We start from the raw sequence: 144,179 nt of genomic DNA on the forward strand, positions 1-144,179 counted from the left end.
GCTCAGAAAATACTTCCCAGAGGATTTCACCTCAGCGATGCTTGTCTCTTCTTAATCACGGCTAATTTCTTACCTCCAGCTAACCAGCACCCATTGTCCCAGTAGTCCTTTCTATTCTTGACTCTAAAGCCAGAGCCACATGGCTGAAACTTGAAAATTCTGCTGTTTGCTGGAGCTGGAACATGGCCCCCTTGTTCTATTACACATTACCACCAGCTTTCTGCTTCCTAACTCCTTCACTGCCTAAGCTTGGCTGTCCTAGAACTTGCTCTGTAGACCAGGTTGACCTTGAACTCAGAGATCTGCATGGCTGTTTCCTCAGGTCTGGGATGAAAGGTGTACATGGGCTGGAGAGATGGCTCAGTGGTTAAGAGCACTGACTGCTCTTCCAGAGGTCCTGAGTTCAAATCCAAGCAACCACATGGTAGCTTACAACCTTCTAGAATGGAGTCTGGTGCTCTCTTCTGGTGTGTTTGAAGACAGCTACAGTGTACTTACATATAATAAATAAATACATCTTAAAAAAAAAACAAAAGAAAGGTGTGTACAGTTCACCTGGACCTAAGCTTTTCTTTACAAGATCTTTATGAGTTCTGGATTGCAGTTCATTCTAGATATGGTCAAGTTGACAACTAGAGAATACCCATCACAATCCATCCCTTGTCAATTTGACACATAATCACATTTCCTTATGTCCAAATGAAAGCAACAGCCAGGTGATAATAATGCTTAGATACAAGTATACCTAGTTTAACTGCAAATCCACAAACAATAAGGTTAGCTGGGCGGGATCTTGCCCTGAGGTCACCACTCCCTCAATCTCTTTATCTCCTATTTCGCTCCATTGCCCTTTAATACTTGAAACATTTTCTGTTTTTCCTTTCTTAAGCTTGCTAAGCTTGATAAAAAATGTTCCCCATAAGATTACACCAGAGGACAAAGTGTGTGTGTGTGGGGGGCTTTTCTGAGACTTCTGTCATTGCAATTCATTTGAATCTCTTCATCTTAGCCTCAGGCAGACTCTTCAGACAAGGGCAAAAAGCATCTACATTCTTCGCCAAAGTATCACAAAAACAGTCTCTAGGCCACACACAAGAGTTAGTCTCTTCTGAAATCTCTTGAGCCACGCCCTCAGAGTTCAAATCACCCTCAGCACCAATGGTCCTACTAGGCTGGCCCATGAAGTCCCACTTAAAGCATTCCACTGCATTCCATATCCAAAGCTCCAAAATCCACAGAAGCACAGTCAGGACTATCACTGCAATACCCTAGTCCTTGATACTAACTTCTGTCTTAGAATTTTCATTGCTGTGAAAAGACATCATGACCAAAACAGCATTTAATTGGGCTGGCTTATAGATTCTAAGGCTGGGTACTCCTTTTGTTTTTTGTTTGTTTGTTTGTTTGGTTTTTTTGGATTTGTTTTTTTCGAGACAGGGTTTCTCTGTATAGCCCTGGCTGACCTGGAACTCACTCTGTAGACCAGGCTGGCCTCGAACTCAGAAATCCACCTGTCTCTGCCTCCCAGAGTGCTGGGATTACAGGCGTGCACCACCACCACCGGCTTTAAGGCTGGGCACTCCTAAACCACCCCTTGTTATCCCAGGCTAAACTGGGAAAGTGGCCCGTGGACACTTACGTGGCTCATTGGTTCTGTCTCCTGAAGCTCCTATGTCCATCTGTCTCCCACCACTTCATTCAGTCTCTGCTTCTCCTGCAGTCTTGCCCACTCAACTCTAAGGCTCCAGCTCTGTCTTCCTTTGCTCAGCCATTGGCTGCTGGCATCTTTACTGATTGATCAAAAAACAATTGGGGACAAGGACTATTTGGAAACACAGATTCCAGATTGAATCAAAGCATTAGAACCAATCTCCAATACACAGGAAGAGAATTCAGCATTAGTCAGTAGGAAGCAGAGTTGTTTTTTTTTTTTTTTTTTTTTTTTTTTTTAGGTTTTTCTTTTTTGTTTGTTTTGTTTTTTTTTGTTTGTTTGTTTGGTTTTGGTTTTTTTTGAGACAGAGTTTCTCTGTGTAGCCCTGGCTGTCCTGGAACTTACTCTGTACACCAGGCTGGCCTCGAACTCAGAAATCCACCTGCCTCTGCCTCCCAAGTGCTGGGATTAAAGGCGTGTGCCACCACCGTCCAGCTAGAGTTGGAGTTTATTAAGAGTTTTACTATAGATTAAAACACAGGCATTAGGGGCTTAAGGAAAGAACAATATACCCCTGACACATGGCTTGGAGATTCTCAAGAGTCCATACTGGCAATTTTGGTGGCTGCTAAAATTATATTGTTTGAAGAGTTTCCAAGGAGCTTCTGTTTTTCCTTTTAGTAAATTAGATCATAAGGTGGTCATTGTTATTTGTTGTGTGAGTGTTTTGTCTATACACCATGTATATGAAGTGCCCACAGAGGCCAGAAGAGGGCATCAGATTCTCTATAATTGGAAATACAGAGGGTTGTGAGCTGCCATGTGGGTACTGGGAACTGAACCTAGGTCCTCTGGAAGAGTAGCCAGTGCTCTTCACCACTGAGCTGTCTCTGCAGCTCCCATAGGGTGTTTCTTTTTTGTTTGCTTGTTTTTGTTTTTGTTGTTGAGGTTTGAGACAGGATTACAGCTGACAAGACAAATCTATAGATCACAAAGATTGAGAGACTACATATGATATACATATACATACATACATGCATATCTACATATGCACACATATAAACTTAGCATACAGAAAAGTTAAGACATGTTTTTTTTGCATGTGTTGTGTTTGTGTATGCGTGTATACAGACATGCATATGCATGTGCACATGTATACAGAGAGCAACACCGAGTATCTTCCCCTATCTCCCCACCTCCTTTATGATATAGGGTCTATCTCTCACTGAACCTAGAGTTTACCATTCTGACTACACTGGCTGGCCCCCAAGCTCCAGGGATCCTCTTTCCTTCCCAGGCTGTGCCTAGTTTTTGCCGTGGATACCAGGGATCTGAACTCAGGTTTCCAATGCTTATAGAGCACAGACCATCTTCCCAACCCTGAGATGTATGTTTTGACTATAAATAAATTTCATAATTTTTTTTCGGATAGGCTCTCATCATATATCCCTGACTAGCCTGGAACTAGCTATATAGACCAGCTGGCCTGGAAATCACATAAGTACATCTACCTCTGTCTGAGTGCCAGGATTAAAGGCTTGTGACGCCATGCTCAGCCTAACTTCACACTCTTGTTTGGGAGAGTCTCAGAGAGAGTTTCAGCTTTTAGGAAAGGAATAAAGTTAAATTCAGAGGTAACATGTACTTTGGCAGTAAACATGGTCCTTTTATTATCATTGTTGTTACTATTATTGTTTATTCATTTATATGTGTATGTGTAATCTGTACATGCGTGTATGTGTGAGTTCTCCCCAAAGCTAGAAGAGGACATGAGATTCCCTGGATCTGAAATTACAGATGATTGTGAACTGCCTGACATGGGAGCTGGGAACAGAACTTGGGTACTGGGCAAGAGCAGTGAGTGCTCCTAACTGCTGAGCAGTGAGTGAGTGAGTGCTCCTAGCCACTGAGCAGTGAGTGCTCCTAGCCACTGAGCAGTGAGTGCTCCTAGCCACTGAGCAGTGAGTGCTGCTAGCCACTGAGCAGCGAGTGCTCCTAGCCACTGAGCAGCGAGTGCTCCTAACTGCTGAGCAGTGAGTGCTCCTAGCCACTGAGCAGCGAGTGAGTGAGTGCTCCTAGCCACTGAGTAGTGAGTGAGTGAGTGCTCCTAACTGCTGAGCAGCGAGTGAGTGAGTGCTCCTAGCCACTGAGCAGCGAGTGCTCCTAGCCACTGAGCAGCGAGTGCTCCTAACTGCTGAGCAGTGAGTGCTCCTAGCCACTGAGCAGCGAGTGAGTGAGTGCTCCTAGCCACTGAGTAGTGAGTGAGTGAGTGCTCCTAACTGCTGAGCAGTGAGTGAGTGAGTGCTCCCAGCCACTGAGCAGTAAGTGCTCCTAGCCACTGAGCAGTGAGTACTCCTAACTGCTGAGCAGTGAGTGAGTGAGTGCTCCTAACTGCTGAGCAGTGAGTGCTCCTAGCCACTGAGCAGCGAGTGAGTGAGTGCTCCTAGCCACTGAGTAGTGAGTGAGTGAGTGCTCCTAGCCACTGAGCAGTGAGTGCTCCTAACCGCTAAGCCCTGCCTTCATCTCCTTGTTAATTCTCACTTAAAATAATGATATGTAAAAAGGTGATTATGTCCATGTAGGGAATCTTCACAGCAAATTTTATTAACTGTGTTGAAATTCTTGACTCTCAGCTGGTGAAAGACTTCAACTAGACTCCTGGGTGGGGTCTCCTTTTTATCACCTCAGTTTCCCCTGAGACTCCATCCTGCTTCAAATTAATAGAAGACATGATGAGATCTTTCTTCTAAGAGAGTGTCTATGTGTATGTGTATGTGTGTGTATGTGTGTGTGTCTGTGTGTCTTCTGTGTAACAATGGGTGTCTGTGTGTGCATCTGTGTGTATGTATCCGTGTTTGTGTCTGTATATCTGTGTGTGTCTCTGTTTTGTATGTACGTGTGTATATGCTTGAGTTTCTCTTTCTGAGTGTCTGTGTTATGTGTCTCTATGTGTGTGTGTGTTGGATGTGTGTTGCTGTGTGTAGGGCATATAGCTGAGCTCAATCCAGAATGAACTGGAACAAGATGTTTCTGGCAGATTCTGAAGGTAGGCCTGCACTTGTCTACTAACATGAGTAGGTTTGTTCCAGAAGCCCCCAGGGTCTCTGCACCTAAACTACTCTTGAGGAAAAACTGCTTCAGAAGGTGTTATGAGACAGATATTCATAAGGAGAGCTGGCTCCAGAGAGCACATTCAGGATAGTTTGTCTTGCTGATTTTCTGGGATTCTTTCATATGTTAATTTGCAGTCAACAGCAGACGCCTTTGTCTGCAGAGCATGAATTCTGTGCTTTGTGGAAATTCTGGAAAGTTTATAATGTGCACCCTTCAGTGAGGTATAGAGTAACAAGTGATGCAGCAGCTCTTGCGTCTTGCCCTCCCAGAGCTCTCCTCAGAACACGTTACAGGCGCCTGAGACAAGACAATCTACTGGGTGAGCGATGGTGGGTGCTGTGGACTTGTCCACATTGTTGCTCATAAATAGCTTCTGGCATTTTCTGTCTCCTGGAGTGCAGTGAGGTCGAAGATGCATTGCCTTGGTTACTGGAAAGCCCAGTGTTAATCAGCACACTGAGGCAGGACAGGAAGACAGGAAAATTAAACACTGTGGGAAGAAGAAAGGAATCCAATGAGATCCTCTTACCAGCTGAGTGTCAAGAATTCCATCATGATACCATTCTGCTGTGAAGGCTATGCAGAGATAAGATTGCTTTTATACAGAGATATTTTTAAATTAGCACACTAAAATAATGAACATGAGCAAAACTAGGCCCGTGTGACTGTTGGGTGTGGCCCTCTTCCTTTCCCAGATATTTTCTGGGAATCTCAGAGTCAAGACTTAACCTTTGTTTATAGTAAGTACATCTACATCTTGAGGTCCCGGCGAATCTGTGACCTAGGGTTTCACTTTATCATCTATGAGCCAACAACAAACACATCAGGAACACCCTATAATTAAAAGAAGAACAGGAAAAAGAAAGAGAAAAGAGAAAACAAAGAAAAAGATTTTTTGGCGACCTTGTGAGTTCAAATGTCAGAAACCACCAAACCCTATAACTGCTGTAGACAATTTAGACTTCCCTTGGAGAAGCCCACACCCATGATTTAGGGTGTGTCTTACTCTTTTCTGAGTGCCTCTCTTTCTAGTAACTTCCATATTTAAAACCCATGTTCAAAATGCCTGTTATGGTTCAGTGAGATGTCTCAGCAGGGAGAAGTTTGATGCACAAGCTGGATGACCTGAGTTTGACCCCTAGAACACACAGAGAAAAGAAAAAGCTGACGTGACTTGATCTCTGATCCTCCATGCCAGCATATATGTACAATATGTTCATGAGGGTAAGCTCACACACACACTCACACATGCACACACACCATGCATACAAAGAAAAATTATTTTAAGGTTCCAGTGTTGGAGAACTGACTCAGAAGTTAAGAGTACTGGCTGCTTTTCCACAAGACCTGAGTTTGATTTCCAGGACCCATGTGCTGGCTGAAAATCCACATTAACTCCAATTCGGGGAATGTAACAATCTCTTCTGCTCTTCCTAGGTACCAGCCATGCATGTGGTGCACAGACATACATGCAGGCAAAATATCCATGCACACAAAATAATTAAATAAAACTTTACAGAAGTTCTAAAATGTCTTGAAACTCTCTGTGGTGAAGCTTTGTACCCAGCTTTACTGGAGTGGAGGACTCTAAAATATGAGAAAACACATCAGGCCACTGTGGAACTGTGTGTAGACTTAGATTTTTCAAAATGTACTTTAATTATAGTTCTTTAAAACTTCAATTTCCCTTCTAGGCTAACACTCACCAGAAGAAGGGGGAAAGCAAGGTTGGTAGGAAATGGAGATTGTGGACCTGTATTACAGTCATTGTTGTCAGTAGTTCAGTCCACTATCAGAACAACAAACACAAATCAGGAGCAGTGGCTCAAACCAGAAAGAACCACGAGGCTCCACTGATCATGAGTCCAAGTCCACAGAAGTGGCAAGAAGCAGCCGGAACACCACGAGAAGTTCTTTGGTGTGTTTCTCTCTACAAACTCACAACAAAGTGAAGATCGTTGAAGAGTTGCAAGGTGAACCAATGCCAGAGCGTCCTCCATGAAGCCTACCGATGACCAGAGAAGAGCTGCAAGATGGACCAAGGCCAGAGCATTGTGCACTGTCTATCAGGTTACACTTACACTTTTCCCAGACATCACAGGCCTCTCAAGAATCCGCTCCAGCAAAACATCACCTTCCCCTTCGCATGGCAACCTCCAGAAAAACACCACATGTCTGTGCTCAACAAAATATCCCCTCATGTGTCTGCTTCAGCAAAACATCCTCTCGTAAGACAGTTTCCAGAAAAGCATCACATGACCCAACTGAGTTTCCAATGAAACCAGAAATTCATACTTCTGTTGTGTCTTTGTCTCTGCCCACCTCTGGCCTCATGAATGTAACAGGAGAAGATGTGTCATCAGGAGAGCTCTGTGCTGCAGCATAAGCTGGAGAAGGCATACACTAGACTCTCAAGACATGGGTCCTGTTCTCCAGCTACTGGTGGTGTCCAGTACTGCTGTGAAGGCTCTGCCCAGACACTGGACAGTCCAGGCAATCTCAGTTTTCTCACCTGTAAAATGGGAGAGCCTCTGATAATGCTTGCTTCAGGAGACCAGTGACCCAAGAGATGTGAAGTTGTCTTTAAAGCTAAGAAGTGTTAGAAGTGGTTCTTTGTCATCATCTCCCCCCTGAATGAATCAGCCTGGATCTAAGAATAAGATCACTTTAACAGGGACTGGGAAGCCAGCCTCACTTGCTCAGCAGGGATCCAGCCCACTCAAGTTCCTCCCATTCCTGAGCAGGAAACACGCACGCACGTCAGTGTATAGGTTCTCATGGCTCTGTACCTTGCTGGCTACCGCCCTAGCCATCCCTGGTAGATGAAGGAAGCTCTCCTCTAATGGCCGCTGGCTGTGCACTGGCAACCCTGCTCCTTTCCAGTACAGCTTCTTGGCCTCAGGTATAGTCAGAGGGAGGCCAGCATAGTTGGAGTGGGTGTTGCTGTGTGAGTCTGGGCACCTCAGGGAGAGAGCCCTCACAGGCTTGGGGCCTGCAGCCCAGGAGGGAGTTGCACTGTTTCCTGCTCTCCCCAAAGTCTTTTTTGTCTGACTTGTGTTCCTTAAACATCTGATGCTGCAGTGACCCCAGGGTGTGGCTGTTTCTCATAGTAAAAGATCCTGACTCACAGGAGAAGCTTAAGACACAAGGACCGAGTAGAGTTTGTTCTAAGAATGGGATTGCAGTTAATTGCTAGGGCCTGGTCCAGCAAACCAGGGTCACAGCACCTCACACAACAGTGGGGTCCTGCAGCCAGAGGGCTGAGTGGGGAGCTCTTCGTGTTGACAGAGTGAGCCGTAAAATGTTCCTAACTGATAAGGTTTGGAATGGTGTGTACCAGTGGCTCTCAACCTTCCTGACGCTTTTTTTCTTTTTTCTTTTCTTTTTCCAAGACCGGGTTTCTCTGCCTTGGCTGTTCTGGAATTCACTCTGTAGAAAAGGCTGCCCTTGAATTCACAGAGATCTGCCTGCCTCTGCCTCTGCCTCATGTGTGCTATGATTAAAGGTGTGCACCACAACTGCCTGGCTATTTTTTAATGTATATGTTTGTACACACACACACACACACACACACACAGTCTCATACACACAGAGGTCAGAAGGCAACTTACAGGAGTATATTTTCTCCCTCTACCACATGGGTGAAGACCCCCAACCTTTTTTAAAATGCAGGTTCTCACTATGTAGTCCTGGCTAGCCTGGAACGTGATGTATATAGATCAGGCTGTCCTTGAACTCACAGAGATTGGCCTTCCCCTGCCTCCTGAGTCCTGGAATTAAAGGTGTCCCCACCCTTACCTTTTCATCATATTTCTTGGGGAGGGGGCTTCCACTGATCCTGGAGTGTGGCATTCTATCTCCACTGGCTGGCCAGTAAGGAGCTGTCTTTGCTCCCTTCCCCCAGTGCTGAGATTGCAGACATGCTCCTGCACCAGCTTCTACATGGCTCTGGGAATCCAAACTCCAGTCCTCATACTTTACTCCTGAGCAAGCGTCCCAGCCCTGATGACTTTGATCTGTCAGCTGTGTGGAGGTTTCTGACTTCTTTCTCTGTGGAATTCTTCCAGTGGGGACATCACAGGGGACTCAGACTGGGACCTCTCTCCTGGCCAGCGGGTCCCGGCCTGGCTGTGATGGCTCCTTCCTATGGCTGGCCAGCGGGTCCCGGCCTGGCTGTGATGGCTCCTTCCTATGGCTGGCCAGTGGGTCCCGGCCTGGCTGTGATGGTTCCTTCCTTCGGCTGGCCCATTCCTCCAGGCCCGCTCATTTGTCCAGGTCGCTCTTTTCTGAGGAGAGGGCATGTGGTGACTGCTTGATTGTCAGCTTCATCACCCTAGGGATACCAAATAACGGGCAGAGTAGCATCCTTCTGGGTGTGTCTGTGAGAGTACTCTAGTGATATTTGGTGTGCATGATAGGAACCAAGTGGGAACAGCCTGCTCTCAGTTAACATCCTCCAATAGGTTGGAAGCCTTGGTGGGAGGAGAGGAAGTGAGCTCCGTCATCTTGAGTGAATGTGTCATTGTGATGGCCTGAGACTCTAGCTTCTTAAGCCACGGACTCAAACCAGTGACGCTCAGTTGTTGGCTAGGGCCAGAGTTCTGGGCTCTCTCCTGTTCCTTCTGGCTGCTCAAGTAGAACAGCTCCTGGGTTCTCTGGATCTCCAGTTTGCAGAGAGCTGGGACTATCCAGCCTCTAACTGTGGGTCAATCTAATATATCCCTATGTAACATTCATATTCCATTGGATCTGTTCCTTTGGAGAACTCCTGTCCCTTGTCAATAGTCCCTATTTCCACAAGCCTGGCATTGCATTAGCAGTCTGTTCTATTTAAAATATGATTGCCTTAGGAGATGTGGCTTCATCACAGACACCGTGACCAACACAACTCTTACAAAGGGAAACATTTAATGGGGCCTGCCTTACAGTTCAAAGATTTAGTCTATTATCATCATGGCGGAGAGCATGGCAGTGCTGTCAGATATGGTGCTGGAGAAGTAGCTGAGAGTTCTACATTTGAATTGGAATGTGGCAGCAGGAAGAGAGGAAAGACACTGGGCCTGGCTTGAGCATCTGAGACCTCAGAGCCCATCTCTGTAACACAGGTCCTCCATAAGGCCACACCCACTCCAATAAGGCCACGCCTCCTAATCCCTGCCCAATACTGCCACACTCCCTGACCAAGCATTCAAATCTCCCAGCACATGGAGGCCGTTCCTATTCAAACCAACTTTCTTTATTTTTATTTTTATTTTTGAGACAGGGTTTCTCTGTATAGCCCTGGCCATCCTGGAACTCACTCTGTAGAGCAGGCTGGCCTTGAACTCAGAAATCCACCTGCCTCTGCCTCCCAAGTGCTGGGATTAGAGGCGTACGCCACCATTGCCCGGCTCAAACCGACTTTCTAGCACAGTTCAGGCCTTATTAAGGTGTTGCCCCATCTCCATTTTAAAGTCCTTTTCCCTTCAGTTAGGGTCTCACAACCCAGCCTCGAACTTGCTCTGTAGGTGCAAACGACCTTGGCCTCCTCTTTCCTCAGACCCTGTTCCATTCCAGACACTTTGATAGTGGAATGAATGCCCAGCTTCTGACCCTCAACAGCAGCAGTTCTTTGAAATTCACTGCATGACTTGCTTGGGGATAGCTGGGAACCTGAAACGCACATCAATTAACCCAGCCTTATAAGAATCCATGAGAAGGTAAAATCCACAATGCAGAGTGAAGACATACTATTAGTCCACTCATGATTTCACTATGATGCAGAGTGCAGACACTTTTAGCCCACACGTGATTTTACTAGCTCATTCCCCCTAGTGCTGTCAGGATCATAGCTCAGATACACAGATAATAAACACAATCAAATCACCGTTCTGTCTGTGGCTAGTTCCCGGGCTGGGTCATAGGACTGCCTTGGAGGCACTGTAGTGGTGCTGAGAGTACTTTTGACCCTATTTCTAGTAAGTCTTCTGTTTTTCTCAATTCTAAATTGGATCACTCATAGCACACAGTGCCCAGAGCTCTTAGCCATGACACTTACAGGAAGTCGCGTAGGTTTCCCACAGTGGGGCTGTCTGGGGAGGACTCCTGGCATACCCTCCACCTAGCGCAGTGAGCAGTGACGGAGCAGCTCCCGGTGTGTGTGGTGACTCCAGGAGAACAGCTTTAAGATAAGAATCTGAGGAGACCTGGATTTAAATGCTGGCTTTGGGGTTGACATCAGGCAACTCACTTGACCCTACCCGCGCTCTTGTGATAACGGGACTCCTAGCCTCCATCTGAGGGCTGAGTGTGGATGATCTGAGTTGAAAGTGCTTATTATACAGGGAGCAGAAAACATAAATGAAGCGTAGATGTGAGCGGTTATCAGTCACGGGAGCTGCCGGAAACCAGCGCTGCCTTGCTGGCGTGTTCCTTCCTGAGCTGTGAGCCTCACATGCGCGTGCCTGCTCCTCAGCCCAGTGTTCACAGACAGGACACCCGCATAGGAAGGGGCTCGCTTCAGTGCCCAGTAGCTTTCCCGAGTTTCTTGGAAATAAAACGCCACGGAATCTGTGGGTACCAGATTCCCGCTTTGAGTTTAGCCTCTGTAGACAGACCTGAGACATGAAGATAGTGCTGGGTTTCTATGTTTCCAGGATGGGGTTCCCTTTGTTTCTCCCCACTGTTTGCCTTATTCAGAGAATGCCAGGACTTTTTTTTATTGAATATAATCGTCATTAAATTTCAATTGGTAAAGCCTTTCCCAGTTTCCCCAATCCCCGAAAACCCCCAACCCCTCCTCTTACCCCCTGCCTCCACATATATGCCCCTCCACCCGACCCACTCCTACATCCCCCACCCCCACAATTTCCCTTTATTGGGGCATCTATTGAGCCTTCACCTGACCAAGAACCACTCCTCCCACTGATGCCCGACAAGGCATTCCTCTGCCACATTTTTGGCTGGAAACCATGTGTACCCCTTGGTTGATGGTTTAGTCCCTGGGAGTTCTGAGGAGTCTGGGTGGCCGACATCCTTGTTCTTCCCATGAGGCTGTAAACCCCTTCAGCTCCTCCAGACCACCTTCCAACTCTTCCATTGGGGATCCCACACCCAGTCCAATGGTTGGCTGCTAGCATCTGCCTCTGTATTTATAAGGCTCTGGCAGGGCCCCTCCGGAGACAACCATGTCATGCTCCTTTTGGTATGCACTTCTTGTCATCCATAATAGTGTCAGGGGTTAGGATGACTCCCCAGGTAGGGCAGTCTCTGGGACACGTATGGTCTATGTTGACAAACACAAAGAAGATCCAGTTGCCTTTGCTGGTCAAGCAAGAGGGATGGAAGGACAAAACCATTGCAATCTTTGATTTTGTTATTCCCAAACTCTGGTAGAGTCAGATCAGCCCACCTAGGAGCTAGAGCACGTGGGCCAGCCACCCCAGGAGCCCACACACACTGAACACATTCATCTTCAGGATGCCCCGTGGTCCATCTTACCTTCCTGCCAGTTTTTGCTCTGGCTTTCTGGGGAGGCCACCCTTTCCCCGGATAGTGTCTGCCTTGCACCTTTTTTCTATCCCCTAACTTTCTTTAATCAGGAAGTCACTCGTTTATTTTTTTCCCCATTTAGGATAAGCCAATTACTCTTCAGGTGATTGAAGACCTCCAGAAACAAAGTGAGTTCTGGTTTTCATACTGTTACAAAGGGGGTGGGGTTGGGGCAGAATGGAGGCCAGTGTCACATTGTAACAGAGGTGGGGACAGACAGACAGGTGGCTTCACACAGTTACAGCGTTGGGAGAGGAGAGAGAGGGGGCTTCGCACTGGGTTGGGACAGGAGGAGGGGGGCTTCACACTATTACAGGGGTGGGGACAAGATGGAGAGATGGCTTCACACTGTTACAGGGGTGGGAACAGGAGGGAGAGGGGGCTTCACACTATTACAGGGTGGGGACAGGAGGAGAGGGGGCTTCACACTATTACAGGGTGGGGACAGGAGGAGAGGGACTTTACACTGTTACGATGGGGTAGGGGCAGGGGGCGTGGCCTTTTCAGGCTCTCCCATTCTTTTCTGCGTGAATCATAATAGCATAGCACTGCTGGGAAGAAGACTCAGAGTCGCCGTGTGTTTGTCTAAGCTTTGCTCTGAGGTGGTCTGACTTGGTCATAAATAGAGTTAACATCCTACCCATTCTTAAAAGCAATGTTCCAAATGTGCTTTATTTGGTACAGAGACATAATCTCAATTATCTGGCCTACTTCATGCTACGTGGACATTTCTGAGCGCCTTCAAGCACGTCAGGAAACAGTTTGCGTCCATGTTCAGGTCATGGGGTGAAGAGAACACTGGGCTCACTACTTGAACCGAGGCCCACCCTCCACATTCCTGGTGTACATCCGCAGTCTCTGCGATGGGCCTTGCCCAAGTCTGCTGTGTTGTCTCAGGGTTTTCCTCACCAGAGTAGCCCTCAAGTACCTGCTCGTTCGTTCTCATATCTGTGTACATTCATGTTTTATGGGCATGGGTGTTTTGCCCGCAGGTACATCTGTACACCCTGTGCATTTGGTGCTTGAGGAGGCCAGAAGGCGGCGTCACATCCTCTGGAACTGGAATTACGGGTTGTAAGACACCGTGTGGGTAATGAAAACCCAACCTGGGCCCTCTGCAAGAGCAGCCAGTGCTCTTAACAATCATTCCTGCAGCCTCCTCATAGATTCATCTTTAAAGGCACATGCTTGTAAGGGATAACTGTAAGTAATATAAAACGAATTACAAATGTAACCCAACCCAGAGTGTGTGAGTGTGAAATGTGATAAGAGAAAACGCCCTGACTCAGTGAACACCTTTTCATTGACTAAAAAGACACCATGAAGACCAAGTCCAGAGTTAGATCAGGTGGTGCTGCAGGCCTGAGCTGACGTAAAAACCCTGGTCTCACAGCTAAGGTTTGCCTCATTTCCGAGCGCCCAATGGAGACTCTTTGTGTTGAGACTGATTCATTCCCGGAGCCAGCCCACCGATTCCACACACCCTGACTCTGGACCGAGGCCCCAGTGGGATCCAAAGCCCAGTGAGGAGATGCTGCGGGCCTGGCCTGCACTTCCATCATAATAACTAGGCTACAGCACTCACCAGGCCAGAAGTGAGTGTGTGTGTGTGTGTGTGTGTGTGTGATTATATGTTGAAACATCACCCTCTCAATGTGAGGGCTTTGGAGAAAGTGGTCAAGTCATGAGACATTAAGTTCAATTCCCATAAAAGGGATTAGAGACATCTAAAGGATTGTCAAGAGCTAACCCTTCATCTCTTCTGCCCTCTGAGGACATACCAGGCAAGCGCCATCTAAGAAACCGAAGGCAGCTCTCACAGACACCTGGTCTGCCGGCATCTGGGCCCCAGACTCTCCTCCTCCAGAGCTCTGAGAAACTAATTGCTGTTGTATTTTGTTGCAGCAGTGGAAGTGGACAAATAGATCCTTTCCACATCTTCATCCGTTACACAGGAAGGCACAATGAGAGAGAGAGAGAGAGCGCTGGGTGGTTCAGGGGTAGCGATTGCTCTATGTGGGGGAAGTCACAACCAGGAGATCTATTCTTCCTTTTTTCATAAAGAGAAGTTGGATTCCATGTTTACTGACAGAGATCTAGGTTCTAATTATTCTCTTCTTGACATTTATATTAGTCTTTAGCAAATTACTCAAATTTTCTTTGTTCTGTTAAAAGAGAGTATGGAGGGTGGCGTCATGAACTCACCCAGTGGGAGGAATCACCAACATCTCAGGGCTGGGGAGCTTTCTTGAGACCCTGACCTTGAGTCCGGCACCTACCGACAGAGGCAGGTGTGGCCATGCGTGGATCTGTGATCCTGGAGCTGAGGGCAGTGGTGGTGGAGACAGGAGGGTTTCTACAGTTTCTGGCTGCCAGCCTAGCTTCTGGTTCAGTGAGAAACCCTGCCTCAAAGGAATAAGAAGATGACAGAGCAGGCTGCCCAGCAACTTCCTCTGCCTTCCTCAAGGGCATACACCCAGCAATCCATGTGCATATATGTGCTGCGCACAGACACACACACATAAACAGACAGACAGACAGACAGAGACAGAGACATACACAGACACACACAGACAGACACACACATATAAAAAGAAAGAGACAGATACACACATACATAGAGACACATACATATAGGTAGATAGACACACACATATGCATAGACAGACAGACAGACACACATACACACATACACATACACACACACACCTATCTGGTGCTCTCAGAATCCACTTCAGAACAACTTATGTGGGGATGTCTTTCTTCATCTACCTTCATATCTTCTCAACCTTTCCCTCTAACTATTCAACCTATAAATTGAAGTTTTTCATAAAGTTTTAAAAAATTACCATTGCTCCATCCCCAGTTCTTTTGTTGTATGTGGCTCATATTCTCTTTTGTAAGAAAAAATTGATTTTCCCTTGCATCTCCCCCATGTGCTAGCATAACTCCCACCAAAAGGAAAAATGATAAAACTAGACACTTGGAAACATGGGGGCAGCTTCTACCTGTGCTCTAATTTGGGGTCCATGATAAAGTGCTACCTGATACCAACCCAGGCACTATGAAGACCTTTGCAGCCATTGAGAGAACCTGCTGGATCTCTCGAGAACCAATTTAGCCACTCTCCTCATGAGACCTGTTTAAAGATTACCAGATGGAGGAAAAATTAACCGCTCAGTACTTGAATTAATACTCGTATTTCACTTAGATGGATAAACGCTCTTGGGCAGCCTCAGATCCCTCCCTCCCTGCTCCCTCTCTCCTTTCCTTCCTTCCTCTCTCCCTTTCCTCCATTTTTCATCCTTTTTAGACTTTCATACCAAATAACAATCTCATTTTCCTCTTGCGATTTTCTTATTTTAGTTTCCTTTCTTCATATCCCATGTCTGTCACAGAACCCACCCCACCTGCATGCCCTGCATCCCAGGTGTATCTGTCACCTCCAGGCAGGTGCAATTAGTTTTTTTAAAGGCCAGGAATACGTGAGCAGGTTCCTGTCAACCAACACTGAGTGATTATTTTTTCCAGAAGTAGGAGCTGAACGGTGTTATGCTTTGGGATGCTAATTTTGGCTTCCCTTTCTTCATAACTAAATTATACTTTGTAGATCAACAAGAAGCCATCTGCTCTCCAAGTCTGAGGACCTGGAGGGTGTTCAGTGGAAAGTGCTTTCAGTCCATGGAGTGGGGGCCTAGGCCTGAGTTCCTGTGGAGTCAGGGCCTAGGGCTGTAGCTCCTGTGGAGTGGGGGCCTAGGCCTGAGTTCCTGTGGAGTCGGGGCTTAGGCCTGTGTTTCCTGTGGAATGGGGGCCTAGGGCTGTAGCTCCTGTGGAGTGAGGGCCTAGGGCTGTAGCTCCTGTGGAGTGAGGGCCTAGGGCTGTAGCTCCTGTGGAGTCAGGGCCTAGGGCTGTAGCTCCTGTGGAGTGGGGGCCTAGGGCTGAGTTCCTGTGGAGTCGGGGCTTAGGCCTGTGTTTCCTGTGGAATGGAGGCCTAGGCCTGTAGTTCCTGAGTGCTCCCTGAATCTGGAGCAGGGGAAGTGCTGCATTAGCAGAGGCTGGGAATTCAGAGCCAAAGGCAAATACTGGGCACATATGTGTGTAGCCCGGAAATACTGCTGCTGTTGCTTCCGGCTAGACCACCTTTACTGCTTTTGAGGAAAGATCCTGAAAGGGAGGCTAGGTTCCTGCTGAGACTTCTCTGCTGTTTTGATTGTCTGCCATGCCAAAGGTCCATACTGCTCCTGACAGTTGAACAGAGCCCAGTTGTGCAGGGACAGAGATGTGAGACCTTGGAGGAAGAAGGGCTTTATGCCCTAAAGGCTCATTTGGGTTTCCATGGAAACAAGCCAGAGGTGGTACTCACTAGTTGGGGTCTTAAAGCCATAGATACCTTATTTAGAGACTCCCATCATATAACAAGTACCCTTCAGAAAAAAAAATTACTTATTTTCTATGCCTGCATGCATGTCTATGAACCATCTGTATGTCTGGCTCCCATTACAGTCCCAGAACAGAAGGCTGGGAGCTGCCGTACGGGTACTGAGAATTGAACCCAGGTCTTCCGGAAGAGCAGCCAGGACTCTTAACTACTGAGCCATCTCTCCAGGCTCTTCAGCAATGATTTTGAACACTGAATTTACTTCATTGCTATGAGGACGTTTGATAAAGTTTTTAAATTCTCAGTCGCAGCCCTTCACACTTTGGAGTTTTTCCTCCTCTTCTTTTCTTCTCTTGAAATAGTATCTCAGTGTACAGCAGGCTGGCCTCCATTTTGCCATGTAGCGGAGAATGCAGAGAGCATCCTCTGAACACTGTGCCCCTGCGTCCACCTCCTGAGGGCTGGGATTACAGGACAGAGCCACCAGGCCCACCCGGCGCTGGGGATCGAACCCAGGGCTTCATGCTAACTATGCAAGTACCAACGGAGCTGAGCTAGCTAAGGAAGCCCTCTTCCTCCACCTTCCCCTCCCTCTCCCCTTCCTTGGTCTTTCCTTCCTTCCTTCCTTCCTTCCTTCCTTCCTTCCTTCCTTCCTTCCTTCCTTCCTTCCTTCCTTCCTTCCTTCCTTCCCTACTTACTTTCCTTCTTTATTACTTTCAAATTTTGTGGAACATGATGGCTAATTCATGGTCGTCAGGTTAAAGATTCTGAACAGGGCCGGGCCCACACATTTAATCCCAGCACTCAAGAGGCACAAGCATGCAGATCTCTGTGAATTCGAGGCCATCCCTGTTTATAGACCTGGTTCCAAGACAGCCAAAGGTACACAGAGAAACCCTGTTTTGAAAAAAACCTAAAAGAAAAGAAGATTCTGAACATATACTTTATGATAATTTATGACATGTACTAGATTTTACACGTTACACTTAATTTATTAAAATTTATTACTGAAGGCTTGGGAGAAAATTTAGTCCCAAGTGGAGAGAGGTCTGACTGAGACATCAGCTCTGCAGAGATAACACGTGCTGACTTTGGACAGTTCCACAAAGCACCTAGTCTCCTCCTCCTCCTCCTCTTCCTCCTCCTCCTCCTCCTCCTCTTCCTCCTCCTCCTCCTCTTCCTCCTCCTCCTCCTCTTCCTCCTCCTCCTCCTCCTCCTCATCCTCTTCATCCTCCTCTTCCTCCTCCTCCTCTTCCTCCTCCTCTTCCTCTTCCTCCTCCTCCTCTTCTTCCTCCTCCTTCTCTTCCTCCTCCTCTTCTTCCTCCTCCTTCTCTTCCTCCTCCTCTTCTTCCTCCTCCTCCTCCTCTTCCTCCTCCTCTTCTTCCTCCTCCTCCTCCTCCTTTTCCTCTTCCTCCTCCTTTTTCTCTTCCTCCTCCTCCCCTCCTCCTCCTCTTCCTGTTGGTCTCTCTCTGCCTCTCTGCTTGTCTTCCCTTGTTTGTGTCTTCCTCCCTTCCTTCGTTCCTTCCTTCCTTTATTCCTTCGTTCCTTCCTTTCCCTTTCCTTTCTTTTGAGTCTCACATGGCCCAGGATGCTGACTTTGGATTCCCCTTGGACCCAAGGATGACCTTGAACTGATATCACCTTGTCTCCATCTCCCAAGTTCTTGGGTTACATGCATGCACCACCACGCCTGGCTCCGTGTGGTGTTAGAGTTTGCCCTTAGGGCCTTAAGCACGCCAGGCAAAGGCTTTAGCAGCAGAGTTACAACTTCAGGCTTCCTTATTTTTCTTATTTGAGACAAGTGTTTGCTATATAGTGCGGGCTAGCCTGGGACCATCCATCCTCTCCATTTAGCCTCCCATGAGCGAGGCACAAGGATGTAGTTCCATACCTGACTCCAGAAGTCTTTCTCAGCTAGTTGGTGAACACAGGGACAGATTGTCTGCTCTGTAAGTTTCTTGGGACAAACACTCTCTGAATCTTTGGTATTAAATATCAACAAGAAAAGAATCCTTGGAAAATAGAACTGTGCCCAGTAGATGATTATGTAGGAATGACAGGAAATTTTATTTGCAGGAAGCTAATTCGTGAGTAATACTATCAGAAGGGAAGGGAAAGGGAAATTGGAAAAATCAAGATGACTGCCTTTACCAAACTCACACTGTGCCAGCCAAACCCACAGGCATAGTCTTGTAAGAACAACAGTTTCTGGGGCTTTCTTTCCCTTGGAGAGATGCAATTGTGTTGGGTTGTGTTGATGCAGTTGTTGTGTCTCGTCCCATGAGGGCGAGGGCAGCACCAAGGAGTGCTTTCTGCACGCTGGGCATTTGTCTAAGACACTCACACAACCGTTTTCTGCATTTACCGTCACCGGAAGACTTCCCACTAGCCTGCATATCTAAAGCTCCTACCGCTTCCCAACAGAGGCAGCCTGAGGACCAAACCTTGACACACGGGTCTTTGAGGGACGTTCCAGATCCAAAATATGGCAGGGCAGGTGTTTATAGAGCATGGACACATGGGGTCAAGGGATGACTCGTATTCGGGCAGGATAGATTGTAGTGGTGCAAGAGTTTGTCGTGCTACTTAGAATGGTCAATGGTTGCAACATTCAGACTTAACTGCAGTCAGCCAAACAGGATGAGAAGTAAAACTGAAAAGGGCGACAACTCCCTCTCCGCTCATCTGCTGTCTCTGGACGGTTGCCGGACCACCCTGGCCTCTCTGCTCATTCATTCTCCACCTGCTTTTTGAACGACAGTTTCCTCCAGCCGACCTGGTGAGACTTACAGCCTTCCTCGCTCTCAGCCCTGCACCGTTACAGTAAAGCAGACCTCCCTTCCTTTGGTCTTTCCCCCTTGCCCGATTCCAGCTCATGCTACGTTATCCCGAGCTCACATAGTGTCCTTTGCTCCCCAGGCCTCAGTTCCAGTGCCTTCTTTTGATTTCCTAGAACCTTCCAGCTCAAGCATTTCTGTTCTGCCACCCCTCAGATGTTGGCATTGCTGGGGAAGTGAAGAGAACGCAGGCTCTGTTAGAGCTTGAGAGGGACTCTCTCTCTGAGGGCGGGGGGCTCCTTCTTTTGGACATCATCATCCATTTGATATTGGAGACTGAGCCCAGGACCTCATGAAGACCAAATAATTCAAGAGAGGAAACAAAGGTGTCTGAAGCCCTCTAATCTGCCACACACAGGCTGTGGGAGTCACCCATCCCAGGTATTTGCACATCCCCTGTCTCACAGGCCCAGAAGAGGTTGCAGAGTCCTGCTGGGGCAGTCTGGGCCTTGTCTGGAGTCTCAAGTCTACTTTCTGCCTTATAGACACTGGTAGTACCTGCTGCAGGGACCTGTAGGGGAGCCTGAACTGTGGTCGCTACAGAACGCTGTTTTATTCATAAAGTAGTCCCTGAGTCCTTGCTGGTGCATGGCTCTGGTGACCGGTTGCATTCTTGAGAACAGAATGGGGAAGATGGTGGAGTGGCACACCTGACAAGCGTCTAAGTGCGCGGTCTGAAATCATGGGCCCTGCTTTCTATTCCGTAAGCAGGCACTGACTCTGACTTAACTTTAAGTGACAACTCTGTCCCCAATTTGCTAGTGTTGTTCATCCATTGCTTTTGGAACAAGTGGCCAGAAAACTTGGGGGGCTTCCTGTGAGCTTCAGAACTACCCAGAAGGGAAAGACAGTTTTGTAGAAGGATGGGTGGACAGATGGATGACTGGATCAGTGGGTGGATGCATGGGAGGTCAGATGATGGATAGATGGATGGATGGATGGATGGGGGCCCAGGAGGTCGACTGAAGACTGAAGAGGGACCCTTTTTCTTCTTCCCACCACCTGTCTGCTACTCTGTAGCACAGCATCTGCCAGAACACTGAAGAAGGGACTGGCGGCTGGGCGGTGGGAGAGGCGAGGTTGAGGGGAGCTGGGGAAGGACAGTGGAGAGGAGGAGGGCCTTGGAGGCAGAGAGGAGGGGCGGCGGGCTCCCGGGGAGCCTGGCGCTGGCAGCGGCTCTGGCGGTTAGGGGACCGATGTCGCTGCCGCCGCCTCCTCCTCGCGGGCCGGAGCTGCGTCGTCCGGGTTGAGCCGCAGCCGCAGCCGCAAACCTAGCGGCCGCCGGGCGCGCACACAATACGGGAGGATGGGCTGTGGTGGGAGCCGAGCCGATGCCATCGAGCCCCGCTACTACGAGAGCTGGACCCGGGAGACAGAGTCCACCTGGCTCACCTACACCGACTCGGACGCGCTGCCTAGCGCCGCGGCCACCGACAGCGGCCCCGAGGCGGGCGGCCTGCACGCGGGTGAGTGAGCCCCGCGCCCGCCCGCGAGGCCGGCTGCCTGCAGCGAGCCGGAGCTGCAGGGGAGCCCGGGGTAGCCAGGAACCCTATGGTGTGCTTGTGGGTGGGGTGACAGAGACAGAGGGACAGAGTAGGACGTGCCGGCTGACCAGCTGGCAGCCTCAAACCCAGGAAGCCAGGTCAAGAAGAGCAGCTTCCCAGAGGACTGAGCTAACCCTTTGCATCACTGCAACACAGAACACTTCTTGGCTTCTGCCCACCAGCGCATATGCGTCGGCTCCGGGGATGAGTGGGTGGGAGGGAGGGAGGACAGTCCACTTCACCCACAGACCTCAGCTCATCCTTCGTTTCCCACCCGAGCCGGTGGGCCTTCACCCAGCTCCGGTCCAGCTTCCTTCCCCTCTGGCCACCTGTATATTCAAGGATTCTCCCTGTACACATCTCCACAAGGATGTGGGCCGCTTGTCGCGAACCTTTGGTGTTGGAACAAGAGCAGAATCGCCTGGGTGGAGTCTGGTCTCCTTCCCCATCCCTCCTGTTGGGAATGAACTCCCCTGCTGGCCTTCAAAATCCTAAACTAGTTCAGGATTCAACGCATGCCTGCCCATCAGCAGTTCTGCCCCCCAGCTCACTTTCCGAGCGGTTATGTCATAGCAAAGGACTTCCCTCCTTACCCCAATATGCTTGGATGCTTTACATGAAGCAGGACAGAAAAGATTTTGATTATAAGTACTCTTGCCTAGGTCATTCTTTGGTCAGTAGAAATCTGACAAGGAGAAAAGAGAACTTTCTGGTTTAGTCACAAGTCAGGATTTGATTTTAAAGTAGACACAAAAAATATTGCAACGGTAGGTACTGTTGAATTAGACTGACCTTTGACCCTATATGTGTTGGTGGCATCAGAAGGAAAAACCTCTCCACCACATTTAGGTTTTTAAGGTTCTATTGCTTGATCCTGTTGTGTTGGCATTGCATTAATGTTGGGAACAGACCTCTCCGTCTTTGCTACCGATGCTTGTTCTTTTTATTTTTCTTTTAAGGAAACCAAACGCAGGTATATGGTCCAGACTGGACCTGAGCTCCCCGCTCAAGTATTCTCCCTTCTCAAGCTCCCCCCAGCCCCGCACCCATCCTCACCCCAAGTAATGATGATAGGCAATGGCTTCCCCTGCTTGCCTGGAAAATTGAGGTGACACTGGATTTATTTTACAATAGTTTGACTCCCACTGACCACAATGGTTATTTTGTGCTGCCACTGGGCTGGTATCCTGGTACCCAGCAGGTTCCCAGATGATGTGCTGACGGAATTCAGAGTCGGAGGAGGATAAGATAGGAACCTTTGAAGGCTTTGTAAACGTTAGCTGTGACAGCATTTCCAAGAAAGAGTCACACTTCTCTGTGGGGTCCAAGGCCAGGCAGTACTGCAGGGAGATAAGGTGGGTAAGATTCAGCACAAAAAGGGCAAACACTGCTTCACAGAAGAGTTGTTTTGGTGGCACTGGGTGTGTGTGTACACATGTGTGTGCTCACGCATGTGTGTGTGTGTTTGTGAATGTGTGTGTGCTCATGCGTGTGTGTGTGTGTGTGTGTGTGTGTGTTTGTAAATGTGTGTGTGTTCATGCATTTGTGCATGTCTGTGTATATGTGTGTATGTGCATGTGATCACATGTGCTCATGCATGTGTGTGCGTATGTGTGCATGTATGCATAAGTGTCTGTGTATATGCACATGTGTGTGCATGTGTGTATGTGTGTGTTCATGCACGTGTGCATGTCTTTACTGTGTGGGTGTCAGAGCTCTTGCCGATTGGCTGAATGAGCATATAAATGCTCCTCAAGCGTTTTCCAACATTTTTTCTCACAGTCTTTATATCATGAAGTTGGGGTTCCCACAACAGGTAAGGCATAGGACAGCCACACTCCTTGGTGAAACATTTGCAAACATGGGAACAGCCTTACAAGGTAGATGGTGGGTCAAGGGAGAGGCTCAGTTCGAGTCCAGGAAGAGTGTCTTAGATGGCTAACATCTTTTTAATTCCCCTAGATTTTCCAGTCAGTAGAGGGATAATTCTGAAGATTAGCAGTGAACACATTTTGCATGCGCCTGAGTTCCATGGAGTGACTGCTGTCAGGTGGGGACTGAAGAGAGGCTTGATTGCTGTGGCTTTGCAGGTTGAAAATAATAATAATCATTTTTAGTTAGCTGGAGTCATCTGAGAAAGCTACAAGTCTGCTGGTTTTCTGCTACTCCGGGCCAGAGCCAGCATTGCCCATTCTTTTTTTCCTCCCAGTTGCCCTGCCTCCTGTGCCCCCTGTGCTGTGTAGGAATCAGAATGTCAGTCTGTGTATAACAGTCCTTTTCTGATGGAGAGAGCCACATGGAAGAGCTAGACTCAGAGAGTGCAGGAGTAAGGAACCAAGATGTTTTGTCCTAGGATCTGGAGCAGGAAAGGACTCTGGAGGTCATCTGCCCAGGGCTGGGACTCTCAGGCGAATTGTCCCCATTTGGAAATCCCTGCAACCACTTACCACTCAAGAATTCCTTCTTCCTGGGGTCCTGGTTCCTCTTGTTTAGTGTCAAATGGGATCTGCCTTTCTCTTGGCAACCTTAGCCTCTGCCCTCTGGTGCTCAGGGCACCTGTGACACTAGGTTGGGTTCCATGAAGGTTTTCTTCAGAAGGCCGAGAATTAACTGTTGAAGGTTTTTTGCTAATGCCCAGGCGCTCCGTCTAACCTTGCCCCTCAGTTGTGTCAGCTATTTCTACATTCTCCTCTACTCTCTGCCTCGAAGTCTTTGCAACTGGATACCCCTCAACCTGAATCAGCTTTCTGGGGTTCTCTCAAGGGCCTTTCGGACCCTATAGTTTCCACCATTTAAAAAAGCCTTTCGCCCAACTTTATCCATTCTATAGAAAGTTCTGGCCCAGCCTAAAGGTTCCACAGGCCACATGCCATTTCCACAACCGTAGCTACTGAGAAGTGTCAAGCACGGTTGCCTTAGATGCTTACCTCAGCTGTCTCCCACCTTCCAGACTGAGGGCGTGTCACATGACAAGTGATCCATCAGCATTTGATAAGAGTTCTGAATTTTACTGTGGGTGGTGGGTGGCTTATTTTTACACCAGTTCCACATTTTGCCTCCCTTGCCCCCCTCCCATCCCTCTCACAACCGACCCTGAGGCTCTGCTTCCTGGTTTTGGAGGTCGTTTCCAACAGCCAGCAGAATGCACCTAAGATTTTAGATTCCACAGCTAATAAGCTGGAACTGAATACTATGGGGCTGACACCCTCATCTGCCTGCATTTCCAAACTCTGTTGAAGTAGGAAATGGAATTAGTCTGGCTTGGATGGATTCTCATAAAATCAATGTGCTGGGTGCATTCTCATAAAATCGATATGCAGTCAGTCCATATACCAGTAACCCCCTAGTCCCCAACTCCAATTCATTACAGTGTTTCTTTAAAATTACAAATATCTCCCATAATTGCTTTCCTAATCCATTTAGAGAATAAAACACCTCAAAAATTTCTCAGCTAGTTCTTTATGGTTTTAAAATAATTGTGCCAGTACAGTAATTTGGTGAATTTGGGCAAATAATTTACCCAAATAAGGTAGAAGATAAGGATATTTAGTTATTATCATTAGCTACCATTTACAGATGGCTTCTGAATGGTCAGGCACTGTAGTTGACACTATGCCAATCACCTCACTTAATGTGAACAATGAAGGTGAGATAGGAACCATTGTCCACTGTGGGTTCCTTCTGCGTTGATAAGCCAGGGAAAGAGGCTCACAGTGTCCCAAGCATCATCTCCATCCTGGAACTGAGATTCAGCTTTCTCTGACTGACAAACCCCACACTCTTAATTAAACACGTCCCACCATCAATGGGGGTTGGTTTTGGAATTCTTGATTTTGCAGTGACTGGGATGCAAAGCCCAGCTTAAACTGTTGTTAATCCAGTCAGGCAGCACCAGCCCTGTGTTGGATCCTCCTTTGGGTAGGAAGCTTCTTCCGCTTCTGCAGAGTACCTTCTTCTGAGATTTCCTACTTCCTGTGACTTCCTCCTGATGAAGTCCAGCCCTGTGGTGTCAAGTATTGTGTAAACAGCTCTCTCAATCCCAGAGATGCTGTTGGTCTCTTACTTTGTCCAGGTGATGTGCAACACTGTAAGCATCTTCTTGCCTTGTGTGGGTTTCTCTAATTCTCTAAACACAGTACTCACTTTGCCCAAGCCCTTCCTTGACATGGGTGGCAGCTAGGCTCTTGATACTTGTCACATGTAGAGAAGTACAAGGGATCTTCCAAAGTGGCCCCTTGAGTGCACTTGTCCAGCACAGGTAAAATCAGGCGAGACCTTGTTTGTCTACGTGTTTTCTTGATGACTCACATTAAGTTTGCGGTTAGTTAAAACCCCTAGATCTTTCTTTCTAAGTATACTGTTGTATCAGGAGTACTGTGCTTTCTCTGCTATAGACCCAAAGCTTGAGACTGTGATTGGTATATAGATGGCGCTCAATAAATATTCAATGAGGACTCGTCCCTAACCCTGTGAATTAACATGACCTAACCCTGCATTAACATGATCGTGCTTTGTAACCCCATTCCGGATGTTTGTATTTATTGTTATAAAAATTCATCTTAGTGGTTTCCAATTACTGCCTAAGTCTGCTCACATTCACTCATCTTGACAATGCTATGGAGAGGACATCTGAAGTCTTTGTTTTCCCGTGGTTATAGACTGAAGATGGAAGATGTTTGTTTGTCGGTTTGTGAGGTAGACACTTAGCCCAGAGATGATAAAGACGTTTTTCTTCATTTCAAGAGGTGAATAATAAGTGAGAGACAGACACAGAAACACCAACCAGGTCAGCGTGGTCCACCCTGCAGGAAGAATTCAAGGGCTGAGTAGTCCGTTCTGCCCAGGGAGTGACTGTGCACAGAGACTGCACAAGAACCAAGGAACGTGAGGAAACCAGTGTTCCCAAGGCCCCTTCCAAGCAGGAAAGGTGGAGGAAGGCAGCTTGGCTTCCCTGAGAAATGTCCTTCGAGGGACAGTCCTAGAGAGAACCCCCCCAACCTGGGTCTTTCTGTATACAACCTTCCACAGCAGTCCCAGCCCCTTCTGGACCCCGTCACCTTTGCTGTTCCTGTCTTAATGATAGACTCTTATCTGCCACCTTCATGGGTGACGGTTAGGCTAGGTAAGGAACGGCTGGCTGGGCTGGGCTTAGGAGGGAGTGCCAACCTAAGAAGTTTGTGTGTCCTCTTTCCCTATAGATCCCAGAGAAAACATTATCACTTCTCATCAGTTCCGAGACACGTCCTTTTAGGTTCTTGCCTACTCAGTTGTATTGTGTAGTAAGAAAACATTTCTTTTATTTTATTTTCCTAATCATTGTTGTGTATGTGAGAACATGTGTGATGTGTGTGGCGTGCATGCCACGGCACCCTGTGAATGAAAGAGGACAGCTTTGTGTAGTCAGTTCTCTCCTTTCCCCTTCCCATGAGTTCCCAGGACTGGTCTCAGGCCTGCAGAGCAAACACCTTTACCCTCTAAACCATCTCTCCAGTGCAAAACTTGGGGTTATAGAGGAATTGCTTGTTTATTTTGTAAATGTTACTACAAGAGATGGGAGAAAATAAACCCAAACAATTTATACATTTCTAAGAAGTCCCAAGTGGCCCTTCTTGCTCTGACAGTCCAGTGTCGGCGTGGACTATATGGCATCACCCAGCCCTTCTGAGAGACCAAGAGCTGACAAATTTCTCAGCAGGCAGAAGGCTGGGGAGAGGGGCCGTGACTAGATGATAAAGGTGGTGAACTTTCAAGATGGCTGGCTTCTTTCTCACGTTCTTGAGACAAGACCTTGATTACTTAAAGTAAAGGCTTGGTGAGCCTTTTCTCCCACTGTGTTGCTCTGTAATAGACCACACAGTTATACCATATCATGAAAGTATTTCTATCAATGATTTTAGTATTAAAATTATCTTGCTTAACACTGGTCTCTGGATCAGCCATAAATTGCTGTACACTGTGACCCTGAGCTAAGGTTGACTAGCCATTTAAGGTTGACTAGCCATTTAAGGTTGACTAGCTGGCCATTTAACTGCTGTTTTCTCTGCTTCTGTACACAATGCTTGCTTGCTGCAGATCCTCAGCATAGCCTTTCTGTATATATCACAGATTCAGTTTTTGCCCTTAAAAACCAACTAGAGGTTGAGGCTGCTTCCCGCTATTAACTGCTTGGGACAGTCCCATCAGCAGTCAATAAAGACTCCATTTGATTTTATTTAGGCCTCAAGAGTTTTTTCTTTAGGTACCCTATAACCAGTTCTCTGTGGAATTTTTCTCTTGGGGTACCCCATAACACCACTGCCTGTGGACAACAAGTTCAAGGCCAGACTCCAGGTGTAACACAAACTTTTATCCCCTAGTCTCCGTGTCATTGTTCAAACTGATCCACCCTGAATTGGGGAAGAGAGACCTCCTCAAGGACTATTTATTTATTTATTTATTTCCAGACAAGGTTTCTCTGTGTAGTCCTGGCTGTCCTGGAACTCACTCTGTAGACCAGGCTGGCCTCAAACTCAGAAATCTGCCTGCCTCTGCCTCCCAAGTGCTGGGATTACAGGCGTGCGCCACCCCCGCCCAGCCTTCAAGGACCTTTTAAAAACCCAGTCCTCAGTGAGACAAGTTTTCAGCTTTCTGAGTCCACCTTCTGCAAAGCAAGAGGATATTGTGTGCCTTGCTGTTTGTCTTTCTTCACCCTGATAAAAGCCTTTCTTTACAGGCTAATTCTGTTTGCTAATTCTGCTTACAGGCAATTCTGAGGTTTCCCTTGCCTTTTGATTCTTTAATTGGCAGTGGAAACAGAACTGATCAAGACCCTGAGACAGTACCAGTTGGACATCGGTAAAATAATTCTGACTTAACCAGTTATACATTTGAGGCGGCTACATTGTTACATTGAGCATTCCAGACTCAGCTCCTGGCTTTGTAGGTCCTGGTGCAGATTGGCTAGTTGCCCATGCCTGGACGCCTTCAGGATCCTCTTTCAGGATGCCTTCATCTGGTATCTGGGCATTTCGTTAGTAAACTTGGTTGTTTGAACCTGTTGTTCTTGGCTAAATTCTCCTGTGCTTTTCTGTGTTTGGCCCAGAGTATCTAGCTTCCCCCAGCAGACATTTTGGTTTCAAAGCAAATCCCACCTCCCCAGGAGCCCACAGAGCTTCTCTGGAAGGCTGCCATCTAGAGTGCAGACTCTGTAGTGCAGACTCTGGGAATATTCTGCACCCTTAGCTCAAATGGGAATTGATTGGAGAAATGCCTCACGCCTTGTGATTCATACGTTGGAATCCTAACCTCAGCACACAGGTATCTTGGGGACAAGATCTTAACAAGATAATCAAGTTAAAATGAGATCATGAGGGTGTGGCCTCATCTAGGGTGACTGGTGTCGTTACAAAAAGGAGAAATTCTGTGTGAGAGAATTCTGGAGAGAATTCTGTGTGTGGCTGGAAGCAGAGGTGGGTGATTCCTCTTCAAGACAAGGTGTTGGAATTTCTCTGAGTACCATGGGAGGCAGCAGAAAGCCAGAGGCTGGGATGGAGACCTGGGGCGCAGCCTCGCTCACATTTACAACAAGGAGGCAGTGCTGCGCACCCTGACTTTGGGCTCTTAACCACTGAGCCATCTCTCCAGCCTGTGGATACATTTTTAAAAATTGAGGTTCTCTGCTTTTAGATGACTTTAGCTTGTCAAGTTGACATTAAACAGCCTCTGTGTGGGAGTGGGGTGCAGTTGGAAGCTTCAGCTCCACGTCTGAATCTCAGGTGCATGGAGTCAGGCAGGCTGGCCATTCTCTGTTCTGTAGGACACAACTCTCTCTATTCCAGACACTGGGGCTCTGGGTCCCTCAGGGCAGGGGTGGAATGCCACATCTGGCCATGAGACTTTTGTGTAAGGAAACAAAGCCAGAAGCCCCATCAGCTTTACAAATGGTGCAAATCCCCCCAGATCTGGGCTCAGTTAGCTTTTCTTCATGGTGATGCTGTGAGTCTTGACTTTTCTTAATGTCTGCACTGGCATTTACTGGACAGTTAGCAGAGCTGGACCAGTACTGTTAGCCAGATGCCTTTGGCTGGGACCCAACCAAGAACCCAGCTGTCTTCTCCAAACCACTGCCTTGTGCTCTGCTGTAACCACATTGCTAGGACCACACAGACAGATGGACAAAGTCTTTCCCTTTAAGCCTCCTGTACTTCCTCCCTGTGCTACCAACGCAGCACAGCATGGGTACTGTGACCCCGAGTCCTCAAACCTCTCCTCCTTCACCCAGAATCTTTCTTTGCTGCTTTGCTGGAAAACAGCATCATTACATAGTTAAGGAATCTGACTTTAACTGTAGTTGTGTGACCCTGAGCCACACATGGAGGTCTCGGCTATAGAGGTCTCGGCTATTGTGGGCTTCAGTTCTTCTTCGGTGGGATGGAAATCTCTGAACAGTTCATCAGTCACAGGAATATTCAGAGTCTCAGCTCTGGCTGCATAGCCTATCACCCAGGATTTCTTTGTTTCCTCTTCTCAGCCTTGTCTGGGCTATCATGCCAAGTCTTCGGTCACCCTGCTCCTCAGCTTCCTATACCCTCGTGTCTGAGCTGCTGGGCATTGCTGGGCATTGCTGGGCATTGCTGGGCATTGCTGGAGAGGGAGCTGAGTCTGTGCTGCTTGCAGTCTGGGAGGTGCGTGTCTCACCACCTCCCAGAAAGCCTGTTAGCTCCCTGTTATGGCGGTCGCCATCTTACAGCTTCAGGGCTAGGTATGCTTTTTCTCTGAATACCAAAAGAAATCAAATACCTACTGTGAATCCTCTGATATTGCCTCCTGGCACCTATGTAAGAAAGAACTCATTATGGTCTGTTTTCAGTTTGAGATGCGTTTAGAGCTCGCCTGAGATTCTGATAAGCATGATGCACAAGGCCCTGCTTTCCTGCCTCAGTGGCTGGCACCTGCTTGCCGGCAAACATCTTATTTTATGTTGAAAAGTTACAGACAGGCCAGTGGGCAGTGGCAAAGCACGCCTTTAATCCCATCACTTTTGAAGGCAGAGTCAGGCAGATCTCTAAGTTTGAGGCCAGCCTGGTTTAGAGATCAGGTTCCAGGACAGCCATGGCTACACAGAGAAACCTTGTCTTGAGAAGAAAAGAAAGTTATAGATAGTTTTGCCACATAAGTGAACCCCTGTGTCAGGGGGAAGGGGTCATCTCAAGCCCCCAGAGGGTGGGGACTGTGCTAGGCTGGTGGCAAAGGTCAGAACTTCCAGTCTACCAGTCTATGGGGAAGAAAGGGCAGGGATATTTTGTAATCAGGAATGGTAGAACTCTGTTTTGTACCAAATTGCTGTGTCAGTCAATTTTGCCCTTAGTCCAGGCTGATCACTCCCCCCCTCCCCTTCCCCCTCCTCCTCCCTCGCACAACCCCACCCCTACCCCTGCTTCTGCAGAACTGAAAACAAAAGTCTCAGGTATGTAATAAGAGTCTCCAGGACTCTTATTACAAAGTGAAGGCTCTTGTTTCCCTGGTATGCAACCTTTTTGCTCCTTCCGAGTTTAAAAACATCTTTCCTCTCCTCTCCTGTGGTCTGTGGTAAGTTCACAGGCCTGCAGTCCGCCTCACCGTCGTGGGCCGCGTGAATCTCTGCACTGATCTCCCACTGGGACCCTTGGCATTTATTTTCTTCTCACAGGAAGAACAATAACCAAACACACACCCCGACCCATATCTTTGAGACAGGGTTCCACTGTGTAGACCAGATCCAGATTATCCTCAAGCTCACCCTCCTTAATTAAGTACTGGAATCACAGAATTCCAGGTATGCAACCCTCAAGATCAGAGCAGAGAACAATCTTAAATGCAGGCCAAGTCCGGTTACTCTGTCAGTATTTTCTGATTGCTTCTTCTTTTGTTTTGTTTTTTCTTTTCTTTTTCCTTCCTTCCTTTCTTTCTTCCCTCATTTCTCTCTGGCTGTCTAAGAACTCCCTCTATGTACCAGGCTAGTCTCAAACTCAGAGATCTGCCTTCCTCTGCCTCCCAAGTGCTGGGATTAAAAGTGAGCAGTGGTATGCTGGGCTTGTGGAAGTCTCTTGTGCAGGGCCATGCTTCTGTCAGGGATGCTTCAGACAGCCAGGAGGCAAATTCTAAGAGCTAACTGCATTCCCTGTGGAAATTACAAAATAAAAATTCCTTGCTTGTGGGCTTTAGTGCATGAGGAAACTGGAAGGTTTGTAGAAAATACCAGGGCTGTTAGGAAAACTGGTTGCCATAACAACAGGACATGGCATCGGTTACAAAGAAGCTGCAGTGGCCTGTGCACCCTTCCTAGGAGGGATGCAGGTTTAAGGACTTTAAACAACAAGCCTTTCCGTAACCAAGGCCACCTTCAGTTATTTCCTCTGAGAGCTTTCCAGACAGTCAGGGTGCAGCTGGGCGGCAGACCTGCTGGTGGGGCTGATGAGGGGTGAGCGTGGACGCACACAGGAATGCAGCTACCGGCTCATGAGCCGGGTGTGCACTCACTGTGGGCCTCTCCAGGGCCACGCATCCCGGGGTTATTACTTAACCAGTTATCTCCATCTTACAGATGACAGAGGCAAAGAGGCTATGGGAGCCGCCTATTAGTGCATGCAGGCTGGGAGAGGTGGGAGTGGTTTAAGGACGCGGGCCAGTCGCACTTGGAGCCCGGTGATCGGTGATCTCTCCTCCGCTCCTCATCGCTGTTTACCTGTCTATGACAACTTTTGGATCGGCCTCTTTGCAGCTCCATTCCAATGTTTTTCCTTCTTGCTGGACGGAGTTTTGATTCAGCTGGGATTCTCAGAGGGTCATGACTCGCCATTGCCCACTGTGAGGGCAGACCGCCCACTGAAGTCATTCGCCCCAGCCTTGGCATCCGAGAGCCTCCCTGCAGGGTCTCCCCACTCAGCTCTTTGTAGCCCTGCCTGTGCCCCAAGCACCTTCCATTTCTGCCCCCACGGCTCAGTCACAAGCTCCCTGTCAGTGCTACTGCAGGCTACGAACTCATGGAGACCAGAGGCTGTAGGCTGAAGTCAGTAAATGCCTGTAAAGGCTAGACAGTGAATATGCTAGGCTTGAGGGCCACATGATTTCTTTGGTAGTCTCTTAAGTTCTCAGTTTTCAGTGTCAACTCAGTCACAGACAACTCACAAACAAGCCTGTCTGTGTCCCAATGACAAGGCTTGTTTATTTTAAAATATTAATTACATTTTATTCCCTCTCTTTCCTCTCTCCCTCCCCGCTCTGTGTGTGTATGTGTGTAAGTGTATGTGTGTGTATCCCTCTGTGTGTATGTATGTGTGTATGCATGTGTGTGTATATATCTGTGTGTGTGTAAGTGTGTGTATGTGTGTAAGTGTGTGTGTATATCTGTGTGTGTGTATGTGTGTGTATGTGTGTAGGTGTCTGCAGAGGCCTGAAGAGGGTATTGGACCCATGTGTCCAGAGTTACAGATGTTTGTGATGTGTTTGCTGGGATCCATACCCTGGTCCTTAAAATAGAGCAGCAAGTCTTCGTCGTGCCTGAGACACTTTCCAGGCTGGTTTTTAATTTTAGGTTAACTTTTACTTATCCAGCATTTGTGTGTGTGTGTGTGTGTGTGTGTGTGTGTTGGGGGGAGCAGGGCTTAGAGGACACTGTGGGAGCAGGCTCTCTCCTGTACCATGTGAGTCCTATTAGTTGGATTTGGTCATCAGGATTCCACATCCAGTGGCCATCCCACCAGTTCACCCTTGTCTTAGATGGATCTTTGGTGTTATTAGATCTCAGACTCCCTGCCTTTGAGGCCAAAGTTGGTATAGAATATAAAAAAGAGAGTAAGTTAGTCCCAGTCCTCAAAGATACTTCTAAGTACCCTGCAAATACCAAGTAGTCAGTGCGATTCAATGACTGAGGGGTAAGTAAATGAGGTAAACTTATTTCTCATTTGAAGGAAACTTTTACTTTTCTTTTCTGTTTTTGAGAATTGGTTTTTTTATGTGTAGACCTGGCTGGTCTGGAGTTCTTTAGGTAGACCAGGCTGGCCTCCAAACTCACAGAGATCCACTTGCTTGTGCGCCCAAGTATTGGAATTAATGCATGCACCACCACGTGTAAAAGAAAGAAGTTTTTGCAGGTTGCTAATAACCTCTGATAGCAGTAGGATGCTAAGGATGCGTACCAGGGACTATTATTCTCATTATGCTTTCTTGTGAGACATCACGTGACATCACCCACAGTGGGGCAGGGGTGCCCAAAGGTTAATTTCATCTCCTTTCTTCCTCTCAAGGGAGCTCTCCCTTCCTTCTGCTCCAGGGAACGGTGGGCCTTTCTGCTCCTTCAGTTCAGGCCACCGTTGACTGACAGCCTCAGGGAGAGCTGTTGGGGCTGTGGCTGTTTTTCCAGGTGGCCTTGCTTCAGACGGTTTCCTTTCCGAGTGTGGAGCGTTGCTTCTTGCTGGTGAGAAGAATCAACATCAGCCCGTGCCCCTCCGAGATGTGCTCACCTTTCCTTAGCTGTCAGCCATGGCCGCAGGCTGGAATGCCAAGTTGAGGGATTTTAGAAAGTCACCCCACGTCTGGTTGGTCCTGAGTCTGGGTAGTCGATGAATGGGGCTCTGTTCCGGTGTTTAGTTTTGTGAATTAGGTGTTTCTTTGCAGAAAAGGGGACTGCCAGGCATTATGTAAGGCTTCAGGAAGCAGCCAGTGAATGCCCGAAGAAACTCATCAGTCAAATAGAAGCTGCTCAATATTCTCACCAGCGACAGAACCCGAGGTCTCACGCATGCCTGGGCTCTTCTGACCTATGTTTTTATGTTTTGAATATGAATTAAAAATCCAGACACTGACTATTCTTGGTGTTGCAAATCCCAAAGTCCCAAATCTAAAGCTGCATTCAAAGCTCTAAAAATATGTAACAAAAAGGTGATATAACATGTATGCACACACATACACATACAAACACACACATATGCACACATACATACACACATACACACACATGCATACATACACACATACACACATACATTCACACACATGCACACATACACACATACACACATACACATACATACACACATATATACACACATATACACACACATACATACACATACATATACACATACACATAAATATACACACATACACATATATACACATACATACACACATATACACACATACACACACATATACATATACATACACACATACACATAAATACACACATATACACATATATACACATACATACACTCACATACACACACATACACACATACATACACATATACACACATACACACATATACACATACACACATACATACATACACACATAAATACACACACATACACACATATATACACATATACACATACACACATATACATACATACACACATACACACACATACACACATACATACACACATATACACATACACACATACATACACACATACACATACACACATACATACACACATACACGCATACATACACACATACACATATATACACACATACACACATACACACATAATACACACATACACATGCACACACATACACACATACACATATACACACATACACACATATACACACACACACACCAGAGATGATGAATTCAGTTCAGCAGCACATTATTACAGTATAGCTGCTCAAATCAATTCCGAGACCTCTTAATCACAGCCTAAGCCCTTTAAAAAAGCATTTCAGGCACATATAAAGGTTGCAAAAATCTAAACTATACTCACATATTCAAGAATAAATTCTAGGAGTCATGTAACTTTGTCATAAATATATGTTAAGGGATAAAGCTTCTTCTACATTTTATTTATAATTTTAACTATAATTTAATTTATGTGTATGTGTGTGTGGGGATGTGTAGGGAGGTAGGTCACGGGAGTGGAATCCCCACAGAGGCCAGACAGGAACTTCTCTCCGAGGAGCATATGCTGCTTGGAAGCATGAGAGTTCGTTCCTGTTTCCCCACAGCCTTCTGACAGAGCGCACGTTCGTAGCAGGTGAGAAGTTGTAGCTCAGTGTCGGTCGGTCGGTGTGCCACCCTGAGTGAGGTTGCTGTCTCTTCATATGGTTCTGGGCGAATGTCTTTTCTGGCTCTGGCATGAAGTGTGTGCTTGTCTCGAGACTCCGTCTTCTGAGAGAATTTACTAGGCTGCAACTAGTCACCCTTTGGGGATGGATGACTGAGGCATTGTGAGAAGCAGAACATTATTCAGATCATTTGGTGAATAGACTTGTCCTCATATGGCACAGCCAGGTGGTGCCAGGACCTCTCCATATGGCCGTCTGGCACAGCCGGTGCAGGGTCCTTGTAGCACTGCAGCCCAAGGGCAGTTAGCCTGCGACATAAGTGCATGGGCTGTTAGGGCGTGTCCCTGCCAGCAAGGTAGAGCTGCCCTGCCTGGGATCCTGGTTACAAGTGAGAGTAACTTGACTCCAATCCTTGATCAAGGCGTGGCAAGCTGCTAGGAAAACATTCTAGTTTTGGGAACTGTGAGCGAGCTTCGATTTTTCCCTAAAAATGGACCTGCTGCTGTTCCTCTGGGGAGACATGGAAATTCCTGAGTCAGAAACAAAGGACTTTGTTGCTGTGGAGGAACACATTTGTAGGCTAAGTTCATTTGCACCAGCTGTCTTTCTCAGCTGTGTGTGTGTGTGTGTGTGTATGTGTGCAAGTATGTGGGTGATAGATGTGTGGGGGTGTGCATGTGTACAGTTGGATGTGTGTAGTGTGTGCATGTGTGCATATGTATGTGGTGGGTTGTGAATGCTTGTGTGCATGTGGTGTGTGTGTTCATAGGCACATGTGTACATGTGTTTGTGTGTGTGTATGTCGGGGTGCTGAGGTATTACAGGAGATTGCTGTCCCTTCCACTCTGCTGACTCTCTTCCTCACAATTGTTTGTACCTGTGACCCTGAGGAGAGTCTCGGCTCATTTCCATCAGCCTGTCAGAAGCCTGTAGCAACACCATCTGGCCAAGTTCCTCTTCCCACTTCCAGTTTCACTACTCTGTGGCCTGTGTGGTCCTCCTTCAGTGTTCCCCTTCCGGTAGTCCCCCCACCCCCCAGGTTTCTGGGGTGCTTCAAGCTGTCTCCCTACTCCCCATTCAGCAGGCCTACTCTCAGGGAACTCATCTGCAGTGGCCATCAGCTGTGGATCCTCCGTCCTATTACCAACTGTACTTCTGACTACTGGGAGGTGCCAGGTGCCTCAAGTCCACCCGATTCCCTTTGCAGCCTGGCCTCTGCACTGGGTTGATGGCATAGACAGTCTATAAGGCACTAAATATACATTAATTTCCTTCTCAGCACAAAGTGCATCACTAGCACAGGGCACACCTGTCTCCAAAGGCAAATTTTCTTGCAATTCTGGTGATCAAACCCCAGGCCTTGTCTAAACCAGGCAAATTCTCTTCTACTGGACTGTCAGTCCCAGCCCTGGCTCTTTGAGATGTGTAGCTCACACTCAATAGGCTTTCATTACAGTTTAGTTGCAGGCATTGTAGCTATTTCAGCCAACTCATGGGCAAACGTAAGACTTGATGGATTTCGTAATGGTATGCATACGCGACTAATGTTTTGTTTGGTTGATTTAGTGTTGCTGTTTTTAGTCTTGGAGGCTAGACACTAGGCTTTGTCCATTCTTGACAACCATAGCAATTTGCCCCTGAGCTCCGTCCTGGGCTGACTGCATTTTTACAGACTGTCATAGCTAGCAGCCTTCTGTTTCCGCCTGTCTCTGGAATGCCTCCCTGCTTGCTTCCTTCCTTCCTCTCTCTGACGCTTCAGTCTCACAGCTTCTCCACACGGACCATCTTCCCTTTGTGGCTTCCATTGGATGGTACAAGTTTTCCACAGCCACCCTCTTTGCAAAGCTTCCTGGGGCTTGCCTCAGGACTCATCTGTTCCCCATATCCTGCTCTAGTTGGTTCTTCCAGACATCACTTCTGTTGCTGTGTGGTTAGTCTTGTGCACAAGGGCTCAGCCCTGCCCTTCCACAGCAAGCAGAGTTTCTTTGGGACAGAAATTGTGTGGTAGTCATTGTCTCTTACGAGAGCTTGAAAGAAGCGGAGATCTTTTAACTTTTTCCAAAGCCTGCACCCACTTTGCCACCCATGTGGTGCTCGAACATGACGGCTCACTGCTTGGCAACAGAACTGTGGGATTTCAGGCATGTGTGTATCTGCGAGGCCACAGACCACAGCTTCGTAACCTTAGGGCGGGGTGGCCACAGTCTGCATGGCTTCACGGTGGGTGGCTGCCGGGGTCTGACAGCAACCCTTCCCTTTGTTCTCCTGTGAATTTTACCACAGCTTCCATCAGCATCTGATGTAAATGGTGTCCACAGGGGACCCACAGCTGTTGGTGGGACCGGAGCATATGCACTATCAGGATTAAGAATTCTTAACTATGCTGGACCATGGTGGTGCACACCATTAATCCCAGCACTCTTGAGGCATAGGTGGGTGGATCTCTGAGTTTGAGGCCAGTCTGGTCTACAAAGGGAGATCCAGGACAGCCAGGGTTCCATAGAGAAAATCTGCCTTGAAAAAGCAATCAACCAACCAACCAACCAAAAAAGAATTCTTAACTACTATCACATAGCAGGAAGCCAAGGTAGCCAAGGCTGCCCCGCCTTCCGGACTCATCTTTTCTCCACTTGCTAAATTGGTTACACACATGTGTGGAGAACAAAGGGAAGAACAAGCTACAGAGAAATCCCGTTCAGGATTAGAGTGTAGCTTAGTAGGTAGACTAGAGAGAGCCCAGCCGGGCGCTTGGTAGTGTGCTCTGATCCTTAGCACTGAATAAAACAGGCACGGTGGCGCAAGTTTATAGTCCTAGCACTTAGGAGGTAGACGAAGAGGATGAGAAGTTCCAGATGGGGCCTGGAGAGATGGCTTGATCAGTAAAGGGTCTGCCATGCAAAGATCCAGACCTGTGTTCGACCCCCTGGTGTGGCTGCACTAGTGTCTGTAATCCCAGCCTAGGGAGCACAGAGGCAGGTGGACCCGTGGGGTTTGCTGGCTAGCCAATCTAGCCAACCATTGAGCTCTCTGAGTTCACTGAGCTCCTGTCTCAAAAAGATTAGGTGGAGAGGAAGAGTGGAGTTCACTGTAGCCTCCATGCATGAGCATGGTCACCTGCATACACTCATACACACACATTATACATACACTACACAGAGGTTCGAAGTCATTCTTAGCAAGTCTGAGGCCAGGCTGGGCAACCTGAGACCCTGTCTGAAAATAAATTGATTAAAAAAAAAACCAAGCGAAAGAAGAAAGGAAATCTTTTTTCACTAGAAGCGCATGGCTGAGACGCTCATGCCTGTCACGTTTACCCTGCAGCTTTGAGGACCAACGTGCTCATGGTCTTGCTTACAGCCACATAGCTTGTCATCCACAGACGTGAATGCATTTTCTCTTACCTTTAAAAGGGGAATTTGTTTTTTGATCAACAGTACTTTGATATTTTCTTTACTCCTGCTATTGTTCTATTTTAAGACTCATTAAGTGATGTGGCATCCCTATGCAGTTAGGATGTCCCTGCTCAACAGATGAGGCCCCTGAGGTATTTCCTTACAATGCCTTGAGTGCCTGAGTAGATTGAATGGCATAATCATGTGAAGGACCCATCAAGCGCCAGTCTCTGTCGTGACTGAAACTGTGACCCCAGTGTCCTCACCATGTGGCCTCACATCTGCCATGGGAGCTTACCTCTTCACCTGTCCTCTAGCCCTGAAAGGATTCTCCATTGTTCATGTCGTCTGGTAAAAGCTACACCTCCCCACTCTGTCTTAGTTGAGGTTTTATTGCCGTGAAGACACCATGACCAAGGCAACACTTACAGAGGCAAACATTTCACTGGGGCTGGCTGACAGGTGTAGAGGTTTCCACCATTATCATCATGGTGGGAGGCATGACAGCACGCGGGCAGACTTGGTGCTGGAGGAGGTGAGAGTTCTACATATTTACCCACAAACAGCAGAAGGGGACTGTCACCTTCAGGCAGCCAAGAGGAGACTCTCTTCCGTACTGGGTGGAGCCTGAGCATAGGAGACATCAAAGTCCACCTACACAGTGACACACTTCCTCCAACAAGGCCACAGCTCCTAACAGTGCCACTCTCTATGGGTCAAGAATTCAAACACATGAACCTTTGGGGGCCAAACATGTTCAGACCACCACGGCTCCCTCAGTAATGGATGAAGATTGTCTTGAGGAGAGCGGTTCATCTTTGTTCAGTGTCTTTAAGGACTAAGAATGCGGCACCTGCCTCTGTCTTGCTGGATTCTCAGGGCGCACTCAGTGCTGTGACCTTGCTTCTGCCTCACCTCTGCCTCAGAGCTGGCTGCCTCACCTCTGCCTCAGAGCTGGCTGATCTTGGCTTTTGTTACAGAGCCTGGGAGAAGCAGGGGGCAGGGTATTGAAGTTAAGTGTTCACCTTTGGCAAAGAGCAGGCCGAGCCAGGTTCCCTTTTCAGTCCTTGTAGAAGTTCTCCTTTCTTTCCAGAAGCCCCCTTGAGTCAGGGTATAAAGTGTGTGTGTGTGTGTGTATGGGGAGGAAGGCTCCCTGTTGAGGGATGGAGCCTCTTCTCTGGAGGGTGGAGAACATGATTTCCCTATAGTCAGGAAAAGTCTTGTTTTATTTTAAATAGTTTTCCAAGTGCTTAAATATACTTGGATATATCTCTGGGTTGTTGAATTTGTTCAAATCCAAAAATGAGGGGCATGTACTTCTTTCTTTAAAAGCTTGGCACTAACACTCAACAACAAAACCATGCCCACTGGATCCCTTCTTGTGCATAAAATGCTAAGTTTAGAGTCTGAAATGGGCTTCTAGTCTACAGTGTCCAAAGTGACTTAGTTCCATTAAGGACACTTAACTAAGTACTACTTAGTTAACTAAGTAGATTCTGGGTGGCCATATTGGCATATAGCTTTAATCCTCACACCTAGGAAGGAGATGCAGGCAGATCTCTGGGAGTTCCAGGCCAGATTGGCGTCGTTTCAAGTTGCAGGTGTGGGAAACATTTCTAGCAAAAGCAGAAGCATGCACAGATCTCTTGTACCAGGAAGAAGAGTGCGTTCCAGATCTTAGGGTAGCCATTGCGACTGGAGCATTGTGACAGCAGAGACGGAGTAAGCAGACATGGAGAGAAGGCAGAGCCGGGTCTCACAGGATGCTGTGGGTGGGATTGGCTCTTAGACTCAACTCAGCCCTAACAAGGACTTGGGTAATAGTTTGGGTAGAAAGTTACCCTGACCCAATTATAGTTGAAAACCAAAAAGAAAAAAAAAATGACGTCATAAACACACAAAGTTTACAGTTGTCCAAAGTTCGCTGTGAAAATCAAGAGGCCCATTACAATGTCCAGCTTTTTAGTTCTGACTGGTGCTGTTCTGAGTGGTTCTGTGTGGAGCTTTTTAGTTCTGATTGTGTAACACTGGCAGCACTTACTCCTTAGCCTTTAGATGGCATTCAGGCCTCTCTGGTCTTTACGGTTCAGTACGTCAGGAACAGAATTTGTTTTGGTCAGAGTTTATTGTTTGCTCTGTATTAGTTTGTAAATAACGTGCATAGCTAATACACAATGGGTGTGGCTAAATTCCCCTTTCTCAAACAATGTTTTATTTTAGCTGCCTGAGGAGTTGTTTTAAATTCGACTCAATGACCAATTCACATTCTCTTCCTCCTGGTTGTGTAAATCTTATTTCGACATGTTTAAACACATAGAAATTTCTTTTCAGTCATTAATTTTTATTTAATTAAAATATAATTGCACCATTTGCCCCCTCACTCTCTTTCCTCCAAGACCTCCCATGTCCCCATTCTTAAATCCACGACTTTTTAATCTGATTATTATTGGTACATATATGTTCTCCCTCTCTCAGAAGTTACCTGGAGCTCTTCCTCTCTGGGAGGGGCTACATGAGATTTCCTCCATCCACACTGATATGTCCACTATTGTTGTCATTGTTCAGGTCTTCCGTAGCCAGCCATATTGTCCAGATGTGTCATTTTCCTGTTACATGTAGAATACACAACCTTGCAGCAGATTTGCTGGTCCTCTAGGTCTTTCTGATCTCTTTTCCCCAGAACTTCCAATCCTTAGGTATAGATGTATCAGTTGTGGTTGGGCACACCACAGTCAGTTTTCTGCATTTTGACCACTTGTGGTTTTCTACGATGGACTTTATCTACTGCAAAAAGAAGTTTCTTTGACAGGGGATGAGAGGTACGCATATCAGTAGATATGAGGATGAATATCTAGGATGCAGTTAGGCATTGTACTCATTTAGGAAAGTGACAGTAGTATGCTCTTCTCTGTGATACAGGAACGACCTCTCTTACCACGGGTTGTTGGATCTGTGTAGTTGGAGCCATTTGGAACCTTGGGTTTTGTCACTTAACCTCTCTGTTCCCCAAAATAATGACTCTGAGACAGACTTATACGAGATCCTAAGATGACAGGAGGATGTGCTACTTAACCCCCCTAAACACTCATCCAGCTGCCTCAAGCCCCCGAGGCTGGAGCTTTCCAGTTCTAAAGTGCACAGTCTCTGTGGAGCTAATGACGACGGCTGAGTAGGGAAAGGTCTGGGCCTCTGTTGCCTCTGTGCACCCCTCCTCTTGAAGTGGAACCCAGATGAACTCTGGAAAACCAGGAAAGGTCAGTTCATCAGTGTTCACTGTGTGAAGTGCCAAGAAATCTGGATTCCATGCCAGAAAAGAACAGACGTTGTGTCAGTTAGAATGCCAATTCCTCAAAAATAAATTAGCAACTTAGTGAATGTACCTGGATACCTAAAGATTTCCCCTAAAGTTTTATTTCTGCTTCAACTTACTACCACAACTTACTCAGAATTATTAGTCCACGATTTTTAAAAAATATATAAATTACATATAAATATAACAATTCGTAAATTGTTGGCAGACCTTCTGGGTCTTATGGCCAAAGATGGATGCCCCAATGATACAGAGGAACCTTGGGTGATTGTCCAGGAAGACTATATTCTCTGTCATTTCTATGGTTTTGGTCTTGCTCTGTACTTCCTGCTTACTCAGGTAGGATTTATCTTTCTCAGGTCTCTGATGTGGTTGAAGACTAGATGATTATAGTCTCAAATATAAGCTTAAGTTTTAGTATTTAAGAAAATGTTTTAAGGTCTAAAAAGATGTTTTAGATTGGTAATGCAAGTTATGAAAATCAGAGGATATAAAAGTTTAAATAGTGAGAGAAAATAACTTAGGTACAGAATTTTGAGCTCACCAAGACAGGATAGAAACTGGAGTACTTTCTTCTAGGTTGCCAAATACAAATGGACTGGACATTGTGCATGTAATCCTTACTTGATAGTTCTCATAGTTGTTCTTATTATATATGGTTTATTAATGTTAGCGAAAAAGCCATTTACTGGACTCAAAGGGGGAGATGTTCGGGGAACATTTTTGTGTACTGTGTGAAGGTTGTCTGTATATTCAGTTGTCAATTCTGTACTCGCAGTGAGCTGAGTACTTCCCAGGCTTTGACATGATGATTCTCATGGCTCTCACCTGACTCAGTCGTTTGTAAACATACTTCCTCCATCCCTGATTGGCTCAATAAGGACCTGATGGCCAAGAGCTATGTAGAAACTAGAAGGCAGGACTTCTGGTCTGAGAGAGGGTCTCTGGTAGAAGAATCAGAATTTTAACTTTGAAAACACATACAGGAGGCTAAATAAAGCTTATTTCTGTAATTAACTAAACTCATACCTAACAATACCACAAGTTTGCATTTCTTAATTATCCTAAATAATAGTAGCTTTCAAGTACTAGATAGTAGTAGTAGCTTTCAAGGACTAGAACTTTACATCAAATTTTAAAATGACTTGTATGTGTACAATACCTTAAACAAGAGTTGAACCATGTATACAATATGTTGCAACAAATAAGACCTTAAATTTCTACTAATATACAAAAACCCATATCAATGTAAAAATATTTGAGACTTGAAGTTACTTTCTAGTTTAAAAGTAGATTCAATGATCTTCCTTTCTTTTCCTTATATCCCTATATCCCCCTTTCTTCTTTTCATTCCAACTCCCCCTTTTCTCCCTTATAGTAGCAAGAAGAGAAATGAAAGAGAAAGAGAAAGAGGAGGAGGAGGAGGAAGGAAAGAGATACCTGAATCTAACCACTTTTATTTTGTTTCTTCCCTGCGCAAGTCCATTAACAATTTGTGACTAACTCCCCTAAATAAGGACAAACATTCATCACCCATCAAATCACTAAAAACCACCTAATCCACCTCTTGGAAGTAGGGGTGTCATGTTCTTAAAATGACTTGCTGCTGTCTGGGAGCAAAGGCATCTTTTGGGGGTACCAAACAAATTGGGATATTGGTCAAGTCCTGGGAGAGTTAGTTCTATCATTTCCTGTCCAGTCTCTGTGGGATGGAAAGGGGCAAGGACTTAACTATTCGAGCTAGCTGCTTTGAAGTTGTCCTGGATGTAGGAAATGGGGCAGTTTGGTGAGGTTGGATCACCTAGGCTACTTGGCTTCATTGGAGTCTGGTCAGTTTGCTCTGAAAATATACAAACTTTTAAAGGTAGCATACATATCTTCATGAACACATGTATGGAATGTGTGGTAAGCACAGATCAGCCTCAGATGATTCCCTGCTGTATGTTTGAGCAGGAGAAAGGCATTTATCAGCTTTATAACTCCATTTGTACTGTGTAACCAAACTGTAGTATAAATCTCCACCCACGCCATATGAAAGAATGGCATGTGACAATAAGTCATGAAGGACCTCGTAGCCAACAAGGTTCATTGGCTGCTGCAAACATTCATGTCTCAGCCAGTCTCAAGCTCTTCCCACGGAGGGAATCAGCATCTACGTCACCTATTTCGTTGTTCTGGGTCTCTTCCTTTATGTCTACCGCCAAGATTTCAGGAGGTCCCCTCCTCCCATCAAATCTAACCTTTGTTAATTTCGAAGGAATGCCCAGCTTTTTGTTTCCTGTTGAAACAAAGTCATAACCTCTCCCTCAGTGTGAGACATTTCCTGACTTCCATTCTTAAGTTAAAACATCCTTATAATATACGGGATGGTTTAGTTTAGCAGTTCCTTCTAAGATCTAGTGTTTTTCAGTAGCCGTGCTATCTCTCCCTTTGATATTTTAAAAAATTAAATTAATAAAGCATGATTTAATCCTTCTCTGGGAGATTTCATATCCCCCTTCTGTGTTATGAGCATTTTCTTTAAAGTGAAGTTAGATCTCGCTACAATTGCTTGACCTATAGGATGTTAAGGTATATCACTAACATGTTTTATGTTATAAAGTTTAAAAAATTGTTGCATTTTATTGGATACATATGCCATAACATTGTCAGTTTTAATCTGTAAAGGTGTCTGTAATACACCAACACTTCTAATAAATGTGTAATTACTTCTAATAAAAGAATCAGTCTTTTCAGAACTTATGGCAGAAGCCCACTGGAATCCTGAATATGTTTTAGTTTATTAGATATTTGCTTTATTTACATTTAAAATGGTATCCCCTTTCTGTGTTACCCCTATAAAACCCCCTATTCCACCCCCCCTCCTCCTGCTCATTCCTGTCCCTCCAATTTCCTGATTTGCATTTCCCTATTCTGGAGAACCAAGCCTTCACAGGACCAATGGTGTCTCCTCACACTGATGTCTGAAATGGCCATCTTCTGCTACATATGTAGCTGGAGCCATGGGTCCCTCCATGTGTACTCTTTGGTTGGTGCTTTAGTCCCTGGGAGTTCTGGGGTTACTGGTTGGTACATATTATTATTCCTCCTGCTGGTTGGTATATATTATTGTTTTTCCTGCAGGGATGCAAACCTATTCAGCTCCTTGGGTCCTTTCTCTAGATGCTCCCTGGGGGACCCTATGCTCAGTGTATTGGTTGGCTGTGATCCATTAGTATTTTGATCCACTTTCCAATAAGGATCAAAGTATCCACACTTTAGTCTTCCTTCTTTTTGAGCTTCATGTGGTCTGTGAGTTGTATCTTGGGTATTTGGAGCTTTTGGACTAATATCCACTTATCAGTGAGTGTATACCATGTGTGTTCTTTTGTGAATGGATTACCTCATTCAGGATGATATTTTCTAGCTCCATCCGTTTGCCTAAGAATTTCATGAATTCATTGTTTTCAATAGCTGAGTAGTACTCTATTGTGTGAATAGACCACATTTTCTGTATCCATTCTTCTATTGAGGGACATCTGGGTTCTTTTAGCTTCTGGTTATTATAAATAAGGCTGCTATGAACATAGTGGAGCATATGTCCTTATTAGATGTTGGAGCATCTTCTAGGTTTATGCCCAGGAATGGTATAGCTGGGTCCTCAGGTAGTGCTATGTCCAGTTTTCTGAGGAATTGCTAAACTGATTTCCAGAGTGGTTGTACCAGATTGTAATCCCACCAGCAATGGAAGAGTGTTACTCTTTCTCCATATCCTCTCCAGCATTTGCTGTCCCCTGAGTTTTTGATTTTGGCCATTCTGACTGGTGTGAGGTGGAATCTCAGGGTTGTTTTGATTTGCATTTCCCTGATGATTAAGGATGTCGAATATTTCTTTAGGTGTTTCTCAGCCATCCAGTATTCCTCCATTGAAAATTTGTTGTTTAGCTCTGTACCTCATTTTTTTTTAAAAAATAGGGTTATTTGGTTCTCAGTAGTCTAATTTCTTGAGTTCTTTCTATATATTGGATATTAGCTCTCTATCAGATGTAGGATTGGCAAAAATCTTTTCCCAATCTGCTGTTTTGTCCTATTGACAGTGTGCTTTGCCTTACAGAAGCTTTGCAATGTTATGAAGTTCCATTTGTCGATTCTTGATCTTAGAGCATAAGTTATTAGTGTTCTATGCAGGAAATCTTCCCCTGTGCCCATGTGCTCCAGGTTCTTCCCCACTTTTTCTTGTATTAGATTCAAAGTTTATGGTTTTATGTGGAGGTCCTTGATACACTTGGACTTGAACTTTGGACAGGGAGATAAGAATGGATCAATTTGCATCCTTCTACATGTTGACTACCAGTTGACCCAGCACTATTGAAATGTGCTGTCTTTTTTCCACAGGATGGTTTTAGCTCCTTTGTCAAAGATCAAGTGACCATAGGTATAAGGGTTAATTTATGGGTCTTCAATTCTATTCCATTGATCTACCTGCCTGTCACTGTACCAATCCCATGCAGTTTTTATCATTATTGCTCTGTAGTATAGCTTGAGGTCAGGGGTGGTGATTGTGCCAGAAGTCTTTCATGTTGAAAATAGTTTTGGCTATTCTGGGTTTTATGTTATTCCAAATGAACTTTCAGATTGCTCTCTCTAGCTCTATGAATTGATTTGGGATTTTGATAGGGATTGCATTGAATCTGTAGATTGCTTAGGCAAGATGTCCATTTTACTATATTAACCCTGCTAATGCATGAATGTGAGAGATCTTTCCATTTTCTGAGATCTTCAATTTCTTTCTTCAAAGACTTGAAGTTCTTGTCGTACAGATCTTTCACATGCTTGGTTAGAGTCACACCAAAGTATTTTATATTATTTGTCACTATTGTGAAGGGTGTCATTTCCCTAATTTCACTTTTTATCCTTTGAGTATAAGAAGGCTACTGATTTGTTTGAGTTAACTTTATATCCAACCATTTTGCTGAAGTTGTTTATTATGTTTAGGAGTTCTCTGGTGGAATTTTTGGGGTCACTTAAGTATACTATATATACTTAATCATCATATATCATCTGCAAATATTGATACTTTGATTTCTTCCTTTCCAATTTGGATCCCTTTGACCTACTATTGTTGTCCAATTGCTCTGGATAGGACTTTGAATACTATACTGAACAGGTAGGGAGAGAGTGGAGAGCCTTGTCTAGTCCCTGATTTCAGTAGGATTGCTTCAAGTTTCTCTCCATTTAGTTTGATGTTGACTACTGGTTTGCTGTATATTGCTTTTACTATGTTTAGGTATGGACCTTGAATTCCTGATCGTTCCAAGATTATTATCATGAAGATGAATTGGATATGATCAAATGCTTTCTCAGCAGCTAATGAAATGATCATGTGGTTTTTCCTTTGAGTTTGTTTATATAGTGAATTACATTGATGGATTTCCACATATTGAACCATCCCTGCATCCCTGGGATGAAGCCTACTTGATTATGGTGGATGATCGTTTTGATGTGCTCTTGGATTCAGTTGGCAAGAATTTTATTGAGTATTTTTGCATTGATATTCATAAGGGAAATTGGTCTAAGGTTCTCTTTCTTTGTTGGGTCTTTGTGTGGTTTAGGTATCAGAGTAATTATGGCCTCATAAAATGAGTTGGGTAGTGTTCCTTCCATTTCTATTTTATGGAATAGTTTGAAAAGTATTGGTATTAGGCCTTCTTTGAATGTCTGATAGAACTCTGCATTGAACCCATCTGGTCCTGGGATTTTTTGGTTGGGAGACTATTAATGACTGCTTCTATTTCTTTAGGGGTTATGGGATTGTTTATATAATTTATCTGATCCTGATTTAACTTTGGTACTTGGTATCTGTCTAGAAAATTGCCCATTTCATGTAGAGTTTCTAATTTTGTTGAATACAGGCTTTTGTAGTAGGATCTGATGAGTTTTTTGGATTTCCTCAGTATCTGTTGTTATGTCTCCCTTTTCATTCTGATTTTGCTGATTTGGATACTGTCTCTGTGCTCTCTGGTTAGTTTGGCTAAGGGTTTATCTCTCTTGTTGGTTTTTTCAAAGAACCAGCTCCTGGTTTGGTTGATTCTTTGTATAGTTTTTTGTTTGTTTGTTTGTTTGTTTCTACTTGGTTGATTTCAGCCCTGAGTTTGATTATTTCCTGTTGTCTACTCCTCTTGGGAGTATTTGCTTCTTTTTGTTCTAGAGCCTTCAGCTGTGTTAAGCTATTAATGTATGCTCTTTCTAGTTTCTTTTTGCAGGCACTCAGAGCTATGAGTTTTCCTCTTAGCACTACTTTCATTGTGTCCCATAAGTTTGGGTATGTTGTGCCTTCATTTTCATTAAATTCTGAAAGTCTTTAATTTCTTTCTTTATTTCTTCCTTGATCAAGTTATTATCGAGTAGAATATTTTTTCAGTTTCTATGTGTATGTGGGCTTTCTGTTGTTTTTGTTGTTATTGAAGACCAGCCTTAGTCTGTGGTGATCTGATAGTGTGCATAGAATTATTTCAGTCTTCTTATATCTGCTGAGGTCTGTTTTGTGACTGAGTATATGGTCAATTTTGGAGAAGGTACTATGAGGTGCTGAGAAGAGGATATATTCTTTTGTTTTAGAATAAAATGTTCTATAGATATCTGTTAAATCCATTTGGCTTTGAACTTTAGTAAAGTTTCTTTTATGAATGTGGGTGCCCTTGTATTTGGAGTATATATGTTCAGAATTGAGAGTTCATCTTGGTAGATTTTTCCTTTGATGAGTATGAAGTGTCCTTCTTTATCTGTTTTAATTACTTTAGGTTAAAATTAGATTTTATCGATATTAGAATGGCTACATCAGCTTGTTTCTTGGGACCATTTGTTTGGAAAATTGTTTTCCAGCTTTTTACTCTGAGGTAGTGTCTGTCTTTGTACCTGAGATGAGTTTCTTGTATGCAGCAAAATGTTGGGTCCTGCTTATGTATCCAGTCTGTTATTCTATGTCTTTTTATTGGAGAATCGAGTCCATTGTTATTAAGAGATATTAAGGAGAAAGATTGTTGCTTCCTGTTATTTTTGTTATTAGACTTGGAGTTATGTTTGTGGCTCTCTTCTTTTTGGTTTGTTAAAAGAAGATTAATTTCTTGCTTTTTCTAGTGTGTAGTTTCCCTCCTTTTGTTGGTGTTTTCCATTTATTATCCTTTGAAGGGCTGGATTTATGTAAAGATACTGTGTAAATTTGTTTTTGTCATGGAATACCTTGTTTTACACCTATGTAAATTGAGAATTTTGTTGGGTATAGTAGCCTGGGTTGGAATTTGTGCTCCCTTGAGGTCTGAATGACATCTGTCCAGGATCTTCTGGCTTTCATAGTCTCTGTTGAGAAGTCTGGGGTAATTCTGATAGGTTTGCTTTTATATGTTACTTGACCTTTTTCCCTTACTACTTTTAATATTCTTCTTTTGTTTAGTGCATTTGGTGTTTTTATTATTATGTGATGGAAAGAATTTATTTTCTGGTCAAATCTACTTGGAGTTCTGTAGGCTTCCTGTAGGCTTCTGTATGTTCATGAGCATCTCTTTCTTTATGTTAGGAAAGTTTTAGTTCATAATTTTGTTGAAGACAGTTACTGGCCCTTTAAGTTGGAAATCTTCACTCTTTTCTATACCTATAATTCTTAGGTTTGGTTTTCTCATTTTTAAAAAAAGATTTTTTTATTTATCTATTTATTTATTTATGTGCATACACTATTGCTCTCTTCAGACACAACAGTAGAGGGAACCAGATCCCATTACAGATGGTTGTGAGCCATCATATGGTAAATGGAAATTGAACTCAGAACCTCTGGAAGAGCAGTCAGTGCTCTTAACTGCTGAGCTATCTCTCTAGCCCTGGTCTTCTCATCTTGTCCTAGATTTCCTGGATGCTTTGGGTTAGGAGCTTTTTGCATTTTGCATTTTCTTTGACTGTTGTATCAATGCTTTCTATGGTATTTTCTGCATCTGAGATTCTCTCTTCTATTTCTTGTAGTCTGTTGTTGATGCTGGCATCTATGACTCCTGATCTCTTTCCTAGGTTTTCTATCTCCAGAGCTGGTTCCCTCTATGATTTCTTTATTGTTTCTACCTCCATTTTTAGATCCTGGATTGTTTTGTTTAATTCCTTCACCTGTTTGGTTATGCTTTCCTATAATTCTTTCAGGGCTTCTAGCTGTTTACCTGTGTTCTCCTGTATTTCTTTAAGGTTGCTATTTATGTTCTTCTTGAAGCCCTCTATCAGCATTGTGAGCTGTGATTTTAAATCCAAATCTTGCTTCTCTGATGTGACGGGGCATCCAGGACTTGATGTGGGAGAATTGGGTTCAGATGGTGCCATGTTGCCTTGATTTCTATTGGTAATGTTCCTACTTTTGCCTTTTGCCATCTGGTTATCTCTGGTGTTAGTTGGTCCTGCTGTCTCTGGCTAGCGCTTGTCCCTCCTGTGGGCCTGCAAGCCTGTCTCAGCACCCCTGGGTGACTGGCTGTGGATCTGCCCAGCTCCTGGGGGCAGGTGGAGCCTGGACGGATCCTGTCCCTGCTGCTCTGCCCACTCCTGTGTTCCCTGAGCTCCTGGACTGCTCAGTCGCCAGAAAGAAGAGCGATGATAATGACTCTGAATATATTTCAATTGTCCGATGTACATACTTTAATTTCCCATAATCTGCAAAATGAAATGCATCCATCTGCCAAATTCTTTTCTTCGGTTACCTTTAGAATTACTTCTAGTAGGTGCTGGAGCTTGATTATACAAAGAACAAGTAGGATAATTTGTTTTAATAATTAACAATTTCCTTGTCTTGTCACCATATTATAGAAAAATTCATCTTTAAACCTCTATTTATTTGATGTCTTTCATGAAAAATTGAAACCTCTAATATGTTTCCTATTAATATCTTATCTATCTCCTCATTTCTTTTTTTTTTTTTTTTTTTTTTTTATTATTCGATATAATTTATTTACATTTCAAATGATTTCCCCTTTTCTAGCCCCCCCACTCCCCGAAAGTCCCGCAAGCCCCCTTCTCTTCCCCTGTCCTCCCACCCACCCCTTCCCACTTCCCCGTTCTGGTTTTGCTGAATACTGTTTCACTGAGTCTTTCCAGAACCAGGGGCCACTCCTCCTTTCTTCTTGTACCTCATTTGATGTGTGGATTATGTTTTGGGTATTCCAGTTTTCTAGGTTAATATCCACTTATTAGTGAGTGCATACCATGATTCACCTTTTGAGTCTGGGTTACCTCACTTAGTATGATATTCTCTAGCTCCATCCATTTGCCTAAGAATTTCATGAATTCATTGTTTCTAATGGCTGAATAGTACTCCATTGTGTAGATATACCACATTTTTTGCATCCACTCTTCTGTTGAGGGATACCTGGGTTCTTTCCAGCATCTGGCAATTACAAATAGGGCTGCTATGAACATAGTAGAACATGTATCCTTATTACATGGTGGGGAGTCTTCTGGGTATATGCCCAGGAGTGGTATAGCAGGATCTTCTGGAATGCCAATGGTTCCAGCAAACCTGTGTAAGACTGAATACAAGTTATATATATTGGATGATCTCTGTTTTAAATTACTTGTTGCAGTTATATAAATAACAAAGTTAGTTCTGAATCATCTTGAACAAATCCAGCAGTTTCTACATGGAAAACACTTCTCTCTGCATATTAAGGGTCAGCAATAATATTAAGAGATTCTGGAAAATCTAATAGAACCACACGAATAGCATATAATTCTGATTTCTGAGCTGAAGCATATAGGCTTTGAATCACTTTACTTCTATTTTATGACTTATAACCTGCCATTCCTGATTTATTGGCATCTGTATAAAAGTAGGAGCTTTATAAATTGGTGTTCCTCTCATTATGTGAGGAAGAATCCAATAAATTATTTTTATAAACTGAAGTCCATTACTTTGGGGGTATATGTTAATTTCCTTCCCTCCTAAAATTACTGCAAGTTCTTTGCCAATTCTCATTGATTACCCACAATGAGGTAATTAATGGGCATCACTTTAAGGCACTACAATCTCTGCTGGGTCTATTCCTGTTAACTGGTCGTCTTATTCTCCTTTTCACAATCAAATCAGAGATGTTTTCTATGTAAGTTTTTAACTTTTTACTCTGTGTGTACTAAAAATATCCATTCTAAGATATTAACTTCTTTCTGTATAACAATTCCTGTGGGAAAATGAGTAGAAAGCAAAATCACTAAAATATAATCTACTTTTGGATTCAAGCAGTAAATGTGTATCCTATCAAAGCCAATTCTTTTTCAGCTTCAGGTGATAATTTTCTTGTAGTATTTAAGTCCAAATCACCTTGTAAGGTTTGAAATAAATCACCTAGTTCTTGAGTAGTTAATCCAATTATGGATCTTAGCCAATTAATACCTCCTAACAATTTTTGAAATTCATTGAGTTTGTAATTGGCCTCTTCTAATCTGTGCCCTTCTGTTGCTGGATTTTCTGCAGACATACCTTATATCCTAGATAAGTAATAGAATCTCCTCTTTGTATTTTCCAGGAGCAATTTGAAATCCCCAATGAGGCAAAGTTCTTTTTACTTTATCAAGTATTGATTTTTAAGGTATCTGCATCTGAATCAGCCAGCAAAACATCACCCATAAAATGACAAATTATAGATTGAATGAATTATTTCTAATGTCTGTTGGAGAAGATATTGAGACAAGGTGGGACTGTTTAACATTCCTTGTGGCAAGACCTTTCACTGATATCTCCTAGTTGTCATGGCATAATTAAATGTGGGCACAGTGAAAGCAAATCTTTATCTTTTTTCTCAAAAAAGAGATAAAGCAGTCCTTTAAATCACTATAATAGGTCATGCCTTAGGAACAAAGACGTTAAAGGGATTTCATGTTGTAAGGAACCCATAGGTTCAATGACTTCATTTATTGATCTCAGATCTGTCAAGAATCCTCCTTTTCCAAATTTCTTTTTAATGACAAATATAGGAGAATTCCAGGGGCTTGTGGATGCTTCTATATGTTGAGCTTCCAGCTGCTCTTGGACTAGATATTCTAGTGCCTTAAACTTTTCTTTATTTAAGGGTCAACTCAAATATGCTTTTCAGTTAACTATTTTGGTGGTAGTGCAGTTGGTACTCTATCAGCAGTGGTTCTCCATATAAATTTGGATAGCTAACCTCTGTTGTGTCCTGCTTACTGACATCTTGGGCAGTCTGTATCTATCTTTGATAACATTTTAAAAACAACTTTATCAGGAACATCTCCTCTTTATAGCTCGCCTTTGACATTGAAGGAGTGCCCATCTTTGTTTCTCACTATTGTAATAGATCTCTTCCCCATAAATTCATGGCTATATCTGCCACATATGGCTTTAATTTTCGACCTAATCTTCTGGACCTATGCATTAAATCCATTTTAGATTTTGTTTTACTTGAGACAGTGTCCCAGTTCCTAGGAGCTGCGTAGCTACCCTTTGAAATGACCAAGCTGTATTCCAGGAATCTTGTGAAATTATTGTTATATTCACTCCTGTATTCACTAGGCCTTTAATCTCAATTCTATCTAATTGTAATTTCAGCTTTAGTCTTTTATCATTTATAGTAGTTTGACAAATTATCTGGTTTTTGTTTTTGTTTTTATCTTTAGCATCTTTTTCTATCAATAGGAACTGCTCTATCTCTCATAAATGCTTTAAGTTTTGAGCAGCGCTGCTTGTCCTATCAGTCTTTAATTTCTTTAGTCATTTTCCAGAAAAAATTTTCTTTTACTGACAGGAAACAAATGTCTTATGTTGTTTTGTGCCAGATCCTTAGTCAGTTTTCCAACATTAAAGAATTGCCTTGAATATCTCTGAGTGATTCTCATTCATAAGCCCTATGTTTGTTCCTTTCTCCTTTTACATATCCCAGGAAACTTTCTCCTTGGGTTATCATTAGAGAAAAATTTATCCTTAGGAACTGTTTGTCTGCAGGACTTTAGAAAATTACCTGATCTTTCACAGCCACAATAATGGACGTCTGAGTTTTTATATCTTTTGTAATTATCTGTCCAGTCTCAACTGAATTGTGAGCATTAGATTCAATATCCACAGTAGGTTTAATCCATTCATAAATAGGTGCAGATCAGGCCCTTAAAGGTCTAGTGGCCTTTTTTACATTTAGTATAAGCACTCTCAAAAGCCAAAGATTCAATTAAAAATCCTCTGCCATTTGGATCTGATATTGCTCTGTTTAGAGCTGATGCTAATCTTCGTTAAAAAGTCAGTGAAAGATTAATTTGAATCCTGAGTTATCTTTGTAGAGGATTCAGCTCATGCCTGTTATTCAACCTTGTCCTAAGCATTTAAGCTATTGTATGATATTATTCTATGATGACATCATCAAATATAATCTGTACTCTTAATTCAGAATATTGATCATCACCTAGCAACTGATCCAGTGCTTCCCGTCCAATATCATTGCCCCATGACTGAAGCTTCCTCTTCCACCATGTTAGCCAGCCTCTGTAGTTGAGGGTCAGGTTCTAAGATGGCTGACATCAAAGCTCTCCCATCTTTTGGAATTACATTATTTTGTGTGGACCAGTTACTAAATACCTGTCTTATAGAGGGTGTGTGTAAACCATAGGTTATTACTGTTTCTTTAAACTTTCTTTAAGTCTAGTACCTCTGTGGGGTGCCACCCAGATTCTTGATAATCTTGTGGATTTCTCTCATCTGGAGCTAATTCTTTTATTATAGATGGAAAAATAATTGCGGGTTTTCTAGTGTGCTTTGACTACCATTTTGTAGTCTCATCACAAGGTAGTGATGTAGGCTTCAGATTGGATTCATCTGAAGATTAGGCAAGTGTGCCCCATGGTCTGCCTCTGATCTCCACTCACTCCAGGCCTACAATAGCTGCTGGCTCCCTCCATCCCCAACAGTAAGGTCCAGAATGAGTGGGCACTTCAGTGAGCCTCAAGGGCTTGTAGCAGTTGGCCCAAGAGAGACCATGGTACAGCTCTGGCTGCCCACTCAGTCAGCTGTTCACAGGCCCTGTTCAGTTTCTGCACAGCAGAGCCTATTAAAAGAGCTGTGCTTCCCGTCCAAGTACTGCTCCTCTGCTACTGTGAGGATGTTAGAAAAACATTTTCTCCACCTTCCACCTGGGAACTTTTGCCTAATGCCTGAATCTAGCTAGTGTCCTAAGTTTGGATTTCTACCTACCACTTTGGATACCAAACATTTCTGGACTTTCTTGGACTTGGCATCTGCCAAATAAACATACAGAGACGTATTATATATAAAAGTTTTTGCAGTATAGCAAGGCTACATCCCAGCTATCTCTAACTTAATTAACCTGTTTGTTCTAGTCCATGCCTGCCACGTGATTGGTTACCTTTCTCTCACTCTGGCATGCCCCACCTCCTCTCTGTCACACTGGTAAGTCCTCCCATGTCTGATTCTTCTCCCAGAGACAACCTTTACATCATGCACAAAAATGTTACCTCAACACAACCCAGGGAAGGAAAATTATCATCTCCAGGGTACAGTGCATCTTTGGGAACCTTCAAACGCCATGTGCTGAAAAGCCAATTAGAATCTGGAAAGAGGGTGGAGTCTGAATCTTTTCCTTGAGCCTCCTCCATTAGTGTTTTAAGGTTTTATTGCCGTGAAGGGATACCATAACCAAGGCAACTCTTATAAAGGGAACATTTAATTGGGGCTGGCTTACAGTTTCAGAGGTTTAGTCCATTATCATCATGGTGGGAAGCACAGCAGTATGCAGTGAACGTCAGGGTTCTTTGAAAAGTCAGTTGGATGGCATTTTGCTGGGACAAACACGTGAAGGAATGTTTAGATGAAGCAGACACAGGTGAAAGGATCTTCTGCTAAAACAAGCACATGAAAGGACATGTGATAGAGGATTCTTCACTAACAATACATATGTATTGGTCCACGTGCATTGGGTAGTTGAGCTGCATTTGGCGGGATTCCATACAGAGAAATGCACCCAAAAAACTTCTTGGTGGCATGCTGCAGTCCCTTGCCCCTTCGGCAGCCTCAGGCTGATTCAGAGTGATGTCAGCGGAGACAGGCTTACATGCCGAGGCAAGACATGTGCTGAGGACATGTGCTATTTGGAGGGTATAAATAGAACTCATAGGATAGTGATGGGGATGGAACTAGGCTTGGTCATAGAGCTAGCTGTGCAATGCTCATGGGTCTGGAGGCTTCCCTGATCTTTGCTTCACTGAGAGAGAGAGAGAGAGAGAGAGAGAGAGAGAGAGAGAGAGACAGAGGCAGAGACAGAGGCAGGAGGCAGAGCCAGGAGGGGATTGAATTTCTACCTTAGGTGGAGCTTGAGTGTTGAGACTGCAAAGCCTGCTCCTGCAATGAGACACTTCCTCCAACAAGGCCATACCTACTCCAACAAGGCCACACCTACTCCAACAAGGCCACACCTACTCCAACAAGGCCACACCTACTCCAACAAGGCCACAACTACTCCAACAAGGCCACAACTACTCCAACAAGACCACACCTCTTTAATAGTGCCACTCCCTATGGCCAAACATTAAAACACATATATTTATGGGGGCCAACCTATTCAAACCACCACAATTAGGATGAAAATTTCATAGCAAAGTATGAATACAGATGTTCCAATCCAGTTGTTTGGGAAACTCCTTAGCATAGCACCAAACAATTATTTTATGAATATTTTAATATTTCCTGGTGCAGGGTTCCTTCCTACCTTAGGCCATTTATATTCCCGGATAAAACACACACACAGCCCTTATATTTTAATATGCCTTAATCAGCACAATAGCTGGGCAACTGCCTAATCTGTGTGCTGCTATAATCTACCTCCCACCAGTAACTCCCGAGTTAACAGTTACTAATTTCTATGTTCCATCTTGGCTGCTCTTGACCCACCTGAGCCTTTTCCCCTTGTTGCTGTCCTCTGGGCCCAAGTTCTCTTGGCCCTTTCACATGGTGGTTCTGGTTCTCCCTCCTGCACTTTCTTTTTCTCCCACAGCGGCTGCTCTCCTCTCTCCTTCTGCACACTCTCCTAAGGCATGGCCTCTCTTTCTTTCTCTCTTTCCTTATGGTTGCTATCCTGGGAAACCTAAACCTCTTTCTCATCTCTCCAAATACTGGCTGCTGGTATCTTGATTTAACAATCAGAATTAAATGGAGGCAAGTTCCCAAAAGCTGTGTACAGACTCCAGATCTTGGGGGACCCAGCACTTAGCATTACAATAACAGGACACAAAACCTCAAACAAGAGAAGTTCCTGGGAGTACCTGGGAACAGGGGGACCCAGGCATGCAGCAATGCCTCCAGACTAGCAGCTTGGGTTCCTTCCAGTCTGTCTGGGCCAGTGCAAACTGGTGCAAACTGGTGCAAACTGGTGTTTGTCTGTTGGGCGCAAACTCTGCAGCCAGTCCCAAAACACCCAGAGGAAGCTCCACTCCCAGGCACTTTTACACACCCAGGATTCTGGGATCCTGGGATCCCAGGAGCTTGGTTACACCAGGATCTCAGAGTCCCAGAGGCAGCTGGGACACACCCAGGATCTCAGGATCACAGGATCCCAGAATCCTAGGATTACAGAGAGAGTTTGACTCGGAGGAGTTCTGACACAACCAGGGTAACAGGAAGGACAGGCTCCAGCCAGATATATTGAGGACAGGTAGCACTAGAGAGAACCAGATGGCAGGAGGCAAGCCTAAGAACATAAGCAACAGAATCTGAGGTTACTTGGCATCATCAGAACCCAATTCTTCCACCATAACAAGTCCTGGATAGGCCATCACACCGGAAAAGCAAGACTTGGATCAAAAAATCACTTCTCATGATGATGACAGAGGACTTTAAGGGCATAAATAACTCCTTTAAGGAATACAGGAGAACACAGGTAAACAGGTAGACACCCTTAAAGAGGAAACACAAAAATCCCTTAAAGAATTAAAGGAAAATACAATCAAACAGATGAAGGAAATGAACAAAACCATTCAGGATCTAAACATGGAAATAGAAACAATAAAGAAATCACAAAGTGAGTCAACCCTGGAGCTAGAAAACCTAGGAAAGAGATCAGGAGTCATAGATGCAAGCATCACCAACAGAATACAAGAGATAGAAGAGAGAATATCAGGTACAGAACAGACCATAGTAAACATTGACACAACAGTCAAAGAAACACAAAAAGCAAAAAGCTCCTAACCCAAAGTACACAATGAGAAGACCAAATCTAAGGATTGTAGGTATAGAAGAGAGTGAAGATTTCCAACATAAAGGGCCAGTAAGTAGCTTCAACAAAGTTATAGAAAAAACTTTCTTAACCTAAAGAAAGAGATGCCCATTAACATACAAGAAGCCTACAGAACTCCAAATAGATTGGACCAGAAAAAATTCCTTCTGTCATATAATAATCAAAATACCTAATGCACTAAACAAAGAAAGAATATTAAAAATATTAAAGAATATTAAAAGCAACAAGGGAAAAAGGTCAAGTAACAGGTAAAGGCATACCTAGAATTACACCAGACTCCAGACTTCTCACCAGAGACCATGAAAGCTAGAAGATCCTGGGCAGATGTCATACAGACCTTGAGAGACCCTAAATGCCATCCCAGGCTACTATACCCGGAAAAACTCTCAATTACCATAGACAGAGAAAACAAGATATTCCATGACAAAACCAAATTTACACAGTATCTTTCCACAAATCCAGCCCTACAAAGGTTAATAGATGGAAAATACTAACACAGGAGGGAAATTATACCCTGTAAAAAGCAAGAAAGTAATCTTTCAGCAAACCCACACAAACATAATTCTACTTCTAACAACAAAAACAATCACTTTTCCTTAATATCTCTTAATATAAAATTTAATATTACCAATATATCCTAATCAATTAAAATTAAAAAATATGAGGAATTAGAAATCACCCAGTGGGGTCTCTAATTTGGTAAGTGGAGAAATATGTCCAATATTGTACAATCCATATACACTTTCCTCTTGTTTGTATGTGACAGTGTCTTCCTGTGTACCACATAATGGTCTTGAAATCATTCTTCTCCTATCTCAGCCTCTCTATTAGTAGGATTGTCTATTTGATGTTTTTACACTATACTATGGTTTTCAGAACAGTTTACATATTTCAAAATTATTTATACAGCCAAAAGAAAGGTTGACAATAATTTTGGAGGTGGCTTGTAAGAGAACAACAAAGAGGGAGACTGAATGTTTTGCTTGATATTTATAATTATTGTATCAATTTTGAAGAAGATGACCTTAAAATTACTCTTTATTTCTGAGATGAATGCTTTTCAAAATCACCACAGTCAATGAACCAGAATCTTACCCTCACCTAATGTCTGTGCCACCCTCCAAGCAGAACCATTGTTCATTGAAACAGTTGATGAATGACTTCATGGATAGACCATCTTAACACACACACAATTTCTCATATGAATGTAACCTGTTCCCTGTGGGCTGAGAATGATGACAATCTCTCAAGTCAAATAGCTTTGACCATAGCAGTAAATCTGTATCCAAATAATTGTGCCTACAATTCATTCCTTGGCGCAGCAGAACTGTCAATTCTTAGCTTAGCTACTATGGAGGTAAAATCCTTTGGTGACGTGAGGGACATTGAAGTACTGCCTTATTACAATGAACTCCAATGTCTAAAACTTGTTCTTATTTTGGGTTTCTACCACAGTAAGATCCAAGATTTTAAGCTCTACTAAAAACAAAACAAACAAAGAAAAAGACTTTATCTTTTTATGTTCATTTAATAACATGTCCATAATTTTTATGATTGGTATAAAATATATATTGTGTTGAATATAATAAAAATTAGAATTAAAATTAAAAAAGAGAAAAATATAAGCCAGAGAGAGAGAGAGAGAGAGAGAGAGAGAGAGAGAGAGAGAGAGAGAGGAAAGTACCATAACCACATAAATCAAAGCAATAGCAAACTACGCCAGTGTGCTCTGGAGGTAAGAGTCTGCTGGTGTTTGCTGATGACACTCACGGCGTGTCAGGACTTCTCAGACGTGCAACTGAGGGTCTGACTATAAAGCAAGTTCCATGCTGAGTCCCGGGTGTGCACGACACGGACTCCTAGCCAAGACTGGGACCCTGCCACGAGGATGCCAGATAGCTCACTTCCTCTGCTCACCTCGTGAGATGCGAGTTTGGACTGGGAGTGAAAGAAACCCCGGGATAAATGCACTCGGAAATGCTTAATGGGAATGTCAAAATACAAGGGTGATTCATTGGGACCTTGAAAGAGCCCTGAAGACATAGCTTCACTTCTCCAGACTCACGAAGGACAGGACCTGGACTAGGTGAGCCCAGGCAGTGCTCCATGACCGTGAACTCTTTGTGGGAGAGCATGGTGGCTGTTGTGTGTGAGAGGCTGTGTGAAGTCCTGCCGTGCTATGAGTTGAACAGTGCAGATGTGCGTCTGTGCTTGGATCCTTGCCGAGAATGCCTCAGCAGTTCATCTCTTCACACACTGTGGACAATCCTTAGGTATAGACGGTAGTAATCCCATTACCTACTGCGGGAGCGGAAAGAATGGGTCAACCTCCATGGGGAGATATCTCTAATGTGACTTTTCTCAGTGGAACTAGATGATAAGATAGCTTTCAGGATGCAATCCGCTGAGGATAATAAAAGCTCAAATCAAAATAGAACTAAACAACAGGGAAATTTAGCTTCACGCCATGACAGTGCCCAGGCTGGTGAGTCCTGGTTCAGCTGATTTCTACCCACCCACCCTCAGTCAGCATCATGGTCTCACACAGCTACATGCAGGTAAGGAGAGCTTGATTCTCATTCTTTACCAGATCAGCAGATCAGGAAGCACAGCACTCCTCCATGTAGACCTCCAGAGGCTTCTAAGGCTCTGAGAATCTTTCTAAAGTCATTATTGTCAAGGGGGATACGGATAGTACCAGAGCCACTGGTGAAGACATTGAAGGTGAGTGGCACCCTAGGTGACAAAGTTTGAGCTGCATTAAAGCCAAGTGTGGCTTTGCTCAAAATCCCTACCCTGAGATCACTAAGTTCACCATCCAGTAAAATTAAAGAAAATATATTTTATACACATAGTCACACAGAGGACACTATTTCTAATTTAACTTTGCAAGTGTTTATGGAAGAACTATTACATAACAAGGACTGTTCTGGGTGCTGTGGAAGAGTGACAAAATAAAAGTCCTTTTCCATGCTGACTTCCAAGTATAGGACAGTGGATAAGCACACGGTTGTGTTAGAATCCAGTGCTATGGGGAACTAAATACAGTGGAGGAAGGAGAGGCAGGCGTGGAGAGGCAGGCTTTCTGGAAGCCCTGCCACCCTGCTAAGGAAGGAGGTGGCCCACCCCCGCACTCCCACAGTGCTGTATGGTCTCATTTTTCCCATGTGCTATCTCTGCAACCTGCCATTTGGAAATGCATTCAGATCTGTAAGAAAGGATCAGACTGGGCCTGATCCTACACCACAGATCTTAGGAAGTGTTATCTTACCTAAGTGTGGTGGCTCGAATGAGACTAGCTTACATAGGCTCATATATTTGAATTCCTGGTCCGTAATTGGTGGAACTGTTGGGAAGGGATTAGGAGTATAGTCTTACCTAGGTGTGTCACTGGGGCTTTGAGGATCAAAGGACCGTGAATTCCTTGCAATGCTAAGTCTGAGCTGAGTGGTGCATCTGTGCATCCATCTGTGTGTCCATGCATCCGTGTGTTCATCCATCCGTGTGTCCATGCATCCGTGTGTCCTTGCATCCATGCTCTGATCCTTGCATCTCAACAACTCATCCCTTCAAACACTCTGATCTGCGAGGACTCATGTTTTAACACATTTTCATAGCCTTCCTCGGATTCCATTCGAACCCTGTGGACTAATACTGCCAAGTCCAGAGGAGTAAATGGGTTAGACAGTAGACTCTCAAGAAGAAGAAGAAACAGCCAGGGTCTCCAAATCAAGAACTTTAAGTTGGCAAACATTTTTTAAAAAATCAGTGTGCTAACACAGAAAGCTGGGAAAGAGCTCAATGAGCATGGATATGGAAGATAGTAATAAAAAGAAAAAAAATACTATTATCTATTGGGGGAGTTGACGGAACGTTTAGAAGCGCTCTGCTTTCCTGTTTGTGGATCCAGAAGTAAGCACTCAGTCACAGCTCCAGCCCCATGTCTGTCAATGATGCTCCCACACGCCTGGCATCATGATGCTCATGGACTCTAACTCTGCAACCATGAGACCCAAATTCAGTGTTCTTTTCTATAAGTTGCCTTGGTCATGGTGTTTTGTCATGGCAATAGACACTGAGGCTAATCAATATTTCTAATGAAGAACTTTGGAGAATAAAGACAAGCAGAGCCCAAGGAAGAAGAAAATTATTTGAAACCCTGGGAAGGGGCACAGGACAGTCAGATGGACAATCAGATGCATCAGACTTTGGGTGAGCCTTTCTGGCCAGGGAGGCCTGCAGTGTGAACAGGGAGGCCTGCAGTGTGAACAGGGAGGCCTGCAGTGTGAACAGGGAGGCTTCAAGTGTAGCCACCGTGGAACTGCAAACAATGGTCAGTTCTTTTTCAACACAAAGGCTGGAAAAACTATCCATCCCACAACCTTTATTCCATGTCTCCCCATTAACCAAAGCACAGAAAGAGTGAAATTGGTTTGAGGCATGGAAGTCATGGTTGTATTCCTGGGGAATCAAAGGTGATGAGTACCGGAAGCACTGAGTGAATTATTGCGCAGTCCTTAAAGGCAGGCTGGAAAGACTTCCATGCTGTAAGCTGTAGCAAATCCTCGTTGCTGCTGTAATAACTGACCACAAGCTTCTTATCTTCCCGGATCTGAGTCAGAAACCTGTGATCCCAGTGCATTAACCAACACAACCAGTGCGAACCGCCACTGTATAGGACTTCTTTCTCCATTAGCTTTGCCGAGGCCTAACTCACTCCCCTGGTTTCTTGTCCTCAACCTTACATTGATTTGAGGTCAGCACAAAGGTTCTTCTCTCATTCACTACTGTACCTAGGCCCATTGTAACCACGCATGCCAAGACAGGCAGGGAGCAAGACTCATCTCAAGTTCTAGATGCTTCTGCAACAACCATCAGCATAATGCCTTATTTAATGTTTGATTTTTCTGACTGCTTAATGAAGGTCTTTATCTGCCCTCTAAATAATGTGAGTCTATTTAAGTGGACCCAACCTCCAGATGGCTCAGCCTCCAGGTTTCGAGCTAGCTATTGCATCAACCTTCCTTCTAGTTGTAAGGATTTTCGTGAGCATTCCAGGGCGATGTCAGTTCCCATGGTTGGGAGGCCATCACTCTGCCTCTCATGCCACACCACCGGAGCTGTGGTCAGAATGTGTGGGGCCACGGGAAAGAGCTCTGATGTTGACAGAACCACAGTCGGTATCTGCAGTCAGTTACAGAGTTTCATCCCGGAGAGTCCACTCCGCTGCCCACGGGCTCAGCCTGCGTGCTCTCAACCCTTCCCCGCTCTGCTACAGCCTGGAGGGTTCAAAATGTTTGTTACTGTGTGAGGGAACAAAGGGACAAGACCTCAAGAAGCTACCTTCTGGATTGGAGGCCTCTGCTTGGCTCATAATGTGGACCCTCTCGGGAGCTCTTGTCCAGTGAGCGGGCGGCCGGGAGGTGCTGGCTCCCTTCACGGAAGGCCTGAAATGAAGCACCTGGCATGCGCTGGCCCGTGTCAGCCTTGTCTCTAAGCTGTTCTCACTGCCCGTCTGTGAGCGAGGACTGGGGGTCTCCGATTTATCAGACGGGGAAATGAAGACTCAAAGACATTAACTTACCTAAGATTGAGGACTAATGACCCAGCTGTGGTCAAGGAATTGAGCTTCATTTTGATGCCAAAGGCGTTCTCTTTACACTCTACTTTAGCCTTAACGTAATAGGTCAATCAGAATGTGCAAATAAATGAATCTGGTTTCTTCAGTAAGTTCCCAAGGTTGAGTTGTCAAGATGGCTCAGTTACAAAGGTGCTTGCTCCAAGGCTGACGACCAGAGTTGAATCCTCAGGACCTAAAAGATGAAGTAGAGAACTGACTTCTGCAGCTGTCCTCTGACCTCCACATGAGTGTCATGGCGTGTATGTACAACACACACACACACACACACACACACACACACGCACACGCACACGCACACGCACACGCGCACACACACACACGCACACACGCACACATGCACACACACACACACACACACGCGCGCACACACACGCGCACACACGCACATGCACACACGCATGTGCGCGAGTGGCGTGGACACACACACAAATAAATAACTGTAATTTTAAAACTTAAAAAATTCCCCAGGTCCTTGTTTCCTGTCAGCAAGCTCTCCTCTGCTGCCCACAGGGATTGTTTCCTCTCTGCCTCAAGGCCTCTTCAAGAGATAATCTTGCAGTCTCCTCAGAGATTCTTGATCCAATTTACCCAAATACCACCTCCTTGCTCTCTGTCAGTGTGAGTCTCTCTACTCACACACTACACAGTCCCTGCAGGGACACACTGGGTTGAAACAGTCATTTCTGGAATTTACTCTCTGAGACTGTAAGTAAACGTGCTTGAGGTTGCTAGAACGGCAGCAGGCAATCCTGAGCCAGGCTGTTTGCTTCCGTTTCAAGTTTATGGAATTTTCCAGATTTAATTCTAAATCCTTGGGTGCCGCTGGTCTCCGGGTGCAGAGGTTATTTGAAAGACGATGAGCTAGTTTTGGGCTGGGGAGCTGGCTCTGTATTTGCTGTCCAAGCATGAAGGTCAGAGTTCAGACCCGTGTTACCAGAGGCAGAGTGAAGACTGTCAGGGTGTGGTGATCTGCCTATAATTCTAGCCTTGAGAGGCAGGGACTGCAGCCCAGAGCGACCGGGCTGGTGAGACTAGCTATCTTAGCTAGCTCTGGGTTCGATTCAGAGACCCTGCCCCAGTGAAAGCAACTGAGGACAGTTCCTAACATCAACCTCTGGCTTTAGGGAGCTATGTGTGTGCACACACACACACAGACACACACAGGCATACATATGCAGATATGCACATCACACACACAAACACATGAAAAAGAAAGGAAAAGAAAGAATGCACATCTCACCGTCCCCCACCTCTGCTGCCTTTTCAGAACTCCGGTCCTTTTGTGAAGACCTCTGGGTGTTTCATGAACTGCACCGCTGTTACTCAGGGGTTTTACCTTTAAACAGAACCCTTTCTCCTTCATTCACGATTCACCCCACTCTTCCCTCACAATCCAGACACTGGTGACTCTTTTGAATATATTTACTTTTACTCCAGGTTTGATTGACACTTTCAGTGGAAAAGAAGTCCCCTCCCACTTAATGTCAGAGCCACAACCCTGAGACACAGCAGCTCTGGGCTACACGGTTTTGCTTGCAGAGGGCATATGCTGCTACTGTCAGGAGACATTTCGGGTTGTCAGAACTGGGGAGTGTGTGATGCTATTGCAAATGGTAGGCAAAGGCTCGGTTATGCTAAATAGCCCCCACACACCGCCCTGTCCCCAAATACCAACAGTGAAGACCTGCAGATGCACACGTGTGTGTGTGTGTGTGTGTGTGTGTGTGTGTGTGTGTGTGCTCAGGCTAAGCCATGAAATGGGGCAGGAGGCCTCTCTTCCTTTGGTTTTTGTAGCAATCTAAAGCAGGCCTCTTGTTTTTATTGACATTCTCCTCCACTCCACAGGGTCGGGTTGAGCACAGGAGGCAGATGGGAGGACAACCATTGACTCCCTATTAAATTGCCCCCCGGCACCCCCCTGCTCCCCCCGCACCGGGCTTCCCGGTGAGGCTCGCTGTGAGCTCCTTTTTCTTTTTTGGGTGAGTTATTTAGGGCAGCGGCTTAGCCTGTGATGCAAACACGCTGCAGGCATCCACAAGTCTGTCCCGGCATGTGAGACTGCAGGGCAGATTCCAGCTTTTGTATAAGCAAGAAACTCTTCTGAGGTGATGTCCAAGTGGTGGGTGACTGGGAGCGGGCAGCGAGAGGGATGTAAAGTGAATAAGTAAAATAATAATAATAATATTTTTTTTAAAATGGTGACTTTCTTAACTCAAAGGACAGGATGGCTTGCGGGTGGTGGTGGTCAGGTTGGCTTAGAAACAGGCTGGATTCAAGGCTTCTATGACAACACAAACCTATGTGACCCTCTCCATTTCTCAAGCTCCTTCTGCAGCATCAACCACACCCAACAGAAGTTTTTCCCCCTCACCATGCCCTGACTCTTACTGCAGCGACTCACTGTATTTTCCAGATTCATATCCAATGGGAACACATAGCCTCTTTTCTGGTAGCTCCTACTGAAGTCCTGGGGGAACCGACCAAGGACCACTGATGGCCCCAGAACAAATTATATCTGCAACGAGAATGCAGAGAGGTGATTGGCTCTGTTCTTGGTCACATGCTCTAATTCAGCCCACGTGGTCTGAAAGTGGGTGGAGTTACTGAGGCGGTGTTAGAGTGTTGACAAGTCCATGCTTCTAGGTTTCATAGACTTTGGGGTGGGTCAGGAAGGGAAGCTAACGATGAGCGTCCTTTTAGACTGAGAGAGACTGTGTGTTGGGATACAGGGTATGTTATAGAAAGGAGAGTTGGCAAGAAATATATACAGTTTTGTTTGTTTGAGACAAGATTCTTACATAGTCCAGGCTAACCTTGAACTTGCTATGTTGAATGAATGAACTTCAATGCCTGGTCCTACATCCTCCACTTCTAAGTACTAGGATTCCAGGGATGCACTATCACACCCAGCTCCTTGTACGGATCTCTAAAAGATTCTCTGGTTGCATATAAGTCACTTGTTTGTTTGTTTTTATAGACTCATAATCAGGAGAAAATTCCCAAGCCTGTTGGTGGTGGCGCATGCCTGTAATCTCAGCACTTGGGAGGCAGAGGCAGGCAGATTTCTGAGTTTGAGGCCATCCTGGTCTACAGAGTGAGTTCCAGGACATCCAGGGCTACACAGAGAAACCCTGTCTCAAAAAACCAAAAAAGAAAGAGAGAGGAGGGGGGAGAGAGAGAGAGAGAGAGAGAGAAAGAGAGAGAAAGAGAAACCCCTTTCCTTAAACTCAAGTATCTGAAGGTTATGAACACTCTCAGATTTGCTATGTGTTAAGATGGCATTAACATTAACTTATTCATGTTTTTCTAAAAACTGATTATGAAATCTCATTTTTAATGACGATTCTCTAAAATAATATCTTACCATCATCTCCGAAACACCAAAAAATGGAGGTTGAAATAATTTCTCCCCTATTCCAAATGGAATTTTTTCAACATATCCTCCAAACACTATTTTTTTTAAGCAGAGGTCTTATGCAACAGGGCAACACGACATGAAGAAAAAGCCTGTTCTTTGGGAAGATTCATTCTTCCTTCAGGGGTAGGATGTGTGAACAAGCAGTGGAGGAAACCGAGGCGGGCCAATGGCTGCTGCAGTCTTTTAGAGACAAGCTGGGGTGGAGTGGACCCTTCAGGCAGGAGCGTCAGCAGAAAACCAGAGGTCATCCGAGGAAGTCCACGTGGCAGAGCGGCACATTTGATTACAGAGAATGAAGGAGAGAGGAAACTTCCATGCCTTGAGATCAGAGCTGGTGGTGTGCTCCCCAGAAAGAGCAGTCAAGGAAAACCATCGCTAGTTCAGACTGGATATACTGAGTCTAGAAACCGCAGAGGACAGGCAGAGTGCAGCTGGTTCTGCGGGCTGCCAACGATGCAGCTAGATTCTCCCCCTGCCTTTTTGCACAAATTTCTCTTAAATACAGTTTGCTCTGCCCCACTCCTTACGCCGTTTGAGCCAAAGTCCTCACTGTCTCTGCTATTCCAACCATCAAAATTTCCTTCCTCCAGTCTCCTTCTAAATCCAGCATCCTTTGTGCCTTTGATGTCTTCTCTAGTTTCAATATGATCTTAATTTTGTTTTCTTGATTGTTAATTTAGTATTTATATGGGAACAATATGAAGCATGACGCTGTATTTAAAGGAAGTCAAGGCCATAGTGCATTCTCTCACTTGAGTGTTGAATATTGTTCTCTTTACTCTGAGACCTTAAGCACAAGCATGAGTTGATTTATAATGTCTTTTCTGATTTCTATCTCCAACTCTCCCGCCGGATGTACTTAGGGGTGATGATGGTGCTTTATGTCTCCATGATCCAGCAAAACCTGGGGGTGAATATGACTTCTGCAGTTACTAGCTGTGCTGAAGGAACAGGTGCAGAGAACTGGGATCACATTTAAGCCTACAGTGAAGACAGATGTGGGGTCTGAGAGAAGAAGAAGGTTACTAGGGTGCAGCCAACAAGATGGTTATCAGGTAAGGCTGCCTTTCTCCAAGCTTGAGGACCCGAGTTCGATCCCCGGGACCCATGCAGTACAAGAAGAGAACTGGCTTGCCCACATTGTTCTTTACCCGCCACACAACAAGCTGTGGTGCATGTGCCACAAAACACATAACTTAAAATAAGTAGCAAATGAAAGTAAAACTCTTAGGGTGCACATCTTTTTCTCAACAATGGTTCCTTGCTCATTTGGGGAAGAGAAACTCCAGGCTATGGAGTTTAGGACCTGAATGAACCAGGCCCAGGACTGCATACAAGGTCTAGCGTGACCTTGGCTCCTGGGGCCACCATAGACTGCCTCCTTTCCTGATCTCTTGTAGGTCACTCTGACCCAGTTGCTGTGGATGGAGACCCTTAGGAACCATGCGCAGTCCTTTTGTTATGGATACTGCACGATAGGAATCCCTGGGCCAGGTTGGCATCCTCAGCCTTCTCATCCCGGTGTTCTACTTTGCCTTCTGTTGCTGTGACAAACATCATGACATAAAGCAACTTTTAGAGGAAAAGGTTTGTTTCAGCTCACAGATTACAGCCTATCAACTACAGAAACCAGGACAGGCCCTTACCGGCAGGAACTGAAGCAGAAATCACGGAGGAATGCTGTTTCCTGGCTCGCTTCCAGGCAAACATTCCATAATTTTCCTTATACAGCCCTGACCCATCTTTCTAGGTCTGTTACTGCCCACAGTGGGCTGACCCTTCCCACATCAATCGGCTGTAGAGAAAATGGCCTACAGACATGCGCAGAAGCCAATCTAATAGAGGCAGTTTTCAACTGAGGTTTGTTGTGGGAAATATTAAAAAATGATCCTGCCAATCTCTGAGCTCCTGCTCCTCTCAACCTGACAACCCTCTGGCTCACCGGGCTACAGAGCTCCCACCTGGGTGTTCTCAACTCAGTGGTCTCTCGGTCTCTCAGCCCGCCCACTCTGTCTGGTCCTCCCTGCACCCCTCCTGAGTTCCTCTTGCTACCATGCAAAAGCCGACTCATCCCACCATCAGCTATCTCAACACCCAATTACCCAGTAGAATTAAAACTCTTAAAGCTTATAGTTAACCAATCAGCTTTATGTATCAATAAAATCACAGTTTACAAGATGTCAATACAATAATTTCGGAGCCAATTGATAATGATAAAAGCTTTATCCCAATATTTCTAACCTTATATTATCATTGTGCCTGGTTCCAGCCACGATGGTTCAGGTCTGCCTCAGTTCTCCTTCCTCTTTTTCCCCCTGAGATGCTTTCTGTCCTGCAACTCTTAGCTCCTCCTCCATTTTCCCTGACCAATCACAGGCCTTCTCTGCACTAATGTGATTGGACAGGGGAAATCCTGCAACAGAGGTTCTCTCTTCCAAGTGACTAGGTTGTGTCAAATTAACAGTTAAAACTGACATGTTTATGACACAGCAGCAAAGCTTCTGTTTCAAAATGGAGTTTGTGCATTAAGGTGGATTCAGCTCATACAAGTAGCTAGTGACTTCCTGCTTGGCAATGTCCCTTGCACTGGAAAACCAATTATTATCATTTTCCTCTCCTTTCTTCTTAAATATTGCACTCAGATGAGGGGTTTTGTTTGTTTGTTTGTATTTGTTTTTGTTTGCTTGTTTTAGACAAGGTCTCCCTATATAGTCCTGATTGGTCTAGGACTTTCTATGTAGACCAGACTGGCCTCAATCTCATAAGGATCTACCTGACTCCCAAGTTCAGGAGAGCTTTTTAAACAAAAAGCTCTTTTCTAAGATGGTACTTTGATGTGGAGCCTTCTGAGAAAGATTTCTAATATACCAAGTCCAGGCTGGGAAGGTAATATCTTAAAACACCTTCTGATGGTTAGGGAAAAAACCACAAGGAGGAAGGCAGCCATTTAGGATCCCAGCCTCCAGGCCGTCATCTGGGGCCTCTTTCCTGTTTTGGGGCCATTACCCACAAAACAATATCCATACAAGGGACAGTGGACATCAAGAGTTTGAAAGCTCCTGTGTTTCCTTGGCTAGACTTGTGTGTTGCCAGTTTCTCTGAAATGCCTCTCTTTGCAGTACACCATGTTTTGCTTTGGACTCTGTTCCCTGCTCCTTCGACCACAGCCTGCGCTCCAGAGGGGCTCAGAACCAGATGATCTCCCTCCCATGTAGATTTTTCTCCGGCACTGTTCATTTTTCCTTCAGCATGACAAAGATCCAGGAGCTAGCCAAGCCTCAAATGATCCGTCCTACAGAAGCTGGGGGCTCTATTTCTGTCCCTGCCACATGAGTCACAGTGCTGCCTTGTGCTCACCAGGAGCCCTTGGGCCCTGGCAGAACAGCAATCTGCCTGCCAACTGGTCTCTCACTTCTTTTATTTAACCTTTAACCTCCTGGTTGCATCGGTCCCTTGGGGCTTCTCAAGTTCTGGCTTCTTATGTCCCTTTGGAGGTGGCTACCCCTCCCCCCTCCCCTCCTCCCCACCAGGTGAGAGGTAGAGTTGTTTACTTGGCAAAGCTGATTGTTGGTGACATCGTCTTGTCGCCCAGTTTACCCATCTACTCTGCGTGTTCACTCAGCTCTCAAGGAAAGATCTGAAATCAAACATTTGTAAGTCAAGCATTTGAAATCAAACATTTGTGCCTGGAGGTGGGAAGGTATGGAGTTAATCCTGACTCTGCGCCAGCTCATCTGCTCTCTTTGATCACCAATCTTTGATGTAGATATCATGATTCTCCTTTTATATGTGAGGAAGTGACGGCTTAGTGATGTTAAGTAGTCGGGCAATGACTAAGACAGTAGTGGAACAAGATGTCTTTGGAGCCACACAGATGTGGGTTTTGAGTCTTCACTGGCTGACTGTCACTGGGCAGGATCTTGGGCTTTGGTTTATAACCTGCAGCAGTCAGATCCATTTCCAGATGGACATTACCACAGCAGAGTTTGGCAATGGACAGACCAGAGTGTGGATTACTCAGTGTCTCTGAAAGTGCCTCCTGCTAACAAGGGTGCAGAGCTGGGATTTGCTCAAGGCATTGAGTGCCTTCTCCATTGTAGCACACGTCTCCCAGCACCCAGCTCCAGAGCCAACAGCACCCACTCACTGCGTAAGCAGGAACCTAAGCTCACACATTCTTCTGGTCTCTAGAAGAACAAAACACAAATTCAGAGATATAGGCAAAGGGACTCAAATCCTGCTCTGACCTCCAAGAAGAATGTCACCAAGGTGTGTGTGTACATGTTTACATGTATGTGTATGAAGGACTATAGAGGCCAGAGATGTCTTTTTCAATCATTCTCCACCCTAGTTTTTGAGACAGAATCTCTTGTATATTTGAGTTTAATGATTTTGCTAGACTGGTCAGAGGCCAGCCCCAGGGGGCCAGCCCTTCTAGTGCTGGGTTACAGGCAAGCGCTACCATACTTACCCCGCCCCCCACCTCACCCCATGGGTTCTGAGAACTGAACCCTCAGTTTACCCACTGTGCCTTCTTCCCAAACCAAAGAATTTTCTATTTTTGCACAACAAAATCTCATTAATACCTTTGACTCTCATTCTTTCACTAACCAGGAGGCGAGTTGCCCTGAGCATCCTTCAGTAGCCCAGGCTTTCCCACACTCTTCTGCTCTTCCATTCCTTCTCTGCCTAAAACCAACTGAATATGTCTTTTTATATGTCATTTCTTTGATTTCCTTTCTGTGAGTTACCCAGGTTTTTCAACCCAGAAGCAAGTATGTGTTCATTCTAGCAAACAAAAATCCCGTCCCTTTAAAGGCCTGGGCTGCCTGTAGATGTAAATATCTTTTGTCTGATCTCTGGCACAGAAGAATGAGTACACAGGATCATGTTCAGCTCCCCGTTGAATTCCACAGCTAGCTCTGAGATGGGGCACAGCAAGAGCCCTTTGCCTTCAAAAGACACTGAGGCAGATTCACAGTTCTGGAGGCCAAATCTAGGATCAAGGCATTGGCTCTCTACTGGAGGCCTGTTCTGGAGAAATGAGGGCAGAAGGAACAGGAAGGCAAAGTGAGGCTGAACACCGTGTTCTCACATGGCGGGAGAGGAAAATGGCGGCCTTGTGTGTGGGTGGACCCCGCGTGATCATCACTTCATCAAAGTTCCCACATCTTAGCACCACGGTGGGGATGAAGTTTCAACCTGACCTTTGGACAATCCATAGCACCTGTGCAAGCCATTTCAGTTATTAGAGAAAAGGAAGGAATGTTTGGGAGGTTTCGTCTCCAGCACTGGGAGGATTTCTGATCTTTATAAACTTCCCAGTGTCGTGCCTTTTGTTATAACAACACAAGCCAAGGCCAGGGAATGGTTTCTTTCATATTATCATTGGCACTAGGGATCAAAATGTCAGTCTCAGGAGGCAGACGGTGCTGATATGAACTCTTTCTAGCTTCTCTTTTGCTGCACAATGTTAGCCCTTCTAGCCTTTCAACTGGACCAGATGCTCGGAGGTCACACTCTCCGCATCTCACACGAGGGTATCTGTATCCAGCACCCTTGTGCATCGTGACAGTCGTGAGATCATGCCCTATGGCACAGCCCATCAGTGGTCACACAACACAGGCTGGGGCTTCACGAAGGATCTGAAAAAGCCTGGCACTGCTGTACCCAGTCTACACTCAAATGCCAGCCTCCATGGGAGCCCCGGGAGTCACAGCAAGCTGTGGGGAAGCGAGGGCAAGCAGCCGGATGGTGATGGCAAGGGTCTCCCTTGTCCGGGTCCACCTTCCATGAGAGCTTTCTCAGTAACTTCCTGAGACCAGCAGAGGATTCAGAGCAGCCTGCGTGGTTCGTGTTTGCACCCCTGTCCTTTGCTATTGTGGCTGTTTGGCAAGTCAAGAAAAAAAAATCCCTGTCACCTAACAGCATCTGCTTTCCACAGTAAGGTTCCCACTCTGGCAGCCTGATCACAGGCCAAGACTCCTTCAAACATTTCCTGAGTATCTATGCCTCACACATGCCAGGCATACGTACACAAGACAGGTACTATCTTTGTTTTTTTCTGGATATCATGCCAGGCCGGCACGAAATGAATCATTCCAACACTTACAACAAGAAGGGTAATGCTGTGGAAGGAACTGGGGAGCCGGCCCTTCCACGAAAACCTAGAAGAAGCCAGATTTAAGGCTGTGGAGAGGGCATCTGAGTAAAAGAGCCAGTATTGTGAGGGCTGTGGGTTGCTTCTGATGTCCCATAAGCTTTAAGCTTAGAGCAGAGAGGACTGGGAAGCAGGGACTAAACCAACCAGGCCAGAAAAAGTACAAGAGCCCATAAAGAACTCTGTAGTATGCAGGGCATGGGGTCTACACCCAGAGGTATTGAGAAGCTTTGGAAGGGCTGGGTTAGGGTGACTAACAGCTCTCAATGATTGTCTGACTGCCCAGGAGAGAGTGGATCCGGAGCTACCATTTTTTCTTTTCTTACCTTGGCAGCCTCTCCCTGTACCCTTGGGATGGTTACCATATGTCCACAGCACCCAGCTTGCTGAGCTGTCTTGGAAGCATTTCCTACCTCAGAGCAGGAAGTCAGCGTCCTGCCTGGAGTGGAGATTTACTGGGTCACCTGGCTGAGCCCCTTGGCCTAGAGCTGTGGGGTATGACAGTGAGCCTGGCACAGGCTTCCTGGAATAATGTTTAACTTGCCATCAGGAGCCAGGAGGCTGATTTCATAGGCCCAAGCAGGAGAAAACAAAAGTAAGGTAGTTTATTAAACCATTCTCCCTGGGTACTCTGCAGTGTGACTTACTCCATTCTGAAAGCAAGCTACTTGGATTCAAAAGATCTAGTCTGCTCTAGAAGTCTAAGACATGTGAGCTGTGGCTGTGTTTGTCTTTATATGTATACATGTATGTCTGAGCGTTAATATGTGCACCGCATGGTGGCCAGAGCACACACTAGTAGCAGGAGAGGGCATCCGATCCCCTGGAACTGGACTTACAGGTGTTGGTGAGTCACCATGTGGGTGCCATGAACAGAAAGCCTGTCCTCAGCAAGAGCAGTGAGTGCCACTAACCACCAGGCCACCTCTCCCACTCCAAGGTTGTTATCTTTAAAGTAACAAACAGACCAATTTATATTGATCACCTGGTACATTGATGACATAGTACTTGTCATTATTGCCTAACCCTGGGAAAAGAGTTTTCAAAAATTATTTTTATTTCTTTTTTTCATTTTTATTTCAGAACTGAAAAGATGTAGAAGTATTTTATTAATTACTTTATTTATTTATATCCCAAATATTGCCACCCTCCCATTCCCCTCTCCAAGAGTTCTTCCCCCCCCATGCCCCTTCCTCTTTGCCTCTGAGAGCATGTTTCCTTCCCCCCTGACCCTCACATCCTCCCTCCTTGGGGGCAGCAAGTCTCTGCAGGATCAGATGCATCTTCTCCCAGTGAGGTTAGAAAAGGCAGCGCCCTGCTCCATATTTACCCAGGACCTCGGACCAGCTCATGCATGAATGCTCTTTGGTTGGTGGCTCAGTCTCTGGGAGCTCCCAGGATCCAGGTTAGTTGACACTGCTTGTCTTCCTAAAATGTAGAAATGTTATCATGACCCCCTTAACAATTCCATGATTCTGGTCCCATTTGCTATCCAAAAAAGAAAGAAAAATCACCTTGTTGGATATCCTCCTGGGCCACGTTCGGTGGACTAGAAGATCAAGCCAATGACGTCACAGTGTATAGCAGACTCTTCCAACATTAAAGCTGCCAATCGTGTGTACTTATGCTCTGCTCGCTTTTCCACTCCTCGCTGTCTGATTTCTAATCCTGTCAATCTACCTCATGCTTTTTACATTGTCGTATAGACGGTGGCACACAGCTTTAATCCCAGCACTCAGGAGGCAGAGGCAGGCAGAACTGTTAGTTCGAAGCCAGCCTGGTCTACAGAGTGAGTTCCAGAACAGCCAGGGCTACACAGAGAAACCCTGTCTCAAAACACAAAACAAAAGAAAGGGATTGTATAGAATCCCACAGAACAGGTAAAACAATTCATCTAGTAATTTTCGAATGACGGCTGTGTTGGTTGCATTTACTACAGTAGCATAAGGAATGTCCTCAGAGACTCCGAGTATTGTGAGAGGTTTCTGAAGTAGAAGTGAGCACAGCACGGAAATTGCTCGTTCATAATGGAGTGCTCCTTAAGCTCGAATAGATTGTGCTGTGGGTGCCACAAAGGCCACCTAGCTTAACTCCCACCGTGACAGCGCTAGAGAGCTTGTTAACACACACCCGTTAGAAACGGGGTTGGCAGGCTTCCTATTCTTCGCCGATCTGATTGGTAAGAAATGATATGCTAGTTTTTAAGAACTTTATTTTTCAGTAACTGTGAGTGATTCATAAATTCCCAATGAAATTATAGAACGTAAAGGTTGAGGCTGATGTTCCACACAGCCCAGTGAGGCGCGGTGAGGAACATGGGCAGATGTCTTAACACATGCCAGAGGTCTCAGTCCTTTGGCTTATTTTAAATTTTCAAATCTTAAAACAATTCAACTGATCGAAGCTTCTTAATTTTCATGGACATAAATATATATTTCTTAGATTCAATAAAGAACAAAACCATGTTATTTCTAATATCTGTCTCACAGCAATTTATTAAGAACTTTAGAATCCGGTTGTTATAAGTCCAGAAAAATGTCAAGGAATAAAAACACAACCAGGAAATCAGCTATCACTTTCTTAAAGGGCCTGCCATTCCTCTAGCAGTTGAACCAAGAGATAAAGAAATAAGATAAGAGTCATAAGAGGGTGCCCTTTGATGCTTCTTCACATGACCAATGGGGGGCAGGTGGCTTCTTCAAAGTTTTGTAAAAAGGCACAGGTTTTATCCAGGAGCGAAGGGTCCACATGATAATCTCTTTGTAAAGGCTGCATCTTTATCGCTATTGTATTGGAAATTAGCTTTCAGCGTATAATTTATGGGCAACACCAGCATTCTACAAAGCAGAGCCTAAAACTTCGTCTGAAGAAAGTCTAAAGAGCAAGCCTCGAGGCCCTGGTGGTACCAGATACCTTCAGGCCAGTCCAAGGGAGTCACCTGCAGGGCATTTCAAAGTCCTTTACTGATTAGATCTATTGCCTTGGCGGTAAGAGGACAGGCCATGAACAGGACACCGTGTCTGGACATGTAAAGAGATAAAGACAAGCTAAGCTCCCTCATCCCGGCAGAGTCAGGTCCTTGGGACCTCAGCCAAGGAAAGACCAACTCTCCTTGAGCCAACCAGTCCAAAGATGGAAAGTGTGATTCTGAGGGCCACTGGGACTTTTCAGCCCCGGCACTGAGTCACTGTAAGAGTCGTGCTAAGAGAGTATTCGTGTCGCTTGGTAGGTGCTTGGGACTGTACAGCTAACTGATCCCCCTGGCTGTGGTGGTGCAGCCCTGGAACCTAAGAAGACGGGATCCAAAGTAAGCTTCCCAGAGGAGGGTAAGATGCAAGGGTGCAGGATGCACTGCCTTGCCAGAGCCTCAGCCCTTCTTACAGATCGTCTGCTATGCTGGACTTTATTGGACTCTCCAGCCGCCAAATAATCACACAGATTTATTCATTTTATTATAGCTTAGGCCTAGTTTATGCAACCTCCCAGCTAGCTCACCTAACTTAACTTACCCGACTACTCTAGTCCTTGTCTGCCGTGTGGGCCTTTACCTGTCCACAGCTGACCTCCTCGTGTCTACTGGCAAATCTTCCCTCACCTGAGTATTCTTCTAGAGACCCTCTCTCAGTCAGGAAGTCCCGCCTTCTCTTTCCTGTCAAGCTATTGGCCATCAGCTCTTTATTAAACCAATCAGCAGGTGAGGGAGGAAGAGTGTTTACAAATATGATACAGATGCTGAAGCATAAAAGTAGCAATACCAAAGTCCAGCCAGTTCTCTGCAGGTACAGAATTGACAATTGAATAATTCAAGACAATCCTCACACAGTGCATCCCAACAATTATGCCAACAGTCCACCAGACCAACAAAATTCAACCTTTGCTGTCCACTTCCCTGCATATTCTCTGGTATGGAGTTGAGGGACCAGGAAGACGTGGGAAGCAGGAAGAGGAAGGGAACGGAGTTAGCTGAGAGTCTGCAACACTAGGAAAGTAGAAGCCCGGATGTACATGGCGCCTGCGCAGTACCTGGCACACAGACGGTACCACGTAAATGCTCTGAAAACCATTGGATGGTTGAAGGTCGGATAATAGAAGAAGCGAGTTATGTGAGGACGAAGTAAGGATGGGGAAATGAACAGAAGTGTCGACGGCTAAGAGCAGAGTCTGCACACACTCACGCACTGAAAATAGACAGGAGAGAGACAGCAGAACATCTTCTAATAGTTATCCGGGTAGGTTGTAGGTGATTTTCACTTTCTTATCATTGTAGTCCAGTTTCCTACATGAAACACCTATTTTTAAAAACTTTTAAAATTTAGTCTTTCATATATTGCAGCCCGACTATAGCCTCTCCCCAACCCCTTGCCCCTGTCTGCCCACAACTCCTCCATTTTGATTCCGGTAAGGGCGGGCATCCCAGGAATATCAAACAAGTATGGCATATCAAGTTGCAATAAGAACAGGCACCTCTCCTCATATTAATGCTGGATGGGGCAATACAGTGGGAGGAAAAGGGTTCCAAAAGCAGGCAAAAGAGTCAGAGACGACCACCGCGCCCACTGTTAGGAGTCACATGGAGAGGAGCAAGTTACACAACTAACATATGCAGAAGGCCTAGGTCAGGCTCTCGATTGTCGGTTCGGTCTCTGCGCGCACCCAGGAGCCCTGTGGGGTTTCTTGTGGTGTCCTCGGCTGCTCCGGTTCCTACAGATTCTTTCCTCTTACGCAGGATCCCACAGCATTTAGCAATGGGTCTCTGCGTCTGCTCCTCCTATTAGCTGCTGGATGAAGTTCTCTGATGACGATTACGCCAGGCTCCTGTCTACAAGTGTTGCAGAATGTGGGCGTCATTTCATTGTCTCTGGCTTCTACAATCCCTGGTTCCTGGACCTCCAGGCGATGGGGTGGGCTCCCTCTTGTGGTAAGGCTCTCAAACTGGAGCAGTTATTTGTTGGCCACTCCCACAATTTCTGTGCAACCTTTACCCAAGCACATGTTACAGAAAGAACAAATAGTAGGTCAAATGTTTTGTGCTTGAGTTGGTGTCCCAATCTCTCCACTGGAAGTCTTGACTAGAGAGAAAGAATACTGAGAGAGACAACTGCAATTGAGGGGCATTTTGGAAGTGAGATAGAAACCTAGTGCAAAGGAAACATCGGGCAATCTACAAGGGTGACCCTAGCTAAGACTCCTAGTAATGGGGGATTGTGGAGCCTGAACTGACCGTCTCCTGTAACTAGAGACATCTTTCTTTCTTTCTTTCTTTCTTTCTTTCTTTCTTTCTTTCTTTCTTTCTTTCTTTCTTTCTTTCTTTCTTTCTCTCTCTCTCTCTCTCTCTCTCTCTCTCTCTCTCTCTCTCTCTCTCTCTCAGAGGGCATCGAATCCCATTATAGGTCTGGGACTTGAACTCAGGACCTCTGGAAGAGCAGTCAGTGCTCTTAACCGCGGAGCCATCTCTCCAGTCCCTGAAACATCTATTTTTTAAAAAGTAATGTAAATAAACATTATTTTATAAAAGGAATTGCAAGTTGTTATGGGCTGAAATGTGTCTTAAGATTCAGGAACTAAAGCCTACTACTGTTGTGGCATTCCTAATGAAATAACACACAAGGTATGCCTTTTAAGTTTTTAAGAGAAATATTCCAGGGAAAGAGGGGTCTAGAAGTATTTGGGGCAACCTAGGAGGAATACAGGGTGCTAGAGCGGTCACAGTAACACCACATGCCTTAGAAGCAGCAACCAAGCAGAGGGAACTGAATTTTTATTGTAGTCCAAAGCAGTTACCATGGAGACCTGGTGAGCACAGCCTCAGCTCTGCAGAGATGAAGCTTCCAAAAGGGAACCGCCACTGTAGGGTCAGAGACAGAAGGAAGTGGATGGAGAGAAGATGTGGTCCAGAGAGGGCACAGGAAGAGTACCGCTTTCCCTTGGGGCTGCCACTCCCTTGGGGCTGCCACTCAGTTCCCTTGCCTGTGTGTTACCTGGCAGTGTCCCTGTGAGGCAGTAGTTCTCAGCCTTCCTAATGCTGAGACCCTTTAATAGATAATTTAATAGATAATGCTTCATGTTGTGGTGACCCCCAACCACAAAATTATTTTTGTTGTGACTTTATAACTGTAAGTTTGCTACTGTTGTGGAAGGTAATATCTGTGTTTTCTGATAGAATCATATGATGGGGTCATTCAACCCCAAAGGTGTTGAGACCCACACATTGAGAGTAGCATTCAGGTACTGTTCACAGTTCCAGCGTTACCTCTGCAGGTGTTCCCTTGCCTGTGGCTGAGGGCTTTGGGAAGCTGTTTCCTCAGTAACCTCAGTGGCTAAAGGCAGATGTGACAGATTGGTGGTCATCTCAGGGAACAGAGGTTCCAGGCACTCTGGTCAGGACCCATGTCCTTATGGATTATACAAGTGCAGATGTCAGTTTCTTCCCCAACTGTAGCTGTTCAAGTCCAAGTGTGTCTCTTTGTGCTTCAGTCAATAAAACATTCTGAAACTTGTTGCTTACAGTTTTCCTTTTGCTACTTGCTTTCTTTAGCTATAATGCACACATCATGCTGTTGAGCGATTAAAGACAATTAAACGATTTCAGCTCTCATGGTGGTATTGCCATCTGCACCCCCAATTTTAGAACGTTTTCATTACCTGGAGTAGTGTACCTCTTAAGAGTCACTTTTCATCTCATCCCAACACCCATGCCCTTGGTGACCACTGAGCTACCCTTCCACCTCTAGAATTGCCCCTTTCTGAATATTTCATAAGGTGGATTCACAAACTACCTTTGGAAAATTGGCCTTTCAGTTAGTTAGCATAATGCTTCAAGCTTCGTTGGTGTACAGCATACGTCAGTACTTCCACTGATGTATATTAACCCACCCACCAGCAGGTGGGATGTTTGTTCTATTTCTGCTTCTCAGATATTAGGCATAACACTGCCACAAACATTGTGTGAGTTACTTGTGTCGTTGCTGAGATAATATACCTACCTGACCCAAGCAGTGAGGGAAGGAAGGAGGGGTTTATTTTGTGTTGTAAAAACTATTGAATCTCATTCTGGGGTTTCTACCCCGCCTTTGACCATTCAGTTCCCAGATTAAAGACATACAACCTTTATATTTATATTAAGCCTTTAATGCACTAGAGATGGGCAGGTATCTACCCTCTGAGCTATTAGAATCTCCTTCGCCATCAATAACCTGAATTATAATTGGCCACGTTTCAGGGCTGCTCTTAACTGCAGTCGGCCAGCCTCATGACCATGCTGTCATGACTCACCCACCTCACGGCATCTTCTCCTCCCCCCACCTTCTCTCTCTCCTCCTCATCTCTGTGGTCTCTGCTCCAGCCCCAAGCCCATGAACCAAAATTCCACCTGTCTCTCCTCTGCCCAGCTATAGGCCAGCAGCATCTGTATTCAAACAATGGTTTTTAAGTTAAGGAACAAGGTGCAGATTCTCTTATCCCTGGGGGACCAAGCCTTATAGGCTGGTCTTTTCCATTACAATACATAGAAAAAGACCACACCTCAACAATTTTGGGATGCAGATTAAAGAAGCAAGAGGCGCAGATGTAAGAACAGAGAACAACTAGACACACTATCTCTGCATTCAGGACGCAGACTCATAAATGTGTGCGTTTGGCTCAAGGTCTCCTTTTCAATCATTCGAGATCCTAGTCCATGGAGTGGTTCAGCCTACATTACGGTGGGGCTTCCTTCTTTATCTGAGCTAATCTAGATAACACTTCAAGGGGAAGCCCAGAGAGCTGATCCCACAGAGATTCTAAATCCTATCAAATTGGCAGACAAGACCGACCGTTACGAACGCTTGTGTGCATGCTTGTGTAGCCACACGAGCTTTCGCTTGTCTCAGGCGTGTAGGTGGGAGTGGCTTCGCTGGTCTACCTTATTGAGAGCCTGACCAAGGGAAAGGGCGTGAGCTGTCCCAGGCACAGCAGTGCTGCAGAGGCTTCCCAACGTTTTCAACAGTTTTTCCTTTTTAAAATCACACTCATCTTGGTAACTTTTTGTGTTTCTGATATTCTTGGCGCGCGCAGCGCGCGCGCGCGCGCGTGTGTGTGTGTGTGTGTGTGTGTATTTAGAATTGAGTCATTTATCTTTTTTTTTTTCATTATTGAGTTGCAAGAGTTCTTTTTAGCAGGGATATAATTTTCAAAAGTCCTCTCTTATCCTATGGATTATCTTTTCTTCATGGTCTCTACATTTGATGATGTCCAACTATAGATTTTGCTGGTTTGGGATCATTTATAAGGAACTATTGCCTAACTTAACATCATAAACATTTTCATCTATATTTTAAAGAAATATTTAACAGTTTTAGCTTTTATGTTTGGATCTTTGGTTCCTTGTGATTTAACTTTTGTATAGGTAGTGAGATCTGCATGTAGATCTCTAACACATTTGTTGAGAAATTATTTTTCCCTTTTGGAGTATTTTGGTATCCTTGTCCAAAATCAAATGTTCATGAATGCAAGGGTTACTCAATATATATTTAGTATATTTAATGATAGCGGTGCAAATGGTCACATATCTTATTACACATCATGGGCAATCTGCAGTTATTCATCAGACTAAAGAAATGGCAGTCAGACACCATCCTATTCTGGTTCATTTTGAAAATTAGAAGACAGACTCTCAGTAAGTGGTTGAGTACTAATAATTTAATTTATACCTTAATTCAGACAAAATTACCATTGGGCATGTATTCTGGATCTGAGCCTAGACAGGGCTTGATGAGCCAGAGTTCCCTCTGATATAACATTAGAGATTCTTCTCAAGCACATTACCAATGTCCTACACTTTAATTTTCTGTCATTGAGGGAAAATACTTGCAGCCATTTCTTCGTGACTTGGGACAGACTTCCCAATCACCTTCAGCAGGCATAGCAAGGTGCTGGGGTTAAGGAGCAGTCTTGTTCTGCATGTGGCTGCCAGCTACCATTTTAAACTTCTGTATTCTGCCTCCTACTCAGCCTCATTTCTAAAATAGCCAGAAGCTTTGGCAAGAAGCCACTGGTCGCAGTTTATCAAGCAGCGGCACGTCTGTTCCCCATCTTTTGGCAAAGTCAGTAATTTGGTTTGTCTCCGGGATGGAAATTTTGTGGAGGATGTTCAAATTACTCTAGGAGCAGGCAAATTTTAAGGAGTTGGCAAATTTATCTTAGTTTATTATGTTTCTCCAGAATACACTGTGAGACTAATAAAGATGAGCATTTTACCCATAACCCTCAGATAAGAAAGAGCATTGATCTGTTAGACAGAGAGCTGTATGTAGCCACATCTACAGTCATAATATAATGAGCCTTTGCAGTCTCTAAACTCCTCTGCCTCAGAATCTAGGGTGACTTTTCAGAAATCCATGTTCTTGAGTCTCTACTGAATCAGAAATCTGGGCAAATGGATGTCAGGATTTGCATTTTAAGACACCATTAATTGATCTCCTATACACTAAGATTGAGAGTTGCCTACTTAGGAGTTTTACTAGGAGGAAGCACTTGTTTGCATCCTAAGCATCAGAAAAGCACAGATCTAGAATTAGACTTCAATGTCTACTCCTTTAAAATAAGGGCAAGTCTTCCATGCCTAGGCTGGGGTAGGAGGAGAGTGGTAAGCAACAGATAAACAGATGGACCCCAGCATCTAGCACAAAACAGGAGCCACTTCATTCACTGAGCATGAATAATGATTCCTAGTTCACAGGGCTACTGTGAGGATGAAAGGGACAGCATGCACAAAGGCTCTAAAGATGTCTGACACAGACACTGTGCGCATTATTTATGGCCCAGCACCAGCTGTCTCTTCCTCAGCTCCTCGCCCTAGCCATGTTGGTTACATTCTTAACTGATGACTCACACCATCAGCTAAGTGCTTACCGACTAGCCTACTGAGCCCGGCCTATGAACTGAGAAATTCTTATAGCAAGGTAAAAAAAAAAAAAATGAGGCCTGCCAGGGACCATTGCCAGATGTAATCTTTCCAGATTAGTTAAGAGGTTACCCCAAAAGGTCAGCCACAAACCCAGTGTTTCTGTTGTGTGAATTTAACTTATATTTCTTAGTTCTAAAGCATACCAAAATGTGTAAATACAGAAAAGGACAAAATAAACTACATTTCCCTCTATTACACAGAAGTATATAGCCTATGCAAAAAAACTTGCTGGTCACTTTCAGCAAAGCAGATGCACTCATGAGCCCAGGACCTGCTGGGCTCAGAAGGGGCCTGGCTCAGATTCAAAGCTCAGTGGACACCATCTTGGTCTTCTTAGTCATTTTCTCTTTGAATTTGAGTCATTCAAGGCCCCCCAAGTACAGCTTCCTTCTGGGTGAAGGCCGGATGGAGGACGGCTGGCCATCTAGCCTAGGCTGGTGGAGGAGGAGGGATGCCCTCTCTGCCTGTCCCCTCATCCCCACGACCCCTGTGGGATCCGGCTGGCTTCTCTCAGCTCACTTGACCGATCCCCTCCTTGATCCCTGGGCCCTTTTTCTCCTATAAATCAGGTACTTGCTGTGTGTCCTGAATTCCCATCTTGTCCTTTTGTTCTTTAGTGAGGTCATTTATTTAAAGTTCGGTGTTTCTTGGCATTTGTTACAGGAGACACACTTGCTCAGTCCAGTAGGTGGAGACCAGGGGGGAAAAATCTTTGTGTAACCTTACTTCTGGGAATTTATCCTAAGAGGACAACTGGAATAAAATTATCAATCAAAAGGAATATTATTCCAGTAACATCTAGCATTAGAAAATGAAACAAATACCCAGTTAGAGGGGATTGGCCAAATGATGACCCACTCATTCATCCAGCAGATATGTAAAAGGACGACATGACCCAATGCTTAGTAGTGTGAAAAAGTTGCCATCAATGCATTAAATGAAATTTTCAAGCTACAAAGCTAGTTTAAAATCTCATTTAAACACAATAACACATGTATTCTTACAGGAAAAGATAGCTTTACCAGGTGGGACTTGAGGCCACCATCTGCTTTTAGCTGTCCCTCTTTGCCATCTTGGGGTTGCTCATAATAGTCGCTATTTGCAAGCCTCTGCTGCCATTCTCTCCTTGCTTTCCCAGGTGTGCTGGAAGACGGACTGTCCTCTAACGGGGTGCTCCGACCTGCAGCCCCGGGTGGAATAGCCAACCCAGAGAAGAAGATGAACTGTGGGACCCAATGCCCCAACTCACAGAACCTCAGCTCAGGCCCTCTGACCCAGAAACAGAATGGCCTCTGGGCCACAGAGGTAGGGTCAAAGCTACAACGTTAACTGGGGCTGGAGAACAGGGGTGGAACTTACAAACCCTGTGTCCAGGGAAGGAAGACCTTGGGAATAGAGGTTTTCCACCTCTCCATGTGGAAACTTACTGCAAACATCATTTTAATCCTTTCCCCGTGGGCTGTTGAGTATTATTTAACTTAAAAAAAAAGAGTCCCTGATAGTTGCCCTCTGGAGGAAGTGTGAGTTTGTTGAGGTACACAGTTTTGTCCAAAGATCTCCTGGTTGTAGGCTGTGAAACCTGTGGAAGGAAACAAACTCGGTGTTGTACCTCCTACCCTTCAATCAGCTGATCAGTGCAAGGGTCTGTAAGGTGCTTCTTGTAAAATATCATGTTGGCATCACGAACTCTTGCTGTTGGAAACAATGCTGGCTGCTGTTCCTGGACCTGGCTGGCATCCTTTGATCCCTTACTTCCCAGAGCTATAGTTTGGAGGTGCTCCTGCTGTGCGTGGCTCCTCCTCCACGGGGTGGGGATGGGGGTGAGGAGCTGCAGCCCAGAACAAAAGCTCTGAGCAGGTAGAGACCCTGCAGTCTCTTCCCCCTCCTCCTCTCTTTTCCTCCTCCTCTTCCTCTCCTCCTCCTCTCCTTCCTCCTCTTCCGTTCCTCCCCCCATTTCCTCATTTCCCCTGAAGTCCACCATTTACTTAAAGCTTCAGAACCTACTGGTCCCCCTCTCCCAGCTGTGGCCTTCTGCTTCCTGAGGGCACAGCTTCCTACCTAATGATGGGATTTTTTTTTCTTTTGATTAATCCTTTACATGGTAGTTTATTTACAAAAGCATTTTCTTTTTCTGAGTTGATATATCACAAAAACATTGTTTTGTGTACATGAAGACAAGGTTCAGGTTTTTCCGGTAAAGACATCGTGACAATGTAAACCTACTGTAATATCATCCGGTGCCTTGGGGAAGAATGAAAAGTTGCTAAGCCCTGGTGCAGCCAATGATTCCACTTCATTGTGCAACAAAGCTTATCATTTGCAAGAATTTTGTGATGGAATTCCTGTCCCACATCATTAAGTTGCTTTCAGTGGCTTTGATCAGCAAACTGGTTGCAAATTTATCTCCAAAGTTCATTGCCTGAGGAGACTTGTAGAGTCAATCTTTCAGAATCTCAGGTTTCTTAAATGTATAGTGGAAATAAAATAATATCCAAAGGCACAGACAGATGGGCCTCCTCTTGTAGACTGAGATACATAGAACAGGGACAAACAGGATAGCTGGGCCCACAACACAATGACCTCATTGAGTGGAATGCTAATGGGACCCTAACTCTAGCTGGGCAAGGGAGATGGAAGGGCCCTGTATTGTCTACTTTGTGCATCAGTTGACTTTCAGGAGAACCAGTCATCATTAGCAGAGTACTAGACAGTCTGGGCTCCACAGAACTGTGTTCACAAGGTTGAGTGTTCAGATGTCTGTCCCCTAATCCTTCTCTCCACACTTAGGACACAGAATGCGTGATAACAAAGACATGGCTGAGTTACCTGGGAAACAGCTTGATCGACATCCTTGTTTTCCTTACGTCACATTCTGCCCTCTTTGCCCATCCCTTCAAAGTTGTGTTTTGCACTTAAAGGGTGCTAGCTACTAGGCCCTGTAGGCTTTGAAATCCTCCCAACAACAGTATCACGACCATTTTGTAGGCAAGGGAACTAAGGCGTGCATTGTATGGCAGATAGTACCATAAACAAGATAGAGATGAACACAGTGGATCAGAGCATCATAACAGAGCAGCGCATGGGGCAGGCCGTGGCTCAGTGGGTAGAGTGTTTTCTTAGCAGCACAAACCCTTGGACTCAGTCCCCACTGGACAATAGCAGTACTGAGAAGATGGAGGTAGGAGGGTCAAAGTACAAAGCTATCCTTGGCTGCATTTTTTACAATGATGAGAAAACATGTACACTTTGAATATCTAATTTCAAGTTGGAACCTTTTTCTGTGTGTGCAACATGCAGTGCCACCTTCTCTTACATTGCTGGGAAGCAACAGTGGATAGAGTAATGGCTTCCAGTCAGCCTGGAGATCACCAGGGAATCAGCTGATAGCCCACATGGCCTGGGCACTGCTACACACATCTTCAGCTTGCGTTGGGCTTATTAAGATGTGAGCCACGATGCTAACATTTTACAGCATTTCCCCTGTGCATCAGCTCTTGGCTGCTGCTTCTTCTCCAGGAGACAGACACCTTTGGAGAAGCACACAGCCCCATCCACATGCCTCTTGCCGTTTTCCCATTCAGATTTACCAGAAAAATGTGTGAGTAAAAGGCATCCCTTACTGGGCCTTGAGATGCTCCTCGTTAATTCTTATGAGCACTCTTGAAATCCTCTGAGTGCTACTTGGCACTGCTTGAGTGTCAAGGACCAGGGTGTGAGAAAGACAGAGGTACTGTGTCCTCTGAGATCCAGTGTCCCTCAGGCTGAGAGCAAGAGACGGATGATATGATAAATAGCATTGCTACAGACTTGATTGGTGTTCTGAAGTACCCGGGAAGCCATTAGTGGGGATAATAACTGTTAGCACAGATGTCCCCTCCAAAGCTCACAATCCTTCCTGAAGGGTGACAGGACTCAGTGAACACTCCACTGATGGGGAGCAACAGTATCTTATGTTTTGAATCCTCTGTGCTTCATAGCCCATCAAACAAATCCTATCTCTGTTTCTTCAGTTCCTTCTGGTCCCTGATTTCTGACTAGCATCAATAGGTGCTAATGGGCAACATGATCGCACCCACAGTGATCTTGCAGAAACTGGAACTGACTGTCTCAGTAGAGAGCTCTTTATGTACCCTGCTTTCCTTGATTGCTTGGGACCATACTGACCTCACAGCACTTGATAAATCATTGACTTATTCTTCACCCAGCTCCTCACCTGTGTCCCGAAAACAATCCAAGAGGAGCCTCTGCTGCTTTCTGTTAATTAAGGCAGTCTAGGAACTCCAAGCTGGCTCCAAGCACTTTGATATGCTATTTCTTCAGGCTTAGATCTCATGTCCTCCATTTAAAGTCAGAACAAACTCCTCTCCAGGCTAGCTCAGCAGGCGAGGGTGCTTACTGCCAAGCATGCGATTGATATCAGGAACCTATGTAGTGGAAAGAGAAAACCAGTTCCTGAAAGTTATCCTCCGATCCATGGTACACACACAAAGTAAAAGAAAGTCCTCCGCTGGGGCTGGAGAGACAGCCCTGGAGTTCAGAGCAAGCTGCTGAGCTTGCAGAAGATCTCCGTTCAGTTTCCAGCAGCCGCCAGGTTCACCACTGTGGGCGCCACAGAGGTCCTTGTGCTCACAGATAAACACTAGGGGAAGCAGGGACGTTAAATACACAGAGTTGTTTCTTCAAAGGAGAGATGTCTAACCTGTTTTCTGTCCACACGGTTGGGAGTGGATGTGGTTAATAGCATGGTGACCCTTGTGCTATCCATGTGGTCTCGCCATGTGGACCCTTCCCCAGTCGCTTATCTTGAGCTTGTTTTTCTCAGTGAATCTATAGAGCCCATCTTTACAGAGGATTCCACGTCTACTTTACAAAGACTTTTGGTGTAGTCATGTTCTAAGGTTTGTTGTGCACATGGGATTGAATTAATTATCACCAGGAAACCTTTTGGCAAACTGGGCTGTGCACATTTAATGTGTCTACAATAAGCTCCTTGGGGTCAGACTCTCAAAGTTTGAGCCAACACTTGTTACTGAGTTGTACTAAACTGAACTGCCTTCTTGCTTGGCTAGGGTGCTCACAGAGTCCCTCCCTTCCCCCAATCCATCTATTAACTCCAGATCCAGGGAATCTGACACTCTCTTATGACCTCTGTAAGGGCATGCACGTAATGCACAGAGGCAAAACTATGCAAGATAAAAATAAACAAACCTAAGCAAAACAAAACAAAAAAACCCTCAAGTATCAGACAGACATGTGGACACAGCTCTTGGAAGACCCTGAGTGTGTCGCTGGCTGCTCACAGCGCTTTCATGTCTCCAAAGCTGCACATGCTCCAGTTGCTTTATTGTTCTTGGCAAAGTGACCAGACGCTAAAGGAATTACCCATTGTCTGAGTTAATTCTCAGCTAAGGGACTTCCTCCAAAAGTTCCAGCCCCAGTGTCTAGCCAACAATGCTTGGCACTGCGTGGCCCAGTGTGGGAAGGATGGGTGAAACCCCACAGACTTCAAAGGATAGGGTCGTCGGGGAATTTCTCTCTGACAGTGGTAATGTGAGGCACATCACACCGAGGAAGAGCCAGGCAAGCAAAGGAGCCTCTTAGGAAAACAGAAGCAAGATGCTAAACGGAGGGAGGGAACAGATGGAACCACTGGGGGGAACCAGAGGGAAGGCTGTGGTAGGGCCCTGGGGAGCCCTCAGCAGCCCCGGCCTGGGAAAAAGGAAGGGATCTATTACAGCAGCAGGACAGATTTCTGTGGGGATTTGGCCTGCAGCAAAACCAGTCCAGTTAAAAGACGCTCTGGCCATAGACCTCCTTGTTCTTCATAGTCTTTCCTTGACGTCCCTGTCGACCTCAGGGTTTGTGCACCTGTACTAGGTGCTACTAACTATGCGCTGGTTGAATGGGACAAGGCTAGCAGCTCACTAAGATTAAAAGGGGCTTCCCCAGCACCAGCCCTGTCCTGGCAACGCCATCATATCACGGCAGCTCTGCTACCTTCCCTGTGAGCATCTCTCCCTGAGGATCATGGGAAAATGCAACACGTCCTTGTAACGCTTGATGAAACCCAGTAGCTTAAGTCAAAGTGGTTCTGATCCTGCTGTGGAAAGCTAAGAGCTGGCCTGTCACGGTGGGGTCGCTGAGACGGAATGTACCCTGGTTCACCCCATGTTACTGCTTTAAGGCTCATGGAATCTGGGAACTAGAGGTTTCTTAGTGTCTGTCTTCCTTTAATGGACAGAAAAGAAATCTAAGACCTTCTGTTGCAGCCTGTAAATCTCTGCACTTAATCCCTGATAAGGAGAGGAGGAGTAAACAAACACGTCTGGTTTATGTTGTGCCAGACACTATACAGGGCTTTGTTTTTAATCCCCACAACTCTGAAAACTTAAGCATCCTTCCCCATCTGGGAAAATGGAGGCCCAAGCTCTCTCCTTTCATTGGCTGAATCATAATGTTGGAGAGGTTAACGTGAACTTGATCAGAGTTCATCAGGATGTGGAACCTGGAGCCATTGTCTTTACTTTTGCAGGACATTGTCCTTGACAAAGCGCTGCCTTCTGACTGCAGATGCCTTATTGTGCACACAAACATACTAAGACTGGGATGTTGCGGTGGTGATGTAAGGAGCAATCAGTGCTTTACATAATTGAAAGCCAGTGGGAAAGTTCTAGGGCACGTAGGCAGGGCAAACAGGTTCTGTGCATGCGTGGACCTCTCTGCCTCTTTTTCCCTTTTCCTCCTCCTCCCCATTTTTCACTCCCCACTCTTTCCCCCTCAGATAAAATCTTATGCAACTCAAAATGGTCCTGGATTCATTATGCAGCTAATAACCTTGAACTCCTGATCTTCCTGCCTCCACTTCCCCAAGGGCTGCCATATTAGGTATGCATCACTGTGTCCTGCCTTTCTTTCTGAAAGGCTACCTGCACTTGTCCGTTTTTCAAATCATTTATTGGGCATCTATGATGTGACAGGCATGGAATTAGATTGGATACTGAACAAAAATAGTCAAGGACTCTATCTTCTTGAATTTCAAATCTGATTAAAAAGTTGAAAATAGATGAGTGCACAGTTCAAGCTGTAGTTAAAGGCTGCACAGGAAGTAAAAAGGCTGGACAGGAAGTAGAAGGGCTGGACAGGAAGTAAAGCAGCAGCACAGGAAATAAAAAGGCTGGACAGGAAGTGAGGGTTACTGGGAGACTGATAACAGAGCCGTGACAGGATGCGCTTATACACATCCCATAAACAATTGCTTAGTGTGACTCCCTGTGGGAGGGTGCTAAACGTCAGAGCGTGTTATTAGGATACCCTTCTCTATACTTTCTTTTGAGCCACATTTGAAGCAAGTTTTATTAAATTTTGGCCAGGTCAATGGGCACTGGCTGGGTCCATGCCTGGATTCCCAGAGAATGACCCCTTTACTCTTGAGTTTTTGTTTTGTCTTTTGAAATATAATCTCACTATGTAGTCCATGCTTGCTCTATAGCCAAGGCTGGATCTGAACTCTCAACTCTCCTCCTCATCCTCCCAGGTGCTGAAATTTGGCTTATCAAAAAAATTACATATTTATAAATGTATAAATTTATTTGTAGTATGTAGTATTATTTTATTATACTAATATAATTATTACATGTTTTAATTATATGCTTATAGAAAATATATTATGTATAAAGAATATAATATGATAATATATAATATATGATATATGTGATATCATATAATATAATGAGACAGGGTCTCACTATGTAAACCAGGCCAACCTCAAACTCATAGTGAGACCTATCTGCCTCTGCCTCCCATGTGCTGCAGTTAACCAAGATGTTATATACTACACTCTCTTTTTAAAAAAAAACAAACAAACAACTATAATCATGTATTGCTTTTTTTTCCCCCTTTTCTTTGTAGACACGATCTCTTGTAGTCAAATTTGGCTACAAACTCTATATGACCTGGGAACTGACCTTGGATTTCTTGTGTCTTCTCACCTTCCCTTCCTAGGTGCTGAGATCTGTGTAGGTGTGAGCTATCACCCCTAGTTCATGTATTACTTTTATATTTAAAAATACTAATGCAGCAGAAAAACAAACAGACCATATCTAACAAACCATGATTTTAGTCAGCTCTTCTTTGTCATTCACAAAGAACTATGAAATGGTTTATACAGTCCTTTGCTAGATACAGGCGAATTTGTTGAGTCCAAGCTAAAACAAGAACATCTCTATTTCCATTTGGGCTGAAAAGGAGAAAAAGACTGAGTAGGTTTTGCTGCAATCTGGAGTCCAGGTCTCTGTGAAGCCTCCAATCTGTCCTTACCTCCACAGGGAGTGAGCTGGATTGTTGACTTCTGAACCCCAAGAGAGACAAATCCATCTGGGAGGGAGGCTGCCAGTAAGTTATCACAGTCTGTCTGGCTACCCTTGAGAAAGGCAGCCAGCACGTGACTAAAGAGGCTGAATCAAGAAGACCCAAAGCTGTGACTCACAGGGTTCTAGACCTACAGAAATAAAAATGGGACAAAATTAAACAAAGCTGTCAGTATGGGTGAGAAACGGGAGGCGGCCCATTAATAAGAGTCGGTGGTGACAGGGCTCACAAAACAAGAACATAAAAAGTGAAGGGAGAACTGAATTAACAGGTAGCCATTGAAGAAAAACATGTCAAATACTTTTCCCTCACCATCACACAGAACTGTGAGATGTTTTTAAAGTCAGTAATTGCAATTCAGATGCTTATTTTTCCTTGTCTTTAAAAAGGGGGTAGAATATTGAATGCAGATCTTTGACCAGCTGAGACCGGGTCAGAGGGGAGCATCTCTATTCCTACAAAGGAAGGGACAAAGAGGTTTAACTATTCTACATCTCTGAATCTCTACAGAAGACATCTGACTTGATAGCTTCCTCTTTCCCTCTCATTTGAACTTTGAATTTTTATCAATTACTTTTCTCGTTCCTCTACAAATATCTAACAATAGAAACTTTGGAAAGGGAGGGTTAATTTAGGCTCATAGCTTGAAGGGATTATTTTCGTCGTAATGATGCAGTTCACAATGGTGGTGAAGGCAGAGGCAGAAGCACCCAAGGCTGGTCATATTGTACGCAGTCTGTAAGTAGGGAACAGACAGGATGTAGGCCTGAGCTCTAAAAGCCTTAAGTCCTTTCCCCAGTAACACACTTCCTCCCAGGAGGGTATGCCTCTTAAAAGTTCAAGAACATTCCAGAACAGCTGTACCAGCTGGGGACTAAAACTCTGACCCGTGGGAACATTTCACATTCAAGACAAAACATAATCCTAAACTTTCAAGTTGTAACTAGATTGCAGTAGTTACCAACCTATAGATATAAAAGGTACTTTTGGGTTGATGTCTCAGATTCCTTTTTTTTCCCTCCTCCTCCTCCTCCTCCTCCTCCTCCTTCTTCTTCTTCAAAAAAAAATGTACTTCTGTGGGCTAGTGAGATGGCTCAGTAGGTAAAGGCACTGACTGTCAAGGTTAATCTGACTTTCCATTCCCAGAACCAATACAGTGGAAGGAGGGAACCGACTTCTACAAACTGTTCTCTACCTCTACCTGTGTCTTGTATCATGGGGATTCTCCCTTGACCCCCCCCCCCCAATCAAACAAACAAACAAATAAATAAATGTAAGGCAGAAGTGGAGAGAAAGTGGTCAATTCTAATTGGTTTGTTAAATTTAATGCTGCAATTATTTGAAAATGGATTTGACTATAGCTGGGAACTCCCCGAGGCCATCACTGGAACCAGAACCCCAGTGTGTCCATTATTCACAAGCCCATCTCTTTTTGAATTACTTTTGCTACCTAGTTGCTGCCTCCCTAGACATCAATATCAGTAAAGTACGGTATCAGTTGCTGTGTTTGACATGATTTTTCAAATGAAATCAGTGACAACAGCTACCTTTGGAGTGGCTGATCTGCTAGGACCCGAGATGATTTTCAGACTGTGAAACTTCTCATTTTAAAATGGGTCATTCATGAGTGACATATTTAAGCTTCTCAAATATCTGGGAAGCAGGTAACCCAAGCTAAAGTGGCACACTGTGACAAGCTTTACGCTAAGATCCGGGTTCTTCAGCCCTGTGATTTGTGTTCTGTGTTTAATCTACAGACTGATGTGGTGGATCAGTCTAAGAAGTGACTTCACCGTATTCACAATTACAGTCATATCCACTCAATACCTGTTGTGAGAACAACCACTTTGTAGCTTTTGACCCTTAGAAATTAGCTATCATTCAAATCCTGAAGTTTCTTAGAGTTTTAAAACCTAAACATATACTGAAATAAGAGCCTATGGCTTTGTGGGTGAAAGCTTGCAAGGATGAGGACTGACATTAGATCTCAGCACTCATGTCAAAGATTGAGATGGCAGCCTGTACTTACAACTTTAAGGCTTGGTGTAGGGAGCAGACAGAGACAAATGGAATCTCAGGGCTTTCTGGCCAAACAGCTAAAGTGATACACCCTAGATTTTGTGAAATAACTTGTCTAAAAAAAGAAGATGGAAACCAATAGAGAAAGACACACAAAGTTGACCTTTGTCACACACATACATACATACATACACACACATACATACTCACAGACACACAAACGTACAAACACACACTCATGGACACACACACAAATACACACACAGACATACACAGAGACATGCATACTCATAGACACACATACACACACACATACACAGACACACAAACACAGACACACACACACACACACACACACACACACACACACACGCACCTGAAATAGAAAAGGGCATTTACATTCTGTGGATAATCCACAAATCAACCTTCATAAATTATCTCAATATACTTCTCTAAAGGAAAACATTTTTGCCACTTGGGAAACTGAATCTCATTGTTGAAACCTCTCTTACCCTCCCCCCTTCCCCCTGCCCCCCCCCCCCCCCCCCCCCCCCCCCCCGCCACCAATCTGAGAGAAATGCTTCTGTCTGGTTCATTTGAAATATGGCCTCTGTCTCCTCTGATGGTTTTAAAAGCTTTCATGTAGCAACAACCTCAGGAAAGTCAGATAGAAATGGCCTCACCATCACCAGACCTTTCTTTGGGACACATTCTCATTGTCTTGTTTCCTGTACACAGCTGTGTGTGGTTAGCAGTTGTGTTCAGAGAGAAGTCCAATGTCAAGTGAAGGATGGAGAAAGTTCTTAAGAATAATGTTTTGAGAATTGATAGATGGATGATAGATAGATAAATAGATAGATAAATAGATAGATAGATAGAAGGTATGTAGATAGGTAAATAGATGATAGGTATGTATACAGGTAGGAAAGTATATAGATCATTTAGATAATAGGTAGATTGATAATAACTAGGTATGTGCAAGAAACAGTTCTCTGCTTCTGGGAAAAAAACCCCCAATAAAAGTCTTTGCTAGTTCTTGTGCTAACCCAGGCTTGAAAGACTTGAACTAAGACAGAACTCTAAGCTACATTGATTACTGTTGTTAAAGAAAGAGTGCGTAAGTGGGGCATCATCCATCCATCCATCCATCCATCCACCCATCCATCCACTCACCCAGCATCCATCCATCCATCTACCCATCCACCCATCCACCCACCCAGCATCCACCCATCCATCCATCTATTCAGCCAAAGTTAGCCTGGGGCCTGGTTCTGTTTCAGTACTATGCTAAGCACTCGACTTTACAAAGAAACTGAAGCTGAACTTGAACACTGGGATTACCAATATGCTATTATCTTAAGTCTGTCTCCCTAGAAGCATATCCCAAGGTGATGATTCTTCCTCAGAACATTGATTGACACATGCATCACAGTGAGGAAGTAGGTCAGGTCACCGTTTCAAGGGCAGCAAGTATGCAGGTGCTGTTGAGCAGATGCACACACAGCCTTGATGTGATTCTGCTAGGAGCTGTGAACTGTAGATGGCAGTGGATTCTCCTCTGGGGCAAGAAGCCTAGAATGTTGTATCCCTGAGAATAAGGTGCAACCTCTCTGGAACTTCTAGAGTAGCTGACACCAATCAGGTGAAGACACACACAGACACACAGACACACACACACACACTGCAAAAACAAAACAGAACCAAAACCAGCTGTGGATTTGTTAGTGGCCAGGACTCAGCAGTGGGGAGATGAGGTTCTGTGTTTTGCTTTCCTGCTGGGGTCCAGGATGCTGCTCATGGAGGTGAAATGGGGGGGGGGGGACACTAGACAACGTTCCTTTCCCCCCTTTTGAGGCCCTAAGCTCATGGGATGCCAACAAGTTACTCAGGGGAGACGAAACACAGCCTAAGATAGGGGTCCCGGCTGGTGTTTCTTCAGGTAAAAAATGGCAAGGGCTGGGCTGGAGGCTGTGGTTCTCAAACCCCTGAGCACCCAGATGCCACTGCTGTAGGCACTACCCTGTATGATGAAGGCTCCTCCCACCCCTCGCCACACACACAGTGATCTTTGAGGAAGGAGACAGTCCTTGCTTGTCTAAATCATTTATTCATGGCAGAAAAGGATGCATACGACTTACTCAGGATGAACCAGAGATTAAATACTGTTCGGGAAAGGATGCCTAGGAAGGGAAGTTTATTGGCTAAACTCCCAGGGCTTATCTAGATACTCTGGGTTTCTACGCTGTGTGACCAGTTATCATGGTCCACTTAGTGGCTCTCGGAAACTGCAAGGACAGCTAGAGGCTCCTTGCTGGCTGTCCCCTATCTCCCAGCTGCAGCTAGCCAGTGGATCCTCCCTGGAGCAGGGATCAGTGACGTAAACCTGTGCACAGGACTTGCAGGGTCCTCTCATGCCCACTGACATCTGCAGGACTCCATTCCACTCATTAAAGTTGTTTTCACAAAGAAATGGGCGGGGGGGGGGGGGGCTGGGATTATTCTTTAGTGTTAATCTTGGGCTTTGGTGCAGACCTGTCTTCACCTAAACTAGACAACTCTGCGTTTTGAGGTATCTCTTTATTAAATCACAGGCATTGTGCCAAGCATTTTACATGTGTAATTTTATTTAATGATAACAAAAGTCATATGAGGTAGACAATATTACTCCCCACTTCACATCTAAGGAAACTCTGTAATGATGAAGATGTTTGCCCCATGGAGATATACATAGTCTGTATTTGAACCAAAGTCCGAAGCCAAAAACACTTTCAACCACCCTGCTAAAGCCACTGTGAAAACATTCTCACCACCCTTTAATCTCAGTTAAAGTGTTCATTCACCCATGTTTTATGAGCGTAGCTTACCCCAGGACCTGTGCTAGTTTAATATTAGAGAGTCGACAGAGAAACGTCTGAGAATAATCATGTACGCTTGCATCAGGACATCACATGATAACTCCGTTAACGTGTGCAAGTTTTCTGCCTTCACGGAGCTTGAGACATGAGTCCTTGCAGGTCATTTCCCGGCCTGTCATATCATATATCGTTTATACCATATCAAGAAGTTAATGCAAATTTGGATAGGCCTTGGATATGTTCCAGGAACTTCATTCCGTGTTTTTTAACTCTTTAACAGGCTAAAAGGGATGCTAAGCGAATGTCTGCGAGAGACGTGGCTCTTAACGTTACAGAGAACATCCGGCAGACGGACAGAAGTAAACGGGCCTCCAAGAACTGCATCAATTAGCTGTGCCTGGAGGTGGAGATAGATGGACTTCTTGGTGGAGTCCAGTCAAAGAACCCTGAAGAAGTGGGTGTGACTCGCTGAACGTGGATGCCTCTGAGCGACCCAGGCCGCCCACGCCGTGGTGACCATCTCAGTTTCCTGTTTATCACGTACAGAAAATACATTGAGAAGTCCTGAAATATGTTCACAGATTGCCAAAATGTGGTTTGTTTTCCCCCCTCTGCAGTTTCTGTAGCGTGGTCTGCTGTAGCCGTGGTGAAGCCCGCGGGTCTGTGGATGGCACAGAAAGGCAGGAGCCCTGGGATTCCCCAGTCAAGGAGCTCACATTAGTGCAGGGCTTTCACAGTGCATGGTTTCCTCCTTTCTTTTTAAATAGGGCCATCGCGAAATTGGCCATTGCAAAATTTACTGTTTTCACTTACGAGCTGGCTCTCGGCCGACTCTAAACCCAGAAATGCAAGAATCCGAGCAACAGACTCAGAATGAGATCAGTCAGTCCCGGCTTCATGTGCTGACTCCCTGGTGCACACACCGTGTCTTTGAGAGTGTCTACGACACGCACACATACCTGTTCCTCCTCTACCTGGAAAGGCCTCCCAGGCCGGCATCCAGGCTCTGACTTCCAAACCAGAATGTCACATGTCTGTGGCCCGTGCACCCAACCTGCAGCTCCCTTTGGGGCCTAGCTTCATGTTGCTTTTTTCCCATAGCTTTCCAGTTCCCCGTTGTTCTCGTGGGCCTTGTACCTCCAGTCAGGTCATTTGCACCACACACGGGGAAAGTGACCCAGGAACACACGGTGGCACACGTGATGCCCCTTTGGCCTTTCTGTACACAGCCCCAAGGACCATGTTATTTTGCTGTCTGCAGAGTAATTAGTTTGGAAAGCCAGAGTCTGGTTGATGTATATCTCTGTTGACATTAGTCTGACAAGGCACTGTATTGGAAAACAGGCAGCCAACATAGTAAAATGATACTTTCTTTCATAGGCACCGTTTCCCAGCCTTCTTAAACACATCTTCCTGAAGAGTATGACACGACATGAGTCTGAAAGGGCTGTTAACATGCTTGGGCTTATTAAGGTATAGTCCAAGTGGTATCAAACTGTACCAACAAACTCACATCGAGCAGCAATAGCAGTCTGGTAACATGTTTATATGACAGTCCAAGACAGGTAACCTAAGCGGCCTAGGAGGCAGATGCTCACTCCTGCCTCTGGTTTATTTCTCCAACACAAATGGAACTGTATGTTTATTAGTCTTAAAACTCACTGCCAACCTTGGGCCAGCTACAGTAACAGACGCAGAGGGATTTGGCGGCTGGCAGTCACGACTGTACTTCTGACTCTGTGGGGAGGCTTGATGCTCAGGAGACTGGCGTGGGCCCTGTGGCACAGGACCAACTATTGCAGTGGAATCTCACATGTAGGTTAAAGGTAGATTTCTGTCAACCACAGATGTATGTCTTTTCCTTTGCCGTTTACACCCCAGTTTCCCCCAACCCGTCTCATCTTGACTCCTTGTCAAAGGGCTTTTAGGGAACTTCATGTTCTGACAATTTAACCAATAAAACAGAAGCAAGCCCCGTGGCCCCTGTGCCCTCAGTGGCATTGCTGGGCAGGAGTCCTTCCACAGGGTTGGCAATGGCTCCAATCCTGCAAGCTCAAGGGCTTGCTCTCCAGGGCATGTGCGCTGTGTTTTGACATGCTGCTTCCCCCCGTGGATGCTGTCAGCTGTGGGCTGAGGCCGGCTTCTCCTCCCAACTCTGTGTTTGCCTCAGTTCATTGGAATTTACCATCTGGAAAAGTCGTCTCTGCAAATATAGAAGCAAGGTCTCATTCTGCGAGGAGAAGGAACGGAGGGAGGGCCTGTGATCTGGCACGCCAGTGAAATTTCCATCTGGCGATTTTAAATGTGTGTTTAAAGTGGGAGCGGATTCTTACTATCCTATTGGGATAACACTTTCCATTTCGAAGTTTGTGTCAATAAAGTCATTAATTTCAAACATGTGTGGATGGTTGCAGAGGCTCTTTCCTGGAACCGTCAATCTGTGTGCACAGCTGGTTAGAATTTTTTTAAACAAAGGCATTTCATGTGTGTGAAACAGCCTTATGAATTAGGTGAATTAGTTAAGGAGGCTGCGATTAGCTCTAACTTATACCTTCAGAATTGGTTTACCTGGGATGCCAGGCAGGAATGTCACCCAAAGATGAGTGCGTCCCCACCTTTCCCGTGACCGACTCGGAATGTCCAGCATAGTTGAAACAGCTATCTAGAGAGGGAACTGTCGAGCATCGCGAAACTGAGCCAAACCCTAGCTTAGGAGGGCAGGAGGTGATTGGAGAGGGCTGTGATTAAGAGCTGGAGCCAGCCTAGGCTCACTGAGCCTTCTGGACAGCGTAAGCCTGACCTTGTATGAGAAGGCTCTCTGGCTTAAGGTTAGGAAAGAAGTTCATAATTCAGGGAAGACAGAAACTGTGCTTATAATGTCTGGGCCTGAAGAGGAGGAAGAGAGAGCTACCTAGATTACAGCTGACGCCCTGCACTCACGAGATGTCCCTCTAGCTGCCCGTCTCCCCAGTGCACTCAGACCTATTTGTCCTGTGTCAAAGACCTACAACCTTCCACCTGTGGGCACTCCCCAGTGTCACAGAAACACCTCTCCTCCATCTCTGTCCCTCTAAGCAGGGTCTCCAAGGAGGGACTCTTTTGCTGACATCAGATCAAAGGCGTGCTTTATTCAGCTGTCATGCTGTACAAACACTGGGAACTCCGTGTACAGGGATCCACCAGGCACCCCTCACTGAGCACTCCATACATGCTTCCATCTCGGCCAGTCATACATTGACTCATAATAAACACTGTGCTTCCAAGTCTCCTTCTCTTCCTGCTGCTTAGACTGTGCAGGGAAAAGCTGCTGCAGTGCTGGTCCATTGGGCTGTAGAGTGGCCTTGGAAGTGGAAGCTATGCCGAACCGAGCAACAGACAGGAAGAAGGCAGGGTCCCTGATTCGGTGCAGCCTCCCTGAGCCCAGAACTGTAGATACTTAGACCACCCGTGACCAAGAAATATACATTTGCTTTATTTAATCTACCTTTACAGATTGTAATTCCTCAGCAAACCTAATTCATTTTCTTTTGAGGAACTGGAAGGTCTTTGTCCCAGAGTCCCTTGATACCAAGTTTTCTGGAGCTCATGTCTGCATTGTCTGACACTGGTGCCTCCGGACCAGTGTGACTTACATATAGTAACTGCCTTTGTCACCTGCCTGAGGCACATTGACTGTGCAACTCCTCTCAAATATCTGGTTTTCTTGTTCTTGTAAGGGTCATTCAAATATAGATCATCCCCTCATCATTTCCACAAGTCTGGGAAGTACTGTGCCAGAAATTGGATATTATTGCATCTGTCTGTCTGTCTGTCTGTCTACTTATTGTTTTTGTTGTTCTACTAAAACATTATCTCCACAAGGGCAGGGACCATGTCTACTTTATTGCCAATTTCTAGCACATTAAAGCTTTTCATAAAATATAGACTGCATTGTAATCTTATTTACCCTCCCCCACCACTCTCTCAGATTCCTTTTCCACCCCTGCTGACCTCTTCTTCACTACGACCCACCACCCCCATCACAGCTTCTTGTTGAAGCGTCTATAGTGAGATTGTTTATACAGCACGCTCCAGTCCCTGTCTCTGGTGATAAGAATGTTTCCTGCATCAGTTTAGAGAAGATAGCTTCTCCCCTGGGCTTTATCTCCTTCTCTCAGGAGGAAAAGGAGTCAGAGCTTTACTCTTGGAACATTTTCTAAAGTTCTGTTAGGTCTAAATAATCCAAGTGACATCTCTGTGGTCGCATATTCTATGACTCTTGGGTGACAATTTGGCTAACTTGTTAAAATAGGAAATATATATATATATATTCTTTCAAAAGTTCCATTTTGGGTGACAGGTACTATGGACTGAAGTGTAGACCCTTTGAACTCATATGCCGAATTCCTAAGTCTGTTAGTTCAGAACACGATTGTATTTGAAGATGGAAGTTTAAGGTGGCAACTAAGACAAAATGAGGTGGCTCCAATATAACGAAACCTTCACAGTCCAAAGAGGAGTGACTGGGACACACAGACACACAGAGAGGAAGGTCCTGTGAGATGTCAAAGGAAGAAGCCCACAGACAAACCAAGGAGAAAAGTCTGGGAAGCAAACTTCTGCTGATCTGTTGGCCTCAGACGTTCAGGCTGTTTTGAGAAATCAATGTCTGTTAAATCACCCGGGCTGTGGGACTTAGTGAAGGCACCCCTAGCAAAGTGGTATAACACAATACCCTAGAAAAATACTTGAATAGTTTTATAAGCTGGGTGTGTGGGACACTGCTCAGTCTTGTGGAACTTGAGTTCCAAGGAACAAGCATTAGGGGACAGAAGAACAGTTCCACGGGGACACCACGACATCTGCCTCCCTTACAGTGCTCCCCAGTGGAAGATCACTGCCTTCCTTGGCTGGAGGACTTCACCTTCACCTTCCAGGGTCTGGACGGCCAGGACATTGGTGCTCTTGATGCCCGTTCATCCCCTCCCTCATCCCAGCATCCTTCACTGAATCACTGCTTCGGGAAATTCAACTTTGGGTTAGTAATGCTAAGATATGTGTTTTGTATGAGTTCCTCAAATTTCCCAGATGTATTAACCCCAACCACCCAGCAAGTAGCTAGTTTAATAACGTATCCCTTTATTGAATGCTTCTCAGATTAGTCTCTAGGTAGGTGTGCTGCTGTAGTGTGGGCTTCAATATGAACACAATCCTTTTTTCTGTCTCTTTTCTCATTACCACACCATAGATTTCAAAGACTTGGTTTCTACCTCCTTCTCCCAAGCATGCTGAGAACGTGAGAAAAGTTCTCAGTTGTCAGTGTGCATCTAACTCTTGGTTTCCTTGAATCTCTGAATGGTCTGTTTGGATACTGTACCACCACAAATTGACTTGGTGGTGAAAACCAAATAGGTAAATATTCTGTTTTACTCCAGAGATATAAGAAACATCTTGGAAAGAAATATCCCCAAAGATACATTGGCCGAAGCTACATGAGTTCCTAAGACAGGACAGGTAGGTAGTAGAAATGTGTTTGTAGAACATTAGACACAGCAGGATCTGAGAAGAAACATGTATGTTATGTTTAAGAGTACTTGATATTAAAACAAAACAAGACAACAGCAACAACAGTAAACCACCTGCTAAGAGAAACAACTACCAGGATTGCCATCCACGCTATAGATTAGAGTTGGACTAGATTAATGACTGGTAATATCTGATAACTGGTTGTACTTGGTTTTGACAAAGTTATCTGCTCTTTGAGTTTGTTCTGCCAATGGGACCACTTTACTTGAACATGTGTATCACATACAATTTCCTCTGAAGACCCCATAGCAAGCACGCAAGAAATGGAGTCCAGCAAAACCACACCAGACCTTGCGATGGATGGTCAAGACCAGGCTTCACTCTTCCCAGGGGAGCATGATGAACCCAACTCAAACTCTTGAAGCAAGTACTCCAGTAGCCATGGTGCCCAGCATGTGACTGCCAGTTAAAATTCAGGTTAGTAGTTGTCTGGAATATCAGCAAGGTGGACCACTGTCGTTGAGTGGTTAGGTGTCCCTAGGTCTATTTCATTGTTGGCCATTTTCTTCTGACTGAGACTTTCTTCTCTAGGGTCCACAATACTTTATAAGTGCTGATCTCAGAGACATATGTGACTCCTTGTCTTGCTTGGCCTCTCTGCTACAGTCTCTCATTCTTTATGAGTTCTCCCCACCTTGGGCCATTCTAACCCTCTTAATTCTGTCACTTTGTTCTCTCTCTGCCTTTTGTACCTGTTCTGGAAGTGCCCGCAGTCCTTGAGGTTTATTCGTCTTCTTTCCCTCTTTAGATTCTTCCCATGTTTAATTTATTTTTATTTTGCTTAGTTTTTGCCTCTGAACAAGTCTAACTGGTCCCACGGCCTGTGTGATTTACACCCCAGGTCCTCTGTAATCCAAGCTCCTGCGCCGTGTATCTGGGAGGTCTCTGGACACTTTCATTTGCATGGCCAGAGGGCAGGAAGCCTTAGTCCTGAGCACTAAGTGTGGCTCTCGCGCTCAACTCCCATACAATATAACACAGAGTAAATTACTTAACTCTCTGTTTCCTTGAGGTAGTCATGTTACAGGTTACAGGTTAAACCTCCTCTCCCCTAAGGTCATGTACAGTAGCACTTGGAACTCTGCCTTATGCTAATGAGGAGTTCCCTGGCCTGGGCCAGTGATGTATATATACCCACTCCCCAAAAGTTTAAATAGCCTCCTCCCAACTAAAGGGGCTGCTCGACAAAGCCTGCTTCCCTAGAGTCTGTTCCCTGAGGTCTCTGTTTCCTTGGGCCATTCATTCCTGTTTTCTTTCCCCCTCAGGCCACTGGTCAGATTGCAGGGCAAACCTGCCCTGCCACTAAGGGAGGGGGAGCGGAATGGGAATGACCCCTGTCATTCACACCACACATACACACACACACACACACACACACACGCACACACACACACACGCACACACGCACACATGCGCGCACACACGCACACACACATGCATGCACACATGCACACATGCACACATGTGCGCACACACTCACACACACACACGCACGCACGCACGCACGCACGCGTGCACTCACACACACACTCGCACACACGCGCGCGCACACTCACATATACACACACACTCACGCACACATGCACACACGTGCATGCACGCACACACATGCACGCACACATGTGTGCACTCACACATGCACACACGCACACATGCACGAGCACACTCACACACACATACACACGCATGCACGCAGGCACATACGCACACATGCACGCGCACACTCACGCACACATGCATGCACACACACACATGCATGCACACACGCACACATGCGCGTGTGCACTCACACACATACACATGCACACACACATGTGCGCACTCACACACACACACACACACACACGCACACACACGCACACACTCAAACCCTCTCATCTACGTGCATTCACAAAACAAGCTTGGGCTTTCTGATCTACATATCCCATTGCTTTCAGCAACATCACCACATGCTGAGAAGATAGCTCAAATCTTGTTTGCTTTTTAAATTGAATTACCCAAAGGTTATCTTCTTATGCCGTAATAGACTAAGCAACTGTTGAACGGCGTGCAGTAGCCAGAGGGTCTGTAAAAACAGACATAATATGGGCTTCACTGCAGAGGGCAAATCCGAGCTTGAAGTCTTCCCGCTGTGTGTCCTGGGGCACATGACGCAGCTTCTAAGACTCATTCCCCTGAACGAAATAACATCATTGTTTTGAGGGTGTCTTGTGAGGATTACGTGAGATAACAAATGTAGATAATGTGGCTTCTGCCACAGGTAATTATTGCTCTGCATGTCTGGTACCATTCTAGTGCCTAGCACACTCTGTCTCTGATTCATCAGAGTCCTGCCCTGGTAAACCTTACCAGCTTCACTTTATATGTGAGCAAACAGTGGAAGGCTCAGAGTCACACAGAGACATCGCTGCAGAGCTGGGGTTTGAACCTATGTCTATAAAAACCTATGGTCTGCCCATTGTCCGCTGCCTGTCTCGGGGAAAGGCAAATGATCTTTTATAGCCTCACCCTCTCAGCACTTCCAGCTTGCCAGGGGATAAAGCACAGCATCTGTATCCAAGCTTGCAGAATCTTGCCTTAGTTTCTCTTGACTCTCCTCAGCAGCAGAGCCCAGGCCACCTCTGAGCTGCGCAGGATGGTGTTAGTCCTCCAAGGGGAATAATAGTCAATTTGGGAGGATGCCTAAGGTATGCTGCGAATCTAAGCCTTACGGAACTGTCATAGTCCTCTCTCCATTGATCCAGAGTAAGGTGATAGGTGGGCCCCCAAGGAGAAACAAAAGCGACTTAGAAGACTGAGGCAGGAGGATCACTTGATTTGAATTGTTCAAAATCAGTCTGGGCCACATGAGACTTTATTCAAGTCAAACAAACCACCATGAAGATGTCTTGAATCAAGGCTCTAGGGTTTGAAGGGGCTTCACCACCCACCTTTCGGCCATGTGTAAATTGTTTTGGGTCTCTGTATTCCTGTTTACCTGTGTATATAGTGGGGCTCACAGTACGTCCTGGTTTTGGGGAGGACTTAGTAGGGATACAGCTAAAGTACTCAGCACTGTACTTAGCACATGAGGATAAACACAAGACTCACCATGGTACTCTATTTAGTTACGAATGTTCCAGTTCTCAAAGGAAGATGTACAGAAGGCTGGCTCTTTAAGTACTCTGTTCTTGAGGACCACACAGTGTACTGACTTTCAAGATAAGCTCTGCCTCCTCAGTACAGACCTGCCTTTGCATCCATAGGGTGGGAAAATAACCATCTTCCAGAAACCATCCTAAGGCACATGGGCTCCACTCTGGGCAGAAGCGCAGGCTCAGGTGACCTCCCTTTAAAGAAGAGAACCTTCCACAATAGATCTGAGATCCCTTCAAAGGGAAAAAATGGAGATAAGTCTCCTACTAGTCCATGAGCAAAATTAAGTCTGTTTTTTTGAGACCCAGAAAGAGTCTGAACAAAGATGTCAGGATGAATGGGTTCTGGGGCTCTTAACCTTCCAAAGATACCGCACCACACTCTCCAGCCTCAGGCCAAGGGCCTGGGATTCACACAGATTTAGGCTCATCTCCCAACTTGCCTGCTTTTATACACGTGTCGTGAAGCTTTTCCTCTCACTGTTCCTTTAGGATGTTATCTAGAGCTCTCCAGCAAGGATGACTTCCTCACCAGCCCGGCTCTTTGCAAAGGTCCCCCTTCACTCCTCAGTTCTACTTCCTGTGAAATGCCTGGGAGGCTGCAAAAGCCCACAGGCTTGAGCCACACAGACAGCATCTTGTTTGCTGGCTGATCTACTTTCTGCTGTCAGCTTACAGACAGGATATCCCTTCGCTGAGACATCTACAATGGAGATGAATAGGAAACCATCCCAATAACAGACTTAGATTCTAACAATGTACTCTAGAAGAGAAGGTTTTCCTTGACACCCCAAGTGCCTTGGGAGTTTCTGGACCCTCTTAGACAACAGAAAACCACATAGTCTCTGAAGGCTGCAAATGCCTCCATTCAGAAATGTGATTAATTTCTAAAACTCACCATTCTGTGTGTGGAACTTTACCCAAAGGTGACATTTCTCCCTGCCTGTCATTGTCAGGTTCATTACTTGGTGGCTATCTGGTGGTGGTGATCACCTCTATTCCATTCTTTGGTCAGTGTCTCACCCTTCCTGTCCATTTGAAGTTTGACAAGGTGTAACGAGAGCGGGAATTCAGAGTTGACCCTCGACAGAAGTTCACTGCCCCCTCAGGGTCATCTGATATTTTATACTTTTGTTTCTGTGGACTTTTATTGACCTGGACATTCTTCTGTGGCTGCACAAACTTCTCTGTCTACCCCCAGCTCCTGTGGTCAGACAAATGCTCCTGCTTTCTTTGTGGCCTAGTGGTCCACTGCACACGTACTCTCTCATCAGAAGCCTGTGAGCTTTCCAGTCTGTCCTCATGGCTGCAGTCCAGATGCCTACTGCCTGGCCCTCAGTAGACAGCCAACACCCAGTGGGTTACTATAGCACGGCTCTGCAGAAGGAACAATGGAGCTCAAACTTCAGTGACCAAGAATCAACTGTAAAAAGACCCGTGGACAAAGGAGTGTAGGCTGGGAAGAAGGACGAATGCAAAGACTCTGTACATAGATTTGATGGTAAGATAGAGGGAGCCGATGGGGAGAACAAGGCAGAGTCCAGACCTGTAGTGCTTCATGTGCCATGGCCAAGGGGGAGGTTTTATCCCTTGGTTTAAAAGGTTTAAAAGGTTCTTCTGGTTACCATTGGAAGTGCTAGCAGATAGGTCTGAAAAACATTTCAGAACCTACAGAACCTTTTGATTTGGCCTGGAATTTGTACAGAAGAAGAAATTAAAGCTAGTTCCTAGACTTTTGGTAAAGCAATTGGGTGGTTAATAGCATCATCCGCTGGGGAAAGGTAGATACGTGGGGAAGACAGATTCGAGAAGGAAAACTCAAGAGCTGTGTTTGGGCATTAAGGTATTTGATGCTTATCAGTTAAGGTATTTAACTCAGCCATCTGAGTGGAGCTGGAAAGTAGGCCGGGAAGAATCCACATCTGCAAGTCACGCCTACGAACAGACATCTTGTAATATATGATATTTAAATTCGTGGGACTGCTTGAGTTCACCTTAGTAGAGACTACACAAGGAATAGGCTTTCCTTCCTTCTTTTCTTTCTTTCTTTCTTTCTTTCTTTCTTTCTTTCTTTCTTTCTTTCTTTCTTTCTTTCTTTCTTTCTCTCTCTCTCTCTTTCTTTTCTTGTTTGATATACCATTTCTTTGTGTAGCTTTGTCTATCCTGAAACTCACTTTGTAGGCCAGGCTGGCCTTGAACTTACAGAGATCTGCCTGCCTCTAACTTCTGAGTGCTGGGATTAAAGGCGTGCGCCACCTCCCCTGCTCTGCTCCTCCCTTACTCTGTGTGCGAAACTGTGCTCAGAAAACTGTGCTCACCACTTACCATGTCGGTGTCATGGTAAGTCAGTCATAGACTCAAGATAAGAACCCAAATCTAACTCTTGGAAAGACTGGGCGCCAAAGGATGTTGGGGGCAGAGCTCTCAGTGCTAAAACCCTGAGAGTCCCAGGTAGCCAAGGAGACCTTGAGTACCCCATTCTAGACCAATGAACAGCATCTCCTTTGCTGACAGCAGACAGCATGGAAATGGTTACTCTGAATGGTATTACTCTGATCTCCAAAGGAAGACTCTTTCCCAATTCTGTTTATTTTTAACATGTCCATGAAATACACTCATCCTGAAGATTTGGCTTTTTCTGAGAGAACATTACAGAGTAGGACTCACCATGTTTTCCTGCCCCTCCTGGAATAGTCAGGACAGGAACAACTATCTCTCTTATGGTTCCCCACTGGTAACCCTCAAAATGAAGTAACAATCCAAGTTGTTATGGTAGAAATTGGGGAGAGGAAGAGGTGGAAGAAATAAGATGCCCCAAACTGAGTTCAGCATCATTTGCAGCTTAGCGTCTGGCCTGGCCAGCGCCGCCCTGGTTTGCTCTCCCTGTCCCCTGCCCCTGACATTCCCTTTCTGGATGCAGGCTGCACTGCGTAGCCTTTCTCACTGCTTGCTATCCAATTCTCGTCATCCAGACCATCCCTTTCCTCAGCCTCATCAAGATGTTTTGCATATTAATGGAAACTCACCTATCCGCCATTTTGTCCAAAACCCTGGCAGCACCCTTGAGTGTCTCTTGTTCTTGTGTCTTATCCCGTAGAGGTCCCAATGTCTCTTACCTGTGTCTTCTGTCCTTGTGTTCCACAGTCACCATCATAGCTCCAGGGTTTCTACAACAGTCTCCTCCTCTCTACCACTTACTCCTTGCCTAATTTGGGTGCCACACTGTTTACAAAATTATCTTTATACAAGGCAAATGTAGTCACTGTACTGGCTGTTCTCCAGTTTTAGTGTCTCAGACAGCTGGTTCGGCGTTTGCTTCGGAACCAGGCTCCTTTCCATCCCCTTCAGTCGCTTCTGTGCCTAGAGCAGATCTTTCCAGAAGTCCTCCTGAGGAAGTAAGAGCTTACCACATGTCTGATGTTTGGTTTGTGGGAGTAATCCTGGGGTGAGTGGATAGGAAGGAGAGTCTCACTTTCTCTCATTTGGGACTTCCCTGCAGCTTACCCCAGCCCGGGGCAGTTCAGCTAGCGAGTGGAGTCTGCTTGGGGTTCCTCTGAGAACAAGGAGAGAATTTCCTTGCTCTGCCTCTGCTGATATCTGAACCTCCTTTGCCTCACCTAGAACCTGGAGACACTCCATGTACACTCATTATTCTCTAGTTAGGGTCTCTCTTGCTGTGTTAAAACATCATGACCAAGCAAGCTGGGAAAGAAAGGGTTTATCTCAGTCTAGAACTCTGAGATCATCAAAACGAAGTCAGGGCAGAAATCTGGAGACAGGAACTGAAGCAGAAGCCTTGGAGAAACGCTGCGAGTGGCTTGGTCTCCACAGCTTGCTCGGCCTGCTTTCTTAGACAATTTTGGACTACCTGCCCAGAGGTGGCACCACTCCCATGGGCTGGACCTCCCTATAATAATCATTAATCTAGAAAAGTTCTAGATACTCTGGAGGGAGGCATTGTCTCATTGAGATTCCTCTTCCTAGATAACTCTAGTTTGTGGCAAGTTGGCCAAAAACAAAAACAAACAAACAAACAAACAAACAAATGTAAGACCTAAGCCCCTCATGAGAAAATTAGACCCCTAGGGAACTTAGAGCCTGAGACAGAAATAGAGTCGGAACTGCATGTTTGGCTAAGTCCCACCTCACTGGACCCTTAGTTCTGGGAACTGGTTGACCTCAGCCTGGCCCCAGCTCTAGAACATCCTTCTACGGGAACTAGGTAACTGCAAATTTTGAGCCATCCTGTACTTTCCCATTCCGTGCCTGTTTTTTCCTCCACCCCTTGCCTTGTGATTTTCCCCTTTAAATACCCGGCTTCAGTTGTTCGGGGTCAAACTCCTCTAACCCTGCGTGGGATATGAGCTCGACCCCAGTGGACTGGTTTCCTGAATAAACCTCGTGTGATTGCAGCAAGGACAGTTTTTTGTGAGTTCTTGTTATCCGGTGATCTGAGTGAGGGTCTCCCCTATCCGGGGGGGTCTTTTACAAACACAAAACCAACTAGCAGCAAATGAATCCAACCTCAACCTTCCCTTCATTTTTAGTATTTTTCAGTGCCTGAGTTAACCAGTTTCTCAACATGGCAGTTTTTCAAAGTCCTCCAGGTCTCAGTAGCTCTCACCAACCCGAACGCCTTTGCAGCTACTGAGCCCTCTCCAGCGCAGCCTGCTGCTTTCTCGATACCCATCACATCGCCGTGTTTGGTACAATGACTCCTGGACTCCACTGTTACTGGAGCTTTGTTTCTCCAAGGATCTGCTCCAAAGCTACCCCAGTCCTCAGTAAGACGTTGCTTATCCTCTTAACCAACTGTACTCTCTTCCACTATCGAATGGCCTGCCTCTCTATCTACATCGTGCTTGTGGAATTGATGGATCTATGTTACAGAAGGGCTTGTAGTGATTAGTGGGCCCCACCTTATCATAAATTGTATAAGAACGCTGCTTCCCACAGAAAATGCTATGCTGAGAATTCTGTATGTTCAACAGATGCTTATTAAATTGCAGATACTTATGAGATTTACAGCATTATTAGAATTTATGGCAGAAGTACTTACTTTGAACTCCAGTGTAGAGAAATTTTTTGTGTGTTCTATGGATGCATTACCTGTCAATTAAAAAAATGTATGGCCTATAGGAAAGGGTAAAATAGAAGGTGAAACTTCCAGGAGGCAGAAAGGATTCTGGGATAGGGCGAGATGCGGAGATTTGTCCAGGAAGATGTGATGAGACAGATAAACAGCACCTGAGCACAGGTAACCAGCTACAGCAGAATGTAGATTACAACAAGGGGCTGGAGAGTTGGCTCAGCGCTTAAGAGCACTGACTACTATTCAGAGTTCAAATCCCAGTAACCACATGGTGGCTCACAACCATTTCTTCCTTCTCCTCCTCCTCCTCCTCTTCCTCCTCCTCCTCCTCCTCCTCCTCCTCCTCCTCCTCCTTTTTGGTTTTTTGAGACAGGGTCCTGGAACTGACTCTGTACACCAGGCTGGCCTTGAACTCAGAAATTCACCTGCCTCTGCCTCCCAAGTGCTGGGATTAAAGGCGTGCGCCACCACTGCCTGGCCAGACTTGGTAGCTGATGTGTAATGACAATAGGAAGGCAGCAGAAAACCAAACATGAGCACAAACTGTATCATTTCTGACTGCAGCTACACGCCTAAAATGGGTCAGTTTAACTTTTTGGAAAGCCCCACTAAACCCAGCCACCTTAACTAATAAGGGGTCAAGGAAATATTATTTGGTGAGAGCATCCTAAGTGGCAGGCAATGTATCCACATTACATCACAGTCCAGACTTGTGAGATTATAATCCTTACATTATAATGGGAAACTTGAATGGTCACCTACCTTGCATAATGTCACACAAACGGTGACTGGGCTAGAGTCTCAGATTCCTAGACAGCAATCAGCTAGCTGTTGAGGGTGGCAGGTTGTCTGTCCTTCCCATATGCTCTGTTCTAGGAAATGGGGGATAGCCTGGAGCTTTGTGAATTCGAATCTCAGCAGGAAGGCTTAAGGATCAAAGGAATCAGGGCCTTTTGGCCTGGAAGAGGAAAGATGCAGGGTCCTAGAGAGGTAGAGTGAGACAGAGACAAGCAAGGAGAAACTGTCCACGTTGAAGTCTGAAGAGAGTTCTTCCTGAAGTCTTGCCCTTGGAAACACAATTACCTCCATCTAGGCTCTAGAGAAAGGAGTGATTCTTGGCCCAAGATGTTTTTTGCTTTCGTTATTGTTGTTGCATGTCTATGTGTTCATGTGTCTGTGTCTGTGTGTCTGTGTAGGAAATGCTATATGTGTGCAGGTGCCCACAGAGGCCAGAAGAGAAAGTCAGATCCCCTGGAGTTAAGTTCTTGTGTTTGCAAAATGACTATTGTGAGTTCCTGGAATCGAACTAAGGCCCTGTAGGGAAGTGGGAACTGCCACTTATTGTTTCATTAACTTAAGTTTTTGTTTGTTCTTTTGTTTTATGGTTGTTGGGGGAAGGGGGACCGAGAAAAGATCTAAGTAGACCAGACTCATCCCAGACATCCAGAGCATCCCGCCTTAGCCTCCTGTGTCGCAACATCCTGCTGGCCTAAGTTTTGATTTGCTAACATTAGCTTCCACTCTGCCATCTCAGTAGAGCAAACAAACACAGGGACACTGTAAGCACAAGATGAAGAACTGGGAGTCGTGTCTAGAGATGCTCCACACTAGCATTTCCAAGAATTTGGAGAGAAAAGCTAGCTAGGCACCCTCAGATTCTATGGAAGGATTAGAAAGCAAGCCTTCTTCAGTTAAAACAAAACTTCTGCCATAAAGCAGAATCACATTGTATGATGTGAGGATGTTCCCAAAGTTTTTACTGAGGTGCTACAAAATAGAGCTTAATTTCTAGTGTTTTTCTATCTTTCCCCCAGACCTCTAACATCCACTAAATAGCATGCTTCCTATTGCAAAGAAAGAAAAGCAGTAGCTGGGCAGGACTCACCCTGAGTTCAAATGGAAAAGTGATGAGGACTGAGCTGATTCTTGGCCCCTACTGACATTAGACAGGGTTACAGAGATGTGGCAAAGTTCTCTTGAGTTCTGTTAACTCAAGTTATTCTACAGTCTTCAGTCTTCTGAACCAAGGAAAGATCTACTTAGTTTCCTACATTTCCTAAGTGTCTCATTAGCTTCCCAGAAGTGCCACAAGGCTGGGTGTGGGGGGAGGGAGACACATTTGGACCTCCAAACATGTCTACCCCCGTTGACCTCTGTGAGATGCAGAGTCATCTCTGAATCAGTAGTGCTTCCTTAGAGTTGTGCAGGCACAGGAAAGGTTGTGTGGCTTTGGAGCCATGCAGGGAACAGAGAAACCTTGGGGCTGCCAAGGTCTTACTGCCAAGTATACCTCTATAGCAAAGCATCTGTGATCTTTACAATAAAAATGAGTTCATAGAGGTGGTGGTGGCACATTCCTTTAATACCAGCATTCTGGAGGCAAACAAACAAAACCTTTGAAAAATAGACATATTTAAAACGTCCACAGTCCAATTCATTTATCTTTTATGACCTCTCATGTGTGCAAATACTTATTTTTCAGATGATTGCTTTCTGTCTTTTTGATTTATGTATTTACTGATTATTTCTCCACACTTATTGACACTTTTTATATGAATACACTCTTCAGATGCAGCAGAAAGGGGCATCTGATCCCATTACAGATGGTTGTGAGCCACCCTGTCACTGCTGGGATTTGAACTCAGGACCTCTGGGAGAACAGCCAGAGCTCCTAACCACTAAGCCATCTCTCCAGCCCTTATTGTCACTTTTGCAAAGACAAACACATTTAATTCATGGTTGGTTGAATCTATGGATGCAGAAAGCCAATTGCATGCAACTTAGTGTAACATTTTTGTGAAGTACTAATATGAATTAATAAAGTAGAAATCTCTCCGAGGTTTCAGTTTTCAGAGAGTTCTTTTTCATGGGTTTTACTCTTGAGGACTGACTGGCAGCTTTCTAATTCTCTGCACCACTTTTTAGGGAAGTAAATGTTTTCAAAATATACGATTATTACAGAAAATGCCGAGATCTTTAAAAAAACAAAACAAAATTAAAAAAAACCCACTTCTTATCTTTTCCAAAGCTATCGTTGACATTTTGAAGGCAAACACTTCGTAGCCAATCCTTGTGACTCTGAGTCATTGTGATTGTGTTGGGACATTTTGTAATGTGGGAATACAAACTTGGAGCATTTTCCTAAAGACATCAGGCTTTTCCTGTCCTGGCTTAGGTACCAGGCCTCCCACAGGAGGAGGACAGCCACAGAGCTAACCAGGGAATAGGCCTGCTGTTCAAGGAAGATCCATATCAGCCTTCCCCAGCACTCTCCTGCCCCACTGAAGTACTTCTTGTGTGATTGGGAATGAATTACCTTTTGGCTTCAAGTCTACATCCCCACCCCCACACCATGAAAAGGAGGGTGGGGTGGAGTTGAAAGGGCTTGGGTTAAAGATAGAACAAGGGAACGGGCCTGCATAACACACAAAACTGCCTGGCACAGGACACTTGAAGGCATGCTTTAAGTGTTCCTTCTTTGCTTTCTTTTTATAGTCCTTGAGACTTGGGTGATTGGTATTCTTCTGAAGAAAGGGGCAGGTTCTCCCGACCTCCCACCTAGAACAGAACTGAAGGCAGGCTTGGTATTCATTGGAGTGGACTGAAAAGAGCGTGAGGTCACACTGCGATTTTCTGTCATGTTTAATCATAGAGAAGATAAAACACAATTCCTAGGGCATTGTAGTATGGGTTAGGATTTGTTTTAATTTTAATTGCAAGATCCCCAAGGGTGGGGATCTATGCACAGTAAGTGCAGGTGTCCACGGAGACCAGAAGATGGCGACAGATCCCCTAGAGGTGGAGTTGCAGGCAGTTCTGAGCTGCCCAGTGTTGTCTGCAAGTACAGTGCATGCTCTTAACCTTGGAACCATCTCTTCTATAAAACAGCTTAACTACCGTTGTGGAGTCACACTACAGAACTTCTGCATATTAAGCACTTAGGACTTTTTCTAAGGTGTTTTGAGACAACATAACTTATTGGCTGTTCTGTTCCACATACTTTATTTGCTGGTTCACTGATGAACTAGCAGAATTGTAAAATCTTACAATTCTTATAGTGATACTCAAAAAGTTCCTGTAGACTAAGCAAACTTGGATGCTTTTGTTTTGGGAAACTATACTTAATCCAGTATATTCCATCTCTTCTTCCTTGGTGCAGAGGGCAAGTTGATAGGTCTGTCTAACTGTCTGGGGACAGCTCCGGGTCGAACTACCAGCATCTCAAGATGAGAGCTGCTAGGGGAGATGGTATCCAGGTCATCGGGAAACAGCAAAGGCTGAGAATGAGAACATGACTCACAATCTGTGTTACATCTTAGAGGGCTCACGGGGTGAGTCAGAGTGTCTCTGAAAATAAATCTGGTGCCAGAAAAGCCCCTGGGGCAGCTGAGATCAGTCGGAACAAAGACTACAAGCCGGCAGAGGCCTACGGTTTACCTGTTTTGGGGAAAGAAAGGGAGATCCACTATGGAGATCAATCAGGTCACATGGATGGGTCACAGTCCGTTGCTATGTGCGGATCTGAGAGAAACAGCTAGAAGCCTGACAGTTTGCTGATTCTGGGTCAGGTCCTATATTTTTCTCTTGGTACTAAAGAATAAAGGGCTAGCCTCACACAGCTCGTGGCTACTCCTTGCTGTCTCACTGCCTTCAAGGATATAGGTATATGCACTATAATACAAAAAAAGGAAGAAGAAAGAAAGAAAAAAGGTGGAAATCACACAGCTTGTGGGGAACCTGGGCCATTTAGCCTAACAGCAGGGTTCAGCTCAGCAGTGCTCAGCTAACAAACCCACAGCCCATGCCTAGGGCACTGTGCATGGGGAAGGAGCGTTAAAGCGTTCTTATAAAAGTTATTTGATAGAAGCACACATTTTGTGTTATGTAGTGTGGTCTAAGAACTTGGACGTGGGAGAGGGACATATCTATTCAAACTCCAATTCTCCATCTCCTGGCTGTATACAATCTTCTTAGGATGCATTTTCCCTGATCGTGGGATGAGGTAAGAAGGAGTCAGATGACAGAGTCTATGGAAATCCGATAGGAGCACGAAGTGCTGCTTCCCAGCACCCAGGATCCTGCCAAGGGACTGGATGATGATGCTTGAAAGATTTAGGCCATGGACTGAGAGTGGGCAGCACAGTTTGAAAGGACTTTGGATGGTGTCTGATTCTTAGTAGGGCTGGTGAACTCTTAGCCACTGTCAGTGAAACTGCCTTTCTCTTTCTCCCCAAAGTCGCCTGTAAGAACCTTTGGTACAAGTTGAGAGATATCTTTCTTTATCATCCCAATAAAAGGAGAACACTTAGAACTGGGACTTTCACATTGTCTTCACCATATTCTACAATATAGAAATGCATTGGGCTCCACTGAGTTTTGTCATCAAAATTCCTAGTTAAATTCTGTCCCGGGAAGCCCATAGCATGCCTCTGTGTGTCTATAGGATGGGCGTCTCCTTTGGTGTGCTGCTTCCTGGTGCCACGAGATGCCATCCTTCCTCCATCTTGTCTGGTTTCTAGAGCAGTCATTTTTATTTGTAAAGATCATGTGGCATCTTTGCAAACCCAGAGCCTTTCAAGAGAGGGCAGGTCACACAGTCTGATTTCCTATTATCCATAACTGCACTGAGAAAGAAAGGATTTCCTTATCACTGACTGAAGAATGTGCAGCTTTTAGCACTGACGGGGACTCAAAATACCAGACTATCATTCTGAATCCAAAGCTATCTATGCACATAAGCAAGATATATTTTCAGAGTAGATTCTTGGATACCAAAAGTATTCCCATGATGACACATGGGAATCCCACATGACTTACACTCCCCTCCCCTCTCCAGCAACAGCCAGTGCAAGGCACCATGGGAGCGCTGGTCGGTTTATTTAACCCTCACCTGAGGGAATCTCAAGGCCGGTGTGGACTGACTGCTCAAAAGTTCTTGAGATCTCTCCAGGAAGCCTGCCTGACGCTGGCCAGCTCAGAGCTCCCCAACCTTGTGTGAACGTGGATCACATTGCTAAGAACATGTCTATAAATATTTTCAGAAAAATGCCAATTTGTGAAACTGCTCTCTGAATTTTAAGTATTGTTTGCTCAGATTTGATTTAAAATAAAAGTGAATCACAAGTGGTCTGAACTTGGGGACACTTTAACGTTTCAAATTATATAAATCTTTGAGAATTTGGTGCAAGGACAAAAGGTATACCTCCTAGTGAAGAAGTGTGCTCCTTTTTCTGGTTCTGTGACTCACTGCGGCCCCTTTTCCTTCAGTTTTCAACTGTCAACACGTGTTCCTCTCTTTTTTATTTTCATTTGCTTTTTAAAAATATTGATCTTAATTTTCCCTGGTCTGGTTTTATTTTTGTATGTACGCTTTATTTGGAGTCTTAAAATTATTATTTTGAATTATTCTTTACATTCTTGTGGGCAGTATAATATTTGTATAATTGACTATAAACAAATTAACTAAATCAAGCCTGGCCTGGAAAAAGTAAGTTACGTGGCCTCTGTGTCATCATGGAAATACCTTCGGTATCAGAGAATCAACACTGAAAAATCAATGCCATAAAATATAAAATTATAGCTTATGAGCATCAGAAGGAGGCAAGTGTCATCAAATAGAGGTGAATGTTCTTGTAGATACATGTAAATACAATATAAACGCCTTTGCTGAACTTCTGTTGGAATCTACTTTTCTAGATTGTGAAACTAAATCCAAACCTACACTACCAAAAGCAGTCATAAAACCACTCACATCTCTATAAGAAACAAACGCGTGCCTTATGGTAGATACCTATCTTGGAAAATTTAATTTAGTTAACCATGTTTGAATAACTCTCTCTTCCTTAAAACGTCAAATTTGATGCTGTGTGTTGGTACTTGTGAGGAGCTGAGGATCACAAGTCCACGTATGAGTTAAGGCTGGGCTATATAATGATACCCAGGAGGAGGAAGAGGCAGAGGAAGAGGGGAGAGAAAAAAAAGAAAACATAGAATTGGTTTAATTGTCAACCCAGAGGAGCAGTGAGTTACTTGTGAAGTTGGTGAGTTGTGCCAGTCATTGAAAAGCTCACTGAGGAGACCAGTTCAATAACTGTTCACGAGTGGAATTCGAAGAAACAATGGAGTCTCATTTTAGCTCTTGTGTCTCCATGTAGGCCATTGAAACTTACTAGAGCAAACAGTGAAGGGGAAGTAGTTATTAGACGTAGTCTACCTACAAGAGAGCATGAAACAACAGTGCACAGTCCTGGAAGACAGGCTATAGCTGGTGTGCCAGAGATTTAGACCCCATGTTTATTTCCGTCTGGATGGAAGCCTCAAGATTACCTCAGTATGATGGCTTGAGTTCCAACTGTTATATCCACATCTGAGGTATTAGGAACTTAAAAAAAAAATCTGATTTCCATTTTACTTACCAGACTGTAGTCATTTGGGCTTGTCTAACATGGTGATATCCAGGAACAATGAACCTTTTAATAGGATATACAGCTGATATAAGTAGGATCCACACTTTGTTAGTGAGGTAGAAAGGGAAAACACATATATAGAGGGAAATACCAGACTCTGTTATGCTCTTAAAGAGTCCAAGTGTCAAAGAGGATATCATAAATCTAAGTTTACTGTGCAAAGCAAGTCCTTGCCCTGGTGAAGCAAACATCCTTTGGACTAGGTTGGGAAAGGGGAGACAAGAACAGAAAGTGGGGTAAGAAACAGATGCTATGGGTCCCCAGGGGGATTGCTGTGCCCAGATTTATTCTAAAGGGAACCAGAAACCTCAGACATACTGATGGGACTGCAAAGCAGAGAAGTCCTGTGCCTTGTTCTCTTGTAATTATCCAGGAAGTGATGATCTACCTGGTAAGGCCACAAAATAGACCCAGTAGCTTGCATGTCTAGGCAAAACCAAAGACAATACACACTCCCTGAAATATTACACTAGTGTGGAAGAGTATCAGAGGGGCCTAAGCATTTTTTATCCATCAGAAGGGCTCAAAGGTCACTGAGAGAGGCCATTGGGTGTGAAGGTTGAGATTGAGATTTGGTTTGACCTTTATGGACCAACTGGAGACCAGATGGGGCATGCAGATGTCCTAGCAGATTCCTGCTGGGATGATGAGCGTCTCCACAGATGCCAGCAGGGACAGCTTCTTCTCCCTACCTGTGAGGTGGCGCTATGATCATCAGGATTTAGGGTACAGGGGATAGAGGTAGGATGGAAACTTTGTATTAAAGAGAAGAATTAAATGATGATTTGACAGAAAACTTAGATTTGATTGATAGTATTTTAAAATGTTCAAGACTGAATGGTATGGTCAGGTATAATGAGAAATTTAAAACTTAACTCTGGCTATAGAATACTGCTTGAATAATTAGTGTGACTTGTGAAATATCATCTGTAATTTGTCAGATCATGCTTCTATAAAGTCATTCAGCTCAGAACTTTTCCTCCATATTTATTTAATGTTACGTGAGAAGAGGTGACAGCTGGGCATTTTCCACCTCAACCCAAGTTACTTTGTGTGAACAGAACTCCACCATCACAGTCCGTCAGTAATACTGTACCTCATACATGACTCACACACTCTGCAGCCTCTAAGCACCTACATAGATGGTAGGCTGTTTCCCAAACAGGTTCCTTCGAAGGTGACTAACTTTGTCCTGACTTGTTCACAACTCTTCTGGATCATAAAAATAGGTCAATACCCCAGGAATCCTTCTCAAGAGTTCTTGACAAACCAGGATTGTTGCTTGCTGCATAGTTTAGATATTGTTCAAGTGTCCTAAGGCCTCATGTGTTGACATTTAATCCCCATTGTAAGATGCTAAGAGATGAAATATAAACTGACTGAGATGTTTGGGTGAGATAAACTCATAAAGGTCGAGAGAGTGTGACTGAACTGTGCTTGAATCCTGGTTTGCTTCACGAGGAAGACCGGTAATAAAATAATCTACATATGAGACATTACATGGCTCAGTTATAAGTACTGACTACTCTTTCGGAGCACCTGGGTTCAATTCCCAGCACACACATAGTGGCTAACAACCATCTGTAACTCCGGTCCCAGAGGATTTGATTCATTCTTCTGGCCTCCATGGGTACCAGGCACACAGACACACATGCAGGCAAAATACAAGCACACATAAAAAATATAAGATAGACCCACACATGAGCATGCCTGTCTCTTCTCATGCTATGTTCTGCACCACCTCAGGACTCTGCCAGCAAGATGACCATTACCAGAGAAGTCCCCTAAGCTTAACACCTCCAGGACAATAATTTTTATGAGTGTGCTCTGCCAAAAATACAGATGAACACATTTGTATATATCTAAAATGTCAGAGCAATGACTTCATAAGATTCAATGGTTTCGGTGTCTGCAGTTTGTATTATGATCCCACTTGCCTCAGTAACCTGGTTAGGCAAATTCGGGTTCTGTTATTCCAATCGTAACTACTAATACTGATTCTCATAGCACACAACACGTGTGTGTGTGTGTGTGTGTGTGTGTGTGTGGTCTGCTTTCCATTAGTGTAAATCCTCGATGGAGGTTACTTTGTAAGGAAAGAGGGTTATTCTGGTCTGTGGTTCTGAGGGCTGTAGGTCAGGCTCTGCTTTTCTCTAAGATACTCTATTTTGAGGGAGAGGGATGGCTGGAGGCCCTGGGTGGGTGGGCCTACAAACTGCACCACCTGTCAGGCACCACCTGCCCGTTAAACTGATAGACCTTCCTAGGAGTGAAAAGGAGGTTGCCCTATACATTTACCTGGGTGAATTGAGACTGCAAAGACACATGAGTATATAAAAACCAGGCCAGGGAAATCAGCCCTCACCTCCGACACACCAGATGAAGCAGTAGGTGTACAAGGCATGCCTGGACCCTATAAAGTGATGGACAGCTCTTACCACGATGGCATGGCACCGCTATACCTGATCCCTGGTGAACGCATCAAGGACCAACAAGCAGAGGATTCCCTATGACTTCATCCGTGGCTGTAGACCGTACCTATTTTACTGCCTGGCCACACACCTCTTCACCAATCTTGACCTAAACTTGTTTAGTGCTTCAGACCTAGGTCTACTCAGTTACCTCACAGCTAGAGACAGCTTCACTCTCAATTCTGACTCCAGCATATAGTTATATAGACATATTTACTGTGAGTGGTGCTATATAAAAATATTAGTCGTTAAGATTACAATAAAAGAACCTGCATTTACCTTGGACAGATGCCCAAGGTAGGCAGGATTATCTAGCAAATTTCTCTCACTACAACAATTGAATCTTGTGAATTTATTGTTATTGAATGAAATCCAACATTGTGGAAAACCACAAATGTGCTTATCTATGTTTCTAGCATGGTGTGTTCATGACAGTGTATAAGGTTTAGGATTCTTTAAAAAAAATTTACTTTTATATAAAAAGATTTACTTTTATATATATACTTTTATATGAGTACACTATAGCTATCTTCAGGCACCAGATCCCATTAAAGATGATTGTGAGCCACCATGTGGTTGCTGGGAATTGAACTCAGGACCTCTGGAAGAGCAGTCAGTGCTCTTAACCACTGAGCCATCTCTCCAGCCCAAGTTTAGGATTTTTTTTGATGGCTATCTTCTTGCTACAGGAACCCTTATATCCCCTCTTGGTTGATGAACACAGTTTTTATTAACTTCTATTTGTTTTGTTTTCTTTTTTATGTAAGGATGTTTTGACTGCATAAATGTCTGTGCACCAAATACAGCCTAATCTCTGAAGACCCCAGAAGAGTGTGTCACATCCCCTGGTATTGGAGTTAGAGATGACTATAGCCACTGTGGGAGTGTTGGGAATTGAACCTGGGTCCTCTGGAGGAGCTGCCAGTTTCTTAACTGCTGAACTATCCAGCCCAAATAGTTTAAGCTTTCAAAATTCCACATATTATTAATATCTTTTTGATGAAACTAAGAAAGCCATTTTTAAATCTTTATCTAAAATCTGTTTATAGGGAAACTGTGCCTCAGCTTTGGTTTTGCTTGTTTGTTTGTTTGTTTGTTGTTTTTTAGAGGTAGTAGAGGTATGGGAAAGATGTCAGAGCACACTGGAGGAAGAGAAGGAAAAGAGAGCTTCCTATGAGTGCAAGGCATGTCTGGGCGAACATGCCCCTGTCTACTTCAGCAGTTCACAGGGCAGGCCCAGCTGTAGAACAACCTATCAATACATTCCTGAGGAATTATTATTGCAGGTGGCAGAGCCATGACCTCATCCCCCTCTAATTAGAACAATAAGCTTACTTAGCTCCACCTCTAAACAAAAACAAAATGTGCTCTTCGGACAGATGGAAACAGACAAGCTTGAAGTGCACGTGGGCATCTTGTGCTCTGAGGAGCCTCCCCTGTAGAGATCACCTTACCTAAGAGAACCACAAACACAAGCACAGCTAGACACACGGAAGCCTCCTGAGTCACATGAAGACCAGAGATGCAGATCTGGGCATGCTAAGACATTTAAACACAATCCAGAAAACAGTAATCTATCAATTCTCTCACTGATCTAAAAGAATCAACTTCAAAGTCACTGCTTCTGATTTAAGACTTAAATCCATTCATCATTAAGACAGAGTAGGAGAAGATATTCCTCATTACAAGGTCACAGATTTGAAACACTGAGTGTGGAAGGGGAAAAAAATAAACCGTGAAATGTTATCATTGACAGCTTTGCTTAAACAGCTAGTGTTTCGAAATTGGGTTCTGCGTGTACAAGGAACCAGGGTTAATCTCTCATCATCTTAGCTCTGTTTTCTTAGCTTGCTGAAGGTCACATATATCTCCTAACTTTTAAAGTTCAATAAACATGTGGAATAATTTGTTAATTACAAACAAAGTTAAATATTCTGTGCCGAATTGTAATAATTGCATAAACTTCAAAACTATTTTGTACAATTCCAGTCTTGGGCTAGCTGGACCGCTCAGTTGGGTTAAGGCTCTTGCTGACAAGCCTTGTGATTGGAGTTCAAGTCCACACAGGAGAGAAATAGAAGCCCCCTTGTAAGTTAGCCTCTGACCTCCACCTGTACACCCTGCCATGTGCCATGGGCTGTGCTGGGTGACCCTGCCAAAAGATCTCAGTCTTGTAAAATCAAGGAACCAACACACGCCATTTTACTTTCTTCTCATCTCTTATCTTCATAGAAACTTCTTACTCATAGGCCAGGCACAAAGGATTAAAAAGTTACACTGTGGGACATGTGGACCACGCCACCAGACATGCTCCACCTTAACCAATTGTTAAGGCTGAAGAAGGTTCAAAACCCTGGTAAATTTCATAAATGAGAATGGTAGGCATTAGAACCAGCACCCGTCCAGATTCTCCTTGTCCATGACCATGACACCCAACTAACAGGTCCATGACAACCAGCCCCCATAGCATGAAAATCTAGAGTTCTCCATATTAATGAGGGATCTAGATAGGTCCCAAGTGTTTAGCCAATGAGCTTCCATTCCTGGGCATTCCTTCCTGGAAAAGGTATCTAATCCCTGGTTCACCCTGAGTAAGATGTATGCATCCTCGTCTGCCATGAATAAAACAGTTTGGACAAGCAAGGACTATCTCCATCACCTAGCACCTCTGTAGCGGGTGGGGCAGGGCCTTTGTCATAAAGAGCCTGCCTAGATCTCTTGTAGAAGGCCTCTCTTCCAGCCTCTCAATACTTTCTGCACTCTCTAGGAGCCAAGCAGGATTCCCTCGGCGTGGGCCCTTGGACCCCTGTCTTCGACTCCTCCAAGGCCCCAGCAGTGTCTGGGTGGGTACACAGGAGTTTGAGAACTGCAGAGTCTGTCCCAGCCCCCGTTTCTCACCCGGAGAAGCACGGGCTGGGACCCCCTATCTTATCTAGACCGCGTTCTGTCTTCCCTGAACAGCACCCTCGTGGTGCCTCGGTTCCCATGCAGACCAACATCCCACTTGGCAGTTTTTACATTTTTTTACTTCTGATTTCCTCTTGCTTTATTTACCATGTCGAAACAGCATGCATTTATTCGAAGGCTTTCATACACAAGCCTTCACGTGTTAGGAGTAAGAGAACAGCGTGTTGGAGCATGTGACTGCTCGCTGGGCACTCTGCCCGGCTCCAATCTGTTTAACACAGTGGGACGTTTTCAGCGTCTAAGCTTTAATGCTGTGTGGGTATTGAGAAGAACCCCGTGTCGTCCCTCCAGTGGGGTGCGAGGCTGTCTTTCTAAGTAGTCAACATCTAACATTTCTCCACACAAGGTGTCATTTTGTCTGCTCCAGGATGAGTTGTGGAATATAGAACTCTCAGCGATGGAAACTTGAATCAGGAGAGTCTTTCAAACAAAATAAAATGCAGGGTTTCAGAAAATATTCCCGCAAACATGCTTCCCACAAGCATGCTTCCCGCAAACATGCTTCCCGCAAACACGCTTCCCGCAAACACGCTTCCCGCAAACATGCTTCCCGCAAACACGCTTCCCGCAAACATGCTTCCCGCAAGCATGCTTCCCACCGCTCCATAAAGCCAGCTCACCCTTGCTTGGCTTCCTTTCGTAGCTAGAGTTGGTTGTTCTCGCTCCGGTGTATGGTGTCGTCCACCAAATTGTCCACCACAGGGCATTTGCTTAAAGCAACGTCAAGGAGTGATTTACACTCCACATCTCAATAGCCTCATCTTAGTAATCAAGCATGAAACTAAATAAATGTGTCTCCTTGATAGTTAATCAATTCCTGTTTTGCTTAGTTGGATTTATGCTGTCTTACCAACAGCATAAGAGGCCTGTGAATTCGTACCAAGCCCAGTTCTTATCAAGAACTCTACAAATTAAGCTGCATCCCCCAGCCCACGACAATTTAAATTTTACATTTATTTACAGTGTCAAGTCACCTTTAAGTATCTGCCACTTCACCTAACACCCAGCTGCCTGCCTATTCCACACAGGTTGTGGCCAGATTCCCAGCAGAGCAAACACAATACCACACCCCGCACATTGCTTTAGCGCATTGATCAACTCAAGGGCACTAAACCCAGCAAAACAAAAGGCTTTTCTGGATGCCTCTACGATTTTAAAGTCAGAGCCTCCTGAGGGCCTTAGTGGTTACCAATGTTTTGAAGATGAACTCTCTCAGGAGATTTTACCACATGTAGACATATACTGTTTCCAACCATCCAGTCCTTTAAGGGTCAACTTTGCAATTGTTCTTTGCAAACCATTTATCTGAAGATATGTTCTTTTCATTTTGGTCAGTTTCTAATCAGGTGGAACCACAACCCCCTGAAGGTCATCTGCACCCTCCCAGAACACACTGACTCTCTTTGGCACCTCCAGTGGTTATGTCTGGCTTCACTACCTAACCTCAGTGCAGATTCCTTGTCTTCTAGGAACCTGACTTATCCACTGAGCTCATATCCACTGAGCTCAGTTCAGTTTTTGCTCATAGTCTAACTGAGTCAGGCACCTGATGTCTCCCTGCAAGGCCCAGTTCGAGTCCTAAAACCTGACCAAATTTTGTTGAACCCAATCTCAGGCACTCAAGATTTCTCTGCATGGCTCAGTCCTGTCTATCACCGTTTACGAATTCAATCCAGACCAAGAAATTTGTCACAGAGTGTTGTTAAAGAATAAGCTTTGAAGATGAGAGAGATGGCTCAGCTAGTGGTTAAGAGCACCAGCTACTCTTCCAGGAGACCCAGGTTCAATTCCCAGCACCCACATGCAACCCCCAAACATCTATAATTGCAGTTCTTGGGGATCTGGAGACCTTCTGGCTTCTGCAGGCATCAGGCACTCATATATGGTGCACACATATACATGCAGGCAACACACACACACACACACACACACACACACAATTAAAGGAGGGAAACTGAGGGGGGAAAGATAAGCCTGGAGTCAACTGCCCAAGGAAGGGAGTGATAAGGAGATAAGGTGATGGTGAAAGGGAGGGAACCACTGCCTCTTTATAGCGTGATGGTTGCTGGGATTGTTCCAGGATCAGAGGATTCCATGTCTGTGCAAGGCCTCCGAATCTACACTGCATCCACAAACAGGAGCAATCAGGACCCTTTAATGAGAGAGAAAGAGTTAATAGTATTGCTAATGCGCTGCTCTGTCTTTACATGTAGTATCATGCCTAAACTATCCATAGAGAATTTGGCCTTTGGAAGACTGGTGTTATTACTAATATAAAAAATAATGTCGTTGTTAACATAAATCATATACTGCTGCTGTGTCTACATGGCGTGCCCACGGAGGTCCAACGTGAGTAAAAGCTTCTTAAAGCTGGCAGAGTCTGAGACAAAACCGAGGCTAGGATTTAAAAGCACTTCGTCAATGGAAAAGTGCCAAATGAGTGCCTGTTGCTGTCATTAGATGATCCAAGGAAGGTTGATTCAGTCTAAGTTCACGTTGAAAAATACCAGCCAGTTTCCAGTTCAGTCCGAAGGCAATATTTATTGGTGCCATCTGCTGGAAGTGCCTGAAAAATTGACGAAGGTGAGATGAACCGCGTAACAAGTGATGCGGTGCACTGTGCTTTAAGTTTCTGTATTCTCTGCACAGTCGCGTCAAGGTAGCCGATGTCCCTGCCATGCGTTTCTTACATTAGGCTTTGTGCCATAAAACATTGGGAGCTAGTAAATGGGTGTGGTCCATGAAGTTTAGTGTCTGCTCGCTCACTCTTTCGCTGAGAAGTGTGAGCACTCGCACATCAACCCCGTCTCCTGGGGCAGACATGTGAGGAGCTATGACCAGCCCGTAAGCTCTGGGTCAGTAGATCGACCCAGGCAGAGTGCAAAACAAAATCTTTATGAGGGGACTAAGGAAGAAGTCTCTTAAACTCGGTGGGTGTGATCTTCTGAAAAAAAAAAAGTATCAAAATCTACCATTTATGTAGAATCCGAGAAAAGGGAGAATTACTGAGGAGAAATCCACCTTGAGGGAATGCAGCCATCAGACAAGTAGAGGCAGGACCAAAAATTACTCCAGCTCTCTTCAGTCCTGTGAAACATTACTGTGTCACATGGTCATGATGAATCACTGGACTACACTTAAATTAGTGTAGTATTCTGTCTATTAAATGGACCATGGATTTCAACATAAAATGTTTATACCCTGAAACCAAATATAATGACCATAAAACCTAGACCTAATGTTCCTTGCAATGAATTCAGACCAGCGCAAGTGCACTGAGCTGTCTCTCTACTTAGCAGAGCCACACAGTCTGTTCATTAACCCCGTAATGATGCAATCTTGCATTTTATGTGACTGAACTTTGGGGATCCACTCTGTGGAACACTGCTGAGATCTACAGCTATGTGAAAGTTATCAGTAGTTTTTAAACTTTAAGCACGCATCAAAATCACCTGGAGGGCTTCTTAAAACACAGGTCGCTGGGCTCCCACTGCAGCTTCCTGATTCAGAAGGTGCAGGGAGGGGCTGAGAACGCGCAGTCTAGCAAGTTCCCAGCGCTGCTGCTGCTGCTGCTGTTGCGGTCCATACCTGGTGCCACTGATTTAGATTGACAGCATGAATTTAAAGGCAGTAAAGGCAAAGCAGTCATCAGACTTCCAAGCACATGAAAGTGTTTTATTCTGGTTTTTAAAAGCGATACAGAGCTAGTGCGATGGGCCAGTGAGTAAAGGCACTCGCTGCCAAGTCTGACAACCGGAGTTCAGTCCTCATTCCCATACATACGGGTGAAGGAAAGAGCAGACTTCCCTCAGGGGTCCTCTTACCTCCCACATATTCTATAACATGCGCGCGTGCGCGCGCGCGCGCACACACACACACACACACATGTGTACACACACACACACACATGTGCAAAATAGACAAAAATATATATTTTTAAAAAGCAACACAAGTATATAATAAAAACAATTGTAAGAAAGAATATTTTACTTTAAATCTTTTTTTTTTTTTTGATTTGGTTTTTTCGAGACAGGGTTTCTCTGTGTAGCCCTGGCTGTCCTGGAACTCACTCTGTAGACCAGGCTGGCCTCAAACTCAGAAATCCACCTGCCTCTGCCTCCCAGAGTGCTGGGATTACAGGCATGCACCACCACAGGCATGTGCCACCACCGCCTGGCTTTTACTTTAAATCTTAACACCAAAAAATAATCACTATAAGCATGTGGCATATTTATTTCCAGGTTTCTTTTGCTACGTGTACCAGATATGTGTCTTGTATATATGCGCCATGTATAATCATGCCATATATACAAATTTTGCATTTCTCTCCCTTTACGTATTATATCTTGAATATTTCTGATATTATTTATAAATTAGCCAACCTAGCGTACATTTATGATCAGGTTATTTCCCTGAGTAACTAAGGGCTTCATATCATGGGGATTTCTCACAGATGGGTAGAACCTGCTAGAGCTCACTGCAGGAACAAGGAAGCTGGGGTGTGTACTGAAAATTTTGGCTTCTTTAAAAAAACAGGAATATTCTAAGAATATATTTTGCTTTAGTCACAGGTGTGGGATATGGGGCTGCTTCAGACTCTCCTCAGCATCTTACTTAGCCTTGAGCTCCAGAAGTGTTGACCGCTGCAGACAGTTTCTGTGAGTGTGTGACGTTTGGAATTCTGTGGACTCTTCAGAGAGTACGTAAATGCCAAGAGGCAGTGTGGATTGTGAGTTGTTGGTTGGTTGCTGTTGGTCTCAGTTGGTTAAGTAGTTGTCCGAAAAGAAGAATCAACAAGAAGAAATTAGATATCCGGGGGTGTCCACCCAACATTCCCCATTTGTCTTTAGTAGAGCTCTCTCCAGGATACGGGTTTTCCCGATTTGCCAGCTGTCCACTGCTTGAGCCTAAAGAAATCTTTCAGCAGGCCCTGGGGCCTTGCTACCAGTGCATCAAGGAGTGAGGGACAAGTACTGATGAGTTATGAGTGGAACCAAGGCATCTGCTCACAGTAAATGACGAGTAAGCATGGACTCCCTAAGGAGACACTGACTGGGGAGCCTTAGTGAAGGCTTCTGGTTGTTCTGATGCAGCGCCACTGTTGTATACAATGTAAAGTAGAGAATTCCATCCTGGGGTTCCTTCCCACCTTAGACTGTTTATGTTCCCCGGTAGTACACACACACACACACACACACACACACACAGCCTTATATTTTAATAGGCCTTAAGCAGCACAATAGCAGGGCAGCGCCTACCCTCCACGCTGTGAGAATCCACTTTCCTGCTGTTCACTCTGGTTACCGCTCACTAATTCCTGTGCTCCATCTTGGCTGCTCCTGACCCAGCTAAGCGGCCCTCTGGGCCTAGTTCTTTTGGCCCTTAGCGTTTGGAAGCTCCCCTTCTCCCTCCTGCACGATCTCCTTCTTCCTTGGCAGCCTCTTCTGCCTCTCTCCTGCACATTCTTACTATTCCATGTGGACTCCCTTCTCTTTCCTCATCTGTGGTCTCAAGCCTGGGAAATCTAAAGCCCACCTGTGTCTCTTCTCTCCGGCCGTTAGCTACTGGCATCTTAATTTACCAATCAGAATCTACTGGGGGCAGGGTCCCTGGCTATGTGTAGACTCCAAACCTTTAAGGCCAGCACTTAGCATTGCAATAAACACCTCAACACACCATGACAAAAACTTGCGGAGGAAAGGGTTTATTTGGCTTTCACGTCTATATCACTGTTTATCATCAAAGGAAATCAGGACAGGAAATCAACCAAGGCAGGATCCTGGGAGCAGGAGGTGATACAGAGACCCTGGAGGACTCTGCTTACTGGCTTCCTCATCCTGGCTTGCCAAGCCTGCTTTGTTATAAACCCAGGACCCTCAGCCCAGAGGTGGCCCCACCCACAATGGGCGGGTCCTCCCCTGTCAATTATTAATTAAGAAAATGACCTACTTACTTACAGTCTTGTCTGCAGCCTGATCTTATAGAGGCATTTTCTAAATAGAGGTTTTCTCCTCTCAGACGACTATAGTTTGTATTAAGTTGACATAAACGTGGCCAGCACAGCATCCATAGAGTTCTCCTGCAGCTACCTGGGAACCAGCAACCAACCTGGGTCCTCTGCAGGGGCAGTAAATGTTCTTCATTGCCAAGCTGTCTCTCCCTCGCCAAATAGATTTTCCTGAGTGGATGTTTCTCCATGGACTCAGGTCCTTTACACAATGTTAGTTTTTCATCTCTGTTACAGAGTATCTAGGACTGGGAAAGACTTGCTTAGGCTAATGCTCTCAGAGGCTTCAGTCTGCAGTCACTTGACTTCATGTTTCTATGCCTGTGCTGAGGGAGGGGGCACCATGGGGTAGAATGCAGCCACTTACCTAATGTCATCTAGGAAGCAGAGAGAGAGAAGAAGATGCCAGGGATAAGGTACATCCTTAATGTCACAAGGACATTTCACTTCTTCCAGTTAGACATCACAGCCAGCTATGAACCTGTCAGCGAACTCAGTACCCTTGCTATCCAATCACTTCCCCACAGTTTCACTGCCTGGGAAACAAGCCTTTACGTGTGGGCTTTTCTTTTAATGCCATAGGAGGTGGTTTACGTCACATCTAAACCATATTAACTTTCAGAGACTTTAATTTTTAATGTTGGGGTTCAGGAATCACTCCACAAACCAAACGAACACTGATAGTTTATTGAACATTCACCCCAGGACTGATTGATCAGGGCCACAGACCAAACTCAGGATCTGACGGCAACCCTGAGCCAGAATTTTATATGGCTTTTAACCCTGAAATCCACAAACATCTGTGCCAAGTTACGCCACCAATCGGGGTTTAGGAACCTATCATTGTTGTACATTTATTCTGTTCCCATTGGTTGGGGTATTCACCTGTGGTAGGAGACTTGCCTTGTCTAAAACAGGATGTCAGTTAGTTACCCATGTACATGTCTCTTTCTTCCAAGTAGAATGTTAATTCCCAGAGAGGCATTGGGAACTCAAAACTTTACTCAAATCCTGCTTAAAATGGAAGTCTTACTTCAAAAGGCTTCTTAGATTGGTACAGGTGTCTCTCCTATGTTGGGTCCATCCCAGGGGCAGCTTAGAAAGCAACAATTGTAAAAGCTCATGCACAGGTGCAGGAAGAACTGCCCGGAAGTTGATTCCTGCCCAAGCTTTATTGTAGCTAACTATTCAAAGCTTCTCTTACTGACCTCTAGTGTAATTGGTTTCTAAGACCACCAAAGCACAGAGCATACTAGAATATGCAATCTACTTGGGGAGCATGAGAGAACTTCCTTGTAATAGCACATGAGAAAGTTTCCTTGTAACATTTGTAACAGCATAAAATGGCAGACTAGACAGGCAGCAGTTACCCAGGGTTAAACATTTAGAAATATTTTCACCAGCCTTGTTGCTTATTTTATTGTTAAAAGTATTAACTGGCTTGAGGGTTGGTACAGTGGTTAAGGGTGCATGCTGGTGAATAAATAAAATAATAATAATAAAAACTTTAAAAGCAAAAGAGTGAATGCTGCTCTTAAAGAGAACCCAAGGTCAGTTCCAGCACCCAGGATAAGGGGGGGCTTACAGTCACCCGCGCCTCCAACGCCAGGGGAAACTGGCATCTCCCACCTTCACGCACCTGGTCACTGGTGCATGCATCCCCATACGGACACATCTATACACGCACATAGTAAATAAAAGAAAAGAAGAACAGCTTGCTGGGTTCCTTTCTCTCTCTCTCTCTTCTGGAAGCCTTCCTTGTCCTCTCTTCTTCCCCAGCTGGGCAGGTGGTGGAAGAAGTAAGAATAGGTAGGAAGCTGATGATGATCTAATATTCCCCTTTGTGGAAAGTCTCTCTTGAATAAATAACAGGAAAGACCGTATCTGAGGGGTTTCCCATCCTCCGTGTTCTCAGCCCCTTTAGCCACTAGTGAATAATATTAACTTTAAATGTGCTAAGATGAGTTGACTATGGTTGCAGCTTTTGTCAGGGCTAAGATTAGCTGATTAAGTGTGGAACTAGCCTACTTAATTGTGCTAAGCTTTTCTAGTACGATTTCCTAAGAAATCTGACGTAAATCTAAGAAATAGATGTAATGCTTAGTATTATTGTCGTCAAGCTGATTGGCTCCGAAATCACCTAGGAGACACACCTCGAGCATATCATTGAGAGAGCATCTAGATTAGGCTGATTTGGGTGTGAAGACCCACTTGAAATGTGAAGACAATATTGCAAGGGTTCTGGGTCCAGACTGAATAAGCAGGCAAAGCAAGCAGAGCACCAGTCACCTTCTGCTCTGTCAGTGCAGACGCAATGTGGCCACCCACTATGAGCTCACATCCTCACCTTCCTCACCATGATGGACTGACCTTCAAACGGTGAGCCAAAGAAACCCTTTCCTCCTTGAGTTAAGTTTGTTAAGGTTTTTTTTTTTTTCATCAACAAGAAAGCTAACAAATACAACAGATAACAAGTTCTGATGAGTGTTAAATTTGGGAGCAGACCTATGGCTTTGGACCTTTAAGCATTTTTTTTTAATTCTGTAAATAACAAATGTCTATTGAACAAAAGAGTCATATCTTTTCTTCCCAATCTTCCCATATCTCTTCTTTGTTGTTTTAGGCGGTCACTGTAGGTAACGATAATCATCTTGCTTTGCTCAATTCTGAACTCTTTTAGTTTCCGTAAGTTACTAGTTAAGAACTCAGGGTTGGAATTAGAAATACTGCAAGAGTTTTGAATAGAGGATTCACCAGGAAGCGAGGTTATAAGGGTTCTGGAAGGGCAGTGAGATAGTTGAGAGACTCACGACTGGGGATCTGCTATCACCCCGATACTAGAGAGAAAGGAAGAAAATGTTTCAAGGCCCGCCAAGCACTCATTGCTGTTACTGCTGAGGCCTATCATCGAGGCCACCCCCTGCCCACAGGTAGCTGTGGCTCAGTGTCCTTGGTCCTCAGTCATCAAAGGGCACTGGAGCCCCTAGCAATCTGCAGTCTCCAGAGAAAGAGCACCGGCTCCCCTTACCTCTCGGAAGTGCCTCCATGGCACAGAAACGGGTCTAGAATTCAGTTCTCTGCAGTAGGGCTATCTATAGTGATCAAATGAGTTTTAATCAATGTAACACAGTTTAATGTCCACTAGTCACGTGGAATGGAGTGTTTGAAGTGTACCTGCTATGACAAAGGAACTGAATTTTCATTTTTCGTTTTCTTAGGTTAGTGTGACCTGAACAGCCGCCAGTGCATCTTTGGTTGGGCTACAGAGAGCCAGTGCCTGTGATATACCCCCGATTGGAGAAGGCTGCACTTGAGCTACGGCAAGTGACTGGTGGACAATAAACGCTCAGGGAGCCTTGCTGCCCTCCTGGGTCTGTCGCTCGCTAGCTGTGGAATCTTGGGCAGGATACTCTATTTCTGGAAGCCATGAATTAAAACAGTAATGATAGAGCTGTGTATGATGTTGCTTTCCTGAAATCCCATGACTTGAGAGGCTGAAGAAGGGCGGGGGTCACAAGCTGGAGACAAGTCTACGTAGTGAATTCCTGACCACATGGTGAGTCCCTGTACCAAACCCCCAAAATAAGACAAATAGAAACTCAAGCCCATTATTTTAGCATTATAGAGTCATGGTCAGAACTAAACAAAAACATGAAAGTATTCAGCAAATGTCTGACTCATGGAACATGCCCAAGAAATGGCCATTATCATTATCATCAAAATAATTATTTCCAGAACTCTGGTTACAGGGGACGAGATGTAGGTAGCATGGTAAGATGTAGGAAGTTTGCACAAAGGTGACAGTCAACAATGTCTCCATGTGCTCCTTTTAGCTTTGAACCTGTGATGTGCTTGGTATCCACTTTTTATTTTCCCCCATTACATTATTCTTTGTTTTTTATCTAGCCACCAACTCTAGTCTCTTTTATTGTTATAATACAGATCGTATTTTTACTCTTCATTATCATAGTGTTATAGCCATATGCCATGGAGAATTGACTTAATCATCATTGGCTGTGGAAGTTCATAAGGATGTCAAGTGTTTGTTGGCCCTCACATAGTAACAGATGTTTTCTTCCTGTTCACCATGTAGCTTCCCAACCTGGTTTTGGGTTTTTTTTGATGACACTATTATGACATGGCTTTAATCATAACACATTGCGTTGTATGTTTATGTTACCTCCTTATCAAGTTGTCAGATAAGAGACATAGAACTGTTTGCAGATGTGTTTGTAGTGGTTCTAATATATTATGGAAACTTAACTTATTATGAAATGTAACTTTGTGCCAAACCTAGCCATCTTTCCCACAGTCTTTTCTGCCTTCACAGACTGTGCTGTGGAGACTTATCTCTTACACAAACAATGTTGATGAAGCCTTATATGTTTGGCAGCTGCTTAAAGCAGAATATCCCAGAGGAAATCTCAGAAATTTCACAAGACATATCTGTCTTCGTAACTTTGTTGGAGGCACGCCTGATCATGGGTAAGGAAACACACCTAGGAATGAAGTTCTCTCACAGGGTAAGAAGACTAACAGTATTAGAATTGCTCAACTACATTATTAAAGATGTAACATTTTTAAGATAGTATGTGAGGGAGCCTTTGGGGAAAGAGTAAACATAAAAGGAATGCTGGTTTTAAATGTCATCCAATAGGGAGATTTGCCAGTGTCAGCTCCATGGGATGCTATTAGTGATGTGTGGCGACACAGCCAGAGGCACATCGGGTCCTCTATCGGAGCCATCAAGGTCATGTGATTTTTCCCATGAATGCTCAGTTAACACTCATGGGAGCTCTTTGTATTCCGCTCAAAACAAAACAAAAAACACAAGATGCACCGCTTTCTCCCTCCCCTGTTAGACCTATTCACCATGTCTGCAGAGTTATCGTTAGCACAGTCATTTGCCAAGACTCCATTTAAAAAAAACAAGACAACCTGACACATTTAGAATGTAGAAGGAAATCGTATTCTCCAATCTTTTCTTTTTAAAAAGGTTTTCGCTTATATTCTTTCATGTTTTGTTTGTTTGTATATCTATGCACTGTGTCACGCCTGCTGCTTGGAGGAGGTCAAAAGACTGTGTCAGATCCCTGGAACTGAAGTTACAGATGGTTGTTAGCCCCATGGATGCTGGGAACTGAACCCAGGTTCTCTGGAAGAGGCCAGTGCTCTCAGCCACTGAACTGTCATTTCTCCAGCCCTAGTTTCCTCCGATCTTCTTTTCTACCTCTGAACAACATTTAAAGAAGCAAAAGGAAAATTAGCTCATAGTAGCTGGTGCTTTTCCAGAACCATGGTATCTAGGTCTTTTCAATTACTGCTCCTTTGAAGTTCTGTACTCTGCTTAAGACCACCTGAGATTCCAGGCTAATATTCAGACAAAGGACAACAATTTCTCCCCGAACTGGACTTTCCAAATAGCATACTTGATCGCCAGTGTTCGGGGGAACTTGGCCCATTCTTGGAGAGTTGATATTGTCACAGTACTGGGACAATCTGAAAAGGCTGTGAGCCTATGATTTCATGGCTATGTCTCCACAGGACATCCATAATCCTACTTGTGATAGAATCCTGGAGCACCAAGGCAGACGTGAACCATCACGCCCGGTTATAATGGTAACATACTTTAGGGAACACTGACGTTGCCTCTTTCCTTGCACACTGTGGTAAAGATGTCAGGAGCTGCAGCACTTAGCCCAAGTTTCCTCTGACTGTTTTCAGGACAGCGTGCTGCACAGAACGAAATTCCAGTATACAAAGCTCCAGTCTGCACCCAGGGAAAAGCCAGGAAGTCTCTAAATGTCAGGCGCCGTGGAAAAGGGCTGGTGTGCTTTCTCTCACAGAGTCCTCACACCAAAGCTATGAAGTATTATTTTCTGTACTTTGTATGTTTATAAATTGAGCCTTAAATTAGAATCAGCAAATGGCTGAACCATGATTTAGTCCCTGTTATGCTAAACCACAGAAACCATTTATTCAAATTGTGGTACTATATGTGATAAAATGCCATGACCAAAACAACTTGTTAAAGAAAACATTTAATTGGGCTTATATTTTCAGAGGGTGAAAGTCCATGATGGTGGAGCAAAGGCATGGTGGCAGGGACAGCTGAGAGCTCGCCTCTTGCTCTGATACTTGGAGATAGAGAGACATTAGGAATGGCAGGAGTCTTTTCAAACCTCAAAGCCCACCTCCGGAGACACAGCTCCTTCAACAAGGCCACACCTCCTAACCCTTCCCAAACAGTTCCATCATTGAGGACCAAGCATTCAAACACATGCGCTTAAGGGGGTCATTCTCATCCAAGCTCATTATCAAATGCGTGGACACAAGGAGAAGAAGAGGTCCTTCCCCCTCCCCACAAAAAAAAATCAGTTGCACATGCATGAGAGTTTCCATCCTGTCTAGAAATGGAAATGTCTGCAAATCAAGTTTAGGAAAAAATGAGATGGGTTTTTGCAAAATGCTTTTTCAGGGAATCAACTGCTGGGCAAACTGATTGAAGCAGAGCTAATAACCATGCCTGAGATCCAAGGGAATTTTGGGTTCTCCCCTAAATACAGTTTCTCCAGAGCTCATGGTAGTCAGAAGATGTCTCAGATTGCTATTTTTCTTCTAAGAATAGCTGCCAATACTTCAACTAAAGTTAAACCAGCCCAGGAGAAAAGCCAGGGAATGCATCCGTTCATATTCTCTGCCCAGTACAACAACAGTGTATAGCTTTGTGCTATAAGATTTCTTAAATGAGAACTCCATTTGGCAAGCTGGGTGAAACATGATCAAGACATATGCTGCCCCAGAAATGTCCTTGCCTGACTAATTTTCCTATTAAGTTAGGAAATTCCATTCCATTTTCTGCCTATTTTGTTTCTGTAGTCACCTCTTAGGATTGAGACTCAGTGCCTTTCCGTGTATAACATATTAGGGCTCAGTAATTATTGGCTGACGCGGGACAGTGGGACTCCTCTACCACCCGACCCAGCCACACTTGGAGGGACCTGACCGACTCCTCCAGGCTGCACAGTGTGAAGGCACACTGGCGTAACTCCTTCGTCCCTTTAAATCAGCTGTGGGATACTCTAAAGCAAGATGCCAAGCTTATTCTAGGATGTTCTCTGAATTCTTTTCTCAAGATTCATTTATTTTTTTAGGTGTATGAGCATTTTGCCTACCTGTGTGCACATGCAACCACATGCACGCCTGATGACCTTGAAGTCAAGAAGAGGGCATTGGATCCCTTGGGACTAGGATTACAGTTATGAGCTGCCATGTGGGTGCTGGGAAGGAGCCCAAGGTCCTTTGCAAGAGCAGTCAGGCCTCTTAACCTAGGAGTCATGGCTCCTTTTATGTTGTTTTGCTTTTTCTTGCCTGCCTGTCTGCCTTCTCCTCTTTCCTTCTCCCTCAGTAGACTTTGGTTTTAGAGCAGTTTTAGGTTTACAGGAAAACTGAGTGGACAGGCATCATTCAAAACTGTGTTTGAAAAGAAACAAAACCGGGGTTTTTTGTGTTTTTATTATGTTTTCATGAGTTCCCCGTTACTTGGAGGCTTTTTTATTTTTATTTTATGTTTTCTTTTTTTTGGATTTGGTTTTTTCGAGGCAGGGTTTCTCTGTATAGCCCTGACTGTCCTGGAACTCACTCTGTAGACCAGGCTGGCCTCGAACTCAGAACTCCGCCTGCCTCTGCCTCCCAAGTGCTGGGATTACAGATGTGCGCCACCACCTCCGGGCAAGGCTTTTTTTTTTTAAGAGTCTCTCTATGTACCCTTGGCTGTCCTGGTACTCTATGAAGATGAGGCTGAACTCACAGAGATCTCCCTAGTGCTAAATTAACGATATGTGCTACTGCATTTGACATTGAACCCACTTTAAGGATAGCTAACTTCTTGCCCCCACTGGCGGAAAGACATTGCTCACAGCTAATGGAGAAAGTACAGAGCCAGGGTGAGCCGTGCTGGAGAAAACCGTCTAGCCATCTAGGCTGCAGGAAGGGCAGGGCACACGCTGGCATTGTTTGCCCTGGCCTGAAGATCCTTGAGCTGAAGGACATGCCTGTACATGCCCGCCCGGGCTTCCATCTCTCAAATTTGTCAAAGTGATGACTAGAAGAGTTAGCTTATTCTACACCATGCATTCCTAACTTAAAAAAACCCAAGCGTTTCCTCTTCTACCATAACCCCCTTTCTAGGAAAAATGATTACAACCATTGTGAACATTAATGGCCTCAAAACCTACCTGAACTCCACAGTTATTTCTGATCATGACAGTCTGGCAGCTTGAGGTTTAAGTATCCTTTGTTTAAAAAAAATAATAAAGTCCTTCCATTTCGTCTTTCAAAGGTCCCCTCAGCTCTGAAAGGAGAGATTGGATGGAGACATCCCATTTAGGGCTGTGTGTGCCAAGGTCTCTCACTCTCTGTGTGACGTCTGGCTGTGGGTCTCTGTATGTGTTCCCGTCTGCTGGGGGCGCGGGGAGCTTCTCTGATCATGGATGAGCAGGCACTGATCTATGAGGCTAGCAGAATGGCATTAGGAGTCATTTTATCACTACATTTCCCCCCTTTTTTAGACTAGCGTTATGTGGTTTTACCCCGTGTCTTTGGGTTATCTAGTCTCAGCTTCCTGGTCATCCATGCAGTGTCGGACATAGGTCCCGTCCATCTTGTGGAGTGGGCCTTAAGTCAAATTAGTTATTGATTGGTCACTCCCATAAGCTTTGTGCCACCATTACCCTAGCGTTCGTTATCTTGCAGGCAGTGGACCATTGTAGATAAAGGATTGTGGCTCTGGATTAGTGCTTAAGTTCCTCTTTGATAGTGTGAGGAGATAAAGAACACCAAGAAAACAGGGCCTTCTAAATCAACGCGAGCAGAGCTCATTGACCTCACAGAGGCTGACACAGCATGCTCAGGACCTACACAGGTCTGCACCAGGTCCTCTACATACGACTGTCTTAGGACTTTCAGTTTAGTGTGTTCATGGGATTCTTGAGTATGTGAACACGTGTGTCCTTGATTCTTGTGCCTCCTCCTGGGCTTTTTTCCTTCTGTTGGTTTGTCTTATCCAACGTCAATGTGATAGTTTTTGTTTTATCTTATTATATCTTATTTTGTTATGTTTAAACAAATGTAAAATGAAAGAAAACCTAGTTGCTCTGATAGAGGTTAACAACTGAATTTTCTGTTGCTATTTATTCCTGCTGGGAGAGGGAATATCAGTTTTCTCCAATGGAGTGACACTGGGTGTACCAACCACTCCAGGACAGGTCTCACATCCAGGATTAGTAAATCAACGTATTACAGACTCCTGGTTTTATTGCTATATCCAGCTTGGCTTTGTCTTTTGGGAAAGAACTTAGGATAGGGAGGAGGAAAAGGTCTGGAAGGACTCAGGAGAGGAGAAAAATATGATCAAAATACATTTAAATTTAAATTTTTTTTAAAAAACAAAAATATAATAAAAATAAGTAACAATTCACCTGTTGAGTTAGAGCCCAGGAAAAGTCCTTGAAACATATGTTTTTCTAGATGGCCTGCCTCTACCTTAAAGAGATTTTTTTATTCTTGAGACAGGGTCTCCCCAATATAGTTGCTGTCCTGGAACTTGCTGTGTATACTATGCTAGCCTTGAACTCGCAGAGATATGGCTACGTCTCCCTCCAGAGAGAGAGAGACACACTCACTTCAGGTGTGACTTCATGCCCAGCCTCTGCCTTAAAGAGAAAATACCAAAACAAACAAACAAACAAACAAACAAACAAACAAACAAACAAACCCTATTGTGCCAAGTACAAACCAATCCACATAATAGGTTGGGAACTCAAAATCTCTCAATAATTTTATATCTGAGCATCTCCTCAAAACCTACCTTCTCTAAAAACTCTGTCTCTTGGCCTGCATGAGTTTAAATCCTACTTTCTCTAAGGGTTCAGTTCTAGGGTTTCTTTCCTTACCTGCCAATACACACCCATTAGTCAGCACTTGTAGAGGAACAGAACTGACAGAACCAATATGTGCTACAGAAGGGGATTTGTTAAGAGTGGCTTCTGTAGTGTGGACTGGGTAGTTTAACACTGGCTGTGTGCATTGGAGAGACACTGAGAACCTGGTGTCTGCTCAGTCTATGAGGCTGGATGCCTCGGTGCTCCCAAGCTGCTGCTGAAGGCCTGGGGACTCCTGAAGAGCTGCTCAGCTGGAGTCCATGCTGGAATCTCAAAGAAGCTGGCTTCTAGCATCAGAATGTAGCAACACCAGTGGCAGCAATAGAGTGGATTTAAATGGCAAACTGGGTAGATGAACTCAAAAGCAAGACATGAAGGCAAAACCAACCAACCAACCAACCAACCAAACAAACAAACAAACAAACACCCAAGCCCCTTCCCTTGGACTTTCCTTTATCTGGACGTCCATCAGAAGGTGCTGCCCACCTTCAAGTTGGTCTTCTTACTTCGATGAACCTGATCAAGAAAATCCCTCTCAGGTGTACTCAATGGCTGTCCTCTTAGTTGACTCTACTTATCAAGTTGTCACTACCATTATGACATATCCAGTCTGGAGGGGAGGTGGTTCTTTATGCCTTATTAACATTTTATGTCTCTCCAAAAAGATTTGTAGAAACAGCATTGATAAAATAAAATTGTGCATATTCAAGGTATAAAATATGATGACTTGAAATTTTGTGTGTAGTGAAGTAATTAGCACAATCAAGTTAAGGAACACATCCGTCTCTCACAGAGTTTTAATTCTGTAGGGACATGGGTGGTCTTAAAATCTATCTGCTTTCTTAGCGTATTTCAGATATACAATAAACAGAATCATTAACTGTTGCTAGTAACAGTATCATTAACAGATCACCATGCTGAATATCGACTCTTCAAGGTTTCACCTTACAATTAAAAAGTGGTACCCTTCGACTAAAAACTCCCTGTTTTTCCAATCCCTAATTTGACAACCACTTTTCTATTCTGCCTTATGAGTTTGTCATTTAGAATTGGTCTTATATCTAAATGTGTTGTCTTGACATGAGACTCTTCAGGTTCCGGGAAAGGCAACAGTCTTCAGTTTATGCTGGAAGGTCAAAGAAACTGTTCTTTGTGTCATCTAAGGACAGCAGCATGAGTGTCAGTTACAGGGTAGATGACCTCAACAACAGAGGGCAAACAGGAAAAAAGCAGCTTGGCCTTTCCTTCAGACCTCTACACCTGAGCTGCTGCTCTAAAGGGCCTTCCCATCCAGTTAACCCTTTTTAGTAAAATATGATCACAACTCTACCAGAAGGTGTATCTCTTACTCAATCTCCAGTCCAATCAGGCTGACAACCAAGATTAACATCCACAGGCATCCTCGGAGGACACTGCATGACGTTCTGAAGTGAAGCTGGAGCCCTGGAAGATGGGATGCTGGAGATGCAGTAACCATAAGACAAATGCCAAAGAAAACAGCAGGTGGAAAACAGAGTCAGCCCAAGGGAGAACACACGTCACAGCCAGCAGCGCCAGCAGCAGGGGCTCTCTGAACCTTTGGAGATGTGTTGATTCCACATGAGCTCCAGATGCCAGACATGGAGTTGCAGAGTTTGACTGTTGCCCTAGTGGGTTTTAATCTTGGTTTAGTCTGGTAATTCCTGGTCACGCGCCTGTTCTTTCCTTTCAGAATAGGAGTATTTTCTCTGAGTCTTTATATGTTGTAATTTAATTTAAAAAAAAATTAGGAACTCCCAGTTAAGAGATTTCCTTGGGTCTTAGATGGGACTTGGGCTTTTAAAGGGGCTTGGAATAGTTAAAGACTTTGGGGGCCTGGAAAGGTAGCTAAATGCAGTTAATTGTTCTTTTAGAAGATGAGGGCAGGAGACAGAACATTACGCTGTAAAGTACGCAGTCGGGTGCCTAGGTAGCTGGAAGCAGACCTGTAATAGCCGTTGGTCTTGGTTGTCAACTTGACTAGATCTGAAAACAACTGAGAACCAAGCCTCTGGCGCGTCCTTGTGGCCTTCCCTGAGGCCTTCCCTGGTTAGATCGACTGAAGTGGGGAGACCTCTCATAAACGCGGACTGCACCGTTCTCTAGAGGAGGTCAACTTCTCTGCTTCTTGATTGTGGTTATGATGTGAGTAGCTGCTTTAAGCTCTTGTTAGTGTGAATTATCTGCCATGGTGGACTCTATCCTTACACTCTGAGGCAGCTAACCTCTTTCTCCCCTTTTCTTTTTCCCTCATAGCAACAGGTGTGGTGCCATATGAAATGTGTGGTGCTATACAATTTTTTTTTATTTCTGTAAGAAAGCTCATTCAAGTTTTATATGAATCTGTATTACTTTGGGTAGTAAAACATTTTAAAAATATTAATTCTTATAATCTATGAATTTATCTCGTCTAGTCTTTAGGGCAATTTTAAAAAACCATGCAGAATCATTCACAGCCCACGCTATATATACAATCAGGTATAAATTTAAGTTTTCACATCAAAGGAAAGTAGCTTAGTTATTATCTAAATTACCAAGCTTGCTTCAAGAAGCCCTTTTCTAGATGTTAGCTAGTAGCTTGAGGGGAAATGCTGTTTTTACTCTCTCCTTTAATATGGCTGCTCTGCTAAATGAAAGTAAACCGATAGATATTAAATATTGAAGATGACCAGATGGGAAGTATTAAAGCCGTGGAAAACAAATCCCGGAGAAGTCAACTCACAGAAACAAAACTGTGACTCAAACAAGGAATTAATGGGGCGGAGGCTGTTTTCCTTCAGCATTATAAATCTCTCTCTTTGCGGATGATGACTCTGGAGCTTCCTGAGGCACGCTTATGCATCAAACTGTCATTAAAGTATGCGGCTCTGCCCAGGGTCCGTGCTACCACACTGAAAGTTCACGTTCCAGTCATATGGGGGTAGTCACTAGAAGGTAGAGCATGTCTGCCTCGCTATACAGATGCATCATAAAGGTTAATCATCATGCTACAAACATCACAGCACTTAGCTTCATGTGAAAGTGAATTCTTATGTAAAGGATAATGTACTGTTCACACAGACACCCTTAGGTTAAGTCAATGCATGATTAAACTCACAAATACCACTCGTAGGAACCTGAGCAATGGGAAGCGCTTTCAAGGCTTAAGGAAAGATTGAATTGGGAAAGAATTTTAGAAGGGGAGGGGACCCATGCAAATACCTTGCTTTTTCCTAAATGAGCCTTGGTAAAAGTATCAGAGATGAAGAAATTTATTATTGCATGTATCTGCAAAGTCCAGTGATTGGCTACAGATGTGTGGATAAATAATGCAATGAAAACTTCTGCAGTTTTTAAGTTATCACAGGGCATAATAGGTCATGACTTTAAACCCAGCACTTGGGAGGCAATACAGGTGAATCTCTGTGTGTTCAATTGCAGCCTGGTCTACAAAGCAACTTTTGAGGCTGCTAGGGCTCTGCTACACAAAAAAACCTTGTCTCAAACAAAACAAAACGCAATAAAGTAAAACAAAAAAACCCAAAATATATATTTACTTAAAATGTTTATTATATTCTGTATTAGTTACTGTGGTAGTCTGAATGGTCCCTACAGACTCATAGGGAGTGTCACTATTGGGCCTTTTTGGAGTAGAGAGGATCTTTTTGAATGAATTGTGGCTTTATTGGAGGAAGTGTGTCACTAGGGAACAGACTTTGAGGGCTCAGAATCTCAGGCTATGTGCAGATAGATCATGAGGTCTTCCTCCAGCTGCCTGCTGATCCGGATACAGAACTCTCAGCTCCTTCTCCAGCATCTCTGCCTGCATGCTCTGCTGGGATGATAAGGGACTGCATTCTGAAACTGTAAGCCAGCTAGCTCCAATTAAAGGTCCTTTCTAAGAGTTGCCATGGTCACGGTATCTGTTCACAGCGACAGAAACCCTAGATAAGACAGCTACTTTTCTGTTGCTATGGTGAAGCACCCAGACAAAGGCAACTTATGAAAGCAGTTTATTTGGGCTTCTGGTTCCAGAGGTTTAGAATCCATACTAGAGGGACAGCATGTCAGCAAGCAGTGTGCATAGTGCCTGGAGCAGGGAGCCGAGTGGTCATACCTCCATCCGCAAGCAACAGCAGAGAGAGCGAACCAGACGCAGCACTGAGTGGAAGAAGTCAGAGACTTTTTACCTCAAAGCCTGCCCCAGTGACTTCCTTCCTTCGACCAGCAAGGCCTCATCAACCAATCTCCTCAAGTATGACCACCACTATGGGGGACATTTTTCAACCCACCCACTGACACATTCATTTCAGCAAAAAACATTTAATTATTGTGTCATAATAATTTTTAAGACAGGGTCGCTCTTTGTAGTCTACATTGGCCTAAAACTCACGGCAAGCCTGAGGCGTTGGGATTATAGCTATGAACCACTCAGCCTATATATGATAAAAAGTTTCATAGAGCGGTGTTCTACTAACAACAATGTCAAATTATGTAACTTTCCTAACTGGATGTAACTCCTGACATTGTAATTTTCATTATGCATTTCCAGGACTAAACCCAGGTCCTTGTGCACGGTAGGCAACTGCTGTTATCACTGAGCTGTGCCATTGACCCTCCTCTTGGTGTTTTTAAATAACTTTGAGAAACTTGCTCTCTGGAGAATGCCAGAGCAGCCACCTCTGAGCTGCTAGAGCCTCATGTAGACGACCTGAGAGTCAAAGTCTCCAGGGCTTTGTCTTTGGGGCCCACCCCCTATTGCTGTGAGTTTTATTTTCAGAGTCTCCCACTGGAAGTCAAATAAAAATTCCCCTCTACATCCGGGAGGGGAGGGAAGTAACTATTTTGAAACATGACTACTATAATTTAGACCTTGAATGCTCTTTCAAAGGCTCATGTGTTAAAGACTTGGTCCCTAGCCTGTAGTGCTACTGAGAGACAGTGAACCTCGGAGAGGCAGGGTGGCTGCAAAACGGCTTACTCGTGCTTGAGTTTAATTCCATAGTGCTCGCGCACACTCGCAGTGGAAGGAGGCAGCTAACTCCCGAAAGTTGTCTTCTGACTTCCACATGGTCCATATGGAATACATTCT

The 144,179-nt window shown here is 44.8% G+C and overlaps 1 protein-coding gene and 1 long non-coding RNA gene across 2 annotated transcripts; one reads left to right on the forward strand and one right to left on the reverse strand.

Annotated features, from left to right (window-relative positions):
- The first annotated feature begins 20,816 nt into the window (after window positions 1–20,816).
- Baalc (BAALC binder of MAP3K1 and KLF4) lies at window positions 20,817–96,839 on the forward strand. The gene is made up of 3 exons (XM_052161366.1): window positions 20,817–20,976; window positions 84,345–84,511; window positions 96,728–96,839. The coding sequence occupies exons 1-3, from the start codon at window positions 20,817–20,819 to the stop codon at window positions 96,836–96,838; spliced, it is 438 nt and encodes a 145-aa protein (XP_052017326.1). The 3' UTR covers window position 96,839.
- LOC127667956 (uncharacterized) lies at window positions 61,824–68,097 on the reverse strand. Its single transcript, XR_007973964.1, has 3 exons — window positions 67,050–68,097; window positions 66,087–66,200; window positions 61,824–63,857 (listed from the first exon to the last, which is right to left on the reverse strand). It is a non-coding gene; the product is annotated as an uncharacterized LOC127667956 (long non-coding RNA).
- Window positions 96,840–144,179: the final 47,340 nt, after the last annotated feature.

This window comes from Apodemus sylvaticus, chromosome 17 (genome assembly GCF_947179515.1).
Source record: "Apodemus sylvaticus chromosome 17, mApoSyl1.1, whole genome shotgun sequence".
NCBI lineage: Eukaryota > Metazoa > Chordata > Mammalia > Rodentia > Muridae > Apodemus > Apodemus sylvaticus.

Bases quoted from the DNA above. Each gene is read 5' to 3' on its own strand.
- Baalc (XM_052161366.1), top strand. From the start codon at position 20,817: ATGGGCTGTGGTGGGAGCCGAGCCGATGCCATCGAGCCCCGCTACTAC. The intron at 20,977-84,344 runs GTGAGTGAGCCC...TTGCTTTCCCAG, and splicing joins GGCGGGCGGCCTGCACGCGG to GTGTGCTGGAAGACGGACTG. The intron at 84,512-96,727 runs GTAGGGTCAAAG...ACTCTTTAACAG, and splicing joins ATGGCCTCTGGGCCACAGAG to GCTAAAAGGGATGCTAAGCG.